The sequence below is a fragment of the Lissotriton helveticus genome, chromosome 3_1 (genome assembly GCF_964261635.1).
Source record: "Lissotriton helveticus chromosome 3_1, aLisHel1.1, whole genome shotgun sequence".
NCBI lineage: Eukaryota > Metazoa > Chordata > Amphibia > Caudata > Salamandridae > Lissotriton > Lissotriton helveticus.
Window position 1 is genome coordinate 635182741 of NC_136061.1, and position 144179 is coordinate 635326919.

At 44.7% G+C, this 144179-nt stretch overlaps 1 protein-coding gene across 1 annotated transcript; it reads right to left on the reverse strand.

Annotated features, from left to right (window-relative positions):
• Nucleotides 1-7670: 7670 nt before the first annotated feature.
• On the reverse strand, nt 7671-96963 carry PEF1 (penta-EF-hand domain containing 1). The gene is made up of 5 exons (XM_078680642.1): nt 96547-96963; nt 58373-58673; nt 56140-56295; nt 54419-54562; nt 7671-8950 (listed from the first exon to the last, which is right to left on the reverse strand). Exons 1-5 carry the CDS (start codon nt 96568-96570, stop codon nt 8721-8723), a joined length of 855 nt encoding a protein of 284 aa, XP_078536768.1. The 5' UTR covers nt 96571-96963; the 3' UTR covers nt 7671-8720.
• Nucleotides 96964-144179: the final 47216 nt, after the last annotated feature.

Consider the following 144179-nt stretch of genomic DNA (forward strand, 5'->3'; position numbering starts at 1 on the left):
AGTTTGTTTGTATGAAACCTTGAAAAACTGCAAATGTACAAAAACTGAATTACTTACCTTTTCTCTAGGAAAAGTCACAGTGTGATATCTAGGCATATCACACTGGATAGAAAAAGTAACTTAAAAAGTAATCTGAATAGTAATGCACAAAGTAATCTCAAAAGTAACTGTAAATAATTTTAACTGTTGACTTACCAGTAAACAAACCAATTGCATCCAACTGCATTTCAATCGTTTTTCAACTGCAATAAACCTGCAAATTATTAATTCACTTACCTACGCTAGGCCTGGCTTGGTTCTAGAAATAAAATAACTAAATATTTTTATACAAACAAATTTGTCCGAGTTCAGTCTTTGAGTGTGTGGCATCATTTCTTGCCTGAGTGTGTACAATAATTGCTGAACACAACCCTCTGATAAAGCCTTACTGCTTGCCCATACTACCACAAATAGAGAGTAAGGTATACTCTACTTTAACCTCTGGGGATACACTGGAACCAGTGCACACTATACCTTACTTTGGGAAGATGGTCAAAGATACATTGCCCATAATATATATATAGGCTAAGCAAGGCAGTGAAACGACAATGCGGCAGAATGCCGCGAAAGAGAGGCATGGAGTCACATAAAATGATGTGAAAATGAGATACATACCAGGATTGATATCAGATTAAAAGTTGTATCAAGGATCTTGTCTCAAAATGAAAGAACGTAGGCCAGGGACTTCTCAAAGTAGGGGTAAGGCAGAGTAAGTTCCACAGGTTATGCAGAAATAGGCTTCCCATGAGGAACAACGATCTTCTAACAGGAAAAATCAGGAAAGAAGGTAGAAGAATGGAGAAAAAATAGAGAGAAATATGCATATGTTCAGCGTAGATCCATCCATATTAAGGGCCCTTTCCAGATCAATTCTAATATCGTGGCTCGTCTAGGGGTTTCAATAAACATCCAAGGAAGAACGTACTGGTGTCAACAGGGTACTCAACTGCTCGACTGTGGGTTAAACAAACAACAATAGCCGGAGTCAAATCAGATGGTCGATTTTCAAAAGTAAAGGCAAGGGCTGAGAGGTCGGGGAGAGTGGGGGGAGGGAGGAAAGAAAGGAAAAGCAGAAAGAAGGGGCTAGGAAAAAAGGGGGGGAATAGAGGCAAACCGGAAGGGAAAGAAGGAAGAGGGGGGGGTAGAAGGAAAGAGGATTAGGTTGGTCAACACGCCAGGGTGGTGGTCAGCGGTTAACTATTAATTAGGTCAACCTACTAGGGCTTAGCTGATCTTGTGAGTCTAGTAAGCAAATACGTTTACAAAAAAAGAAAGAACTAAAGAATAACAAAGGCCTTACATCTAGCCTATCAAGGGGGCCATAGTGAGCATAGTACTTACTAGGTATAGGATCCAGGTCTGTCCAGAAAGGACATTCTTTCCGCCGCTCGAGTCGGAAATCTCCAAAAAAGGTAGAAAAGTGTGGAGTTCCGGCATATAGTAGTCACTGCTGGGCGCGCGGTGCAAGTCATCGACATAGAACTCAGATACCAGGGGACTGTACCTCTCAAAGTTTGGCGGCCATATTGGAATATAAAAAAATCAGCCAGCGAATAATCAAAACTTTCAGATATCTAGTATGGGCTCTCGCATACCGCAAATATATGCAAGAACACGTGCGAGTAATATAGCAAATGAAGGCACTTCACAGAGGCTGCTGTTATATATTTAGCAAAACATCGAGTCCAATGGCCAACTGCGTTAGCACATACGTATAGCTACATCCTGGCAAATGGACATCAATGCTGGAAATGCAATAAAGATCATGAACATAGAAAGCGGATACCCGGGGCTACACTTCTCACATGGATTGCAGGAGCCATGTTAGAATATGAGAGTCAGCACAACAATTAATCAAGACAATCAAAAAGTCTGGCATAGGCTCTGACATACAGAAAACAATTGCATGAAAAAAAAACAATATAATAGCAGATAGCGGGCAATTCACAGAGGCAGCTATTCTTATGTAGAAGTACAAACTTCATATTGTCCGAACGATCATCTGTGTCAACACATAGGTCCTGGCGAGGTACATGGCAAAAAACAGAGTTCAAGGTATCTGTCAGGAATAATGGGACTTGCATCAAATAATAGCATTTCCCAGGTGCAATGTTCATTCAGTCCCTTCTTGACAGAATTGAGAAGGTAAATCCAGAATACCTCTCTCTTCTTCCTGATGGAAGTCGGATCCTTACCCCGAGTGACGTACATTCTTTCCAGGATAGACCACTTAAGATCAACTTCAGTGTGGTCCTTTTCCAGCCAATGACTGACCGGGGGGCAGAAGCTTTTTTGGTTCGAATATTGGATTTAAGCTCCCTGTGGTATCTTCCACATTTCAGGAAGGCTGCCGCATATGTCACCCCTGCCCTCGCTGTCACCTTGGAACGCGCTGTGGTGATATCACTTCGAATGTCACCACGGTCAAGGTTCCAAGGCGAGCGCCCGCGGCAAGAGAATAACGGAGTTGCTAGGATTCCAGTCGGCTGTGGCCTGTTATCTGTCACAATATACTAATAAAACCTGTTTGTTTACGCTTCGCTGTCGAGCCTCATCCTTTGGCAGAGTCTACACTCCCCAATCCTGATCCTACATTTGCATCCTGTTTCCCCGACATATATAAGGTCACAAGGACATGTGAAAATATATTTGAAGTTAGCAGTGCGACAATTCGTCATCTCAAGTAGGTTTATAGATCGCTCCTGAATAGTGATGGTCTGGCCCACAATTACATTAAGACAGGCCTGGCATGTGCCACAACGATGGTTCCCCTTTATGAGTTCGAGGCCCGTGATGGTTCTTTGACTAAGGACACCAGCTTCTGGTACTTTTCCTTTCACCAGATGGTTTTTGAGATTCTTGTTTCTCTTAAACGCAAAGAGCGGTTTGGGGAGTTTATTCTCGCTGTCATCCATGTTTAGTAAATACCAGAGGGAGTTGATGGTTCGTCTAATCTTGTGGTTAATGTTGGAGTGTTTAGTTACACACACCAGCTTATCCATCTTTTTGGTCTCGTTGGTTTGAAACATGGTTTCACGGTTGAAATATCTTGCCCTTTTGAAAGAAACTTTAATCAATTTAGCAGGATATCCAAGTCAGAGATACGTGGTGAGACAGGCATTGCAACCCAAACCTAAGCCTACTGATTGACAGGTCACAGGTGGGATTACACTTAGCCTATAGACCAGACTTCTTCAAACTGTGGGGCGCGCCCCCCCTGGGGGGGCGCCATCATCTCAGGGGGGGCACGCACTCCACCTGAAAATCTCACGTTTATTTTCAAATGTCCCACATCGACTTGAAAATATGTTTACTTCCTGCATTTCTTCCCTATTTCAAATGGGGCTTTTGGATTGGCAAACTCACGCACAGCAGCCAATCAGCACTTGAAACGTCATCACTGACGTTACACTAATGAAAAAGAAAGCATTTAGGGCAGGAAGTCCCGCAAAGTCAGGAGCATAAAGCTCCTTAATTAATTATTTCACTTTTTGGGTAGTGTGAAGTTTCTGCACTCCTGCCGTTTGCTGCCTTTTACTTCCTTTGGTTGCTGCCCTGTTCTGTCGAGGTTATCTTGGTCTGAGATCTGCATTTTGCTTCCTCAACGTGAATAATTCTTCTGCTGATACACTTGTGTTCTCCTGCTGCCGTCGGAAGATTGAAAGTTAAACCACCAGTTTATTTGCAGCGTTCGATGCAAACATGCATTCTTTTGATGTTTTCGAAGTCCGGGCAGAGGTGGGTGGGGTAGGGGGGAGAGGGTCATTCAAGGCTCACGCTGTTAGTTTTATCTATCTTGCACTTTTGTAATTTAAAGAAATCTCCCTGGGGGTTTCAGCAAGCCCAGTCTGGAACAGAGGATTGTTTCTTATCTGTGAGGCTTGTAAATGTCTTCTCGGTACCCCGGTTTTGCAAGGTATGGTAAACAGAAACTGCAATATTGTTCTCTTTCTGTACACGTTATTTTTTTCTCTATGTAACTGGATGTAGCAAGTAAAATTGATGTGGGAGAGGGGAGGGAAGCTTGAAGCGAATGTCTGCACGCCCTAGTAAAGTTACCACCAAACTCTAGCGCTCGTGTTCAGCAGGTTATTTAAATGAAATCTATTTAGAAAGGGCCTGTGGCTCTCTAGACCTCCAACCTTCCTCCATTTCACATGCGTGCCTGCCATGGGCTTTTCTTTTACAAATCAGCAATGTGTTGTCTTCAGTTGGACCAAATAATCCGGACCCGGTCTGCACTACAGCTCCCAGAATACATCATGCAGTTAATGAAAGTGAGCTGAGTAGCGCTGGTCACATCGAGTCACACCAAATCACTTGGCAGGAAATATTGAAATATTTCTTGTTAAGACCTAAATATAGTAATTCGATGTATTCAGCCTCAGTGTATTGTGCGGTGCACTTGCCACCTGAGTGTGTGTGTGTTAATTAGTAAATTCCTTTTATGCAGCTCGCGATCAGGCTCCAGCCTACAGTCAGTGGGTGTCAGTTGTAAAGTGTGTCATATTACAACACATTAAGTTACTCACTGAGCTAAGGTGACATAGGTCAGACCTCCATTGCCCGGTGCAGGAAGAGAGTGTAAATCATGATCTACTGTTACACTGACTTGATATGCTATGAAAATGTGCTTTTACTGGCACAGTCACTTTGGTCAAATGGTTGCAATTCCATATATTTATGTTTCCCTCATCTTCACTGCTTAATTTTGCTCGTGAGAAAGTGTCGCTCATAGTCATTGAAATGTTACTCACAAGAACGCTGAAATTATGAAAATGCCACACATAGCATTCTGAAACCTTGGCACACCAATGCAGAGAAAGGTAATTTAAAGAAATTTGCAATGGGGCATGACATGACCATACTGCAGTAGTGTAAAGAAACATCTCTGGGGGTTTCAGCAAGGTCCGTAGAAACTGAGCAAGGGAGAAACAAACTCTGTGTGCCCAATTATAGACACCAAAAACCTGGAGCACAGCGCCTTCTCCTGTTCAAAGAGATTTTCATTTTTACATTATTACAAAAACTCTTATATCCAAATGAGAATCACCACTTCACTCTAAGGCAGCCACTTGTTACCAGAAAAAGGACCAAAACAAGAGAGCAAATACATTTTATTTTCAGTAAGTAAAGCAAGAGTGCTTCATCCTCACGGAATCTGTACAAACAGCACAACTGCTATCAAAACTCTTTTGCCTTTCGGGTCGTCCTATTTATGTGAGATTGGGTTCTCAGAACTTGCGATATTAAAGACTAAGTACCGTTCAAGACTGGATGTGGATGGCTGTAGCGAAAATCCATCCACAGATTAACCGTCTCTGTGGCGAAAAACAGGCACAGCCGTCACATTAATGTTGGTGGTGTTATAATCAATCTATGTCATGTGTAAAACGAAGCATCCTAGTAACAACAATTTGCGCGTATTTTATCTTGGAAAATTGTGTTTTGGGCTGTGTAATAAGCCTCTATCATTTAACCACACTCACTCACAAACCTGCAGTTTACTAAACACTCTTATTGTGTTAAAGATTATTTGGCGGATATGGCCGGGATATGCGGGTGGCGGTGGAATATGTAGTGTACCAGATTCCAGACATTTCTGTCAGGTGGTGGGGGGGCCCCGACATTAAAAAAAATTCAGCTGGGGGGGCTCAAACTACAAAAGTTTGAAGACCTCTGCTATAGACAAACGTACACCCAGCTAAACCCCCTGATCGATTCCACAGATAGGTAGTCACACCACAAAAGGGACCTTGGAGATTAACCCCAATCAAACAGATTTGACAAAAGGCGCACGCTCCCAAACTACCACAAAGTTGGTTGCAACATTTAGTTAGAACACTCAATCAGGACATGACATGTACACCGCATAGGGTGATTAAGCGCTCACCACACCGGACGTCTGGACATGCGCACACTGGCCCACACTAGCTCTCCCCAAGGTCGAGGACCATCTGTGTCCGCCTTATCAGATGGTTGCAATTGTTGTGTAAGACTATGATGGTTTCAAAGAATGTCAAAGTGTTTTATTGTACCCACAAAATGTATACAAGTGCGGTCAAAACGCCTGCACTCCAAGACTGTCTTTAGAAGCGCCTCTGTTGATACTCTCCCGGCCGCTGTGTTTAATTAAACCAACGTATTCCTGTTTTGCCAAACGCCTCATCTTTTCATTTAAAGAAGGTACATTCATATTCGAACAACACTACATTAATTTGTGTGAATTGAGACAGACGGCAAAGACCCACGGCTCACTCTCTTAATACAAACACACTTGCATCGAACTTCTACTAAGACCTCCCAGAGTTTCTCCTTAAAACAAGAAGAATTACCATTAAATATTAAATACATCACTGCACCTATCCACAGACTGTTGTCCACTGCAACCACAACTACGGTCAACAGAAAACCACAGAACAGGGAGAGAGGATTCTGATAAACCATGCAATAAAGATGCAAAGAAAATACATATAACATGATATTATGCGCTGTGACATTCGCAAAGCTGAGTTTGCACCTGCTTTTTACGAATCAATGTAGTATTGATTTTCTAATGAACGCTAAAGTGTTTCATAGTGAGAGACAACTAATGTATGTGAACACTGCGCTGATTGGCTGTTTCTTGATGGGTCCTGGATTATCAGCGATTTCGACAATCCAGTTTATAAATCCCACACTGACCTCCAGAGGCAGGTTTTAGAACTCTACATGCAAGAACGGTCAAAAACCACTCCATTTCAAATCAAAAAGCACATACACGTGCCCTTGTGTTAATTAACGTTAACTGCGACGCCTTTCTACTTCCAAAACAAGCATGAGAGGCAACGAGAACAGAATTGATAGAACGGTGTTCCTGTATTTTAATGTAGGAAAGTACCATTAAATTGTTGGTGTACTATTTTTTGTAAGATATTATCTGCATTTATTTTCTAAAGCACTGGGATCCGTGTCTTAACAATATTTTAGTATGTTAAAATATGAGAAAAGTAAAGTTAAGCCACAGGATGAGTGAGACCCATACATTGTATAACATTCCCAATCATTAAACTGCCCTGGTGTCTATGTTGGCCTTCGCTTGCAACATAATTCTAGTTGTCTTGCCTATAACCAGCACAGGTATCACAGAATTCCACTTCAGCTAACTTGAGTGCAACATCTTGCTGTAACCCTCAGCCATGCTAGCACCTTCCCAACACCACAGGTCTATGGCTAAGTCTGCTTCCTTCCTGACCAGACTGACTACAAAAGTGCAAAGAGCAGTGGGTGCTTTCTCTTCACCACACTAATAGAAAGAATAGCCCTCCTCTGAAGGCATGATCAACAAAGAGATCGAAGGAGAACAACGGCTATGTAGTAAAAAACGAAATTACAATATGGATGGACAACTTCAGCTTTCTTTCAGTGAAATAGTATATTTTTCGTAGGAGTGAAGCACACCGCTAGGTACATGTTCTTGAGTTATGGAGCAAAGTCCATACCCATACTTCACTCCTACTGCTCGAGCATCTTACAAGAACTTACATAACTTTCCTCTAAAAGCCATGGCAGAGCTTTGGGCAGAAGACTGGGGTTCATAAGGTTACATAACTTTAGCAAAACTCACAAAAAACACTTCGTATACCCACACATTTGTTTGCATATAGAAAACTTTATTGATCTAAACATCAAGAAGAATGCCCTCAACTGAAGCGTCATTCATACAAAAGTTTGGCCCGGTTTCAAAACGGAAGTTGTGTCCATGATTTGGCTTCTTTTAGCAATGTAGTCCAGGAGAGCTCGGTGAACGTTCACAAGAGATAGTCTTTCAGATTAAAACAACTTTGAATACTCCGCTGGGTAGGAGCTGGGCATAAGTAGGCAGAATCCATCCATAAAAAACCCCAAAGGTTACCACGAGAAGAAGGGAAATGTCAGTTGCTATAAGGCAAAGCAACCCAACGACATTCCATCCACTCCCTACAACCCCCATGACATTCTTTCTTAAATCTACTTAGTACACACTAGAAATGGCCCGGCCCGCCTCTATTTTTTTATCCTCCTCCTCCTCATCATCATCACCACCACCACAATCAAGAATATATTTCAGTTGTAAGATTTGGACAACAGGTTCGTTAACAACACAAATTAAAGCAAGCACCTTTTACTTTTTGATTGGGGAAAATCTGAATGTTTTTCTCTGGTTAGTGAATAGGGTTTAAGTGCTTAAAGTGTCACCATCTGAGTGGGGCAATTCAAAACGGACGTGTAGGATTATTATCAAAACAAAATCACTCTGTTCTTCCCAGTCAAGTTCCTCCCAACAACACACAACCACCCAGTCAAGTCTAGGAACAGAATTTCAAGGGAAACCTGTAAACGCGCATTTTGGAGATTAGTTTTTAGTCTATGGTTTGGGTCAATTTAGTTTCTGTACGTTAAAACTCATTCTGGCTTAAGTGCAGGGCCAATGCGGGAGGCGCCTCCTGATGATAAACAGTTACAGAGCATGGGAGTCAGGAAAACAAATAACGGGCCACAGCTCAGCTCTGTGTATAAATGTCCAGTTACGATTTCGTAATAAGCTGTTTACTTTATTGAGTCATCTGGGGCGAGGTCGGATCAGGCCTCTGATGCCACGTGCCCCGAGCATCCATAGTAGAGTGTCCTTGTGGCTACCCCACAGCTGTACAGAAAGCACATCATAACAATCGGGAGGTGGTCATGATCAGGAAGTCCTCGTAGCTGATGCGAATATTGCCCGCCATGGCGCTGTCCTTCTCCCTGAAGGCCTCCGTCATGGTCTGGAGCTGGGTGCAGATCTGTATGAAGCGGTCCAGTTGGATAGTGGGATTGGCTGATCTTGTGCAGTATCGGACCATCAGGATCTGCGTGAACTGGGGACTCAGATTGTAGCCCATCTGGGAAAGCGCTGAAGGAAGAAGGGAAAAACAACATGTGAGAATGTACACAGGCAACCGCTAACAGATTTCACAGTGTACAGTCACAGATCAATTTTGGAACCGAAAGCAACAACCACCGAATATGGACTACAATAGAACCACGTAATGATAGCGGAAGGCCCAATTATAAAACCAGAACATACAGAATCAATGTCATGTCCCTGACACAAGAATGTCTAAGCATCGGCCCCACCCTTTTCCAAGGTAGATCTGAAGCACCGCCCTAAATATTGTAAAATGAACTGACCTTTATTTAATAAAACCTGCCCCTTCAGCAACGAATGACCTAGAACATTGTTCCCACTTTACCAAGAACAGCCCAAAGCTTTACCCTTCTTGCTTTATAAACCAAGAATGATTAACAAACTTGATTCTTTTATTCAAGATTGCCCTACATAATTTCCCTTCTACCAAAACATTTCTTGAAGCATTGTCTCTGCCCTAAGTATTTTCGAAGCTATATCCTTGACTCAACAATGTCTTGAAGCTATGTCTCTTCCAATAATGTCCTGAAACATTGCTCACTCGCCCAAGAACGAATTGTGGAAATTCTACCTTAACCGAAGAACAAAAAATGTCTCATTTGTCATGTTAATCCAGGAACTTTCTTAAGCATGGTCTATCATATGGAACGATCTGAATCACCTACCCTTAAGTGAGAGTGACTTGAACTATTTCCCCTCTCAGCTGTGAACATCACAACACTTGCCCCTCCCAGCTGTTCACCCATGAAGATTCTTAAGCATTTACCCTTATCCTTGTTGACCTGAACTAGTGACTCCCCACTCTCTAGGAATGACGCAAAACGTGCAAACTGTAGCCATGACATAAATCATCTACCCAGTCAAGAATAACTTGATGCGGGTGGGGAGTAGGGGGAGACTGGCATCCTTTGTCATCTGGGCATAGCAGTGCGCGGCCTCCCTGAGGGACGGATGCGCTGCAGGTGGAAGCCCACATCACAACCAACACAACCAGTCCCGGTCATTCCCCTAGAGGCCAACAAGGCTCAACATGGTGGCAGAGGAGTTACTGAGATAGGGCGAATAGTCCGGGGAGAGGCGACCATCCCAGGTAGATACCTGGAAGCGGTGGAGAACCCAGCAGTAGCGTGCCCCCCCCTGAGGGTGCGGGGGACACCAGAGGAGTCCGTGAACCAGAAACTGAGGGCGCTGGACATTATGTATATGATGTTGAAACTGGCTGAACTTAAAGTGCTCTTCCAAGGAAACAGGCTCCTATCTGATCATCCAGAGCAGAGATGAAAGTTACTAGAGGAACGCCTGCCAGGTAGCTGGGGGTGGGGTTGCGGCCGCTAACCCTGTTGAGACTTCAGGGTTCTGAATTAACTGGGATAAATTCATCGTTCTTCAGGTGGGTCGCTGAGAGGGCCTATACCACGCAGCATGGGGTATCCAAGTAACAAAGACTGGATTAAAATATGTAGGCATTGATATTACTATCGTCCGTGAAGGGTTTCTCAACTGAAACCTTAAAAGGGTTATGAAAGAACTTTGCAGTGATAATGAGTACAGGCGCAAACCGCCCCAGATGATCACAGGCAGAGCCACCCTGTACAAGATGATCACTCTGTCTAAGCTGCTCTATTTTCTTCAGAACACCCCATACTATATTCCTGACAATTATTTCGACAACATTGCCAGGTCACTACGCAGATTGCTTTGGGATGGCAACACCCCACGGATAGCCCTGAAGACCCTATACCAATCTGTGTACACTGGGGGCCTGGCAATCCTGGACATCAGAGCTTACCACAGAGTGGCACAGCTCTACATACTCAATGACTGGGGTCATAGCCCACACAGTGAACTGGCCTATAGATAGAATGAATGGCTGTGGGGAGGGATGCACATGTCCACCATGTCTATGGAAACAAGCATTGGTATAGCCAATAGGTCTCGCCTTTGGGACCTTATAAGTATTTAGCTATGCAGCACAATATCCTCGGTGTAACAACATCAACTGTTACATGGCTAAACACTCATAAGGTCCCAAAGGCGAGACCTATTGGCTATGCAAATGCTTGTTTCTTTTACACAGGTGTGCCCTGAGGCAACAGCAAGATTTAACAACTGTGTAAATATAGATTCAGGGCGTGCACAATCCACCTCAATACTTGTCTTAGATCAAGCCTAAAACAAAATTAGGAGGCATTAGAGTTGGTCCACGGAAGGAAACAAAACCTCTGCATTAAGTGTTCTCCAATGTGGCTCTTACTTCACTTTATGTGTGTGTGTGTGTGTGTGAGAGAGAAATTGTGTGTGTGTGTGTGTGTGAGAGAAATTGTGTGTGTGTGTGTGTGAGAGAAATTGTGTGTGTGTGGGAAAGTGTGTGTGTGTGCGAGTGTGAGAAAGTGTGTGTGTGTCTGTGTGAAAAATTGTGTGTGTGTGAGAGTGAAAAAGTATGCGTGCAAGAGAGTGTGTGTGAGAGAGAGTGTGAAAGTACGTCCTTATAATTCTTCTAAACTGCCGTTCTTGAAAGGTTGCTTTCAACCGGCCCATCGCTGAGGTGTCTTCTAGCAATCTAGCTCAAGCGTGAGAGGAGAGAACTAAAAGAAGAAACAAGGAAATATTTTTATACTCTCCTTGCCAGGCCGTAGGCCTCGGATAGAAATGCAAATGTGTTAAACATAATGATTTGCAATTTCTTCAGGAAAGTATGTCTGGAGAGCGATGTGACTTTTTGATTAACTCCTGGCCGGACACAAAAATGCGAGGAACATTTTTATTGTTGTAAAAATAAACCAGTATCTTAGTTCAATGTTGGGAATGTGAGACAATGGCAACACATTCTGCTGGCACACCGAGTGGTAAATTGATTTTATTTTTTTAAATGTGGAAAATGCACAAATTAATTCAGGCAGTAGTTTGGAACGGAAAGATGTACGAGGCATGGAACACAACTCGTCAGGTAACAAACCCGTAGTGAGGTGAATATTACAGTCCGTTTGCTTGTGGTTCAATTGTCATATAAAAAGGGAGGGGGAGAAGGTAGGCAAGCGGCAAAAGTGAAAGTGATTGGTGGATGCCTCAAGGAGAAGCAGGCTCACCATGTAATACCGATGTTCTAACTAGATGATCTCCCCCGTCAGTTTGGTCTCCCCCTACATCAGAGGGGAGCTTAATACGCATGCACAGATGGGAAGGGGGAGATCATTCAGATGGGGAGATTATTCCGATGGGGAGATCAAAGCGATGGAAAATCGGTCCTACCCGCATACTAGATCGAGGCTGGCGAGTGGTGTGCGATGTGAGGGAGGGAGGGGGAGAAGGGAGGCAAGCAAGCAACTTAATGACCCGTGACTGAGGAGACAGGGAGGAGACAGATGGTGGCTGCAACACTAGTGCTAGGCCAGCCAGTAGCACTTTGAAAACTCACCTACTAAATGTCTCTCCGAGCAGCGAATGCGCGCTGAGTCAGCAAGACCTAAAATGATAGTATTGCCAGGAGTCTGTACTTATTCAGGGGTAGTATGCATGGGATTCCATGGGAGAATCATGATCAGTTGTGACCAGTCCTGAATGCTTTGATCAGGGGAAGAAAAAGCAGTAGAGTCAAAAAATATATATTAATTATGAGGAAAGGGGGCTGAGGACCTTGTAGCATACTCCATAGCAGTAAAATGACAGTTTTAAGAAAGTTGGTGTGAACCAGAATAGAGTATAGATGAAGGACTCCTTGATGGGTCACTCCCGAATGATGACCTGACCCTATGACGGTTTTCAAGGTCCAGGTTCAGGTTCAAGCCGAAGGTACCTCGGCTGGTGGGAGATGTGATACTGGTTTAGATCTAGATGAAGTAAAGTGCAACCATAGATGTGAGATTTACTGTGGTGGCAGCTCCCCTGATTTGCAAAACTTGATGTAGATATGAAAATTGAAGGAGAGGTTTGCTTAACAGTAGCAGACCTGTCCAAACCGGGCACCTGGACTCACCGGAGAGTGCAACCGACATTTTCAGTGTGGACAGAGGGCAGTTTCTCCATTATCATGCTCTGTGCCAGGTAACAAAATAATCTGAGAGGATGCCAAAAATACTCCAGATGAGTCAAATGTATAAAGTCTGTTGTTGGGCACAGATCAGGGGCAAGGATGTATCATTTCACTTGGCTCTCAGAGAAAAAAAATCCAAACAAGAGCGGATAAAATGTAGTAAAGCGGGAAAATGTCTGTTGTGTACATTGGCAGGGTGCAATCACAGATATACAAGAGGGATCCAGTAACGCGAGATTTCATCACTTAAACTGCAGTGGGGTTACTAGTTTCTCTTAATTCAACGACCATGAGATCATATATTTTCAGTGGATGTGGGAATGCATAGACATATTCTAATTTTGGAAGCAAGTGGCAGACAGGAATTCCAGTTGCATTCAGCTCACAATGCACCTCTTGCAGACATGCCTATTAGGAATTGATGCAGTCAATTGTAAAAATAAAAATAAAAGAAGATTTGTACAATTCACTTGGTTGCTAGTTAAGAGACACATTGCAATACATCACTAGCACCTGAGAAACCGACATTAGAAAGTTGCCTTAAGATCTTACTTAATGTACTCTGGTAGAGGACATACGGGTGAAACTGGTCAGAAATTATGAAAAACTGCAGGAAGACCTTGACATTTGGAAGTCGTTAACCAGAAACTTATTGCCATATATACTATTATTTCACACAATGCTGTGCATAAAGGGACTTTGCTGTGCTGCCTTGCATGAAAGGGAGAGAATGGAAATGTGCCATGTTTTCAAAGATATGGAGCATTTTATCTCTCTTCTTGCTCTGGCACACTCTGTGCTGTCCAGCCCAATGCAGGCATCCTTGCACTTGCATTACAGGAAGGCTTGTTTTTGGTCTCCAATAAAACTGTATCTTCTCGACCAATTTTTTTAATGCAGTTTATATTCTTTTTACCTTACATCCCTATCCTGTTGGATGGTAATGATGAACCCCTGAAAATATCTTTCATGCAAATTAGCCACTGGTGGAGTGTGTGTCTGAGGTGAAGGTCACGTGCTCACATCTGCTCAACATACCCTTCATTTCTTGGTGAAAATGGGTGATAATAATTGAATTAAACAAGTTCTTTATAAAGGGCTTTGGATAAATGTAATAATACATTAAGAATACTTTCTCTACTGTGAGCATGCAACACCTTTCTCTTTCAGTGAGTTGAATGCTCGCAGCTGAGACATGTGGTGGTGTACAGGTCACACGTTTGAATTTCAGTAGGGCTATCTTCCCGCCATGCATCATTCCACGGTGGCTAAATTTGTGTATCTTTAAAGCGGGAAAGAGGCACATCTGATAGGTACAAAAAGGTGCTACATAAAAAGCAGTTTATTACTAGAAGTGCTTTGTAGATGCCCCCTGAATCTCTCTTCATCTTCGACCTCAAGGGAGATTCAGCAAAACGCACAAGATGATGGACGGAATGTTGCACAATGGTCAAGGTACGACATGGCTTGGCAAAATAACGATGGATTAAACCCAGATCTGTGACTGGGGGTGAATGTTTTTGCCATTGTGCAACATTCCGTCCATCATCTTGTGTGTTTTGCTGCTCACTCCTTGTGGGAACGGTATGCCCAGACGTGGGTCCCGTGTTCACTACGCCACAGGAGTCAAGCTATCCTTGCTGATAAAGGCTGATTGCCAGAAACCGGTCCTAGGATGCTTGATTCCAGTCCAGGAAAGACATGGTTTAGCAGTTCGGGCTGGACTGTTCCCATGAGGCATAGGGTCAAGACTGATTTGCATATGGCCATGCCTGAACTGGGTTGGCTTGGTGAGCAAAATAACGATGGATTAAAACCAGATCTGTGACTGGGGGTGAATGTTTTGCCATTGTGCAACATTCCGTCCATCATCATGTGCGTTTTTTTTCAAGGGAGATTCAGCTAGGTAGGAATAAACACCCCACAGTGCTCCAGGTCTGTAGTTTAACAACATAATGAATTCTGGGTATTGTAATCCGGATGCACTTCACTTGATCCAATGGCACTAACATCCCTGAATGCAGAGGTTTGTGTAAGTAGAGCCCAGATCTGGAGCATTGCTGCTGGGTGTCATGGAGTCGTCTATTAACCTTAAGTTCATGTCTCTTTTCATCACGTGACTCAATACCTGCTCCTAGGTCGGAATCAACAGTGAGGTATTAGGTGTGGAAGCCTCACCTTTCTCTGACAGGCCTGTGCATGCCTGAAAGCCTACAGATACCGCATTTCACTTGCAACCTGGAAACCAAATACTTAATATTCCGAATGTGTGATGTGACCTACATACCAACAGAGACAGGGAAACACGAATGAACCGCAGACAGAGAAGACGGACTGAGGGAGTACAGAGAACAGTGAAGACCCGGTGAAAGCAACACATCAGGAAACCGAGAGAGAAGGGCGATAAAGAAAAGCGAGAGAGAGAGGAGGGGGAGTGATAGAGGTAGACAGCAAGATAGAACAATATGAAACGAAAGATTGGGTAAACCTGAAGGATAGAGGACTCAGTGAGGCCTTGGCAGGGGGGGGAGAGAGAGAAAGAGAGAGAGAGAGAGTAATAGAGGGAAAGAGAGAGGAGAGAGAGGAGAGAGAGGAGAGAAAGTGTGAAAGAGAGAGAGGAGAGAGAGAGAAAGAGAGAGGAGAGAGAGAGAGAGAGAAAGAGAGAGGAGAGAGAGAGAGAGAAAGTGGAGAGAAAGAGAAAGAAAGTGAGAGAGAAAGAGAGAAAGAGAGAAAGAGAGAGAGAGAGAAAGAAAGAGAGAAAGGGAAAGAGGAGAGAGAAAGAGAGAAAGAGAGAGAAAGAGCGAGAAAGAGCGAGAAAGAGAGAGAGAGAGAGAAAGAGAAAGGAAAAGAGAGAGAGAGAGAAAGAGAGAGAGAGAGAGAGAGAGAGAGAGAGAGAGAGAGAGAATCTGAATAAGAGAATAGAGCAGAGTAGGCATTCATAAGAAATGGTGAAGGAGAGAGAGAGAGAGAGAGAGAGAAAGAGGGGCAGATAGAGTCAGAAATAAACTCGGAAATGAAGCAATGAAAATTTGAGGAGCAGCCATTGAGACAGGCAGAAAAGATAAGCAACATGGAATAAGATACAGGAAGGCGAGAGAAAAAAGTAGAGGAGAGGCAGATAGATGACGGAAATGTGAACTGGAGCTGGATAAGAGACTGACAAGAAGAGTCAACAAGTTGGTTAAAGCGAGGTTACAAACCGAGCCTTTAGAGCCAGTGTTGCCGCAGTGGGGGTCTAACTGCAGACCTGTACATAGCCTACGTAAGTTGTTAATAGTTAGCATGTCCTCCCTAGAGTAGATAATTTGACACTTTGAGCCTGGAGCTGAACTGAAAGGTGCGCCCACTCTTTGTGTCTCTTGCACGCGTGGAGCTGCATCTGAATAAAAGCCCCCACAAACAGAAGTGCAAAAAGAGCTGGACGGTCACTCACACAAGATGGTGGCCAGCAAATTGAGCAACATAGAAAAACAGAAGAAGGACTTTCTCCGCTTGATCGGGAACCACGGCGGCCTGAAGAGTCAATAGCAGCAACGTGAACTTGTTCCCTTATGAGAGGGACAGAGAAGGTGGGAGAATCAACACTGTTACCAGGTAAAATCAGTCATAAAAGTAAAATTTAAACGAGTAGGTAACAGTTAAAAGAGACAGCGTTTATAATGTGCAGCAGTATTTAAAGAGAGTAAGAGCGCAACTTACTCGTGAAGTATCCACTGCGCGCCCATAGCGCCATCGGAATAGAAGCCCCCTCCCAACTGGAAGTGCAACAAGCATGGCAGGTCTGCCGGCAGCAGCAGGAGGTGCGCGTGTGCGCCTCGCACGGCAGAAAAGCACAAGTGCGCCGCCTTTGATAGCAGCATGGGAAGAGGAGAGAGAAGAGGGAGCTGGCGCGATTCACTCTCGGGAGCGAGGGGCTGGTCCCCCCATTAACTGATAACATTTGGCACCAGCTGCTCGCTCCCACGAGTTAATAGACAGGCGTGCACGCGTTGCCATTGGAAGCAATGCAGCACGTGCACGTTTTTGCAGGGAAAGCTGCATTGATCCCAAAGAGGTCTCTTTCCTGTGCAGCGCATGCACGCTGCGGAGGCGAGACCTAAAAAGCATATGTCACACCTGCCCGAATCGTCCGAAGCCACACTGAAAGCCTGGGAAGATGCTATCAGAGCTATGAGTACGAAGGGCAGGATCCCCTGGCCACCTCACTCTGGAAGGGTACTATACTGACTGAAACTAGGGGACTGGTCAGCTTCTGTAAATGGGAACACATTGGGATTGAAACCCTGGGGGGGATATACTGGAGGACGGGGACACTAAGTCCATTGAGAAACTACAAGATGAATATGCCTTCGAAGAAACCCACCGGGTTAAGTACTTCCATTTACACACGCCCTTAAGAGAGACTGAATCCTAGACCTCAATCTCTCAACAAACTGGAAAGCTGGGTATTGGGTGTAGCTCTTACCCACAAGACGGTCTCTTGACAATACTGCACTATACAAATACAAAATAACACACCTAATAATCTTGTGACACTGCAGGGGAAATGGATATTGGTACCTTGGATTATGTGGGCTGGGAGATGGCCCTGATGCACCCTAGGGAAGTGGTCATTAAAGCCAGGTTGTGTTTAATCCAGTTCAACGTCCTCCACATACTACTATAGACTGAGTTTCCATAAAATGAGGAGCAGAAACCCTGATATGCCTCCGATGCCGCACGGATGAGGGAAGGCTCCTACACATGCTCTGAGACTGTCAGAATATTGGGAGGCGATAGTTAATGAGCTAGAAGCAATAATGGGACCGCCATTCCTAAAACACCTGGCTGGACTGGCAGCTCTCTTTGTGCATGCTGCCTCACGGCTGTGTATCCTGAAATGCTGAGTTTTGCTTGTCCTGGAAGCTACCACCCGGAAAGATTGGTGGAGCCTACGACCACTCTGCTTGAGTGACTGCTTAAGAGCTAGACAATCTTTCCCTCTACACATTGTGCGGATTCGAGATTCTCTGAGAAGACTGTTAAAACATGGTGCAGGCCCTGACAGCACTGTGTCTTCTGCCTTGGCAACCACTCCATTCAAACCAAGGCCTTAACCGGCATTTGGATCCTTAATTGGATTGTTCACCTAGTCTGAGTGATCATCATCATGGGTAAAGTCAGCAAGAAAAAGGAGGCTTTGGTGTCTGGCTCCTCTCAAGTCATCCCCGGATGAGGGGACCCTGAGTGGCCTGGCCACTCCGGCCCTACTCAAACCTACTCTGACCCTATCCTGGATACAGTCCTGCAGGCTATTGCTGCCTCTAGAAAGGCGCTTGAACGAAATATTGACTCCACAGTGGAAGATGTGGGTCTGCTGCGAGATGATCAGAGGCGGCTGAATATGCGAGTCACCACCACTAAAAGTGCTATGGATGACTTTGCACTAGAAATGACTTCAGTGCAAAACAGGCTATGTACCATGAGAAAAAGTTTAAAACTTCAGAAACCAGAGCTGAAATTAGAGCGTGTCAGAATAAAATCAGAATTATTGGGCTCCCGGAGTCTATTGAGGACACTGCTGCTGACATGAGTGATTGATTTCTTGGAGAAATGGGTAAAAGAAAAAGTGGCTCCAGAGGGCCTTTCTCCTTACTAGCTCTTAGAATAAGCTCATTGAGTCCTCATGTGGCCCCCATTGCCTGCAGTGGCCCCTGACCAATAGTGGCAAAACTTTTGCACTCTAGAGACCAAGATCATATCCGACTCAGGCCCGACTGAGTGGAGTCTGGAATTACGTCCTTTCCCAACTTAACGCGAGAGGTCTAGAAGCAAAGGGCCTTTTTAACTGATGGCAACAAACTCCTTCGCCTACTAGGCATCACATATGCTATGCTGTTCCCTGTTAAATTGAGGGTGATTTTGGGCAAGATGGGGCAATGTTTCACGTTGCCGCAGTCCCTAGAATGGATAGACCTCCTACATCAACGAAAAGAAGACCATGCACTGAAGAATAGACTGCGCAGCTGGTGATCACCTCAGAAAGGAGCCAAAAATACCCAGGGGGGGGGCGCTCCATCTCAGTCGCAGGTGCACTATAAACACCAGTGGGGTGTGGAGGCAGTAACTGCCTTGAGTGGAGCGGGTTCCGCACCGACGCCGGTCAATGGAGAAAGTGAACTACATGACTGACTGAGCGAACATCAGTCTCATCTCTGGGATATGCTGAATCTTTGCCAAAGATTACTCCAGGAACACAGGATGAGATAATCTGAAAGAATTGCTTTAGTTTATTATATATGAGAGCTGGTGGAATGTTGATGAGAATACTGTAATGCCTGGCTAATTGCCATGCTAGGCTCAATCTTGAAGTGCTTATCCTGTATGTAGGGCCCAATTTTGAGGTGAATATTCAGTTTGTATCCTGCAAATGATGTGATGTGAGGCAAAAAAAAAAGTGCTATGACACGGTTAATGCTGGGCACGTCATAAACCTTTTCTTTGCTTTCAACCATGCTGTACAGCAGCAGTGCTGCTGTACAACAGAACTACAAAAACACATTGATAAAGCCAAATAGCTCTTTCATTTGCAAGAGCTATTTAGGTATGTCACTGGGGTGGGGGGTGACGGGGAAACACCAAGGGGTGGGAGAGTGGAGGCAGGCAGGGCAATCAACAACAGGTAAGAGGAGGTGGAAGGGGGGGCAGCGATGGGTGTCAGAGGTCAAGCAACAATGGAGGCGACATGGAAAGGAACAACAGGCAAGCAAAGGACAGGCATGCAACAAGACAGGAGGGTGCCAAGTCAAGCAAAAACAATGGGCAGGCAACAACAGGGGGTAGAGAAATGCAACAATGACAGAGCACGCAAAGACAGGAAAGTAAAAATGGGCAAGTAAAGACACAGGATATGGGATGGGAGAACAAGCACCAACAAAGACTACAGGGGAAGGGAAAAAATAAAAAGCCTCTCATTCAAAGCGCGAGTGGCAGAAAGACACTAGTCAAAAAGAAGCAAAATCAAGCTCCACAGGAAGAGAGAAATAAAGAGAAAGTGAAATCAGCACATGCTGAACAAACAGGAGCCAGCAAATAAGAGTGAAAGTGAAGCCTACGTACAGTAAGCAATAAGCGAGCTCCAGCCCACCTATTAGTTAACAGAGTTTGTTGTCTCGCAAACGACAGAGCATGCAATATATTCAGCGACAACTAAAAACAAGCATTTGCAATGCAATAGGTCTCGCATTAGGAACGTTTGAGCTATTGGTATTGTAAATGGCAAAGTTTTCATTTATGTTTTTTTTTTTAAATAGCTAAATTAATAGCTTCGTCATTTACAATGCCAATAGTTATAACTTTCGCAAATGTGATACCTATAGCATTTGTAATGCAATATGTTTTGTATTTACACACCGCGAGAGGACAAAAAAAAGCTCCGGACCACCGCCTCCTCCCAGGCCTTCAAAAGGGACCTCAAAGTTCTCCTCCAGAGACACCTCCAAAAGTAATTCACGTCCTCTTGCTATTTGTGAGGAAGACTACCCACTACTGATAATTTCTACTTTCCATGACCATGGAAGTGCCTTCCCAGTGTATGCCTGTGATTGGAGGGTCTGCCTTTTTGCAGTATTTTCCATGTACTGGTGTTCGGTGCCCTTTTGTAACATGCACACACCACTCTGCCCTTGCAACACACGGCTGCTACCTCTCACATGTCTTTACCTTTGATACTTGCACAAGTGCCACCTTGCCCATGTAACGCTTGTTCCTGAGCCTGAGTGTCTAGCACTTATTGCAGGACTATACCTCTAATTATACTCTGTTTTCTCTTATAACTGCACACTTGTCACTTTCATTTCCTCTTGTGCACTTTTGACTACCTCATGTATTTTGGTTGCTCACAATTTTTACTCAAGTATTTTGTTTGCTCACGATTGTCACTATTAGCTTTACTACCTCATGTATTTTGGTTGCTCACAATTTTTACTCAAGTATTTTGTTTGCTCACGATTGTCACTATTACCTTTACTACCTCATGTATTTTTGGTTGTTCATAGTTTTTACTACCTCATGTATTTTGTTTGCTCACAATTGTCACTATTACCTTAAGTAAGTAACATATGTTTTTGCAACCTGTTCTTTTGTAATGTTTCACATTATGTTTCATTTCTGTTCCTAATGTGAAGCGCTCTGACGCCTTCGGGTAAAGTCCGCGCTATATAAAAATGCATAAATACATAAATAAATAAATACCGCCTTCGGGTAAAGTCCGCGCTATATAAAAATGCATAAATAAATAAATACCGCAAATCAAACATCCTCGTCACTCTGCCGGCCTGCGACCAGGAAGTCAGGCAGGCCGGCGCGACAACCGGAAACAGGAAGTAGGAGGGCGGGAGCCTACCCCGCCTCCCACGGAAGAGCCGCGATTGGAGCCGTGTTTGGAGCACCGGAGCAGGCAGGAGCCTACCCTGCGCCCCGGTGCCGAAGGAGGGAAGAAGAGTCCTGCTGCCGGGCCCTGCAGCTGAGGAGAGCCGCCGCACGAAGGAAGCCGATGAGTGGGTTGCTGAGCTGCGGGGGGAGCATGTGTGTGCGCGCGCGTGCGGGGGGGGGGCGGGCTGGGTATGTGTGTGTGCGTGCGTGTGTGTGTGTGTGTATGTGTCTTGGAGTGCGTGTGTGTGACTGTGGGGGAGGGGGTGTGTGTGTGAGCGAGTGTCTGTGTGTGCGTGCGTGCATGCAGAGGGGTGGGAGCTGCCTGTGTCTGTGTGTGAGCAAGGGCTGTGAGTTACTCTGCGCATGTGCGGGTCAGACGCGCGCTCCCGCGGTGAAAACTGCAAAGGAAAAGCGCGTGTCAGATTGGTGTCCACATTCATAAATACGGGCAGCATTAGGTCTGAAGAAGACACTCTCAATGCTCACGCATTGAGAGTACGTCTGCTCGACCTAAAGTAGCAACACACCTCTCTCTTTGTTTTTCTCCCCCAATCCAGGGCTAACTGCTTTTCCATGTTTTTAACTCACAGCTGTCATCAGGCCACAAAGCATTACTGAAATGTGAAGCTGCTCTTGATATCACTTCTATTCCACTTCTCCTCCACATAGACACCATTGAAGCTTCTAACTTTGAGAGAAAAACGCAGCAGACAGCAGAATGAAACATTTTATTCAATGACTGATCTTCTCTGAAGCTGGAGGTAAATTAGAACTTTGCCTTACACAAACAAGCGTAAAATATCACCTTGACCATGCCATCAAACTCTAGAATTGATAGGCTTGTCATCACGTGTAAGATACTTACTCGAAAGCAGAGTTATTGAAGAATGTATTTACAGAGGCAAAATATTGAGTACAATCAGTCAAGTAGCTGTCCTGTTGAGGTAAAATACAAAGCCCTATTTTGGTATCTTTTACCAAACTAACGTTAAATACAATGCTCGGGCTGTAGAAAGCCAAATGAGTATGAGTTTCTATATACATGTACACTGAGGGCTTATGGAATCAAATAGTTACAGTGAAAAGGTATCCCACACTAGTAAAATCTTTCACAAAGAATCCCTATTCATTAGGATGAACATAGCTCCCTATGTCCAAACAGACGTCCATTGACACTGCACCAATGTATAATATATTTAGGCCGCAAAAAGAGTAAGAAAAGCTCCATGTATCTAACCAAACAACAGAATGCAATAGTTAGCATGGGTGAAATGATATACAGTATGCAATGAGAAACTGGACAAGATGCTAGGATATAATTCAATAGGATAATAATGTGTGTAGTGAGAAGAAAGTGAACAAAGCAGAAAACAGGTTAAAGAGTCTGTTCCCCTAAAAGTGCCCCAACCTGGCAAACACAGCCAATTTCCAGCACTGACAAAGCAGCTCTAGATCACTTATCTCGTGTTGCTTCATGATATATCGGGCAACAAATTCAACTTCAACCACTTGGATGCTAAGGCACTTTCAGATTCTTCATTGAATTTCCATTGAAATCAATGGAAACTCCATGACGAGCTGAGCTCGTCATGAGCGTGAGGTACCGGGTTTTTAGGAACCCGGGGTGCCAGGGGATAACACCCGAAGACCTCTGAGTTCTCCCTTGTTCCGGACCACAGAAACACGGAGTCTTCTAGTCGCAGTCAAAGATCAAGTTTTATTGGTAGCTACCAAGTAACACGTGTCCCAGAAGTACACCACACGGAGAGTAGGTTCTCGGGAGACTGTTCGTTTTTACAAAACCAGCCGTCTCCTTATATACAAAATATATAGCTCCAAGCAAGAATTCTTGAGTTTATGATATGGCTATACACATATTTCTACAATAATACAAAGAGCGAAGTCATGTAAGCAAGCCCATGTTTTAGCTGTCCAGTTCGTTGATAGATTACCCGGTTAGGCCTGGAACTCCCATCAGATATCGATTAAACCTCAATAAAGAAGGGTACCTCCTAGTCATAAAACTGGCCATAAACAATTAATGTGGACAGGTGCGTGTTTGCAGAAAGCATAGTCTGTATGTAGTGAATGGTTTGTGGAATGTTATGCACTGATGTTATCGTATTCGGCCACTGGGCGAGGAGCCGCCCAAACAGGTCTGGCCGAAGACAGTGGAGTCAGTTGGGACAGGTCAGGGGGAAGTCAAGGAAGGTGGACGTGTCTATTTGGATCAAGCTCGACCTTTAATTGACTTATCATGAGGGCAAGACGTAAGATGGATGCCGTTTACAAAATGGAGTCTAAGGGGTCGGAACGGAAACTACGATTTAGGGGTGTTGGCAAACTTCGATTATGATGCAAATGCACAGGAATGATGTCCTAGTCATTATCGGTTCGTCGATACCAAATTCGTCATGGTAGGTTGATGTTTTGTGACACGGGTAAAGGACCTCGATATCGGGATAACAACAGGGTCCAGATTTTCGGAACCACAGACCCTCCTTTTGCCCTTATGTAAGGCAATAACTCATGTTAATCTGAGTCCAAATCGGTATGGAGAAATTCGCGGAGATGTTGCTGTAGCATCATTCTGTCACTCAGTTCGTCCCTTGACACAGGCTTCCGTACACACGAAGTAGCACAGAGGCCACATAGTGCAGGAGCGCACTGTATACATAGGCAAAACATGAACAGGAGTGCCAAGATCATCCCAATGAAGATCAAGGTCTTCCATCCCCAGGCGGTGATCAGCTCCCAGAACCACCCCAGCAAGGACCAATCCCCCTTTCTCAACGTGAAGGGAACCAGATATTTCATGTAGCTTAGAGATGGCCTGGTATACCGTTGGCGCATTATCAGGGATGAAAATGCAACAACTAGATTGGATGACTCTACACACACCACCACGATCGGAGAGTATGATATCTAGGGCAATTCGGTTCTGAAGGGTCATGAGTCTATCCGACTGAAGCTCGTTTGTCAAATTGCCAAGGGCTCCGGCCGTCGTAATCACGGCGGATTCAACTATCCTTGCTAACTGACGAATATTCCTGCTGTTCACCATAGGCCCCCAAAACGGCAGAAAACCCTTTGCGAAGTCAGCGAATTCCTGACCCGCGGTGTCGTCTTTACTCACGACACCTCTAGCTGTCCTTGTCCGATGGTAATCTGCTCTGGCCGTGTAGGTGGGAGGTAGCAGAAATGAGATGAAACATGTACCTGCGAAGTTAGGGGGCAACCAGGTGTAGGCTTGGTCGTGGCAGACGAAATACGTGCCTTTGGCTGCTAAGAGTACAGGGGAAGTTCGGGAAGCGAATACATATGTTTCTGTGCAAATGCTCTTTCCTAACTGTGCTGTGGGGTCCCTACCAATACCCTGTAAACATAAGTGACCTCGGTGGGGCACTATCCAAACTGGGCGGGATTTCTTTGCTGCCTGGCTCTTGACCAGGTAAACCCCATGTTTAGTCACGTTCCAACGGGTGTAAGGACTGAGTTCATCCTTGGGCATTGTCAGGTATGTGTCGATATCCCTACTCATATTTCTTATCCCTGCAATTAGTGCCTTGTTACTGGAATCGCTCTCAGTGGAGCGGGTCGGGTATGGTTCTAGGGCGAAGAGGAACATGGTCTGGAAAGCCCACAGAGAACCATAGTAACTGAATGGCAAAATGAAGTATGGTACTCCCTTATCGGTTGTGTGTGGCATGAGTCCGCATATCCAACAGTTTGATGTGTTCATTATGGACTGGTGTTGGTGTAGAAGCTGAATGAAAGAGTTATTTACAAATTCGAGTCTTCGGGCAGACTCGTGTTCAGGTAGAGGGTGAAAGTAGTGTGGAGAAATAGTGGGAGGAGGTGGTGGCTGGGTGTTATTCGAGAAGGTAACTTTAAATACGAATAGTGTATAACCAGTAAAAAAACATGACTATGCTACATAACATTAAAACACATATTATCAGGAATCTTCTTTTGGACAGTATCGTGCATAATTCTTTTTCAAAGTTCGTAAGTCTGATAGGTCTCTCTACCCTAGGAAACTCCATCCTCTAGTTGCTGCCCGCGGTGGTTGATTGATTCTCCCAGGGGGTGCACTCTGTTCAGTCCGGGGTAACTCCCGTGGACCAACCAGAACCGTGGACCTAAAACTTCCCAGTTGCACTCCCCAAACTTCAACCGCGACCCTAGCAGCAGAACCGGATGGCGGTTCGAAAATCAAAAATGAGCAAGTTCCCTGGGACGAGAGAGCTGAAAAATCAAAAATAGTTCTTGGGGGAAAAGGGAAATCACATTAGATCAAGCTTCATTAGTCTCTTTGTCTAGACCGTAGGTTGTACCGTCGTTTCCCAGGTACGGTGTGGTCTTCAAACAATGTCTCAGGTTCGGTAGTGTCCAATTGCATAGATGGTGACAAGTCCTTGTAGAATATGATCACTCTCCTTCTCGGTACCAGTCTCTTTCAAACGTGCATCACTGAAAGGGATGAAGCGAGGTACGGATTCGGTCTCGGAGTCGGCAAGTACTTTATTGACCCATCGGTCGTATGGAAGGGGTAGAGGGACCCGTTCACAGTGGGTCCCATGTACCCAGTTCTTCTTGCCTTCCACCCGAACTGCTGATCTCGTTGAAAGCAGCACCAGGTGCGGTCCGGTCCACCTCGGCTGTCCGTTGCTGGTGCGCTTGAAATTCCGCACCAAAACCCACGAGCCGGGTTCGATGAGGTGACCTGGATCGTCAGAGGCTGGCGGAGAGGAACTGTGAACCTGTTGGTGTAAAACACGCAATTTAGTTGTCAATTCGCACAAATAGTCAAGCAGCACGGGGTGTTCTATCTCACTGAGTTTCCTTGGTCTTGGCACGCCCCAGACGTTGGCTGGGCGGCCAAACACTATCTCATGGGGGCTAAGTCCTAATCTGGAATGGGCAGTCACTCTGGTTGACAAGAGTGCTAGGGGCAAGGCGTCGGGCCATTTAAGACCCGTACTGGCTTGGATCTTGGCTAGTTTGAGTTTTAGAGTGCCATTGTAGCACTCTACTAATCCAGCTGATTGGGGGTGATTTGCAGCGTGGAATTTTTGCTGGATGCCCAGACACTCACACACTCTCTTCATCACGCATCCTACGAATTCACTTCCGTTATCACTCTAGACAATTCTAGGCATACCGAACCTCGGGAAGAACTCTTTGACAAGGGCTTTGGCAGTCGATAAGGCGGTGTTGTCCTTAAGGGGGTACGCTTCCACCCACCTTGAAAAGGCGCAAACAACAACGAGCACATACTTTAGGTTGTTGCACCTCTCCATGTGGATGAAATCGAGCTGCAAGACCTCGAACGGGTACGTTGGAGGCGCAAAATGACCAGCTGGAGTTGGGGTTCCCCTACCGGGGTTGTACTTCAAACACACCATACAGTTTTTGACCACATTCTCTGCATATTTTGGGATATTGCTATTCTGCCATACTGGGGCCAATAGTTTACATATTCCTTTCGAACTGATGTGCGCAATTCCGCGAGCCATCGTTACTACTGCAAGTACGTATGCATTAGGTAATAGCCATCGCTGGTGTTCTGATAGTTCGACCCAACAACCATTCGCATCTAATCTACCTGTGCTTTCTCTCCATTCATTCACCTCGTTCTCAGTGGCCTCGGCTTGTATCAATTTCACGCTTTCAATGGTGTCCTCACACATTCCCACATTAGCAATCCATCTAGCGGGACCCATAACATACATCCGACTCGTTGTGTTCCTTGCAGTTTCTTTCGCAACCTCGTCTGCGAATGCATTTCCGCGGCCAACATCATCCTGAATCTTTTTGTGTGCACTGCATTTTATGATGGCGACTTGTAGTGGCAAGGTAAGTGACTCAAGGAGCTCATTAACTAACTGACCATGTTGTATCTTTGTACCATGGGACGTAAGGAACCCACGTTCACGCCACAATCTCCCAAAACTGTGAGCCACACCAAAGGCATATTGGCTGTCAGTGTACACGTTCACTCGCTTTCCTTTCGCCAACACACATGCTCTGGTAAGCGCTATAAGTTCTGCGGCTTGTGCAGAACCGTGGGAAATACGCGCAGTCTCTATAATGGTGTGTAATGTCGTTACGGCATATGCTGTGGTCGTATCACCATTCGGCAACTTGAAACATGAACCATCAACCCATAAAGTGTCATTGCATTCAGGAAGGGGAGTGTCCTGTAGGTCTACTCTCCCTTTTGTCTCTTCTTCTGACCTAAAACAGCAGTCATGGTTATCAATCTTGTCTGTGTCTGTTTCTGTTGGGATGGGAAGTAGCGTAGCGGGGTTGAGTGTATCACACCTTTTTATGTGGATGTGACTTGCTAGCAGTGTAAGTTCGTAACTGGATAGTCGAGCGCTAGTAAGATGCTGTGTCTTTGTCCTATTTAACAAAATGTCTACTGCATGCGGAACCATAACGATCAGAGTGTTATTCATGACTAATCCAGCTTAGCCACAGGATCTAGAGTTGCCGAAAAATACGCGCATGGGCGCTGTTTGTCCCCAAAGTATTGCGTTAAGACTGATAATGCACAACCTTCTTTTTCGTGGACATATAATGTAAAAGGCTTACAGTAGTTGGGGTTTCCCAACACAGGTGCCGAACATAATGCATCACACAACTCGTGGAAACTCGTCTGACAATCTTCAGACCAAGGCATAGGATTAGGCGTGTCTTTACGGAGTAGCGCCAGTAAAGGTTTGGCTAGTAGTGAAAAATTCGGTATCCACTGTCTACAGTACGATGTAATGCCGAAGAAGGCTCGAACCTCTCTCTGTGTCCTTGGGGCACTTAGTTCTGCAATTGCCTGTATTCTTTCTGGTGTCAGTCTCCTTCCCTCCTTCGACAAGATGTGACCTAAGTAGGTTACCTCTTGTCGACAAAATTGTAGTTTGGAAAGGGAGACTTTGTGCTTCATGTCACATAAGTGATGCAATAGTGACAACGTGGCTTCTTTGCAAATCTCTTCAGTGTCCGCAGCGATCAGCAGATCGTCTACGTACTGAATCAAAGTTGACCCATCTGGCAGCTCAATTGTGTCTAGTTGTGTTTTCAGAGCCTGACTGAATATTGATGGGCTTTCGCAGTAGCCTTGAGGAGCGCATTTGAAGCGGAAACTTCGTCCTCCTAAATTGAAGCCGAAAATATCTCTACTCTCTTCAGCAATCGGGATGCTGAAGAAAGCGTTTTTCAGGTCAATCACCGAGAACCAAGCTGCTGAAACTGGAACCATTGTCAATAAAGCAGTAATGTCGGGGACAACTGGAAACTGTGGTATAACTACCTTGTTCACTTCTCTAAGGTCGATCACAAACCTGTACACAGGGGGCTGTGAAGGATCAGTACGCTTTAAGACTGGTAAAACCGGACTATTACAAACATTTCCTGTTGTTTCTTCGATGACATCTTTGTCAATCAGATCATAAACAATCGTCAACAACGCTCTTTCGCATTCGCTGGATATTTTGTATTGGGGAATACGTGGCAACCTAACGTTGGCTTTCAAAGTTATAACGTACGGTGCTATCTCCAAACGACCTACATCATTAGAACCATTAGCCCACAGTATATCAGGAAGTGATGACAATTCAGTTGGAATATCTTCTTTTGACAAATACATTGGAGAAATGACTTTTTTCCCTAAAGTAAGTTGTACTCCCGAGGGAGAACAGTACAAAGTCGCATACAACCTCTTTAGTAAATCCAATCCTAACAGATTTTCACCGCAACCCGTTGTAAGAATGAGCGGTGCTTCTAATTCACAGGGGCCAACAGAAAGGGATATAGGACTAGAGATCGGGTTCTTAACAGGGGCGCCAGAGAAGCCTACTGAGACGTTCATTTCGCCAGACAAAGGTGCGCCAGGAAGTTTCGAGTGCATAATAGAACTTTTTGTAGCACCAGTATCCAGCAGAAATGGCTCTGACACTCCTGAGGCAATTACCTCGACATAAGGTCCATCCTGATCTACTGGAACTGAAACGACTCCCTCTCTTTGTCCATGGCTGTCCTAGCAATCGTTGCCCTTATTGTCGTGTTCGGTGTAATAGTCGTCAGCATAGTACTGAGCTGACCTGGACGATGCATTATTTTGTTGGTCAAAGCTATTCATGGAATTCTGAGGCGGGAAAGAAGCTGTATTCTGAGTGAAATTTCCACGGCCTCTACCTCTAGGGGCATGCTGAACACCTCTTCCTCTTACACCTTGAGCACCGTTCAAACGTCGCGCAAGGGCCGGACAATTACTTTTGAAGTGACCCTCTTCCTTGCAATACGCACATTGATTCGGGCCATACGGAACACGCTGGTGGGAAAACTCGTTTCCTTGCGCGTTTCTTGAATACTGCGGTTGTTGCTGATAATTGGGCTGACTAGCCATACGAGCTGGATAGGCCTGCTGGAGAAGAACTTTAGTTTTTAAATCTTTCGTCTTTTTGTCGGCCTTATCGAGCTCGTCTTTGCGCCTGTTTTCGTAGTACTGAGCTGTTGCTAAAATCTGCGCTGACGTAGAGACAGCCCAAGCACTCTCAGAGTCTTTTAGTTTAGTACACAGTTCAGGAAGTAAATTATGTACGAATTTGCCTACGAACAATCTTTGGCCACCCTCGGTAGCCATATCCTGACCACTATGATCGGTGAAAGTTTCCTCGAATCTCGTGAAAAAGTCAGACACATTCTCATCTTTCTTTTGCTTGCACGCAGATAGCTTGTCCCAGTTTACGCGTACTTCAGGCATAATTGTCTTCATGTACGCTATAATTCTACCGGGAAGTTCAGCTATTAACGGCTCAGGCTTGAAACCACCGACTTGTCTAGCATCTGTAGTCGCAATGTTCGCCCACGAGTCACCTAATTCTTGGTCATGATCCGTATGACGAATTTTACTCCATAAAGGATGTGGAACAACGTTCCCAAACAACATGTCTATATCCGCTAAATTCATTATACATGAGCTTGCAGTTTGGGACAACTCCTTATAATACCCAGTCGGGTTTTTACGGGGATCGGGTAGTGTCTGCTTGAGTGCTAAAACTTCGGATCTCTTCCAGGGGACATGTACCCATACGCGCTGGAAATGAGGCAGAACCGGTGGAACTGCAGTTGCGTCACCTTCCCTCCAAACCGGAGGAACCTCTCTCATGGGGTACTGTCTCGCTCTTTTCCTACTAGATGTACCACTTTCAGAGGATGACCCAGAATTACCGCCCGTACTTCGATGTGATAATAATATCTCAACTGCTTTTTCAACGTCGGGACCCACAATCATACCCTCCCCAAATCTAAATCGTACACTACACAACTCTTGCTGGTTGCTCTTCTGACCATTATCTTCCAAATCCTCACACAGAAAAACACACATCTGTTCAAACACGTATCTTTGCGTTGGTTCATCCCATTGACGAAAAACGTTCATGACAGCCTCTACATCATATCTTGCTGTGTCAATAGCCCAATTCCGTGCTAGCTTATTCAATGATTCCCTTTCCTGATAATCGGGCATTTGGCTTCGTAATTGTCTTCGTTCCGTATTAGGGGTCGTTTTAGGCGACCGAAAAAGTGGTGAAGGAAAGTTAGTAACAATGCTGGCCATTTTATGCCAGACGGAATGTGAAAGTGGAGGAATAACTGGTGGTAGAACAGAGTCACGCAGAGCAGAAACAGAAACATTCGCAGAACGAATATCAGAGAGACTAGAAGGTGCGCTAGGCGAAACTTTAGAAGGAACAGTAGGAGAAGTAGATGTGATCGGTGAGCCTTGAGGAGGCTGCACCAGAGAAACAGGAGCCAGCTGAAGAGCAGCTGGTGAGTGCTGTAAAGGAGCCTGTATAACAGCTACCAGAGGTGCAACTAAAGGTTGCGGAGGTGCTGTGGCATTTTGTGCATAGGGTGGTGGCGAATTTAATAAGTGGGACATTAATGGATCTTTCTCGGATCCTTTCTCTTGACCCTGTCCCTTATTTGGTAACATCGGGTAACATTTATCTACTGCTAGTTTCTTGCTCCTAAGCATTTGTTCGCTTTCCTGCTCTTCCTCGTTATCTCTGTATGCAACGGCAGCTTGCACCATCGACATACCTCTTTTATTTCTTTTTGCTAATTTTATTTCTTTCTGTTTGGCTTCTTTGCGCCATAAGCGGAAAGAGTCAAACATCGCCGGCCGGGCTTTTTTCTTGAACAATTTGACCTCCAAGTTATCTAATATTTCTGAGTCGAAACTACCATATTGGGGCCATTTTAAAACCCCATCCTTGTGGGTGTATTTTATCCATACTTCGTTATATGCGATAGGACCTACGCTGTGTTTTACGTAGAGCTCATACATAGGAGTTCCAATCGGAGGAACCGGACAAGAATCCTCTAATCGGGAGTCCTTACTACAACCAAGACAAAACAAGTTTCCAAGTCTGCTAAAACCAGGCATCTTCGCTCACTAGTCTAGCTTCAAACTTCAAAGGATTATCTATTACGATATTTCTCGTGAATACACGAGTCCTTCGGCTTTGGGGCTTGCAAGTACCAAATCAAAGCGTATCTCAAGGATACCAAAAACTAAGGACAAACTAAGGACTGGGAGACGCTCCACTTATACTTAACTGAAGTATTTGAAGATCTGTGACGTCGCTAGAAGACTCGTCTATTGTTTCGCTCTACCAAGGATCACTGGGTCCAAAACAAGGCGATAGTCAGGGCAGCAGTCCTTCGTAGCCGTCGGGACGCGGGGAACCTCGCAGCAAAGACCTTCGGAACCACGTCGACATACAGGGGTCGCTGAAGTGGCTGGCCGTCCTCCGGAATTTTCACACGAAGCTCCTCACGAACATTTGGCTTGGACCGTCGCCGCTTGATATCGCCCCGAGTTGGGCGCCAACTGAGGTACCGGGTTTTTAGGAACCCGGGGTGCCAGGGGATAACACCTGAAGACCTCTGAGTTCTCCCTTGTTCCGGACCACAGAAACACGGAGTCTTCTAGTCGCAGTCAAAGATCAAGTTTTATTGGTAGCTACCAAGTAACACGTGTCCCAGAAGTACACCACACGGAGAGTAGGTTCTCGGGAGACTGTTTGTTTTTACAGAACCAGCCGTCTCCTTATATACAAAATATATAGCTCCAAGCAAGAATTCTTGAGTTTATGATATGGCTATACACATTTCTACAATAATACAAAGAGCGAAGTCATGTAAGCAAGCCCATGTTTTAGATGTCCAGTTCGTTGATAGATTACCCGGTTAGGCCTGGAACTCCCATCAGATATCGATGAAACCTCAATAAAGAAGGGTACCTCCTAGTCATAAAACTGGCCATAAACAATGAATTGTGGACAGGTGCGTGTTTGCAGAAAGCATGGTCTGTATGTAGTGAATGGTTTGTGGAATGTTATGCACTGATGTTATCGTATTCGGCCACTGGGCGAGGAGCCGCCCAAACAGGTCTGGCCGAAGACAGTGGAGTCAGTTGGGACAGGTCAGGGGGAAGTCAAGAAAGGTGGACGTGTCTATTTGGATCAAGCTCGACCTTTAATTGACTTATCATGAGGGCAAGACGTAAGATGGATGCCGTTTACAAAATGGAGTCTAAGGGGTCGGAACGGAAACTACGATTTAGGGGTGTTGGCAAACTTCGATTATGATGCAAATGCACAGGAATGATGTCCTAGTCATTATCGGTTCGTCGATACCAAATTCGTCATGGTAGGTGGATGTTTTGTGACACGGGTAAAGGACCTCGATATCGGGATAACAACAGGGTCCAGATTTTCGGAACCACAAGCGTCCAAGGGGAACCCTTTGGACGCTCATGACGAGCTCTGCTCGTCATGGAGTTTCCATTGATTTCAATGGAAATTCAATGAAGAATCTGAAAGTGCCTTAGCATCCAAGTGGTTGAATTTTAACAATGCAGTTGAACCAATCATTGACATTTTGCGACGTGAAAATGCACGGCACATACTCTTCATGGGGGCACTATAAGACTTCTTTAGGGCTTTTTTTCACACTAAAAAAAACCCACCCCTCATTACCCTTAAGACACCCCAGTTGTGATCTGTGCTGCAGCTCCCTTACCTATGCTAAAAACACTTTCCAACACTGTGGATAATACACAGAAATAAAAACAGATCAACTTTCACTCGCAAGCAAAAAATGCCAGTAAGCAGCAGAGCCTGCAATGGTCTCACGGTGGGCAGCAACCGTGTCAATCTCTTACCTGCTCACGAAGCCAAGTTTTTGCTTGCTGGGTGCCGTTTGTCCAATGTTTCCTAGAGCTATTCGTATCAGCCCACAAGACATGGCTCAGAGACAATTTTAGATAGGCTTAACATAGTAATCCTTGCAGGTCACACACACTTTCTCAAGTTCACCAGGGCATCCCTCGGACACCAACCTGTTCACATGTGCTTGCTTCCAGAGATATGAGAGTTCCGCCTCAGCTGGGATCAAAGTTGATGTCAAACGGGAAGCAAAGCAGCAAAAACACAAGCAGTGGCCCTATGCAATGTGGGTCTCTTAAAGGAGTATGTGTCCTCCGTATCAGAGGGACTCTGGCCAGGAGCAGATCTGCTAAGCGCATCGCTCAAGTGGGTGCATAGTAAGAACATAAATCACTCAAGATTCTTGGGGCAATGCCCAAGAGAATCTCATGAGTGATACGCAGCTTTTTGAAGCGCACTCGGTTCTAGAGGTAGCCAATGTAGGCGGCAGAGGACTTTGGAGACATGATAGTGTTTAGGAAGAGGGAAGATAGCGCTGGCAGCAGCATTCTGAATGTGCTGCAGCCTTTTGATCACGGACTTGTTGGTACCCAGAAATAGCACGTTGCAATAGTCCAATCAGGTCAGGATGGACGACTGGATGATCAGCTGCCGAGTTCGAGAATCAAAGAGACCTCGCATTGGCTTTAGGCCAAGCAACAGTCCGAAACATTTCCCTGCCACTGATTTGGCGTGTGCCTCAAAGGGGAGATCTTCATCCATCATTATTCCTAAATTCTTCACCACAGGCTTGGGTATGGGGGCATTCCAAGAGCAGGAGGCCACCACTCATTGCCCCAGAGATGGATGGATGGATCTTGGATATGGCTGAATTTAGCTGCAAATAATTAGCAGTCATCCACTCCGAGATGGCTGTTGGATCCTCTTGAAATTTTGCAGAGTCCTGGCTGGGATTGTTGGAGAAGGCGATCACCAGCTGGGTGTCATCTGCGTATGACACCATGGAGATGCCCCGGGCTTTGGCCAGCAGAGCCAACGGTCTCACATAAACGATGAATAAGGTAGGGCTCAATGCTGACCCCCTGGGGCACCCCACAGCATAATGGGTGAGTACAGGAGAAGAAAGGAGGGGCAGTAACTTGGACAGTCCGACTGTCTAGAAAGGACGAAAAACAGGAGAGGGCTTTGTCATTGACACTGATCTCCTCCAGACGTTGGAGCAGTATCTCATGGGAGAAAGTGTCAAAGTCCGCGCTCAGATCCAGCAAAAAGTTTTTTTTTTATATATTTTTTTATTTGAACAGTAAGACAAGAGTAGGCAATACAGATATCAGGTGTCAAACGGTAAAATGCAGAACAGGGACAGGCGGGGGAAATATACATAAAACAACCATTGTAAGGAACACATGTCTTATCGCGATTACGCACATTAGAAAGAGAGATAAACAGTCTATTATACGATCCAAAGCAATCCCACCCGCCCGACCCCGTCCCCAATGATACAGGATAATTAAAGCCAGCGTAAACACCCGGACAATAAAGGATCCGTGAAGAATAAACAGCCCACCTCTCGTAGAAAGGAAAAAGGAAAGACAAAAGGGCCATAGAACAAAACAAAGGCAAAATAAAAAAACCCTCCCCTAACCCCCCACCCTGCACCCCTGCAATGGCTACGGCCTAATCCCACTAGCAGTGTGCCTGTCGCCCAAGAACTACCCTAAAAGAAGGGAAAAAGAGAGAAAGCGGAGGAGGAGAAAACAAACACGCTCCCGGTCTCCCGTACCCCCCGCCAACAGCGACCACCCCGAGACATGATAAAGCCAACATTCAGCAAAATATACGAACCAGCCGGGGGAGTATAGTCAAAAACCACCCAACTCCCGTCACAGTTTAGGCACAACCCCGGCATTGCATAAGGCTATTATATCAGATCTAAGCGATCAAGTTCAGCCCTGGCCAGTACGATCTTTCATAAGAGTCTTCTTCACTCGAGCCGCCATCTTGAAGGAAAAGTCAAAGCGTTCATAAAAGTTCATGTCAGTACAGTAGGATTGAATACTGGATAAAAGTTCACAAATCGAACGAGGAAAGGTGTCCAAGAACAGCGAATGTCTCAAACAGTCAATGAGAAACATGTTACCACGCAGAAGACCGTCCATAGATGTATGAGGCGGCAGCAGAATCGAGCAGGAGACGCTGGAGATAATCACGGGCTGGCTTGTTGCTAATTGGGGACCGCCAAGGCTCATTGAATCCGGGATCTGCACGGGGACCTCGATTCCAGACGTTCGGTGCACCGCGGTACCACAGTTAGCTGGAAACTTAACAAGGAGTCGTCCTCCGGTTCCAGGATACCGTCCACTTTCACATTCAGTGCCCGGAACACAGTGATGGTGTGCGAATGGAGCGCCCCAATGGCGGCCATAACGGCCTGCAGCGATGGCGTGCCTTCCGTCCGCTCCATCCCCTCTCAGTAGGCGACAGAGCAGGACTTGAACACCGGAGGCCGGCTACTCCGGGGTAACAGGCCACGCAAATCTGATGTTGAACGGTGGGCGCTCCTCGTCTAGCAGAACACACCTTCGCTGTCAGCGAGGGCCCCAGCCCACCGACCCCGGGAGGGCAGCAAGGTCCCCGGGCACCGGACCCCCACCACGGCAGCCGGTGTGACACGCTGGTGTGTCCTCGGTGTAGGTCATGCACAGGATTGTCACCAAAAATCAACAATTCACGGCACACTTCGGGAGACCGGGCTCAGTCCAGGTCTCACGGCCGATGTTGATCACTTCCAACCCGGGTAGGCTAGAAATCGAGGCCCCGGCTTATCTTCGTCAGCCGATGAGATAGAAAACTCAGGATTGCACCTTCAGAGGCAGAAAAACTTCATGAACAAGGAAATCTGGTGTGAGTTCAGGATTAAAGGCAGGATATTCGAGCTGCTGGCGGAGGTCGGCGGAGCCGGGAGCTTACGCGGCCATCTTGGTTGCTAGCGTAGCTCCTCCCCCCAGATCCAGCAAAATTAATGCTGCCTGCATCCAAGGAGGTCCCTAGCTGTTCTACAACCGCCAGCAAAGCTGACTCGGTACTATGCCGAGGCAGGAAACCATTTTGAGCTGTATCTAGTATTGAGTTTGCTTCCAGGTGATGAGTTACGATCTAATTAACATGCGATTCTGTGATTTTGGATAGGAACGGGAGAAGCGAGATTTTTCTAAGGTTTTCTGGCTTGGACATGTCTAATGTTGGTTTTTTAAGTGGGGGAACTACCTTGGTGTGCTTAGAGGGCTTAGGGATCATCGCCGAGGATAGGGATAGATTAATAAGCTCCAAGCATTCAGGTATGAGGCATTGTTGAAATTTTCTAAAAAGTGTCAGGTTTCATGGGGTCATCTGGGGATGCCCCAAAAATACTTTAGTTTCTGTTGTGCGCATTACAAGTTATCAACATTCATTTTAAAACACTTTAATCTGCAATATACTGGATGCCTAAACTGTGCAACATGAGGTAGAATGCCACTAAATTTTAAATCTGATTTTGGGGGCATGGCTTGGCATCGACAGAAGATGGAAACCTGCTAAGGCTCAGCAGCAGCCGGAGATAGTGGTAAGCCTCCTGGCGGTTTCCTCAATACATGGCAACTCCTGAGAGGAGGCAATTCTGTGGGAAACCTCTCAATTCAACTTGAGCTGTCCCATGTTTGAGAGAGTGACGACTTTTTATCAACACTGCGAGCACGCTGCCTGACTAAAGTCACGCTCGTCATTTTGTACCATCAGCACAATTTTTACTGCGCTCAACTGTAAGGTGGTTCTACATTGCTGCAATGAACTCCACATACACCTAAAAGGTATTCAACCACGGATTCCAGACTTTATGCTTTTTACTCAATTTCCATCACAAAAGCGCTACTTTAAATCATAGGCTATGTTGCTTTTCAATCATCTTTTTGCCTTCATATATACAATATCACCGACTTAACTTTTTCTTTAGTAAACTCACCTTGTTGATTTCTCTGGCAATATTTCTATGAAGATTTTGAACCTGTGATACCTACACGCTATTATTACTACAACGGTTGCACTTGGTTACAATTCTATGGGGAACACAACATTTGAAATTGAATTGCCCTTTTATAGTGACGTAATCCAATAATTCCATGTTTTCTGACCCTAATCCATTTCTCTGCTTTGATCACTGCCATAGAAGACTCGGAGCCTGCAGCTCAGTGCTCCACGTGATCATACTCTGGTTGCAGATTCTTCCAAATCCGGACTGAATCTCAGTGGCACCTCTACTTTCTTCACATAAAAAAGTTTAAAAAAGATGTAGTCTCACTAGTGAAGCCTCCCCTTCCTATCACCATGAAACTCATTTTGCGGAAATAGAAGCACTTAATCGATATATGGAAGAAACAAATAAGCACCTTAAAATCTTGGATGATCAATAGCCTATAAATCAATCCCAGTCACAGAGGTGCAACAGAGTCGGACTCTTAAAGACACTACATAACAAATTACATTCCTACAATCTGATGAAGTAAAATGAAGATCTTGAAAAATGAAGTTCTTGAAAATGTCTTTATATTTATGGATTAGCAGAGAGCAAAGAAGGGTCAAACTATTTCCTCTTTTCAATCTTTCATTTCCAAAGTTCTTGGAATATCAGACACTATTTCTTTGAATATTGAACAATTTCATACACTTGGCGAAAATCTCCATTTTCCAGAATATAGGGACTTGTTGATGGTTCTTAAAGCAGATAAAGATCACATTTCTTGGCTGCTTTCAAACTTATTCTGGTCTCTGGACTGCTGAGAGATGCAAGATGTTTTTGGAGATTTGTCCGGTTCTTAGAAATCTCAATGCCAGATCTGGATTGTTTCATTCCTACCTATAAAAATAAGACTACAACTTCTGAAGATCAAGGTCTCCTACAGAAATGTATAGATTTTTACAGAGAAGAAGCAATGGAAATGAAAAGACTTTTTCTTTCTTAACTTTTTCTAATAACTAGTGAATCCATGCTTTGTTTTATACTTTTTCTTATGTGCGGCTTCTATGCAAAAGCTAAATTTCTAAATCATCTCCCCAATGCAGTCTCGTCACGCGCAATTATATGTCTGTTCTTTATGTAGGATATATTTATTTTGTTCTTCATGTTATCTGTCTATATAGATCTACTCCTTTATCTTTTCTCTTCTCTCCTTTTCTTTTTCAGTACATAATTGTAAGTTGTGTTTTCACTTTAGATGTGTAGAATTTCCTAAAGTTCATGTTTATTCTTAAATGGCACTTCAAATAATCTTGTGTAATGATAAAAGATTGGGTCCGCCAATTAAGAGATTGTGTCCTTTTTCACATGTCTAAGTTAAAGGCTGATGTTGCATTTTTACAGGAAGGGAGATGGGTTGAGGTAAAATTGCTCATTAATAACATTTCTCTCTCACATTTTAACGTCTATGCTCTTAATCAACCAGACAATACCTTTTGGGGCTCGATTTCATATAAACTGATGTTAATTTTCGATGAGAACGTCATTTTTGGTAGTGACTGCAACCTAGTTATGTATCCTCTTACAGATTGCAATTCTAAAGCAACTTTTGCTCCCTTCAATATGCATAAACACTTTAGTACAGCTATAGATCAAAGACCTCTTGTGTTTGCTTGGAGACTGTAATCCCGTCCTGGGAGTATACTTTTTTCCCTCTGGTACATTTCTCACAATCTCGAACTGATCACTTGTTTGTTTCTAAATCTTTGACATAAAATATTGTACATGCTGAAATTGGCTCAATACAGATTTCTGATCATGCCACTTTCACTCTAGATTTGGATCTACTCCATATTGAGAACGGTAATAAAGGATTGAGCTTTAATATGTCTCTATTATCAGACACCTCTTTCACCAGTGCTTTTACAGATTTCATTAAATCAATTAGTTACAATAAATTCTAACCCTGAACTCTCACTACAGACTACTTGAGACCCTTTTAGCTATGGCCAGAGATTTCAATATTTCCTATGTCTCCAAAAAGAGAACGCTATCCTTTAAAAAAATCATCAGAAGCCATGGAAAACTAGAAAAGATATGTTCCTCTACTAAATTCAAAGCACAGTTAGAGGAGTTAATTTCATGGAAACAGCTGCCTCAGATCTACTTAAATCCAGTGGTAAGTACTATGGAGGGCAGAATAAACATTCTTAATGATCAAGTTAAAAGAGATTGCATTCCAAAGGATGATTCCACTCCTGTTTTCAACTATGCTGACATTCATGAATTATAATATAAACCTCAATATTCCATAGTCAGTTCCTCATTAGGACACTTTTCACACATATTTATTATACTTAATAAAGCAGGCAAAGCTCCAGGTCCTGATGGTTTTCTCATCGAATTTTATCTTCATTTTTCTCATCAATTAGTCCCTAAAATCCACCAATTATTTTCCTATTTTATAAATACCAAATCAGCAGGAGGTACCTTCCAAGATGCATTAATTTGCCCCATTTCCAGAATGGTAGAGATCATAAGCTATGTAAGATTTATAGCCAATTTACATTGTCAACTCCGATGACAAAATATTTGCAAAGTCCTTGGATTTCTCCTTGATTCTTTACTACCAGTCCTTAAAGGAAACAAACAATCCGGTTTTAGCAAACGGCTAACATCTCTCAGCCAACACTAGGTTATTCTTTAATGTTTTAAGTATATTTAAAGACTATAAACAATCTTTAGCAGCCATTTCATTAGATGCTGAAAAAGTGTTTGAAAACATGGATTGGAATTTCATTTTTCAAACCCTTTTTTGGTTTGGTTCTGGTCCTAAATGTATAGGACTGGTCTCTCTCTTCTTTCCACATAACCAAAAGCCTCAATTCTTGTTAATGGTTTAATCTCTTCTGGCTTTTCATTACAAAAAGGTATTCATCGGGGATGTCCCCTATCTCCTTTACTCTCATTGGAACCTGTTCGTGCAAAAAAATAAGACAAAGTTCTGAAATGCATGGCTTTTGTTCCAGGGATAAACATGTTAATGTTTGTGTGTAAACAGATGATATTCAATTACTTTTGCCATTCGAGACTCCTCTCTACCAGCACTTCTTATAGAAAGCAATTAATTTGCTACTCTTTCAGTTATATGCTTGATTCAGAAAAATGTGAAATTCTTCCACTAAATACCTTTTAAACAAGATCTTACTCAAAATAATTTTGCTTATAGTCCTTTCTAACTCAAATATGTAGGACGTTAGTCTGCAAATTCTAGTAAAGAAACAATTTCTTTAAACTTAAATGCAGTTGTAACTAAATTAACATCTTTAATCTTCACATGGCACACTTTATTTCTGTCCAGGTGGGGGTAGAATTGATTCGATCAAAATTATGTTTGCTCCCATGGTCCTTTTTACTCCCTAGGTAATCTCTATTAATATTCCAGGCCATTTCTTTAAAACAAAATATTCTAATGTATCTGCATTTCACTGGAATAAGAATAAAGTGCATGTGTAGTAATTACACAGACAGGTGAGTGTAAGAGCACAATATTTATTGATTGTTGTCAAGGGGTGTGAGATTTGCTGTACTAGCGACAAAGTCATCAAGACAGTCACTCCCCCTGTTCAGGAGGTTGAACTCCCCAGTAGTCCATGGATGAAACTGGCTGCTGATTTTGTGGGGACTTTCAATGTTTTGCCTGATAAGTATTAAGTTTGCTACCGTTCTTCTCCACAGCATCCAGGGAATCCAGCAACAGACCCTGGTGTTTAAACAGTAACATTCTGTAACCATGGAACCGACATCATAGAAAGGGAAGCATGGATGCCATGTTGATTAATTACTACAGTAGGTCTCTTCTCAAACTTAAGCAAAATAAGCAACAAGGATATGTACTTCAGATTTTCAGTCCTATCATAATGTTTTCTTTCTGAAGCAAACATTCCAATATTTATCAGATACTACTTTAGAATTCTCTCCTCTTTGGTTTGACACTGAATAATTCCTTATTCAGCCTTTCTCCTGTAGGAAATTCCTATATTTCATACAAATACTTACCAGCATATGTCTTCTTATCAATTAAATATTTGCAGATTATTCAGAACAATATTCATCTTTTGGATAAGGATCAATTTCTTAATACTTCCATTTAGTATAATAAAGATTTAATAATAAACATTTTTTTGGTGCTTTTGTAGAGAAAAAGGTTGACTTTGGGTGCATCAATTTATTGAAAACGATTGTTATTTCGTTTCAACAAGCGCCAGTGCTTTTTAACCCCCTTTTTATAACAAAAGATTAAGTGCATTAATTCATGCTCTTTCACAAATCATTCCTACACCCTCAAAACATAATTCTACAACGTTTCACAACTCTCAACTTTTGAATGTACTCTCTTGATCTTCTACAGTATCTAATGTTTACAGAATCTTCACTGCATCCTCAGATAATAGAGATAAACTAGATGTGGAGATGCAATGGGAACGTGACAAACCATAGAAAAACCTCTCAATCAGTTAAAAGAATTCAACCTTATTTTAGATCTATAACACACTTATGGTTATCCCAGTTGCTTTAAGCAAAATGCATTATACGAGTCTACCTTCCTGCTGGTCATGCAATATCTACCATTTATGCTGATCTTATGCAAATGCTTTTCACCTGTCCTCATACATGTGAATTTTAGATTAAAGTACGGAAACAAAATCAACTTTATTTTTAAAATTAATGTACCTTGTTCTTCTGCAAATATATTTTTATGTAGCTTCTCAGAAGACTGGAGTAATTGTTCACTCAGTACTAAAATTGTTAATGTATTACTTGCTGTTGCTTTTCAGCAGATCACTAAAACCTGTAAGTACTCCTCTAATAGTTCTTTCCAAGATTGGGGGTATGGTGTATGCTATAATTATAGACAAGAGAAACCAAACATTCACCCAATTGCATTTGCTGTCAAAAGAGATATTATTTGGCCCCTGGTCACTGTTTTTTGCGAATTTATCCTCACGGAAAATTAATTCTCATCACCCTTCCACTGAAGGAGCTCCTAAGCTCCGCTTGACGGGTTTTCATTTTTTTACCGTAAGATTTAAATGACACTGCATTTGTCAGGGCCCAAAGCCCTCAGGAATAGGACTTCCCAGAGGCCCACCTTCTGGCAGCTCGAGGTAGGATTATTGTATAATAGAGTAATAGAGTGGCCAGACGGGGCTGGGGAGGAATGGAAATTAGGGTAGTTACACCACGAAAGGAGACCTACAAATCAAAAATAACCAACCAAACACATAGGTTTATAATATACTCAGGAAACACTATTATGACCGTGCAAAAGCACAATAACTGTACATCTTTATAACACAGTGCAAAAAGTATATTTTTGCATAGGCTTTCATAGGCATGTTTTTCAACGCAGTGAAGAAGAACATTGAGGTCATGTACTGTTAAGGTTAACACATATTACTTCGTATCAGTTGAATTCAAGATAGAACCAGGTCTATGCCCGAGAACCACTTCAATGATATACACGTCATATGCATTCAATTTGAATTCATATGTGACCTTTTAGGTTGCGTAAATGGGTTTCCCAAGAGAACTGAACCCCAACTGTAAACAGTAAACCGATGACCAGAAATGAAAGAAAACTCCCCATTGGATAACTGCTGTTTGATGTGTCCAAACGCAAAACATTGCACCAAAATCCGTGGTCTATAACACACCATTGCAATATGGAGAGTTACAGATTTGAATGAGGGCGGCCCCGCTGTCTCACCCGCACCTGTGCCTCAGTCTCCCAAATCCTTTTTTGCACATACGGTTACGTGAGCAACACACACCCGCTGAATATGCATGCCCCCTCCCCAAATCGAAATGTGGTTGACTTAGCTTGTCACCACTATAGGAGGGCCAAGTGAGTTTGACCGCGAATTCCACAAGTCCATTAACCCAGCCGCAGGACGTCCACAGAAAACGTTGTACGCCATGGCGGCAGCTCCGAAACAGAATCCACAATCGGAGACTCACACTGTGCACCTTACACATCATTAAATCCACTCCTTTTCGAGAGCAACCTCTATCAAGACCTGCACGTCCTAGTTCCTGGTAACTGCAATGGCAATCTTAAAACATAGTCAATATTCTTTTGAAACACTGACCTGCCAGCATTTCCACCACTGGCGGTTTCCCGCATAACTCCTTATCTCTGCCAGCAATTACAGGCTTGAAATGAATACAAACGCCACAGGCTCTGACAGTATTTATATTAATAGTATTTTTTCTATACTTTCATTTGTCCATTTTCACATTTTCTAACTTATGTGTATGATTGTTTTTTGCTATTTGACACATTATTTGTTTTTTACTTTCCTTTTTTTCTTCTAGTTTCTCTCCCTTTTTGTTCTTTTTTCAAATGTATAGATTTTATCAGCATCATATTCTACTTATGGATTTGTTCTGTTGTGATATGTTATATCATCTTTTTTTCCACTGTATCTGTAATATCCTATAAGGTTGTCTACTTATTAAAGCGATTTTATGTATTTATTTATTTTTTTCAAACAAAGTCTGGCACCAAAGTCAAAGGCACCATCACCAGGAACAACTTGCAAAATAACTTGGGTAAATCACAGTAACATGGTCCTACTGGCCACATCACTCTATACTACAAAGAGAACAATACAAATCGGAGAGAAAGAAAGGGTACACTTCAACCCAAACCGAAGCTATAGTAATATGTTATTTGACTGTAGTGCACAGTAGATGGCTGGTGTAGACTCCAAAACACATTACTCCATGAAAGGAGAGGGGCCCATACCCAACCATCGTAAAGACAGTAATAAAGCCCCAGATTACAATGAGCAACCTATGCCTAGATCAGTTTACACCAGACAAAAGTACTGACTCAGTTAACAACATTCTACAGACAAGCTGACAACTCTGTAGAGTGAGGCACGGACTCCAAATATATATGTACAAATAGCACTACAGAACAGGACAACACATTGTATGTACAGAAGTAAAAACAGCAATCACACTAATCATTAGAAACAACAGTGTCCCAGACATTACTACTCTGTTATTTACTACTGGGGAAAGATATCTCTGGATTACAAGCAACAGAGGTGGAAAATGGAAAAAGAACATCGCCTGCAACACAGATCTAAAAAGAAGGCAAATGTTTTTTCTGGTGGAAAGGTATAGCACTACCAGGTTCAAATTCTGTCCACTATGACACTGCACAACTTTAAAACGTGACCAACCAGCAGCAAGATTTTAGTGGGTGGCAATTTCAAAGATCTGTTCTCGTGTCTTATCAAGGTGCACTTCGCAACTACCATAAGATGCAACCATGATCTTCCATTTCCCTCCTCTTTGATTTGATTTGAAAACTAAGTATATAATCCTAGGACAAGAGTAGATGGGAATCCAATGACACAAAAATCAGCAGAGTACAACCTTCATATGTTGTGTGTTCTTACAAAGTTTGGCGCTCATAAAGATATTGCTGGTGGTGGTAGGAATCAAGCTCTCACAGAAGAATCATCTTTTATGGGTGGGAGAGAACACCCCAGTCCAACAAAGCTTGTACAAAGAAATCTTCCAAGCATTAGACTCTATAGTTGGCACAAGCATCCGATTTATTATTAAATTAATGGTCATTGCTCAGAAATGAGATTTGTTAAGAGCGTTTCCTTAAGTGAACATCCTTACCCAACATCGATTCATGGGGAAACAATCCACTGTATCAGAGGGGGCAAGTGGCACATTGAGTAGAAACTATTTTCTTTTAGTTTCAGAAAAAGATCGGTTTTAAATTGTTTCTGTCAACAAATATTTTACTAAGATGGACACAAACAGTCCTTTGACATTTCAGGCATCTCTATAGTTCCTCTCGTATCTACCCTGTGACACCACTAAGGCACTGAAAATGAGGCTAGATTGCGAACAAACAAAAAGCATGTGCCCTTTAAAATAATTCAGTGACTACTTCTTTAACCACAGAATGGGAATACTGTGCTTTTTATCTAAAAAATATATAAATTAGATCATGCATTTTGTGATTTTCAAATTTAGATCTGGCGACTTGTAGAAATACAATTTTTTTAAATACGCATAAATTATGTATACAGATACGGACTTTTAGTAAGCGATCTTCATCCAGTAGTCTGTTAAATTGTCAATCACACTTTGCTTCAAGCCACCACCGTGTATGGCAAGGAGAAATAGTACAGCCCACTTAGGTCATTGGCTCCCCTCTTTGTGAGTGATGGCCTTTTTTCTGTGCACAATGTGGTCATCCCTACATTAAATAGTGTAATTTTGGGACACATTTAGTATTAATTTTCATTAGTATTTTTCAAGTACTGGCAGAATGAAAACTTATCTTGATGCAACAGGCATCCTAGGCATACTTTACAAATGTACCTGTTCCAAACTGGCATGCCACCTTGGAATGGGTTTTGGCATACTTTTACCTTTAGAAGAGAACTCCCACGTTTGTGTACACATGGGTGGTAAAATTGATTTTTTTGCTGTAGGTATTAGCATAGGCAGGTCTTTTTGTTTGGCGTTGCCAGTGTTTTTTGTTGATGTTGGTTTAACATGGGAAATAAAATAAAACATCGCAATTGATGAGGAGTAACAGCATTGACAAAAAAGTGCATGCATCCACATCTGCTTTGATGTAACCATGTAACGATGGCCCTAACATGATGGCGTTTGCCATGTTGTGGCAGACATTTTGTTTAGTTTTTTATTTACCATTCTAAGGTGTCGGACACCTACCTTGAAGCTATAAAAAAAACAAAAATAGCTAAAAGGTGTGCAAAAGTGCATTGGGGGGAAGCATTGGCCCAGTAACACATTGGTGCTTTCAGAAAGTAAAAAAAACATGTTTTAAAAAAAAGGCAAATTGAGGGAAGAGTCAACAATTGAGCCGGACTGGGGAGTTAAGGAAGGTCATAAAAAAAAGCTGAGAGAGATGGAGAAGGGTGAAGGGAAGCAACAGATCAGCTGGGGGTATGAGAACAACACGAAGAGAGGACAAGGAGGAACCAACCAACACAGTGGTAAGAGCAAGATAACATCTGCACTCCCAGCAGTGCTGAAAGGAGAAGAAAATCGTAATTTCCTCAATGTAAGCAGTGGAAGGATACAAGACATCCATCAAAACAATAGTAAAAAAGCTGTGCTCGAGGGACAAGCACACGTAGAGAAAAGAAAGCCTCTCAATAATATTCAAGCAAATGACACTAACAAAAAGTCTACCAAATACAAGCAACAAGCTGACCAAAACCCTACTGCCAGTATCAGTACGGTCCACAAGTCTTCAACAACAGACAGCTAAATTCTGTCAAAAGAGGAGACCTAAAATGATTCTAAAATGGTTGTACGTACATATCCTTCTGTGCTGTTTCAAGCTGGCCAAAACTCTGTCGCGATTCGATAAGTCTTTATTTCGAATAAGAAATTCATAAAAGACAATGAACAATCATACACAATATGTTAAAAAAACAGTCCAGCAATATAATAATATTATACACAGATTATTCCTACGAACAATAAAATACTTTACACATATGTAAATTAAAACAGATAGGACACAAGTAACATGCACATAAGTTGGTACCACTAAGAACCATACAGGGCGCTATATATAGGTAGATAAGGACATTCAACGTACAGTGATACCCAATTTCTTGGTTCGGATTAGCCAGGCCCATCTCAAAAATTTGGCAACACATACCACTACGATTTCCGATCTAATAACACGAAGTTTGAGGAGTGCGTCTCGGGAACCACCACTATTCAGGGTCAAGCAGATCGGTCTTAACCACTTGTTTCTTGGTGCTCGATAAACAGGACAACCAAAGAAGAAGTGGCCAACACTTTCTTCCTGGTCTGGACACCAGTGGCATTTATTCCCTGTAGACGTGTCCCATTTTGCTGTAAAAGAATTGATGGGCAAGGTGCCGACTCGAAACTGGTGGTATAATTTACGATCTAATACGCTTGTGATTAGGTCCCAATACTGTTCTAGTGAGGGAACAGCCTTGTACACTAAAAAGGAGCCAGTTATATTAGCGTCCAAGGATTGGTTTACAAGAATAGATTTTCTCCAAGCCCAAAAGAGCGCCTTAAACTCAAGTTTAGATGGAAATGTTGCCCCCCCTGGGTTGGACCAAAGCTCCGAGAGACCCATCAGGTTCAATACATTTTTAACTACCCAAAACCATTGTATTTTGTGTGCCCCCCACATGAGTTTTACTTCCTCCAACTCTTGGGTAAACAGACCAAGCTCAGGAGTGGTCCAGAGGCGGCGCCAAAAGGCCACCAGACGATACTGGGCCATCTCGTCGATTGGTCTGCAACCAAGATCCAACAGTAGGGGTTTAGTTGGGGTGGACTGAGGGAGACTAACCAGATTCCGTAGGAACCTGTTCTGCGCAGTTGCCAAACTGGAGAGATTCTTATGGCCCCAAACTTCGGCTCCGTAGAGGGTAGCAGAAATGACCTTCGCCTCATAGATTTTTAAGGCAGGGGTGACACACCTAGTTAGGGAGTTCCTCTGTTCATGGATCAAACAGCCGGCCAACCTATTAAATTTGAGTTTAGACGTTTCCACTTGGGGATTCCAGTTGAGTTGGTGATCTAGGGTCACACCAAGATATGTCATGACCCTAACCTGCTCAATTTGGGCTCCGTTTAAGGAAACTGTACACTTAGGGGGATTTTTCTTGCAAAAAACCATGAATTTGGTTTTATCCACATTTATTTGCAAGTCATTCATAGTGCAAAACTCAGAAAATCTATTCAGGGCTACCTGGAGCCCGGCTCTAGTTTTAGAAAGGAGGAGGGTGTCATCTGCAAAGATTAGCATGGGGTACTTTCGACCACCCAACATGGGAGCATCCGACTGAGTATTAATGAAATGTTGGGTGACCTGATTAATAAATAAAAGAAACAACGTGGGGGCTAGGACACAGCCTTGACGCACCCCTCGTTGTACGGGGAATTGTTTAGTCACCTGCCCCTGACTACCCCACCTAACCTGGGCATAATTGTCCTCATGAAGTCGCTGGACTAGGATCAAGAGCTCAGGCGGGAAGCCCATGCGACTAAGGGCCTCCCACAACTTCTTCCTAGGCACCAAGTCGAAGGCCGACTTAAGGTCAACGAATGCAGCATATAACATACCGCCACCCAACAGGACCACCTTCCAAAAAAGTAATGTAAAACGGAAGACTTGGTCAACAGTACTAGTCCCAAACCTGAAGCCCGCCTGCATAGGGGAAAGTATGTTATTTGAATCGATCCAATCCAGAATTCGAGCTAGAATCATTCTCGACACAATTTTCTGGATTGAATCGATCAAGCTAATGGGCCGATAGTTGTTGGGGAGGGAGCGGTCACCCTTCTTGTATACTGGCAGAATTTCTGCCCCCTTCCATGAAGGGGGAATCTCGGCCCCGGCAGCTATGTTATTTGCCAGTAAAGTGATATAAGGGATCCAAAGGTCAGGTTTGAGTTTAAAAAGGTCAGCGGGAATAGCATCAATGCCAGGAGCTTTACCCGGCTGAACTAACTCGAGAGCAAGTGCGGTGTCAGATTCCAAAAACAAGAGTCTGTCTCCTGTATGTAGGGGTTGGCACGGCAGTGTAGTTTTTATCGTCAAATCCTCCACTACATTTGGATCATTAAACTGAGCGGTATAGAATTCCACCCACAATTGAGCGGAGACATGATTTACTGGAATCTGGGCGGCAGGATCCTTTCCCCTCCTTATAATCAACCAGAAATCTGCTAGGTTGGGGGAATCACATGCACCAAGGAGGTCAAGCCAATAAGAGTCGTCCCAATCTCGCTTAGCAGCCTGGATGGTACGCTTGTAGCATTGCCTTGCTGTCCTAATGGCATCGGAGTTCCGGGCCTTCACAGCAGCTAATAAGTTGCTGTGGGCAGCTCTACATTTCTTATTATACCATTTTTTATATACTCTGGTATTAGCAGGCCTGGATGGTTTCGTGAGAAGGTTTTTCAGGATCGAAAAACACTCCTCGTGGAGATTAGTAATTATAGAGTCTGCGTTACCAGCAGGTGATAACAAAAGCATCCTACTCCACACGCCCCATACCTCTTCCTCAATCTTTGAAATAAGTGTAGGGTCCTCCAGAACCCTGGACCATTTTACGCGGCGCCTGTTGTCGCCCAGAATTACATCAGATGTTAGACTATTAGTGCTCCTAACAGGTGCCCCCATGCCTGGGACCAAAATCTCAAGTGAAAGGGGATTATGGTCACTCTCTGGGCGAGGCTCTATCACCATGTCTTGTACGATGGACCAACACTCAATTTTGATCAATATATAATCGATACGGCTTGAGCACAAACCGTTATCGAAAGTGTTGGACCCAAGGCAATCGGATCGAGTGCGCCCATTGACGGCCCGTAGGCCCCATTCTAAACAAAAGCCCAGCCAATGTAAGGCTGCCTCGGTGCCCCTGACACCCTTTGCAATAGTAAGCGGGGGGATTGCCCAAACAGTGTCCTCTTCAGAACCCACATCCTCTGCCAAGGAGGAGATGGGCTCAATGGGGGTATTCAAGTCTCCCGCTACAATTACTATCTGGTCGGTCCCGAAATTCTTAAATAGAAGATCAAGATCGTCCAGGACAGCTTGTTTTTTCCCACCCTGGCAACCCCGGGCATAGACATCAACTAAAAGGATGTCTGGGGTGTTAGGTTTACTCAGGCTGATACATAGGAGATCCGCACACGCCACCAGTGTTTCCCTACCATGGAAACCCAAATTATTTTTTATCCAAATAGTAAGGCCACCAGAGGCCCTACCCTTAGGGCTCTTAATTGCGGGTTTGGAAAAATTAAGGTAACCCAACCTATACAATGGGACAGTTGACCAAGTTTCCTGGAAGATGACGATATCATATGAATCAATAAAGTTGGCCCAATCGTCATTCTCCAGGCGTCCCCGTAGCCCCGCAATATTCCAAGAGATTACTCTTAATGGGCAGTCCGTAGTTAGTGCACATGATGATTGTGCCACGCCCTTTACTTCATTCATGGCCAACGCAGTAATGTATACCGGGTCTGAGGGTACGCCCAGATTGTTAGACAACGGTGGGCCGACAAGAGATGGATTTAGGGATGGAGGCCTCCGTTGGTGGGGAGTAATCTTAGGGGGAGATAAGTCTCCAGACCTCCCAAGTCAATCCACCTCCTCCAGGCAGCCAAATCTATTGGAGGTTGAAAACCCTTGCCACCAGTTAGGTTGATTTTGTCCAACAAAACTATGTGTCGGACGAGTAGCATTCCTAACAGTGGTCCATGACCCCTCACTCGCTAGTTGTTGTCTGGGAGGATAGAAAAAAGTGAGAGGCCTCACCACTATTGTGGAATTGGCCTCAAAAGATGGCCATGCACATAGATACTGGGCTGTGTGGGGATCAGAAAATGATACCACCACACAGTCACCGGCTATGGACTTGTGGGTACGGCCAATCCAAGGAACTCTCCGGACCATGAGTACACTACTTCTTTGATGGTCGGGGAGCTGTTTGTTGGAATTCAGCCAGTGAATGACTTTATTTTTTAGAGAAAGATCATTCTCCTGGGATCGTTGATCCAACTCTGGAACACCGGCTAAAATAATGACGTACGACCCTGCTTCTGGCGGGAGGTCAATAAACCCTCCGCGAAAGTTGTGGCGACTGGCCTGACGTGTTGGATTGCGCACCAAGGGTGGCCTGGGGGGGTGGTTGGCTGATGCCCTGGAGTCAGTGTTCGGCCTGTATACTGGTTTATGCGGATGGGAGGGTTTTGGAACTGCTGGGCTAGGGGTGGGTACGATAGTTTTTGCAATGGTGGTGCGGGGTTTTGGAATGGGTTTTAATATAGGTAGGGTCTCAGGAATGATTTGGGCTAGTTGTGAAGGGGGTTGAACGGGTACTATTTCTAAGGGCTGGGGAGTGGGTTCGGTCGCACGTAAAAGCTTAGCATCCATTTCCTTTAGGCTCAAGCTGGCCAGAGTGACTATGGTCCTATCCATTTCAAGGAGGTTATTCTCTATACGAGAAAGCCTTAATTCTAGGGGAGAAAGTAGCTGCTTTAACGTACCCCAGACTAGTTGGAGAAATTCGCTGTCACCCTCCTTGACGTGCACGGGACCGCTCGCCCGACCCTCCAGAATGTTTGTGCTATTCTGACTAGGAGAGATGATAAGAATATCATCTTCCACCAAACTAAGTATTTCCGGAGTAGCTTCCCCATTAAGAATACTTTGAATCGGTTTGGGGTTAACATCTTTCACCCCAAGAGACCCCATGGCCCGTCTGCTATTAAAGAACTTTAACCTTGCTATTCTGGCTTTTTTCCTAGCGTGTATAGTTCTCGCAAGGCATTTCTTTTTGTATGCTGCCGCTTTCTTAGCACTACAATGGCTTACTGCTTCCGTTGCTTTGGGAAGGGGAAAGGAGCCTGCGATGCTAAATAGGGGAGCAGGGCCAATGTTTTGTTGTACTGGATTAGGTTGGGAGATTGGAGGGGAATGTAAAGGAATAATAGGGGGAGCAGGATGCATTACTACCGTTGTTAATAGGGGCTGTGGATCGGTGGAACGATCAAGGGTACGGGCAGATGCAATATTCCCCAGGGAAGATTTTTTGGAGCTGGCAATATGCGCTGACAGCCTTCGTGCAGCATCAAGTTCTAAGGAGACCTTGTGCTGCATTTTACTGATTTCCTCGTCAATAGCCAAATTGGTTTTGACTAGGAAATCATCTATAGACCTGTTGGAATTGCTAGCAGCCATGAGGGTTTTGCTCCGGCTACCCCGTGAACACATATTACAGAGTACAGGTCAATAAATATACACACAACAATAAAACTGTAAGATGTGCCACAAAAGACAAAAAACATAAGGGGGGGTGGCCCAGCCCAGCCCTCTTAGACCTCGAACGGCCTCAAACGGCCCAGTCTTTGCCCTGTCTTCGCCCGGGCTGCGTCCCGCGCTGCGGGAATACTAGGAAAATAAGTAGGTGGCCGGGTAACACAGGGGGGCGTGGCAGCGGGGAGAGCGGACCGGAAGTTGGAAGATGGTCTTGCAGGGACTCCTGGGCAATGGAGTCCCCTGCACGCTCGCAGCCCCGCTGACCACACTCACCCGGTAGGCTGCTGCAGTCCTTCAGCGGTACCCCGGTGTCCAAACAGGCGATGCGGCACCCGCGAAGCGGGTGCGGCGAGTAGTAGCTCAAGTCCTGGAAAAATGCCGCTGTAACTGCCAAAGTGTGTCCGTGCTCAAGGGCGTCCCACAGGTGGAGGAGTGGTAAGGGCTTTAGTACTGCAGAGAGGCGGGGGGCGGCAGCGGGGAGAGCGGACCGGAAGTTGGAAGATGGTCTTGCAGGGACTCCTGGGCAATGGAGTCCCCTGCACGCTCGCAGCCCCGCTGACCACACTCACCCGGTAGGCTGCTGCAGTCCTTCAGCGGTACCCCGGTGTCCAAACAGGCGATGCGGCACCCGCGAAGCGGGTGCGGCGAGTAGTAGCTCAAGTCCTGGAAAAATGCCGCTGTAACTGCCAAAGTGTGTCCGTGCTCAAGGGCGTCCCACAGGTGGAGGAGTGGTAAGGGCTTTAGTACTGCAGAGAGGCGGGGGGCGGCAGCGGGGAGAGCGGACCGGAAGTTGGAAGATGGTCTTGCAGGGACTCCTGGGCAATGGAGTCCCCTGCACGCTCGCAGCCCCGCTGACCACACTCACCCGGTAGGCTGCTGCAGTCCTTCAGCGGTACCCCGGTGTCCAAACAGGCGATGCGGCACCCGCGAAGCGGGTGCGGCGAGTAGTAGCTCAAGTCCTGGAAAAATGCCGCTGTAACTGCCAAAGTGTGTCCGTGCTCAAGGGCGTCCCACAGGTGGAGGAGTGGTAAGGGCTTTAGTACTGCAGAGAGGCGGGGGGCGGCAGCGGGGAGAGCGGACCGGAAGTTGGAAGATGGTCTTGCAGGGACTCCTGGGCAATGGAGTCCCCTGCACGCTCGCAGCCCCGCTGACCACACTCACCCGGTAGGCTGCTGCAGTCCTTCAGCGGTACCCCGGTGTCCAAACAGGCGATGCGGCACCCGCGAAGCGGGTGCGGCGAGTAGTAGCTCAAGTCCTGAAAAAATGCCGCTGTAACTGCCAAAGTGTGTCCGTGCTCAAGGGCGTCCCACAGGTGGAGGAGTGGTAAGGGCTTTAGTACTGCAGAGAGGCGGGGGGCGGCAGCGGGGAGAGCGGACCGGAAGTTGGAAGATGGTCTTGCAGGGACTCCTGGGCAATGGAGTCCCCTGCACGCTCGCAGCCCCGCTGACCACACTCACCCGGTAGGCTGCTGCAGTCCTTCAGCGGTACCCCGGTGTCCAAACAGGCGAAGCGGGTGCGGCGAGTAGTAGCTCAAGTCCTGGAAAAATGCCGCTGTAACTGCCAAAGTGTGTCCGTCTGTCAACTAGCTCATCTGTTAGCGCAGAATGGTAAACAAATCTTTAAAACATTTAAAACAACAATTCAAAGATAGGCAGCCACCTCAAATACTTGACTGGCAAACAATGCAGCTGACAACAAAAGCACTGGCAAACCCAAAGCCATAATTATTGGCTTTTCCAATGCCTTGTATAATGGAGGAACTGCACATTTTGGCGTTAAAAAAGAATTCTGAGACTGTTCTGTTGTGAAACGTACAATTCAATGGATTTTCTTTTCACGTGCCACTGCAGTGTTGCTGCACCTAATTATAAATATGAGTTACCTTGGTGAAGTTCGCCGGCACTGATGGTTCCTGAACGGTCACGGTCGTACTGCTGAAACAAGGTGCGCCACTGCTGGATGAACTGCCACAGAGCTGCAAATCCAAAGACATCAATCCTCCCCGTTTTTGTCTTATCAAACAAGTCTGCAAACAAGTGGACAAGAAACATGAGGGACACATAAAACCAAATTATCAAAGTCAAAAGCAGAGAAACTCACTATAGCTTTCCGGATAGATCAAAGGCAAACCAACGAATCACAAATCAATAATACTCAAAAATAAATTGAGAAACAGAAGAGTGTCAACACCTTACAGCAAACCCGCTGCATGACCCACTGCATGGCCCTATCGCTGAGACTTTCGACAAGAAGAAGGTGTCCATTAGGAACAGGACAAGGGAATATATGGAAACAAAAGGGCAAAGATGTGGAATTAGGAGGAATACGATTTGGAAAACTGGCCACAGTGTGGAGTGAGCTACCGTACTTTAATTATGGGGCTGAAAAATCAGGATAGAAGTGCAGTAGCCAGGTTGTCTGTATGCCCTGGTACTTAATTGGCAATCGGGCACTGCATGTTGGAACTTCGGTCCACTGGCAAACATGCACGTGGATCCAGGTACTGAAATAGCAATGAGGACTACACGTCAACAACCATGTACATAGGCAAATCTTCGTATGTTTCCAAGAACTGAAATGTCAGAGAGTATTTCAGGTTAGGACTAAGGTGCATTGGCAGACACGTGTATATATGGGCCACAGTGTGACACTTCAGGGGGTGCAGCATGTCAAGGCAAAACTTTATGGGAAATCTAGACTAGTGCAAATGATATTGCTAACCAACTGTGTGTGTGTTGGGGAGACACGCAAGTGGAATGTCTCTAGCTAATATCTGACTTCGTCCAATGTTAGCAATAGCTACTGATATCTGTATACCAGCAATTAAACCTGATGTTATGGGTAGGGAGAGCTATGGCAGTGCACAAAGAAAGTGATGTAATTGTGCAGGTTGCACCACATTTCAAGTAAAAATCCAGGAAAACAAGTTTACAATAAATATGAAGTTCTACAACACGATGTTTCCCAAAGAAATTTAATTTGGCGAGCCGAAAATGTTGAATGGTAACACTGTTCGATAGCATAGGTGAAAGAGATGAACGCAGTGACTGAGAGCAAGTTGCAACATGCAAAACGCAGAAATATGCAAAGAATGGGTACAATAATTCAGACGGTAGGTTTAAAGAAACAAAACAAGCAAGTAGAAGTCAACCAAAAAGAAACGACAGTGAACACACCAAGCACAAGACTCACAACTTTCTGAATTCTCTGGATCCTGTGGGGGACAAATAAGCATTTAAAACTCTCAAAAATAGCCCTTACTAGAACAGATGCATTGCAGCCTAAAAACGTTCTAATGAATTTGAGGCCCTAAGCGAAGGTTTCACACACAAGGTTTTTGTAAAGAAAAAAAGGTTTTCAATTCCCAAAAAAGACAAACATTTGTATATATCATTCAGTTTAATTAGACCTTTAAGATAGCATTTAGGCCACGCTCCTGAATAAAGCTAACATATTTAAGCCATTTCTGAACAAGGGGAAAAAAGAGAAATGATGTGTGCTCGAGAAAGAATGGAGTAAGTTCACTGTGACCATAAAAATGTGATGGTTTCATTTGTGACGCAAGCCCAGCAGTTAGTGCATTGACAAAGAGAACAAACTCACTTATCATCATCTGACAGGCTTCGTCGTTGAAGGTGGACCAGTTGGAGTTCACCAGTGCTTGCTTAAGCTCCTTAACTGTGATGTAACCACTGCGGTCAGTGTCCACACTCTGAAACCAGGAGAATGCTTCAGGATCAACGCCCTGGGGAATGTTACCTGAAAATGGAGGGTATAGCATGAGCAGTAATCCATGTAGCAAAACACAAATCTTCACATGCCCTAATATTAGTGTCACAAGTTTAATCAATAATTAAGTATTGTGAAATCTTAAAATATTAGGTAATGTGATAAATACCGGGAGCAAATAATTAGGCAGATAGAAGGTCTAACTAACAATACATGTCACACCTCGAAGGGGATATCACCGAGCACAGACAACCGTTCATATTTACATTCTCCTGTGTATGGCACAAGGGTTGAAGTTTTATACGCATCTATGGCACATTTTATTTGGAATAAACCCCTAAATAGAGCTAGACGATTGGTCTACAAACAAACACCAACTTCAACTTCAACTGCTGAGAGCCCATTGGATTAACACCTACTTCACATCAGAGATCTGAATCTCAGCTCCAGGAACAAAAGTTACTGAGGTACATCAGGGTGTGATGCCTACTCCAGTGTCCCACAAAAGGCCTTCTCACTTGATCATTTTCACAGAAAAATATACACACTTTAGCCCCAGGAAGCCAGGTTACGCTACTTATGGACATGGTTTCCACACTGTAGAGGAAATTTTCACAACGAAACAGTAGAATCAGCACAAATATAATGAGTGGTTTTAGCTGGATTTTCCAGGAGGTGGCTTGCTCAATTTACAATTTGTAAACTGTAAAGAATAACGTAAACAAAAATGCACTTGAGCTGCAGTGACCCTGCGACTTTGAATCTCAAATAGCCTCCCACTGATTGAGACCTGTAAAGTGTTCAGAAACAGGGTCAGCGCAGAGAGTGCAAATACCACGGAATCGATGCCCACCAAAATGTGGGGAGCCCAATAAAAGAAAACAGCAGCAGCCCCCTCCCATCCCCGGAACAAGAACAGCCTGAATATAAGATATACTTGGAAAGCACTTTCATGAGGAGTTATTTTAGTGCTGAATAACAGATGTTTACTGTTACCCAACTGCGTGGTACTCATTTTATTAAACTCAGAGAAGGCTGAGTTGGCCAGTCGGAATTCAAACCTCTACTCATGTCTACAGGCTACTGAGCCTCTAGACATGAGATATCAGCGGTCAATGGGGAGGGGGGGGAGGGGAAAGGGGGGAGACATGAGATACCAGCGGTCAATGGGTGGGGGGGGGGCGACACCAGCGGTCAATGGGGGCAGAGGGGGCTCCCAGATATTAGCGGTCAATGGGGGGAGAGGGGGCTCCCAGATACCAGCGATCAATGGGGGAGAGGGGCCCTCCCGCACCAAAAATCTTGAACTCCGATCTCTCAATCTACGCATGAGAAAACAACTCTGGTGTACCACCTCCTACTGCCCAGACTCCTAGGTGGAAGCTAGTGTCTAGGCATTCCTTGTATTATGGAGGACATATTTCTAGACCTTACCTGAAGAGAGGGTAATGTAGTTATTGCCACTGGATTTCAGACTTGACTCCTGATCCCACCATATGATATACCAGAGCGAGAACACACCACACATTTTCTGGATCTTGGTTGTGGCTACAAGATCAAATGCCAATGCTAACATCAGTACCTGGCTGCTTCTCCAATTCACCTCAGTCTAGGAACACCCCTACGGACCCTGGAGTGCCCTGTTGCAACCAACATTAACTACAGTATTTCCAGGTGCTCCTGACCCCCAACCACACAGCTGTACAGTAGGAGAAATCAAGAGTCATCTGAAAATCCCAAGCAGCAGGAAAGAAGGTATGAGGACTCACTCTTATCCTACCAGTAGCTAGGTTGCAGCCCTTTGATCCCTGTGGATTAAATGCGAGCTATTTAGTGATTGAAGTGGGCCGGTGATTTGTAATCACCCTAAAAATTAAATCACTACATTTAAAGCCCTCGTGGCTTGTTTCTTTAACCACTGCAGTTGAACAGCATGAAATGCCATGACACAAAAAATCTTACCCAAAGGTGTAGTACTTTCATGAATAAATACTCCAATAGACATCCAATACAAGATAATTCAGCATCTTAGACATCTCTGGAGCCATCTATGGGGCTGCAGCAACTGAGGTAGAACATCAGCCAATGTGATTACATCAATGCTTACCACATTGTGTTCCTTGTCCATACTGCCCGGGCTGGGGTGCCCCATATGGGTTAGTCGAGGGAGCTCCATATGGGCCTCCTGGTGCTTGACCGCCGTATGTTCCTCCAGGAGCTCCAGGTGCAGTCCCTCCAGGTGTTGCATGCCTATAGGGCACTCCTCCAGGCTGTTGTGGTCCACCGTAGGGTCCTCCAGGTGCTGAGCCCCCAAATGAATTCCCTTGCGGTGTACCCCCACCATAATGACCTCCATAGTAGGCACCTTGTGGGCCTCCTGGAGCTTGCCCTGCAGATCCAGGATACCCCTAAGGAACAGAAAAGAAGAAGCAAAGTTTTAGACTGCTGAGAAACTAACTTTGGGAATACATCTCAACATAATGCTTGTCATAACGAGCATTCCTGCCTAAAGCCAGCTTTCGATAGCATATGTATGATGGAAATGAAAGACTGGGTACAAAAATCAAGAGGCAGTTGGTACTGCCAAGTGCAACTCCCTGCCACTTACATCAGGGATTTAATATATGAAGTACAGAAATACTATTCAAGAACATAGCGTGTGTACATCAATCTAAACATCTCTATCACACTGACGTCACTCTGATCTCCCCTTCATCATGCCTGAAGAATGGCTTATCACCATGAAGACACAACAACTCTGCAACAGTATTTGGTCCACAATTAATAAAGAACAGAAATGATGGCCAACTCACCAGGGACAGGTGCAGCCGGTACAGGTAAGAGCGGGTGGTGGTGGTGGTGGGCAGGGCGGGGCATGGGGGGAGCTCAACATACGACGGGATAGTGGAAATAAAATAAATATATAAATAAAAGCACTTACCTTGCGCTTGCCGCATTGCCGACGCGGCGAGCGCAAGGTAAGAGGTTATATTTATTTTCCCTATACCATTGTATGTCCACTCCCCCCACCCCCCAAAAAAAATTACCTCTGCCTCCCCCCCTCTTACCTGTATCAGCCATGCCTGACCAGGGACTTAGCTGAGATACACTTACTGATGAAAGTGGCCTCCTTAAAAAGGATTCTGGGGCACAGTTAACAGTAAAAACTACACACAGGCGGAAGCATCCAGAGGTGATTAACTTAGTACCAAGTTGGACTGCTTTGTATTACCCAGACGAGTAGATGTATCACCAGTTCAATGCTCTGGCTACAGCATAGTTCTTGCAGGGGCTGTAGGTTGTTGCTCACTTCATCAAAAGTTGTGCTAACAGAAAACAACATAAGCAACAAACCTAAAAAGAGCATGAAGAGCTCAAAAATAATATTGTGAATAAAGACTGGGCACTGCAATGACAAAAGCCATCTTTATAGAGCAAAGATCTCCCAAAGATATATGCCGGGCACAAATTCTGAATGCTAACCAGTATTCAAGGAATGATTGCGAGAAGCTCACTGTGACATCAGTGAAATAGAAACTTCAGGTTGATACACACACTCTATGTTCTTGTTTAGTATTTCTGTACTGCATACATTGAATCTCTAATCTAAGTGGCTGGAAGATACACCTGGCAGTGCCCACTCTTTCGTTTCAATCATACATGTTCTTTTAAGACCAGTATGACCCATTTCAGGTGGACTTTCCAAAATGCCGAGGCTGCATCTCACAAAATGTTGAATTCCCAAATACTAAACAAGCACTAGAAAGCTAATAGGTCTGAGCATGTGATGCATGAAATGTTTTTTTAATTTAAACTTATTTCCACAAACATGAAATTATACAAAAACAATCTGACAAAAAACTATTTAACAAGCAATGAAAATGCAATAGGTCTCGCCTTTTATTAAGTTAAAGCCTTTTGCTTTGCTAATGGTATTGGATAGCAAAGCAAATGGCTTTTACTTAATTAAAAGCGTGACCAATGCATTTTAATGCTTGTTTTTGTAGCTTGAAAGATTTTAAGTGGAAGCTAAATCATTCATAAAAATTAAAAAAAAAATCACTGAAAGATTAAGAGGGAATCAACATTGTTGTCAGTGGGTGCTAAAACGCTCAACACGACCACGAAAGCAGGGAACAGTCTATACAAATTTATCTTGGTCCATAGGGTTTTGTGATGGTTTAGGTTTACCAGAGTGGGGCATCGATATGGGTGCTGTTATGAACAGGACGAAGAAGTGCAGCTGTGAAGGACTATTAGATACAGAGTTCGATAGGGCCAGGATTGACCTTTAAGAGTTTCCTCTGCTGCGTGTCAAGTAAATTGCAGATGTTTTCCCAAGGCTGATGTCACTGAATCATCAGAATTATTCTAATGCATATTTAGAGCACACTGATCCAATTGCTTTCTTGGCTGCGGGATCCTTGTGGTTCTGCTTTGTCCTATGGTGATACACAATACTATCGATTTTTCCAATCAATGGGTTCACGCGATCAGGAAGACCTAGATTCAATTTGATTTAAGGGGAGATGAAGGTGAGTCAGAAGCAGCCTTCGAAGACTGGCTGGTGGTAGTCAGAAATGTAATGGGTGAACATTGATTGAAATGAGGTACTGAGACAAACGGGTTTGTGGTTGTAAGAGCCATCAACGAGATCTTGGACACGACCTTCTGGCTACCTACCGTATGCGCTTGAACATGTCCTGAGTTAAAGTGAAGACCCAAGTTGCTCAGGCCAGACCGCAGATAGACTCGGGGGCTAGCCAGCTTGACGACTCTTGAAATTCAGAGATCCTTGCACTGGCTTTTGCAGGAATCATCTTCGAGTTGCACATCTAACCTTATGTGGAATAATCAGTCTGTTTTTTCCAGGCTCATTTAGAACTATCTACCGGAGCATGTGCTTTACTACTAGGGAATGTGTATTTTGTCAGAGAATGCCATGATGAGTTATATTTCATTGTGCAATATCATCTCATTTCGAAGTGCTTTTAACAAAAGTGCTTATACAGCCGACGGAAAGAGTGCACGGAAACAGAGCACAAAGCCAATAAATTCAAACAAGCATTTGCAATGCAATAGGTCTCGCAGTAGGAAAGTTTGAGCTATTGGTATTGTAAATGACAATTTTTTTATTTGTGTGGGTTTTGAAAATGGCGAAATTAATAGCTTTGTCATTTACAATGCCGATAGTTTTAACTTGCGCAAATGTGACACCTATTGCATTTGTAATGCAATATGTGTTGTATTTACGTGACTTAGATGTATTGATATTACAAAAACAATGGCTTTTTTATTTTTTAAATAATTAATACTTAAATAAAAGTTATTATAATTTATAATGACTATATCAATTCTTTTTCTGGTCTACCATGAAAAATACTGCAACACATAGAAGGGTGTAATATTTAATTTGACTGAGTAGCAGCCACATAGCGTAGTTCAGTACTCGAAGAAGGTTCTCAGTGTAGCTGCAGGCAGTCCGCCCGATAATGGGCGTGGGGTGCCATTTGGGGTAGGAAGCTGATATTTCCAATTTTTAAAGGATTTCTGAAACTGTTTTTCAAGTTTATTACCCTGATTAAAATACTATATTGCGAAATGTTTTACCTGCTGCACACTAGTAAAGCCTACAGCTGTCAGTGTATTTCTTGGTGAAGAACTAATGCCATTTGACTGAGAGCTCAGCATGATGGAAAAATATAGACCGTTTTTATCTATCAGTAGCATGGTCCTCATGTAAATATGTATTAAAAAAAGTAAAGTTAAAAACTTGCAAAATAGTTGATATTAATATTAAATATTCAGAAAACTTTCTGACAATTGAGTATAAAGCATAGAAATGCGGGAATGGCCTGTACGGTGGGTGTTAATTGCAATAACTGCCTCGATTTCAGGTACACATTCGAGCAATGGTCTGCCCTGCACCATAGCAGGATACGGATTGTGCCCATACACAGTGCATTATCCCTTCTAGACTTGTCCTCATTTAAACCACATTGCTTCTTTAAATAACAGGTGCAATAACGTTATATTGTTAAATTAATAGCCAATTAAAAACAAGGCAGTTCTGCAATGTAGACAACAATCACCGCCGCAGCCCGGAGGAAAACACCGGAAGCAGATGTCCGGCCCGCCGCCTGGATGTGGGCGGGGCCGGGAAGAGGTGTGCCCGCTCCCACTGCCTTACGGAAAGCTTTGTCTGTTGTCCTCCGGTCTCCCGAGTCGTGAGGGAGACCGGAAATGCCGTGCCAGCCATGGCGGGGGGGGCCCGTGCAGAAGAGGGAGCCCCCGCTGGAGAAGGAGAGACCGGCCCGCCGCCGAGCGCCAGCCGACCCGGTGAGTCCCGGATAGAGAGGAGGGGCGTGAGGCCTCATGCATGCGGCGGCCGGGGGCGCTTCTATGTCTGCGGCGGCGGCGGCGGGGGAGGGGGAGGGGGAGGCGGGGGCGGGGGGGGTGGTGGTTGTAGTCTCTGTATGCGTGCGTGTGTGTAGGTGCGCTCCTGCGTGTCTGTGTGTGTGTGTGTGGCCCTTCCTGCCTGCGTGTGCATGTGTGTGTCTGTGGCAGGGGCTGAGCACGGCGCCGGCTGTGCGTGCGCGCTCACGAGGTCAAATCTCGGCCTGAAGCGCGTGGCACTTTGCTGTCCTCATTCCCTGAAAAGTAACAACATAAGTTGTCTCGCTAGACGCAAAAGCGACGTCTAGCGAGACCTAAAAATGAAGCCCCCACACAATCAGAGGTTCAGACAGGAGAACACGATACCAGAAAAGTTATCTTTTAGCAATTCCTTGAAAAACAATAAAGAGACATGGCCTAGACGGCCGTCCATAAAAAGAGGAATGAAAATTCAAGGAATAGACCCAATCAGAAGGGGGTGTCTAAAGCCAAGTGCAGCAGAAATGCCTGCCAAAGAAAAGCCAGGTGGAAGGAGCAGTTTCAGGCAGGTTAATAATAGACGGTGGATTCGGTATTTATATTTCAGACGGGGAGAATCAATAGTTTGTGGGGACAGAGTGCACTGTCCGGTCGGTGCCAGATAGGAGGGAATTGCTTTTAAGTGGAAGCAAAATTAAAGGCTGCTTAAAGGCAATGCGCACCTATCTATCGGTCTAGTATAGTGCAAGTACTCCGAGAAAGAAAACCAGTCAATCACTGCCCCCCTAGTGGCCACATGTAAAGCATACTGCTGAATACATGAGCATCACCTCAGAAATAGGATTAGACAAATTTTGCAGTTCTCAATAAAACTGAATTCATTGATTTTGTAGATTTAAAAAAGTGCAATTTGTATCACTCACTTTAAAAGACGTCAAAGAATTAGTCCACTAGAAAGATGAATGTACTCTACCCACAACATTAAGAAGCACAAAATGTGCAGTCAAAATCTGCAGCCGAGCGAGATCTTGTTCAGAAGAAGGAAGAAAGGGGTTAGAGCCGCCACCGAAGCAAGGACACAGGGGTGATGAGAGGTGAGAGGCAGTGGCGGTACTTATCACATTACTACAAATACAAGTAAAACAAGTACAGTACCGCAAAGTCAGCCGCGTGTTTACTTTGGCATCACGCTTTCACTTTAAGTGAAAGCGCGAGGTGAAAGTAAACACGCGGCTGACTTTGCCAAAGATGAGAGAGAGAAAAAAAAAGTGCGTAGGGAATAAATGAAGGGGAGAGTGTCACGCCGCCTGTAAAAGATCAAATCCCGATGGAGGATGGCCAAAAGGAGACAAGGCGGCAACAAGGAGGGACTAAGAAGCCTCCTTTACAATGGGAAGCCAGGGTTTTGCATGCAAGATGACGCTGGCCAATTAAAAAGATGGGCATGGCTTCAACACCGCCTCAAAGAGCTTCGGAATCTGTATTGATTCCAAGAAGCTCTCGAATGCCGAGAGCAGCGCATGTGCTGCTTTCGACAGCCAAGACCTAAAAAAATGAAAAGGAGTGGGGCGTGGCCAAAATGGTGGCAGAGTAAGTTGTGCTTTTCAGTCCTCCGCCACCCATGCCTTCACTTGCAGCGCTTAGTGGTGTTCCGGGTCCACAACTGGTAACAAATTCCCCCTGCCCAGATTGCAGAGACTGCCCGGTAGCAATAGGGAGACCGTGCTGACCTGCTGAGACAACTTTCGGTCGCCCCGCTGTCCGGATCGGCGAGCCAAGCAAAAACTAAAATGGAAGCCGCCTAGGCATTACAGCTCTAGGCACGCTGCAAGAAGTCCTCCTACTGCTCCTCAGAGGAGCATGCGCGCAGGTTGGCGACAACATCCATAGGCCTCACCTGCCCCACGGCAGAAGCCTGTCCCTGCCCTCCAGTACTGGTGAATTCAGCAGCCTCTGGGATGCTACCCAATGACACACAAACTCAATTGCCAGGGGTTTCCGGCTTTGCATCAAAGACCCAGGCTCCGCTCTTTGGCAGCCGCAACCGGAACCCTGGGCACACAAATGATGACCCAACATCTAGAGAGCCTCTTTGAGCCAAGGTGAGATCACTTGCCGGCAGCGGGACCACAAAATGCCTCCTCAAGCCCCTTTTATTACTGCTGCCTCCATCATTTCTGATCAGCTGCCAGGGGTCCCCGGGACGAGAGGCTGAGGAGCCTCCTGCCTGCACTGCACAGAAGCAGTAACACCGGTGGGCGTCCCAGCCCCCTTCCACAATTGCTGCCCACGTCGCTCTTGTACAGCAGTCTGGGACCCCCAAGAAAGGAATCAGAGCAGCCTGCTGTCTGACTTGCACTAGCTGAAAAATGCGACCTAGTGAGTTCAAAGAGCACAGCGCCACAGGCCCATTGCCCGAGGGTAATGGGTGCCCGCAGATCACTTCTGGAAGCCACCCCACTGGCTCTTTCTGAATAATACATCTTGCGGGAACGCTGGGAGACGGGCCCACCCACCTGCCAGGACACAAGGGATCCAGACAGACACGCATTACAACACCCCCTCCACTATGGCAACAGCTAAGAATAAACAAGCCTAATCTGTGAGGGAAATGCTCACCTGCTCCGCTTCCTGCTAAAGACTCAGTCCCTCACTCGCAGACCCTTACCCAGACTGAAATGGAGAGCCCACAACTTCAACCAGGTCCCTTCGACACAGGTGTTCTTAGCCTCCCTTTCCGACTTGCTAAAGACCAAAATCCAAGCTCCAAAAAAGGACCGGTGAGAACTACGACAAGACTTGCCTTGCCCTCTGTGGGAGAACGCGTCTCCATCATGGAGGATAATGTAAATGTAATGTAAATGTATAGGCATTTATATAGCGCACTACTTACCCGTAGGGTCCCAAGGCGCTTCGACCGCTGCGAAACCCTTCCTGGCTTCCCTGAGAGGTGGTCCCTTAATGGGTATCTCCAGGGTGAGACCAGGCATCCCCGGCGGTCTGGTGGGGCCGTTAGTGAAGATGAGGCAAGCTAATGCCCAGAGTTGCCGAGTGTGAAAGCTGATCAGAGTGGGCACCGAGGCGAGAGAATTATCGAGTCCGCTGACCCTGGTCCAGAAACCTGCCGCGCCGGGAATCGAACCCTGGTCCCGGGCCGTCCTCTGCTCTCGGGTCTGCCGCCTCTAACCAGTGAGCCACACTACTTCACTGAGAACACAAAAGGCTGAAAATGCTGCACCAAGAAATTATCGGCCTTCACGACCAACACAACCTCGGAGCCCAAGCAGAAGACCTAAAAAATAGGTGCATGTCTTCCAAATTAAAGAAGACATTCTGAAGGAAGCCAAGCAACCTATTTATTTCCTCGGCCACACCATCTAACTTTTTCAGTATATCTCATTCCTCACTTTCCAGCGCTGCAGGGAATTTAAACCAATCACTGACTTCCTATGCTCCAAAGAGGTGTCATACGACTGGGGCCACCCCCTCAGGCTGGTTTTCCACTGGAAGGGTCATCTCCACAAACTGAAAACACTCAGGGACGCCCAACGTGTTCTCAGCCTGTCATACGAGCCATCTCTTCAATCCACACCTGGATCTCCCCGGAGGTCCTCAACCCGAGCACCGTCCTGACAGAAAGTGCAAACACCACCCCTGCCTGGGCCGGAGGATTGCACCCAGGATCACCGTGCAGTGCTGGACAGTCTGGCTTCAGGTACAGGCAGGGCCATTCTGTGACGAGGCCCCACTCTCAGTCTGTCCCAGGGCAGCGGTCGCAAGGAGAAACAGCAGAGCTTAGAACAAAGTCTTAGAACTTGAGGCCATACATAAACGCACTGGGGCCCCAAGGGTGTGGTGAGAACTGGAAAAAAACACCACTCCTTATTTGCCTAGATCTAGTTAGGGCAGAGTATGCAATAGCATGCCTGAAGCACAAATTCTACTTAGAGAATAACCAACGTGGCCGGATGCTTGCACACCGCATCCAGGCCACAATCCATTCAGGATCGGTCCAAGTGATTTGACCCAGCCTATCCACTGAGGCGCACACAGATGACCAAATAACATAATTGTTCCAGAATTTCTATAGCACACTATACACAGCCTCAGACAGCACTTTCCAATGACATCAGGTTATATTGGGGAGAGTCTCCTTAGCCCCCCTTACACACTACGATTCCGAGACACTAGAGAAACAAATACAAATAGAGGAGGTAATATCAGCTATTGCCCGCCTGAAACTGATGAAGACCTCTGGACCCAACGGCTTTCCCCCACAATTCTATAAGGTCTTTTACCAAGACCTAGCAACCAGTGCTCACATGCCTTTACAACTTCTTTGCCAAAACCCTCCCTCACTGACTCTAGGGTAGAAGCCTCAATCTCTGTCATTCCAAGCCCAGCAAGGACTCAGCACACTGTGTGTCCTAAAGACCCATCTCTCTTCTGAACATTGAAGCCAACCTATTTTCTAGCGTTCTGGCCCACCGCCTCAACCCCAAATGCATTTAACATTTAATGGACAAGATATATAGATCCCAGAAAAAAGCTATTTTCTCTATCAACACCGAAAAAGCATTTGATAGAGACCATGTGCCCGATTGCTCAAGACCATGGGGCACTTTGGTTTTGGCGATAAATATCATAGATGTGTCCATAGTATCTACAGTGTTCACAGGGCATCAGTGAGAGTTAATGAGGCGATGTCCCAGCCTTTCACTATCCAACGCGGAACACAAAAGGGATGTACCTCCTCCTTTTCACCTTATACATGGAAGCCCCAGCCCAAAGGATAAGGTCCAACCCAGCCATCTCTGGAATACTGTTCGGTGGAGACCATCAACTCATCAGCCTACACGCCGACGACGGGATTCATCACTGACCCAATGTTATCTCTCCCCGCCCTCGTAACAGAAGTCCATACTTCTGGTTATCTATCAGATTTTAAGGTAAACATACTAAAGTCCCAGATCTTAATCCTCTCAGTAACTCCATCTCAGGAAGCTCATATTCATTCACCTTTGAAAGATTTCGGGCACACATTTTTTACCTCTTTCCAGCCCTTCCACTGACTCCACCAAAACACACACTGTGGTCTCTGCAAATAGAACTTAAGTTTATCTGGAATGGGAAGAAACCCTGAGTTCAGAAATGCCTACTATTTTGTCCGTTTGGGAAGGCGGTCTCGCAGTGCCCCTTCTATAGCAATACTACCAAGCCTCTCAGCTCTTTCTAGTGAAGTGGAGCAATCCACTCTGAGAAGCATTGGTGCTTCGTGGACCAGGCAGTAGCAGTCTCTTATATATGGAAAGAACTCTGGCTCCCCAGTAAGCCAGGGCTTTGGGACTATATTCCTCGTCAGTAACCGGCTCAGTTTTCCGAGTATGGGATACTGTAGCGGCTAGGCTAGGGCGCTCCACCTCGGACCTGAGGATCTGAGTTTGAGTCTCGGTAACGACGCCAAAACCTCCGGTGATTCTGGGCAAATCACTTAATCTCCCCGTGCCTAAAATGAATGTGTGTCCTCATATAACGTAACAGGTGCTATGTAAAGCGCTCTGATACCCGATTCGGTTCGGGTCTAGTTCGCGCTGCATAAAACTCTGCAAGAAAAAAAAAGTTGGCTTGGCCTCCTTTCCCTCCCCTAAAACCACAATCATGGCTAACCCAGACTTCACTAACATAGACAAGGGGACCCCCTCTTAAATTACTCAGAGCGAGGGAAGAGAGAGGAAAGTATAAACACAACAAGGAGAAGTTTCCCTCATGCCCACATATTTTATACATTACGACATAGTTCATATCCTTATTCTATGTCCTTCAAGATATGCCAGTAACACTTTCTTTGTTTGTATTTTCCAGGCTATTTCTTTTTTTGAGTATATATATATACATCTATATATATATATATATATATATATATATAGATGCAGGGAATCCCGACAGATATTAAATTTCAGAACATTACATCCGGGAGGTCTGAACCAGAGTGAAGAACTTTATGTTCATTTGTAAATGCAATTGTAAATAAGTTAAAATTGGAACTGCAGCAGAATCAAATTGGGACTTTGTATGTATATGGTGAAAAAGTTTTTTTCTTCCGTTAATGTCAATGTAAATAATAACAGCTCATATGATATAGTAGGACATGATGATTAGGTGGACACTAAACCTTACGTTGTAACAATTGAGGGATGTATATAGTATGTAAATACCGTTAAGCCCACTGGAGGGCAAGAAATCAACCGAGCATATCATGTATATGTGGCCCACTAGAGGGCGAGATTGATAATCTTTGGTGTCATAACTATACATCACAGAGCAAAGTATAAGCGCTGCAAGTGGCGCTTTGTATAATGTCTGTAACACATTGTAAATACTAAGGAACTACGTTATCCACAATCCTCTATCATTGACAGGAAGTGTTGGTACGTCATGTGACTTTGCACAACAACACCTTATAGGTGGTTGAAAGTGGAAGAGTATTGACCGTGATCAAGCCGTCTGTGGGCGGTGAAACGCGTTGGTAACTGCAAGAAACTGTGGTGCAATAAATAACTGAAAAGGAAAAAGATCGCTCGAGTGCGTTTTCATTACCTGCAAGGGTGTTTTGGAATTATAATTCGGCAGGGCTCTGCCGAGGAAAACGCACCGGTGGGAGAGCGCCAGGGGTCGACCAAGCGGAGCCAAGTTGTGGGATACTTTGGAGGCAGACCCGGTGAACGCCAAATGGAAGCAAGGAGCAGCGCGGATATGTGCAGGGAGGAGTAGCGAGCGGACCGGCGGACCGACATAGGAGGGTGAAGGTAAGCACGGTTGCAGTTCCAATCTCTGAACTGTGCACCAGCGCGCATTATCCAGCGAGCAACGCATAAATTTGGCTCATTCCGAGTAGAAAGGGTGAATCTGTTGCACTGGACAGAAATCCACAATCACATTCAATCTGAGACGATTGCAAGTGGGGGTAATTGCAAACAGTAGCGACAAAGATATTCAGCCTCTCGGGGGAGAGATCTATATAACAGTCCACAGGAGAGGGAAGTGGACTACAATACTACTCGATTCAAGCACCCAAGATAAACAGTAATTGCAGTTAAAGTGTAAAATGGAAAAGAGAGAAGCAAAGCGGAGTGAACAATTGGTTTCTCTTTTTGATGAAAGTGCAGTAGTACAGCAGAAAGACTTAAACAAAGGCAATACACAGAAATCAGACACTAGGAGCAAATTGAAGGTATGGGAAAAAGTGAGCAAAAAAGAGATAAATAAATGGTGGGAATTGATCACAATAAAAAAATATCTGGAGGTGAAAAGAGTGCCTAGAGGCCTACGGCTGTCATTAATGCCTAGTCAGCAAGATGTCACGGATGAACTGTTGAATGAATGGGGGCAACACCTTTTGGAGTCCTCGTTGGGGCTTATGATTATATTGGTAAAACATCTTGAAAAATCATTAGCAAAGATCAAAGAAGAATTACAGGAATTAGAAAAAGAGCTAGTCAAAATAGAAATGAATGAAGAAATGACTAAATTAAAAACGGACCTGGAGAAATATGTGGAAAAACATGAGGACACTGTGAGAAACCGTAAGGAAATGAAATATCAAAGGGACAAGGAAGATTATATTCATGGACGGATATTCACATACGCAAAAAAATTTGATATATTTCAAAGCCAGAAATCAAATCAGAAAAATTCGGGAAATCGGTCAAGTGCCACATCATTGACATCGGTGGGGACTGATGAAGAGGTATCAGAAGAGAATATGGACCAAACTACCCGGGATTTTTTAGGGGATATGAGGCTTGTTCTCAGCCAAAGAATGTGGGAACAAAATCAAAATCAGAGCCAAGGTGGAAGAGCCAGAGGCAGAGGACGCAAATGGGTGCCCAGATCAGGGGCCTCGGTAGCATCAAAAAAACCAGGAGAGGCAACAGGAGGAAGTGGCTCCTCCGAGGAAATCGGAACCAAAACCAGGAGCATGCGTCAGAAAACCTTGAAGTAAATTGGCAGGAAGCGAATACAACAGATGATTTGGTGATAATAAATCTATCATCACGTCCCCTAAACCCAAATGAACAATCACTATTAAAGTATGGCATCAATTTCTGCCCCACGGAAACAATGGATATGGCGCAAACACGTATAGACATATACAAATATATCCGGAAAATCAAACTGGCAAAGATATTTCAGGACAATCTGGAAATGTCAAACTTTGCGAAAAGGAAAAAGAATAAACAAACAGAAATGAACACGGAGGCATATGGCCTTACAACAAGCAATCTTCCAGCACTGTTAACACTTGTGAATTTGGACGTCACGGAGGAAAGTGACATGATCCCTGAAGAAGTGGTCTGCCCCCAAAAAGGAGCTGGCCTTAGTGGAAAGAAACCTCAGTCTAAGTTTTACCCGCAGTTGCCGCAAGGAAATAAGATCGACCTATTTCAGGATGCGGTAATCCAAGACATTTATAAAATCAAAGGCACGAAATATCGGGACAATTTAAAAAAAGAGGAAAGAGCTGCTCTAAAAAACCTCATGGAGGATCAGGAAATAACAATAAAAATGGCCGATAAGGGTGGGAACATTGTTATTTTGGACAAGAAAGACTACATAACTGAAGCACATTCTCAGTTAAAAAACAAGCAATACTATAGGAAATTAGAGCGGAATCCCACCCAACTTTTCAAAACAAATCTGGATAAAAAATAATGGATTGGTGCAGTGAGGATCTAATTGATATGGACGAAAGCAAATTTCTAACAACAAAACATCCGGTAACTGCAACCATCTACTTCCTACCTAAGGTTCATAAGAACCCACTGAGACCACCAGGGAGGCCGATTGTTTCGGCAAAGGGCTCGCTCATGGAACCTGTGGCGAACTATATTGACTATTTCCTCATGCCATTCGTTCTGAACCTGAGCTCATATCTGAGAGATACGGGTGATCTTTTGAAAAACCTGCAAGAACTATCATGGCAACCTACCTATATGCTGATCACAATGGATGTAATTGCTCTATACTCCAATATAGATCACAGTATCGGCATAAATGCTTGCGCTTTCTTTCTGAAAGAGAGGAATATACAATTCAATAAGCACAACCAGATGCTTTTGGACATGATTGAGTTATGCCTTACTCAAAATATCTTTCTTTTTGGCGAAGAGATATATCAACAAATCAAGGGGTGTGCAATGGGGTTTTCCTTCAGCCCAGCTTTTGCATGTCTCACAATGGGATGGTGGGAGCAACAAGTGGCCTGGCATCCGGACAACGATCATCACGTGAACAAAATAGCAAAATGGCTGAGGTATATAGATGATCTCCTGATAGTGTGGGATGGAACAGCGGAGGAATTTGAAATCTATTTCAAAATTTTGAACTCCACAGACACAAATTTAAGATTCACCTACACCATCAACCAGCAGGAGGTAACCTTTTTTGGACACCAAAATTTACATTAATGAGAACAAAGTGGAGACCACGCTCTACAGAAAGGAAACAGCAACAAATGCCACCCTTCATGCCGAAAGTTTCCATCAACCCTCAGTAGAAAACAATATCCCATATGGGGAATTTCTGAGACTCCGTCGCATCTGTTCTCAGGAAAAAGATTGGACAATGAACAGTTGCGAAATGCCTAAAAGGTTTGCTCGACGAGGTTACAAGAAAGGAACTATCATTGAGGGTTGGGCAAGGGCAAATGAGACGAAAAGGGAGGATATATTGCAAACAAAACCCAAAAAGACTGAGAATCAAAAAGTAAGACTAATCATGGACCACTCAAGAGAATCCAAACAAATTGTCAGCATTCTAAGGAAAAACTGGAAAATCTTGCACCTGGATGAAACTGTGGGGAAAATTATGGGCAAGCATCCTGAGGTGACATATAGAAGGGCCACGAGCTTGAAGGACAAATTAGTTCACAGTCACCACCAAAATCCAGAAACAAAGAAAAAAAGTATACAATGGCTTAAAACGAAAGGCTTTCAAAAATGTCAACAATGCAAAGCCTGCCAAATTGCGGTGAATAAAAAAGAAGTGGCATTACCGAATAAAAAAACTTGGGTCATCAAACAACTAATTAATTGCAAAACAGAATTCGTTGTATACGTGATTGAGTGCCCGTGCGCATTGAAGTATATTGGCAGCACAAAGAAAGAATTAAAACTACGAATTTTGGAGCACATAAGGGCAACGGCAAACAAAGACAGAGCCAACGCCGTGGCCAAGCACATGGAAACAGCACACAACGGAGACTGGAAACTTCTAAAATTCTACGCATTGGAAACCATTGTTCCTCACGAAAGAGGTGGAGACAGAGAACGTAAACTAAGATGCAGGGAATCCCGACAGATATTAAATTTCAGAACATTACATCCGGGAGGTCTGAACCAGAGTGAAGAACTTTATGTTCATTTGTAAAATGCAATTGTAAATAAGTTAAAATTGGAACTGCAGCAGAATCAAATTGGGACTTTGTATGTATATGGTGAAAAAGTTTTTTTCTTCCGTTAATGTCAATGTAAATAATAACAGCTCATATGATATAGTAGGACATGATGATTAGGTGGACACTAAACCTTACGTTGTAACAATTGAGGGATGTATATAGTATGTAAATACCGTTAAGCCCACTGGAGGGCAAGAAATCAACCGAGCATATCATGTATATGTGGCCCACTAGAGGGCGAGATTGATAATCTTTGGTGTCATAACTATACATCACAGAGCAAAGTATAAGCGCTGCAAGTGGCGCTTTGTATAATGTCTGTAACACATTGTAAATACTAAGGAACGACGTTATCCACAATCCTCTATCATTGACAGGAAGTGTTGGTACGTCATGTGACTTTGCACAACAACACCTTATAGGTGGTTGAAAGTGGAAGAGTATTGACCGTGATCAAGCCGTCTGTGGGCGGTGAAACGCGTTGGTAACTGCAAGAAACTGTGGTGCAATAAATAACTGAAAAGGAAAAAGATCGCTCGAGTGCGTTTTCATTACCTGCAAGGGTGTTTTGGAAATATATATATATATATATATATATATATCAAAATCTTTTTTTTAAAACATTTTTTGCATTTACTTTTTTCAAATTCATTATATTTTTCTTGATCAATTTAAACAGACATAAAAACATGATTCGTCATTTTAATACATTTGAAATTTTATACACAAAAGAAAAACCACCCTGATACCACAGCACAAATCACACACACAAACTACTCATACATACACTTGCACACAAATCATTTCTCATCCAAATGATCTTTCTGTATATAAGGTATGTTGTTAGCAGAGAATAACTCTGAGTGAGACCCACAGAATGTTTTGTGGGATTCCACGCCAGGTCGCCGCGCGTTTCGGTGGGTTTGTACCACCTTCCTCAGGACCTCAACAGAGGCACTTTCTTCTTTTCGTGTGGATACAGGGTATCTAGTGCAGTAATAGTTTTACGAAACTTATTTTCCAAGGGCTCCTCCCTTCTCAGGAAGTCACAACTGTGGTCTTCAAATGGGTTTTTTTTGTTCTTTTTCTGCTCAGTCACTTCTTATGTCTCTGTTTTCATATAGTTATCCCAGACATATGATCATTTTGGTGGCCATAACCGGAGTTTTGAAACGACGCTTATACGGTTACAGAAAACTTTGCCACAAAAGTTTTGTGGCCTTTGGTCTAAAGATGCATGGTTTAGTTTCATGTTTTGAGTCTAGTTTAATTATTTTATAAACGATAGAGAATCAGGAAATATCAAATTCATATTTGATATTTTGGCTGCATTTGATTCTTTCACCGATAGGTAAAATGGCTGGTTTCATAAAAATCTTTCCTAATATGTGTCATCACATTTACCCACAGAGAATGGGTAAAAACCCTTAATACATCAGAACATAGGTTCTAATGGGTCAGTATTGATAGTAGGTGAATTGCCAACACCTCAGGCTTTAAACATTCAATGCAAGGTATAGTGACAAGTATATATATCACCAAGCATCTGGGATAGTTGTGAAAACATGACACCAGACTTTTGGAAAACATGGAACGCAGTGTCACTTGTAATGCTCTGCAAAAAAGGTTCTTTCCAAGTTCAACAAAGATTGGAGTAATATTGTTTGTATTTGCAGTGATTCAGCTACGTATATAAAAAAGTTGTGTGATGACCTGTCAAAATTGATACCCGAGCTGAAGTGATTCCCTGTAGTAGATCCTTGCCACTTGTTAGATAGTATGCTGAAAGCATCTTTACAATCTTAAGAGTTAATGAGGGATGCAATTGACTTTTTAGTCCATTCTGGTGCACTGGTTTCTAATGCACAGGAACTAAAACGCAAATATTTATCATTTTGTGCTTTATGTGGCATCAAAGAAAGAGTCAACCCAACTTTGTCCCTTAGCTGATGGTTCTCAGCCCAATGGGCTAAGAATGCTGAGAGTGCCTTTTCAAGGAATTTTACATGGGAAGGAAAGAGCGAGCGCACATGACCCAAAGACTCACTGAAGAAGTATTGAATGGTGTACTACAATAAGATTAATTTGCAAAAATCTATTTGGACCTCATATACACTATAAGTACACTGTCTATATACCATGTTCTTTCAGTGCAGAAAGAAAGCAATAATAAAAGCAAAACGTTCCATAAACACCGGAAAAACACTTTTTTCTGTTGTTTTTAGTGGCGCAAAAATGTGTAACCACTGATAACAACTGTTTTTAAGATATTGAAAACACTGAAAAAACCCCACCAGAATTTACCAAAAATAGAAACTGAAAACAGGAAAGCCTAAGTATAAACTACCAACGGTTGCAAGTAAATTTAAGTGCCTTCAAACGTATTCATAAAGTAGCTTTTGAGTGGCACTATATGTGGATACTAATAATGCCAGTCGCTTATATTAAAAGCTAGCTGCCCTATGCTGTGGCTGTAAAAAGCAAACTACCCATGTCAATTGAGCAACACAATAGAAAAGATATTACGGGCATGCAAAAGTTGGGTAATTTTCTTCCGCGAAACTACAACAAAATGATACGTAATTATGCCAAATGTAAAAATGTAATTTCATGCTATAGTTTAGCAGAAAATGCTTCCTCAAATCAATTTTTGGCACAAAGACGTATTTAAACAAAAGCACTGCAAAGAACAGCTACTTGTGTTCTGTTGTTCCTATGCGGTTGTGGTAATGCTTTACGGCAAAATTTGAAATTTGCTGTACATTTTTACCACGAATGGCACTTAATTTCACAAAGTGACATAACTTTGGAAATTTCATGTAACAACGCAATTTTAATTTAACCGAGATATAAAAGATATCAAAAGCACTATAATTCTTTCATGAAGCTGCAGTTACTTGAGGCATTATTAGAGAGGTCTCACCCAAGTCAGATACATGTGCTTGAAATAGCAAGCACAAATGTGACAGGTTGTGGCGTCAACTTGGAAACTTGCATGTTCTCTCTACCTACTCTAATGACTAGTGCTGATCATCTGTAGAATAAATAAATATACCAAAGCTGGTTTATAGTGAGATGTCAACATCGCAATTTACAATAAATGTCTTGTGTTATAGAAATACTTGAGGGTACACTATTATACATAGGGACAAGCAGTTACTGGGAAGTACACGTGTCTAAAACGTTCTATTCTTGGGAGACTATTTTTTTTGGTGTATGTATACATGTGCAATGGCTAGGGGAACTATTTCTTAGGTTTATATATACATGTGCAACGGATAAAGCAGTCACTCAAAGAGAAAGCTTCCAAATGCTGGAGTGGGCTGGTCCATTGATCCATACTTTACGCTGTGGTGCACAATTTGAGTAGCGTTTGACATTTGAACAGAACAATGGTGAAAAAGTTTTGATTAAGTGCTCATCTGTAAACACACACATATAAGTGTTGTAATTTGATAAAATGTTTAAAAGGGAAAACTGAACGATGCCTCAGTTGTACATTAGATGTTAAGAGGGACTGGGAATAACATCTAAAATAGCTGAAAAAGCAGGATATGTACTGGCATATCCTGACCTTCAAACTTCAGAAGGCACAAGCGCACTACAAAAATGTTGTACACAAACTAATACACACAGGCAGCGACATTGTAAGCTTAACTAAAACACAAAGAACAGGCAGGAGCAATCCAAGTGTTTCATCAAACACCGATCCAATCCTGCAAAGATAACAGCAGTGCATGGTTTTCCCAAAAAGGCACAGCACAAGCTAAAGTGCTGCCAGTCACTCTCAAATGCTCTCACTTCCGCTCTTCGGAGGTCAGTCTGTTAAACCCCCTTTACTTTGCCACTCTGTCTTTCCGAAGACACCTTCAACCTTTCCTAGCTTATGGTCTGACTGGAAATCAAAATCAGCTTTGGTAAAAATGTTTAAACCAGAAAGCCCCACACCACAGAAGACCATAGCTACATTGGAGCAACCATAGATGTCATGGGCAGGTCTTGGTAGCTCACCCAGATCTAAAGCAGCCCCTTAGCCTTTTGCCCTCCAGGATCCTGCCAGTGTGGCAGAATGTAAATGCCCTGCCTCATCTTACAATATGTAGGGTATGCAGACCTTATGCTAGCCCCAGAAGGACCCAAAAGAGTCTTCTCTGTCCCTGAGAGACCCTTTCCCAACCCAAAGAAGCCCTTAACTGGAGCTCAAATTCCATAAAATGGTCCTCACAGGACCTCGGCTAACTCTCACGGACTCTCAACCAGGCAGCTGCATACTCAACCTGTTTCCAGACCGCAGCATCACCCTGCCCACCACAAAGACCTACTTCATGGGATCTTAGTGATGATCACCAGGCCAGGAAGTTCATCTTTGTTGGCCCCTCAGTCTGTTAACTGTTCATCGGATAGCTTCAAAGCACCTGTGCTAAGGGCAAGGCAGGATGCAAAGTGTTAGACTATAAGTCCTGAAAGCAGTGAAAGGCAGGCATTCGCTGCAATAGGCCACACATCTAAGGAACTCTCAAAGGCCTTAAGGGTGCTGTGCTTAAGCGCTGTCCTTTCGTGACTTATCAAAACCCATGTTTGCCGGGACTAATACAAAGATCAAAAGCAAAGCTCTAGCCATCATTACGTCTTTGAAGGATATGAAGAAGAAGGGCATCGCTGAAATGAACAGGAAATCTTAAGTCGCTGCCTGGTTCTTGTTCCCCCTGGCTGGCTACAGACTGGCTTCAGACATGCATTATTGCTGGCCTGTCTTATTTTGTTAACTTGACTCTAGAAAAACGTTATTGTGGAAGGGGGTACATTACAGAGCCGCAGACTTTAATGAAGTCTAATGAAACTCTTTGACCCACACACTACTCGCAGGTTGTGCTGCATTTTGAGTCTGGCTTAAATGATTAGTCATTGGTAAATCTAGCCTCAACAGCGCTAATAATAGTGAGTGCCTTTAGTCTGTGAGTGAAATAGGAGCATCTTTAGGAACTGCCAGAACTCTCTCCTTTTGTTGCCAGCAGGTCTAGCACGGCAGCAATTACGAGCTAATGCAAGATCTTAAGGCTCAACCTGCAGCCAGGTTGAAAGATGGAAAAGGACATGTTCACTCCCACCAAGAGATACACAGATAGCTTGAATGACTGTGGGAACCAGACAATACAAAAACATTGAAACCGAACAGGACACACTGAATATAATGTTTCCGTTAAGTCGACTGGGTGCCATTGGGCTCATTCAGTTTGAGAAATGTCCTCACAGATGAAACAATATTATTGAGCAACGTTCTGCTTCATAAGATTGTACAGTTTCCCTTGCAGTATAAACAGTGTACTGACATAAAACTCAAAGGAAATAAATAGTGACTGTCATTATACATTTTGTTTCTTTTTTTTTCCCTTCTAGCTGATGTTAAGCAGCATAATCTAACGACATTGCCAAAGTTGATAACGCAACAAGACAAGACCTATTGGCTTTGCCAATGCTTGTTACACATGGTATGGGAATGCTCAGTGCAAACTAGATAATGGGAGGAAATTACAACAGTTTAAAGTTTCTTTCAAACCCACATTTGCCATCATCGCACACCTCTCTACTAAAAGGGTTCATTTTATGTTCAGTGGGCTTCCAATAATAAGAAACCACCAGTGTAGATGCTACTGTCAATGTTTTAAGAGAATACAGAACAACGCCGTGTTCTGTCACAAGAATGACACCATGTGAGTGTTTAAGGTGAAGGCAGCCTAATTATTTTGTCTGCAAAACATAAACTAAGGGGATTATCTAAATATGTTGACAGATTTACAAACGTTAAATTAAAGAACTGTGCAGATGAGAGGCAACACAGGAAGGTCATATTCTAAATATTAAGTGAATGAAAATAAGTTGGTGATTTATTTGCAGAATACTAAGGAGGGTAATGATCGGGACTTCTGAAATATCAGCAGCCTTCAGAGGAAGAATCGTTCATCCGTAGGAAAATAAAGATAATCTATAATCTCTTTCATCTTTATAAGCCCACGTTATGCCAGAGCAAGGCATTTTGGAGATGCATGAAGTTGCTGGGGAAAGATGCAGATTAACTTCTGAAATGATTTGACCTCCTTCCATCAGGAATGGGCCCCATTTGCGCTGCAAAAGACCTTTGTTGACAATGCAGGCATCGAGGGAACTATGCTGTTTGCTAATGCAGTTCCTTTGTCTTTGCAGATGCCCTTTGCTTCTCCCAACTATGCCCGATGCACCTGTACATTTCACAAAGGTAAACCTACACTGATGCCAGCAAAGCAACACCAGATAGATCTTGCCTTCTGTCTAAGCAAACTTCCAGTTCTTCTGATTCTATACGTCTGTTACATACGCAAAAATTACAAAACTGCTCTTTGTAAATAGTTTTTCTAGTAGCATAGGCTACTGCACTCTCATGTCCTTTGGAAAGCAATGGCAATAACAAGTATTATACGAGGCCTGGAAGGAACCGATAAGATGCAAGGATCGTTTCTGGTTTCGATAACTAACAAAATACCAAAAACTACGTTTCTACCAACCAACACAGCATCTTTGCGAGCCTTACTATGAATTATTACAATGCGAAGGAGAGAGAGAATGATCCTGCAAGAAAAAGCAATCAAATATGCAGTTTATCCCTCAAAATGAAAACTTCAGTGCCATGTTTATTCCAGTACAAGATACGTTAACACGCCATTAACTTCCCAATAACAAGAGTGCGGTGGGAGGACAAATCAGCGCCGCTGTGCATAGACTAAAGTAAAAATAAAACAAGCTGGCTCCATGGAGACGACGGGGGGAGGGATACTGAAAGGGTGCGATGCGAGTGCTGCCAGCCTCCGGGGACAGGAGACATGCACGCGTACGGAGTGCACATCGCCTGTCTGTCTCCCTTCGGCACAGAAAGCGGCAACAATAGAGTTTCGCAAGGCGAAGCAGCGCATATGCTGCGTTTGCTAGCAAGACCTAAAAATAAATTTTGAGATGCCTAGGTCTAAAATTAAATGAAAAATGGGCACAAGCAGGCTCCATGGAAAAAATACACTGTATTCCCCGTTCCTATAAATGCGCTCACTTTGAAATCAGCCGAAAGCAAAATAAACACCAGGCTCCCACGAAAACACAGCTGGACATTTGACCTCGGTCTTTGAATGCCCAGCAAATGTGAGGAATCAACAAAATTTAAATGTTAGGTCATTATAGAAAACGAGTTGCATTTGTATCATTGATAAATACAGGACACCTTGCATATTATTGTCCGAATTAATTCAGAATGTAATATTTCTGCCCTGTCTAGGTTCTCATCTCTCACTTTTTGTACACTTTTAAAAAAAAGAAAACTTAGAAAGTCTTCATAGAAATAAAGTCAATTACCACTTAGCCAGCTCGCAAAGTTTAAGGGAATGTGCACCTTTAGTTGTTGTTTATGTTATAGTCAACCAAAGGAACTGGAGTGAAAAGGCATTTTTACCTTATAAATAACAAACATACTGGGAGACTGCACAGCTCACAGCGCACAATATAGCTTTTAACAAAGAAACAAGAGCTGCTTGCAAGGTACTCAGAGGTCTTTAAGGTCTGGTTTGATAGAGCACTATTGCCTTATCTTATGTGATCAACAGAAAAAGAGCTTTAGGAACCACTGAGAGAGTTGGATGCTCCCACTAATACAAAATAAAAATACTTTTTTTTTTTTTTTAAAGGAGTACTTATACCTCAGTTTTTACCATGTGGGACAGTTTGTGCTCAGTACAGCAGAACTGAGTTGGTTATGGTGACAATTTAATGAGCAAGGCTAAGGGCCTAATCTGTTTACTATAAAAAGTTATAACATGCGCAGAAGGTTTATTTATTAAGCAAAACATATGTTAAAGCCAGCAGGCATTTAAAGGTGGCTTGCTGTCATATTGTGTTAAAGCCTGCAGACATGTATTTGGTGTGTTTTGTGACAAGACCTGCACAGTGAGAATCCTTGTCAGACCCTTTTAGGAGAGGTTTGCCAAATGTAATTGTGTACATCTTTGAAATTTGAAGAACTGCCCTGGTTGCCTTGTGAAAAAACTTACACCGTACGCTTGAGCTGGTCATGGTGACAAGCCAATGATAAAGTCAATAGATATAACTTCTTCATTTGGAACATTTATGAAAGATGTCACAGCTTTGATCTGCTTATTATAAGAGTTTATAACAACTTTAGTAGGCCTGACTTACTTACTGTGAAAAGAATATGTTAAAGCCAATTGGCCTCTATTGGTGGATTGGTATTACTCTATGTTAACCGCATGCGCGCTGCGGCGTTTTTCGCGCTACGCGGCTTTTTTCAAAAAGCCGCGTTACATGACGAGCTGAGCTCGTCATCGGCGTGCGAGCGGCACGACTCATGACGAGCTCAGCTCGTCAGGAGCGCCGAAGGGGTTAAAGGATGTAGACAGTTACTATGTAATATGGAATCTGCGATTACTATACTAGGCAATGTTTTTTGTGAGGGTTAATCCGCCCTCCCCTCCAGACAAAGTATCGAGCTAGAGGATTGTAGTGTTTCATTTCTGGCAGGACCTCTTAAATGGAACTGTATATTGTTTTGCCAACTTTAGTTACATATTTGTACGTTTGTGACTGCATACCTGATGGTTTTCTGCGGGAAAGCATACGTTCAGTATACCAGCAAACTGGGTTATGGTGACAAGCCTATGACAAAGGCTCTAGGTCTAATTGATTCATTGGGAAATGTTATACAAAATGCTGAAAACGAATCTGTTTATAATGAAGTTAAAGTAACACTGGTAGGCAACTATTTTGTTTTATGGAATATAACAGAAGCCTATAGTAGGCACAGGTTTTGGTGTGGGTTAATGTGAGGAGGAGGCCGGACTAGATGAGGAACGTACCTTGCGCCATTATAACAGCAGACCGCAACACCCACGCTCCTTTGCTGTGTCTCCTCAGGAAGTCTGAAGGGTTGAAGGCAGTAACCCGGAAGAAGAGAAGAACCGACCCGGATACAGTCTGGCAGGACGAATGAGAAACGGCTACAAAGAGGCAAGGGCGGAGACAGCAGCGGTCCACGCTAAAGTCGGAGAAAGGAGTTCAGGGACGGCGAAAGAAGACGCGGGACCCGTAGAAGAGGCAGGAGCCCTTGAAGACGGTGCGGACCCGGTTCAGGAAGACGCGGGACCCGAGGAGAACCAGCCCAACCCAGAACAGGACGTCGAGGAAGACCGATGGTGTGAGGACTGGTGGTGCCCGGTGGAAGCTGGAGAGCGGCCGTGACTCTGGGAAGAGTTACGGCGGGGTCGCCACCGGGGAGGCCAACCACGTCCTGAAGACAAGGTGAAGACCACTCAAGACCTTTCATCACCAGACAGTTCCCCGGAGACATCAGAAGACGAAGAAAAGTTTGAAGAATCATTACAAAGTCCCGACACATCTTCACTTGTTTTAAATAAACCTTCTTCCTTTAAACCACCATTACCGCCTCCATGCCTGTTTATCAAACCCGCCCTCTTACAGTTAACCTCTGTGATAAATCCAATACTCAACAAGCATTTACAATGCAATGGTCTCTGCATTTTTAAAGGGGCATTTCTCATGACATTTATTTTTAAATCATAAATAAATGGCATTGTCATTTACATTGCCAATAGCTTAATCGTTAAATAAATGGCATTGTCATTTACAATGCCAATAGCTTAATCGCTCGCAAATGCATGACCTATTGCATTTACACCCACACAGAGCCACACACACACAGTCACGCACACAAAGACAGAGCCACACACACAGAGCCACGCACACACACAATACACACACGCAATATACAAACAAACACACACACACAATATACACACAAACACACACACACAATATACACACAAACACACAATATACACACAAACACACACAATATACACACAAACACACACACACAAAATATACACACACACAACATACACACACACAATATACACACACACACAATATACACACACACACAATACACACACACACACACAATACACATACACACAATACACACACAATATACACACACACACACACACCCAATACACACACACACACAATACACACACACAATATATAAATATATATAAACGTTACGGCTCGTACCACCGACATTAACTGGGTTCAAGTTGACACCCACCAGCATTCCTCCGAGTTGTACACATTTCTGAATATTTCATGGGTAAAAAGATATACTACGTTGGAGGGCTAATAAGCCACACAACGCATCCTACTGTTCAAAGGGAATAAGTGGTTTAAACACAGCACACGCGTATGAAGCACTTGAGGGCGTGAAACCCAAACACATTAATTCATGAAACAAAACAGATGCCAGTTTCAACAATGCGTTTACTACTGTAAACTTCATTACAATACTTTCTGTTGATTGCTTACTGAATACTGCAACATTATGTTGCAAGCCAAAACAAACAATACCACTCTGTGAAAGGATACTACAAAATAACTAAGCTCTACCACATTAGACACTGATTTGAGACACTGGAAACACGTGCTTTTAAAGTCGCTCATTAGGTACAGTCTCCACTGCCAAGGGAGAAACTCCTGTTAGCGTCTGTTGTGGCATCATAACCAAATGATAAACAAACAATAGAAGAGTGTAAAATGCTATAAACTTAAGCACGACCACACATGGGGAGCACGACAACGGCTTCAGTTAAGACGTTTTTCAATGGTTGAAAGGAAGCCCTCACTCAGGTATCATTGACTGATACCTAAGAAATTCCCACTCCATTGATTGTGGACGCAATTTCCAGACACATAATTTTAAGTCTTTCCCTAGTGATCATTCTAATAAAGTTATTTTTTGATACACTACGGACTGGTTTTTAACCACCCAACACTCACTAGTTACTTTCCCTCCGCACAACACTGCCTAAACTCACCAACCCGCTCCGCAGTAGATCTGGCGTCGCAGCACACCGAAGAGACACTCGGTCTCTTTGGTGGGCCCAATGATGAAGCATGTCATCACTAGGTGGTGAGTGAGGGCTTCCTTTCAACCATTGAAAAACGTCTTAACTGAAGCCGTTGTCGTGCTCCCCATGTGTGGTCGTGCTTAAGTTTATAGCATTTGACACTCTTCTATTGTTTGTTTATCATTACCGGGGTCTAAGAGTGTCGCTTTACTCTCCCTACCTCTCCTTTTGTTGAGCCATCATAACCAAATGTCCATCCCCGAGAATACATTTCAATGTAATCGGGTTTGGCTTGCGGGCAGTGGAGACTCCTATCTACCTTTACTGGCGGTATTACACAATGACAAAGGAACGGAAAAGTGGGATGATCGTATCGATGCTCTGAAATAGATCACTTTAAGCCTTCGGTCCTCTACCTAAAAGATGGGGAAACTACCAGCCCCAGAAAACTATCTAAATTAAGTCAACAGGGTTAAAAATGTTCTGTTCGCCTACATAATTTAGTTAATCCCGTTTGCAGTTGTACCGCGCATGTGAAGAAATGGGCACATGAAATGGGTTGAGTTAATTTTTTTTCTAGTATCCTTCTAATGCTAATGTATGAAACTTCACCAGATTGGTGGGTTGGGGGGGTGTACGAGGTGGGTGGACCACGAGGTGAGTGCCACAAGAGTGATTAGACCATTCTGCAAATGCAACTGTTGCCGCACATACATGGCAAAGTACTACTCACTTTCCAGTGTAGAAAATATTCGGTGTTAAAAGATCAAACGCGGGGGGAGGGGGTAAAATTTATTTTAAATATAAACGTAATAATCGCAATAAAAAAGGCTCACTAAAGGTCTGCTAAAGAAAACGAAAAAAGTGAAAGTATTGGGTACCATTTCTAAAACATGAATCAATCGCATTTTAACACAATGGTTCCAATGTGTCCGTGTGAGGTATATAAAGACTCCAGGCTGCAACATATCAGCAGAATATCTCTACCACACGTTATGCCTCACCAACTGCACTGAACAAAAAAAAAGTGTGCGCACTGAACTATGCAGATAACGGAGTAGACAAGTCAGTCTGCCCACAACAACGACAAAATCATTACACAATCACCTTGCTCGACACGGCATTGCTTCCGCGGCTCACCAGAAGATGGCGCTGGGCGTTGCACAACACACCTAGGCTGTACATTTGTTAGAAAAAGCCCCAAAAATGACCAGGTTTGTTTTTATAGTTTCTCAAGGAGACCAGCCCAAAGGTAAAAAAAAAAAAATTATATCCAGCGTTTACGGTAAACATGAATCTTTAAAACAAGAACATTATTGGCTGTGTTATAAATTCACGTGCACGACATCAACCGTTCCTAGCGCCCTCATCACCATTTGTTCACTAACAAGTTGATCTGTTATTTCGATCCGACATCTGCAGTTTTTTCCAATAGCCCACAATTTGCCCCCAGCAAGAAACACGCGAAACGGTGTGAACTCTTTAATATAGCCTTCTCGGAGTAAACCTACATGGAAGTAGTTTATCTCGCACGCGGGAATAGGGATGGAAGACGGCGTCGAATGCGTGTCCAAAAATGATTCATTAGTGGACAGGTATAGAGGGAGGCCAAACGTGTGGGTTTTAAGTTGCTGCCGGCAGTGACATGGCTTTGACTGCACATACCATCTCTCTGTAGGAGCGTTCGTAGCGCTTTGAGGACCAACGGTAGAAGAAGGTTTAGTACAACTCTGCACCGATGAGAAGAAAAAGTCCACCCGAGTCTGTTTCACCCCTTTTAGCAGGTGGGCGGAGGGAGGCGGGGGGGGGGTGGAGCGGGACGGAGGAGAGCTGCGGAGGGAGGGGGGGGAGCGGGACGGAGGAGAGCTGCGGAGGGGGGGGGGAGCCGGACAGAGGAGAGCTGCGGGCGGAGGGAGGGGGGGGGAGCGGGACAGAGGAGAGCTGCGGAGGGAGGGGGGACGAGCAGAGCAGCTCTGGAACCACCACCGTCTTTCTCCGAGGCGAAGCAGAAATGCCTCGGAGAAAGCATGGTAATTTTCGCATTCGGGGGCGTGTGTTTTGTTGTTCTGAGTGACGGGTGACGTCACTGGCGAAAGAACAGCAAAATGTACGCCCCCAAATCCGAAAAAGACGGAGCCTATTCGGAGGGACAGCTCTCTCCTCCAATGGCTGGCCTCCATTTAGGAAGCCAGCCAATGGGAGAGAGGCAAAAACAGAGGCGGGACAAATAGTCCACACTAAGCAACATTAAATCTCGGTACTTCCGGTTCTGCCTTCGGCAGACCGGATATTACCTCGACCTAAAAAGCTCTTGCTTTTCTGAGAGAGAAACATTTTTTTAAATGTGTAAAAAAGGATACGTCCACTGCTGGTCATATAAAAATGCCTTGGTGGTCCATATTGAGGCCCGCAGGCCATATACTGGACAAGTATGACCTCGAAAAAGCAAATCAAACAAGGGAGCTCCAAGATTCTTCAGTCACAAAATCTAGAGGAAATGAGCCCACCAGGTGACTGGAGGCATTACCAGAGATTCCAAAAGCATGTAGTGACTATTAGAGTGACAGTGAATAGCTGGACGAGCAAAAGAGAGGATCAGTAAAAGGAGAGATCAGCGAATAAGGGAGTGAGTGAGTGAGTGGATGAGTGAGTGGGTGGTGGATCAACATGTGTTTTGGGGGAAGGTATCGATTTGTCAGTGCACTGGCAGGTGGGTGGGTCTGTGGTTCTGGTGAGGTCAGTTATGTTACAAGTTTTATAGAGCGAATAGCTGCCCCAGCAAAGGGGCGTCCCAACGCTAATCTCAAACTGACATAAGGCAGAACGAGTGATGCACAGAAGAGCTTTTTGTAGGAAAAAGATGGGTTTTTATGGTTTTACGGAATGATGCGTGATTTGGGATGCTTCGGACACTCGCAGGGAGGGAGTTCCAAAATTTAGGAGCGTCACCTGAGGGACAACTGCCAGGTGGGTATAAAGGGCGAAAAAAGATTATCTAAAATGTCTTGCGATTGAAAGTTCATGATTCTGTGGATAATACATAGTGCGTTGAAATGGGTACGCTTCTCTACCAGAAGCCAGTGTAATCTGCTGTTGGAGTCAGAGAAAGAACATATTCTCAGCAAACCGCGGAGAAACCGGACCGCAGCATTTTGCGCCCTTTGTAGGCGATGTATCTCTGCTCTGTTGGCCCCTAGATACAGGGAGCTCGCATAATCCAGCCTAGATAGTACAGTGGCCTGAATTATCACATTACGGATGGTACAATCGTAGAAACCCAGCAGGTGTTTGAGACCACGTGAGAGCCCAAAGCTGACACCAGCTACAGCTCAGTGAGTGGGAATCTGTTTACATAGGGTTAGGGCTTTATGCAATATACAGGTAGCTCACTATAATGGTGAGACAGTTTCTTGGTGTGTGTCTAAGAGAGCTTGGTTGATAGTGTATACGAGTGAAGGGTGCTTCCATAGGAGTAAAGGTGGGATCAATTTTGTAATCTGTTACAAAACCATTGTGAATGTATACACCCTGCCTTAGTGTTGAAGGATTCCCAGTTAGTTATTAATTTATTTTTCCACTTCTCGTCTGTGTGATACTCAGGCCGCACGTATTATTGCTTTCATTGCAGATGGTGGGCTTTGATTATAAATTATCATGCAGATGTCAAGTCACCTACCACCCCATCATTAAAAAATGTGTCTAGGAGTTTATGGTCCCAGGGTCAACTCTCTAAACACAGGGCCAGTGTGGGGAAGATGCTGCTGGAACCAAGTGTTAAGGTGTTTTCCATAACTTGTTGTTGGAGACATATCATTTGAGGATACAGGTGAAACCAGGAATAACCTAATGCTGTGAGAAAATTAGCTGTAGGGTAGAGGAAAATACATTTTGAGAGCTCTTCTGGTAACATGAGTGGTGTCTTATGTAGAGTACAATGAAATATAGCTTTTATAACGTACCTGTCAACAAGAAATATTTTTCTGATCCGGACTACCAATCCAAATCATGTCAAGATTTTCACAAGACTAGCAGGAACCAAATAACAGGTGTATAACAGATTCCTAAGCACAAAATTATCAGGGAAATAGACTGTATTAGCCAGCAAAGTGAACTTTTTGACTTCTTTGAATCTTATAATAAAATAGGGAACTTGCAAGATAGCTTAACTTTGTACACTGACTGAAGGAGGAGAAGGCTTGGCGGTAGGTTTATTTCTTGTTCAAAAAGTGATTTTCGTAAATAGAAACATGTACAATCAAAGGAGATTAAAAATACATAAAAAGATATGAAGCCAATGAAGATATTAAAGTTAAACGTTCAAGCACTTGTCACTACGTGTCATATCTGGAAAACATGCAGTCTTGGAAGAATGACTTTAAAGCACCCCACAAAAAGGGGATTATCCATCATGAATCCAACAAGGACAACCTAAGAAACACAGTGGAATTCATAAGCCATGGTAGATTTTTACATAGTAGTTGAATAGGAAAATGACAGGCTCATAAAATGTATGGGGACAAAGTTCATTATCCATACAGGTTTGACAGGACTAAGCAACGTTTTTCTGAGGGCCACCAGTGGGCAATGCGGGTGGGATCTGAGGGGCACGAAGCCGAACAGTTACTCTACTTTATAAGAAAAGACAACTGTCCCAGGACAGTTAATGCAAAGAGTACAAATGCAGCAGCTGAAGTGTAAGGCAGGGAGTCTCCTGTGCTGGGAAACCGGGGGAGGGGCAAACAGCAAAACAAGCATTCAGTCCATCTTACTCAGTTTCCCAAGTTGGCAGAGAGGGAAAAAGAAGGAAAGGACTACCTACTAAACTAGGTGACATACTGGTTTAGGGGGGTTGAAAGGGTCTCTCAATTATTAGGAGCGACATAATAGATGTAGAAAGGTGTTCGGGCTTGGAGACACAAGGGATATGGTAAGAGTAGTTTTAAAGCACCAAGATTTGGTGGATGGCCTGATGGCAATAGATGCACGAACTATATCGAAAGCAAATACTGAAATCCAGCTCAAATATAAACTCCAGATTTAGATGGCAATCAAGCAATTGGTGATGCCCAGAAGGAACAAGAGAGTCCCAATCCACTGGAGACTAGATCAGTTGGTTGACTGGGAACGCAAAACAGTGCTAGATCAAATGGAGTCGGAACCATAGAGCGGAAATACACAGAAATGGAGAGAGGGCTGGCAGTTTCATTTGCAAAGAGTGTGAGTGGAGGACTGGACTAGGTTAGTAGTGATACTTCTGGAGCCTTTAGTTCCTTCAGGGAAACCAGCCCGAAACTGAAGGAAAAACTAGTGTCAATAGCGATGCAAATAAGGTACCTTGGGGAGGAAAGCAATGTGTCTGAGGTTGCACTGGGCTGCTTAAAAACCCTTTCCTGGAACGTGGCTGGAATCAGCAAGAAGATGCCTGAACTAGAGTGGGGACTTTTTGTTGATGTCCATGACGTCAGCCTATTCCAAGAAACGTGGTGACTTGCCCCATACATAGGAAGGGGTTCACCTCCTATTGCATCAATGAGGCCCAGTCCCGTTGAAGAAGACCCTCTGGAGGGGCAGCGATCTGGGTTAAGACAACGCAGTGCTGCAAAATTCATCTCATCAGTATTAACTCACCAGATAGATTGGTAGTCTTGTCTTCAGGAACTAGTCTGTCAGTTTTTATTGTCTACAATTGGGTGGGAGTTCGAAACACTGAGACCCAGGTGCTAAAAGCAGTAGAAGATGCGCTTAAGGCTTTACCTGGTGATGGTTTCCTTTTACTAGGGGGCGATTTTAAAACAACCTTTGAACCATTGGTGGTATCTCCACACTATCTGACTTCAGAATAAGATAACCAGTGGAGGATCCCACAATTTGACCTCCCTTATGTGAGATGGTGACTAAGAGCAACACAACTATTAGCTCTAACTTTTGATTAAGAACTAAGAGCAACGAATGGAAGGACACCCTCTGATAGGGAGGGCAGAGGTACTTTCAGTACGGCCACACCAGCAGTATTGATTATTTCCTAGTGGAGTTACATCTTTGGACATTCCTTAAGAATATGGACATTTTGGATAGATTGGACAGTGATCATAACGCCCTGTCACAAGAGGGCAGTTTGTCTCAGAAACAATTAAGCAAGGGTAGCAGAATATCTTACAGTCAAACAAGGGAAAAACAATCCGGTGGGAGTCCAAGCTTCCTGAAGCCCTAGACAAAGTCCTTACAATGTTAAGATGTCCTATGTCTCAGAGCAGTGTGGAGAGCTGAGTGCATTCATGTTACAGAGATAAGCAGTCACATTAGCCTCCAGACCTTACGTTAAGGAGGAAAGTTAGCCAAATGCAAGGACTACTTCTTAAATCCACTCTGGCTGAGCCAGAAGTGTACAATTTATTCATAATTGTCCAGAGTGGTGGAATAACATGCATGATCTGGAGTAGTGTGGCTCACTGGTTAGAGGCGGCAGGCCTGAGAGCAGAAGTCAGCCCGGGACCAGGGTTCAATTCCCGACACGGCACGGTCGTGGACCTTGGTCAGCGGACTCGATAATTCTCGCTTCGGTGCTTACTCTTATCAGGGGTTCCACTCGGCAACTCTGGGCATTAGCTTGCCTAATCTCCACAACGGCCCCACCAATTCCGGGGATGCCTGGCTCCACCTTGGGGACACCCAGCAAGGGACCATCCCACAGGGAAAGCCAGGACGGGTTCCCCAGAGTTGTACAGCGCCGGGACGCCCCGTTGCTGGGGCAGCTGTGCGCTTTACAAGTATACTACATTTACATTTACATCTGTTGTAAGAATAGTACCAGCCACTAATCTAATGGAAATCAGAGTATAGAATTTCGAAGTGTACTCTCACAATTATCACCATAGCTTGGATGATTAGCATCAGCTTCAGTGCACTGACAGGAACACAAATGTTGTTTGGAGTAGGGCACAATTTCCTCATTCAGTAGTTCATGAGAGGGATGACACGGTAGCACCCTGGTGAGCAGACTGCAGAAGGCGAAAGCAAAGGGGACCTGTAATGCTCTGTCAACAGTATCAAGGTGAAAGAGGCAGAGCCAACTTTGAGGTGACTGTTGATTGAAACAAAAGTGGACAGTAATAAAATGAAGAGCAGCTTTGTTGTGAGGTGGAGATACGTAAGCTAGAGTGTGAACGAGGGAACTGGAGAGCAAAATGAGCAACCTGAATAACACACTGTACAACCAACGTCATTGTTTCCACATTAGAGATAAGAAGGCCAGGCATCTTAGCCATTTTGAACTATACCAGGTCCATATCTTAAAACAACAGATGCAGACATTTTTAGGTCGAGCCTAGCGTAGGGCGCATGCGCTGCTCATGACTTTATGTAAGGGCTTTAGAAATCTCACCACACACTCGCACACGCGTGTGCTTTTGGTTTTGTCCCAGGCTAATGGCCTTTGAAGGGATCTTTCTAACAACGACAGCACGCAATTGGGCAAAAGCAGGTGCATGTCCCGCCTTTGCTCTGCCCACGGCCTATTGCGTGCAGTTACCCGAACAGGCACCATCTGGTTTGCATTATCGTGCCCAGACGCGGGCACGATAATTCAAACCAGATGTCTCGGTGTGGCTGGCGCGCACCAATTGTGTGCTTGTTTTCTTTTTGTCCACTCTCCCGCTTTCCTTTCCTTTAATTCCTCTTGTTTTGTTTTTTTAAACTTGCAGTGTGAGATACACACGCTACTTTTCTCCACTGATTGTCTTGCACGGCTGTCCGTGCCCTCACTTTATCGCCAACAATAGCGCGCACAAGCTAATATGCATGGCCATCACCACACTTCAACTACTTCACCTCACAGTCTCTTCTCTAATCCCGTCTTTGCCTCTTGACAGTGTTCGATGATCTTGGACAATTCTTGTCACCTCAAATGCGCTGGTATGTGTTTGAGCCTCGTCCTATACATCATCGCGTGGCGCTATCTATTGAATGTGTGGTATGTGCAATATATAACCATACATCATTCTTGCAACTCGCATTACTGGTGACTGTTCCTAGCCCCAGACGCGATTCACACTCAAGTCATATGAAGAGCGCACTCGGTTTCAGGTTGGATTAGTTCCCTTTCGAGCTATACAGGGCGGGGTAGACTCCTACGGTGCATCGGTGTTAGTTCCTAGAGAGGATTCTCTGTATATAGTGCTTAATCGATGTTTGCTCCATCATCAGATAAGAAAATAAACAAGTTACCCTTGCATGGAAATTGCAGTAGGCAAGCACTAGAAAACGAATACAGTTCCACTTAATGAGTGGCAGTGTGATATACAAATATACTCATTAATCCACAAATTACGTCGGAAAGCCTGCCTGCACCCCGAGCTAAGAATAAAATGGCCTGATCCTGTGACACCTAAGTGATCCCAAAATGCAATGTAGCGCCCAGAGATGCCTCGGCATATGGCGCTGCTGTGTTAGTCAAGTTTCTTCATTTATTAGGTCCCTTGTCCAGCATTTGATTCTGCCCACATGCCAATGAGGGAATATTCTGACCAGTTGCAACTATTCAGTTCAGTGGCCATACTGTCCGTCTAGTACCTGGAGACCGTCAGCATCGCGCTGTACAGTTCCAATACAATCATTCAGGATACTGCCTTTCATGCTTTTGTCAGCACCCCGCAGTGAGCATCTGCAGGATTAACAACAGAAAGCCTCTTTGCATACTGATGAGCTGTTGAGGCATGGCTCTGAAACATGTTGTTTATCACACGGAGCACTTGATTTCCTCGTTCCATGCTTGGGTAGTTCACCCAGGCCTGCTTTTACTTTGCAACCTGGGATTTGTAGTTCTGGTGTTATGACGACATGCTTGTTTCCGGTCCAGGGAAGACATGGCTTGGCAGTTCGGGCTGGACTGTTCCCAGGAGGCACAGGGTCAGACTGATTTGCATATAGCCATGTCTGAACTGGGGTGGCTGAGTGAACTAAAGAATGGTGATGGATTAAACCCAGATCAGTTGACTGGGGGTGAGTGTTTGATTTGTACAAACGCTCCGTCCATCATCCCCTTTTGTATCATTTTATGACGACATTCACAGAACTAAGCTTCGCAGAATGCATAGAAAAAACCTGCACGGGTTGTGCTACTTGCGCACGTAGCTGGCAACGAGGACAGCAAAATAGAAAAAGTGTGTATTTGCATGTCTGCAAAATTCGATGGCACTTTAAAACACAAGCCTTCTGCTATACTGCAGTAAATCAGTCAATTAAATGTGTTTACCGTAGCTACAGAAAAAAAGTTCAGGCTTAAGGAATGTACAAAAGACACTCTTTTCACCCATCTGATTTGTTAATGCATAGCAACACAATACATAGGATAATGTGCTACATACCTAAATGCTTATTAGGTCCTGATGCATTCTGTTTTCCCCAATGACTGTGGTCAGAAGTGATGATCCAATCAGCACACACCTAGTAAAAAGACTGATGAAGGTTGCTGACTCAAAACTAACTAAAGTTGTGCCTTCATCTAAGCATCATTGAATGTTTCTGTCCCTTCCGCCCATCATGATCAGAAGTCGGACTTCATATGCTTTGAATGTGCCCCATTCACTAATCTCCCCAGTACTGCCTATACCCGGTCCGCACTTCAGGTCAATCACATTCTGAGATGGAATCTGTGTTTTTAAAAGACAACATTAAATCAATTTAACAGTGATAGTCATTTATAGGTTTGTACCATAATAGCATGCAGAGCAGTCAGGCCTGGAAAGCTGTTATTCGCTCCTCATAATCAGAGGCTATTGTAATTTAAAAGATTTCGTGAGCCCTTTACTCAAACCTAGTTGTGTGTCGTTCACTTACAAGTGAAAATGTCCGTTAAAACTTTTAGAAATTATACAGGCCTTGATAATTTGAAAGCAGCCGTTAATGACATAATGACAGGATGATGAGCTCTTTTATGTGCATTTGTTTGCAATGCTCTGATAAAGACCTGAAAGAGTTCATGGATGAAAGCATGGAAATGCTTGCCCGGAGTTGGCATTTCAATATATTAACAATACATTTTCTAAAGTTATTCTTCATGGAGTTGTAAATTCTTTAACCTATGATGGCCTCACCCAAACATGCTTCTTTCTGAAAGATTAAGCAGGAAGTCACATGTCTGCTAATTTAGCCCCAAATATAGTGCACTTCATAAGTTGAGACTTTTGAGCTCAAACTATAATGGGGAAAAAATCAAAACTACAAGTAACAGAAGGTAGAGAATGCAGACTAAAAGGCCTGGACCGGCTTAATGTGTTGCACATGATATGAGGCAGCTTGGCAGGAAGCACTACAGTCTCTTGTCAGGATCACTGAAAAATGGGCAGACTTGGAGCAGAATCTATCACATGAGCATTACAATGGAAGTCACATGCCACAAACACTTGCAAAAGGTCAGTAACACTGGGTAATGTCAGTCGTATTTGATATTTGCCTCTGAAAAACTGGTAGAGTTGATTTTGGTTTTGTCTTGTCATACCACACATTGAAAGATTGCTAGTGCTGGACCAGGCTTCTGCAACTAGTTCCTCAAGAGCTACTGGTAGTTCTCTAGCTATGTGTATGTAGCTCTCTCCAGCCTACTAAATTAAAAGATTTTGCCTAGGTGAATATGTCTACACCAAAGTTGCAAAGCATATATTTGAGATGAAAATGTGGGTATTTTCAGAACGCATAAACTGATGTTTGGAGAAAAATGGTTGAATTTCCAAAATATATTTAAAGCTGATATTGGAGTGATAAATCATGTGGCTTTGGGGAGTCTTATTACTAACATTATCTTGGTGCCGGGGGCATTGTTCTGTGTAACTTGAATGGAGGCAATCAAAATTGACAAAGCCTTTTCTACGTGACTGCTGATAACCCTCCTGATACACCAAGGGGATCACTACTGGTAATCTTTCATTGATCATAAGTTTCTCTTATTACAGAACAGTCTGGAGACCATGTGCTACACGGTGCCAGTCACTTGTCAAGATCATCTATAAAATGACAGGCATGTCAGTATGAGTCATGCACCTGGAAGGGTGAGAGAGTTGTGACAGAATCAGTCAAGCCAGAAGTACCCTTGGGACATATAGCTTGGCTCCAGCATTACTACTTCTCAAGACAAAAATTACGCATGCATAATTTTAACGAACTAAAAAAAAAACTATACGCAAAATATACATTTTACTCATACTGTAAGACAAGGTTGAACAGAGACTTGGAGGGGATACTAGCTCTGAATTATGAAACCAGGGGGCCTAATGGGCACTTGTCGATTCCTTAGTCCGATACTGGCAGGCTGCTACAGACATCGGTTTACACTCCAATTAAGCCCCTTGGGCTTTTATGCTGCCAAGGTAGAGTTAAGAAACCCCACGAGTTTGTCAATAAACACAAATTAGTAACCAGGATTTTTTTTTATATACAGGATCTAAGATTTTGATGTTTTCCGAGCCCTTCCTTTCGCATAAATAACACAACTAACGTCCGTTGTTTAGTCAAATATTGGTCACCACTACGGTGACAGGATATTTAGTGTATGGAAAGGTCTTAAACATGTAAGAAGTGTAAACACTGTTCTGGCAGTGTGAATCACGTCACTGATCAGGCTTTGCCAGTACAGATCAAGCTTTATATCAATTCACTGAAAGATTGTCTATATCCATTTTCGAAAAACATTTGCCACTTTGATAGGGAAGATCCGCAGTGGTTTCTTAACTCTACCACGTGACCCTTTTTTCACATCTTAAAATTATTCTACCAGCCGACGCACTTCTTCAGCACAGACATTTATCCGCCCATACTAAGGGTTTGTTAAATTATGCAGCAAGAGAACACAGACTTCATGGCCTAATAAGGCCCATTGTGGGGTAGTCTTATTTCGCCATTTTAACACATTAATATCTGTGTGGTGCTCCACCTCACTGATGCCTGGCTGAATATAGCAATAAGCAACTGAAAGGTGGCGAGTTAACCCTTACAGGTGTGTGCCACTGCACGGAACGACGTTTGGCGCTTTTTAAAGTCACTTGATCCGTTTGAGTTACAAACCTCATTTAGTTTGGAATCTGCAAATTATGAAGCAGTTGGTGGATTATTTGGCAAATATGGTAATTATACATGCGCAGAATCACAGTCGCTCTGCCTATACCCAAGCACCATGCGTTTAACATTTGTTATTTAAGAGCCATCATTGGTGTGAAAAGAACAATTACTACAATGCAAGAGGCGAAATCAAGGACGAAAAATTAGTATCGAGTTTCAGAAGAGACCTAGACTTTTCCGGGCAGTCCAGGTCTGTAGTACTTACTGAGGCTCTGAACTATGCCTCGCCCTCACTCTTTATTCTCCTAATGTCACGTCACCTATTGTATGGAAAATCCTATTCAAAAGCCCCTAGCCTCCGCCCCCCTCACTTCGTACCCTGACACTGGTGCTGCTATTCGCCCCTCCTTCATTAGTAAGACCTCTTTAACAGTCCCATCTTACCTGCTGTCCGTAATACCCGGCCATGATTATTCTGGGAACGTCACTTCCGGGGTGCGGCTTTTTCCGTTCAGTTGCGACTACCTCACGTCACAGCTCATGCCCCGCCTTACAACCTTCATTGGAGATACCTGATGTCTGTCAAACCAACGTCACGCTCTAAACTGAAGATTCTTCTGCGGTGGTTGGGTAGTGGATTTGGGAAGAGCATAACGTTTCGAGCGTCCAAAGAAATGCAAAGTGCCTCGCTAAAACCAGAACCAAATCACAGTGATTCCGATTATAAACCAGCGTGAACTATAATCTGCCGTGGCGACGACCCTCGTAATAGTCTGTTCACCCTGTGACACAAGCGAGAAGGGGCGAGGTGTTAGTGTCGAGAAATTGAAGTTCCGCCTTCTGTCTCCCGGAAGTAATAGCATTTCTACATATCTATCAATCCACCTTCGCCCAGGAGCGTGTCATTCTCTGGCACAATCTTTCTGTTACTCTCTCACTCCCATTAAAGCTTTAAAAGATTACGCGCATACCTATCAACCTACCAGCATATGAAGACTAGCTTCCTTTTAAAAACGTTCACTTCTCAAAAAATCGACCTGCGTCTCTAGAACATACATGACAACAGACCTTCCGGCGGGAGACTCCCGATTTTAGACGCCAAATGGCTTTATTTTAGCTGTCCCCTGCCCAACAGCTTTTCTGCTACAATATAAATAAATGCGAAAAATGCATTCTCCTGATTTAGTTTTATAAATCTACTTTCCTTTTGTGAAATGTTGACATGTATGCTAGGGTTAGGATGACCAGGCGTCCCCGTTTTGCCAGGACGGTCCCTGTTTTTAGCCTGCTGTCCCAGCAAATTTCAAGAAATTTAGCTCATGTCCCCGTTTTTGGAGGGGGTCGACTGAAAACGGTGGGAGGTGTTTTTTATGTTTTACAAAGCAGGGACAGTTAGCAGTTATTTTAAGAAAGCAATTTAATTAACAGGCAAGCTACTGGGCTTAAAAATTCTGGTCACCCTAGCTAGGGTCAGCATTCCTATTGTCTGGGTTGAGGCAGCTGTTGCCAGACAATTATGTGGCGAGAATGACCATGAGAGGAGCTTTGGCTCCTCCTACCAATTGGAAGTCAAGGGTACATGTTTTTTTCTTTCGGAAAACGTTATGTGCTTCCACAAAAAAAGGCTTGCCACCCACACAGCTGTGGTTTTCAGGGGCACACACATGGCACTGTAATATTATTTAAATGACTTAGATATGTAGATAATTTATGGTGTTCTTTGGTAGCAGCACAGGTGGTAGGAGTGCAGTTGTTAAACTACATGGATTGTTAAATCTGGCTTGATAGTGTGATTGTCACCAACCTGATTAACCTATACCATTATGTTATACAGTTCTTTGCTTCCACACTAATACACATCCATTCTCATGCTATCTACTTATAATGCCTAATATTACCATACAGCATTCCTTTAAAGTCAGCATTGCCAATGCTTGTTGCAAACCTGCCTTACTATTACAAGATGCTAACGTTACCTTGACATCGTCAGTGTAAAATGCTAGGGACTCCTCATATGGTAGGTGTTCAATGTATGGAAAATATAATTGCAGTGAATACCAGGATAAAAGGCACTGCTGTTATTTTTATGAAGAGGCATGTAACTCAAAGTTTCTTGTGAATGAATTTACTGTCTGGATTTAAATCAAAGCAGTGAGTGCATGTATATTTCCGTGCCCCTTCGGAGAGTACATTTGTGCACATCATAGCATAGAGGAAGGTGCTGTGAACGAGCTTCTAGGATTGGTATTACTTTAATCGCTTGAGTTATGACAAACCTACTGGGGACTGTGCTAATAAAGCAAAAAAATGACAACTAGACAAACGTAGCAGAGTCCCTCCAAAAGTGACGTGACAATCTATTGGGCACCCAGTGTCTGCATTTTTTTGGTTTATTTCCGGACGCATTTTCCTAATATGTTATCTGTCACTTTTCAGTTAACTACCACAGATATTCTTAAATAGGTTTATAATGCAGTTATGGCACTTGGGAGGTTTTTTTTGTGTAGGTGTTTAAATACGAATTAGTGGCTTTTCACCTCATATATAAGGGTGTGAAAAATTTAAATATGCAAGGCCTTTTCGGACGATCTATGTATGGCCTATAATCCAATTCACAATATGTGCAGGCACAAAAGATAAGTGAAAGAACAACATATTAATAAATGCATACAAGTTTTCCATTTGATTAAATATGCTCCAATACAAAGAAATACGAGCACACGCCTATTATAGGTTCTGGAAATGCATGATCATGCTCTCATTTAGAAGTAGCATCTGTGTGTGGGTTTTTCAAAGTACGCCTTATGCAAGAAGACACCCTCAACACCGCCGAACACCTGCACTTCCGGATACACACCGACCCCAACACCATCCTCAGAAGAACATTCATCTACAGACCACCCGGACCCCGGGCTCAGTTCAGCTACTCCATCGCCGACCTTGCCAGCACCCATCTCTCACCCACGCACTCGCCTCCACGGACTACATCCTCCTCGGGGACCTGAACTTCCACCTCGAGAACAACAACGACGCCAACTCCGCCACCCTGATCGCAAACCTCGGCCTCAGACAACTCGTCACCACAGCCACCTTCGCCACCGGCCACACGCTTGACCCCATCTTCTCTACAGGCTCCCACGTCACCTTCAATCACACCACCGAACTCCACTAGACCGACCACCACTGTATCCACTTCACATTCAACCACTCACCCAACAACTGCCTCGCCGCTGCTGGAGCAAAGTAACCGAAGACCAGCTACTCACCTCCCTCGCCAAGAACCCACCCTTTGACCCCACCAACTCTGACGCCGCAGCCCTCAACCTCAGACAGTGGATCGACAACTGCGCCATCGCGCCGCTCAAGAAACCCTCCAACAGCCACACCTTCAAGAGAGCCACATGGTTCACCAACGAGCTCCAGGCCTCCAAACGCTCATGCCAAAAACTGGAGAAGACATGGCTCCACGAACACACACCAGACAACCGCGCAGCCCACAAGGACGCTACCCGCAGACATCACCACCTCATCAGATTAGCCAAGAGATCATCCTTCAAAGACCCCTTGGATAACAACTCACACAACAGCAAAGAGCTCTTCAGCATCGTAAAGGAACTCTCCAACCCCAGCGCCAACGCCAACGACATCCCGCCCTGACAAGAACTGTGCGACTCACTGGCCATCTTCTTCCACCGCAAGATCGCTGACATCCACGACCGCTTCAACACCATGCCCGCCCCGACTACGCCAGACTCTACCTCCCCTGTGAACACCACCAGCGCCAACCGCCTGACCTCCTGGTCCAACGTCAACGCCGACGAGACACGCAAGGTCATGAACTCCATCCACTCAGGATCTCCGTGTGACCCGTGCCCTCACCACGTATTCAACAAAGCAAATGCAGCCATCGCACCCCAACTACAGAAGGTCATCAACATCTCCTTCGAAACAACGACATTCCCGGAAAGCTGGAAACACACCAAAATCAACACCCTCCTCAAGAAACCCAAAGCAGACCCCAAGGAACTCAAGAACTTCCGGCCCATCTCCCTGCTCCCATTCCCGGCCAAAGTCATTGAGAAAATCGTCAACATGCAACTGACCCGCCACTTGGAAGACAACAACATCCTGCACCCGTCCCAGTCCGGATTCAGACGAAACCACAGCACCGAGACTGCCCTCATCGACGCCACAGACGGCATCAGGCACCAACTAGACAACGGGGAAACAACAGCCCTCATCCTCCTGGACCTGACATCCGCCTTCGACATGGTCTGCCATCGCACTCTAAAGACACGCCTCCTAGAAGCCGGAATCCAAGAGAAGGCCCTTGACTGGACCTCGTTCTTCCCACCCAGCGTCCGCCTCCCTTCCGATCCGAAGCCACCGACATCATCTGCGGTGTCCCCCCAGGGCTCATCCCTCAGCCCGACGCTGTTCAACATCTACATGGCCCCCCTCGCACTAGTGGCCCGCCATCACGATCTCAACATCATCTCCTACGCCGACGACACCCAGCTCCTCCTCTCCCTCACCAAGGACCGACACACAGCCAAAACCAACCTCCACGAAGGAATGAAGGCCGTCGCCGACTGGATGAGGAGCAGCCGTCTGAAGCTGAACTCGGACAAGACGGAGGTCTTCATCCTCGGAACCACACCCTCAGCCTGGGACGACTCCTGGTGGCCGGCCACACTGGGAACAGCACCAACACCCACCGACCACGCACGCAATCTAGGATTCATCCTCGACTCCTCCCTTTCCATGGCCAAGCAGGTCAACGCCGTCTCCTCCTCCTGCCACAACACCCTCCGGAGGCTCCGCAGAATCTACAAGTGGATCCCGACCGAAACAAGAAGAACAGTGACCCAGGCCCTCGTCAGCAGCAGACTGGACTACTGGACTCTACGCAGGAATCCCAGCCAAACACCAACGACGACTACAACGCATCCAATACGCCTCTGCCCGACTGATCTTCAACATCCCCCGCCACAGCCACATCACCTCTCACCTGAGAAAACCGACACTGCCTCCCTGTCGACAAGAGGAACACCTTCAAGCTCCTCACCCACGCACACAAAGCACTGCACAACACTGTACCAGCCTACCTGAACAGCAGACTCAGCTTCCACACCCCCACCCGCCAGCTTCGCTCCACCAGCCTCGCCCTCACCGCAGTCCCCCGCATCCAACGAATGACCTCCGGTGACAGATCCTTCTCCATCTCGCCGCCAAGACCTGGAACACTGGAACACCCACATACGGCAGACCCAAGACCTACTCACCTTGAGAAGACTCCTCAAGACAAGGCTCTTCGAGCTGTAGCAGCACACTCCCCCCTCCCTTCAGCGCCTTGGGACCCTCACGGGTAAGTAGCGCGCTTTACAAGTAAGCTGATTGATTGATTGATTGATTGATTGATTGATTGATTGAGGTTGAAGTAACTACTGTACTTCAGAAAGACAAACACATCTTCCCACTGCGTTGATTTGAAACTGCTTACTCTATTGGAAGAATCAAGGGAATTCTTGACATGTGTGTTGAGTGTGAACAGGGCATGCTACAATCTCTGGCATGGAGGTGGGGTGGCATAGCACTAAGACAGGGGTCCCTCCTAAGCAACAAGCAGAGAGGCTAAAATTAATTAAATGAAGGGAGACCAAGCAGTGACCAGGCACGATAGCAATTTAAAGCTGCTCTGGCTCACTCTCTATTTCAGCATCTACAGCGCTGAAGAAGCAGCAAAAAATATACGGCATGCGTCTTCAAACCTGTTTGTTGTGTGTGCATGGGGGCCTACGCTATTATGTCTGGAGTGGAGGTGAGGGCAGGCCTAATCCATGAAGCCGAACCAGGTACCCCCAGGGAGAAAAGTGTGAGGCTTGAGACACATACAGGCTTTTTGTCAGAACACTAGAATTATGGTTAGGTATCTGCACTTATGAACAAGTAGCTGGAGGAAAGAAACAAGGTTAAAGCTTCACGTTTGGGCCCACAGGTGTTGCTGCATCAGGCCTATAAGTAATTCAACTAGAAAACCTTAGACAGTCAAGGGCACCACTTCAAAATTAAGGACAATCTAAATATAGAGTCAGAGCGACCAGTGGCTAACAAAGAAAAATAAAATCAAGTCTCCTTCCCACCCACCACGTAACTTTTAAAATTAACACTTGATAAAACTAATTTCATTTTCATCAGCAGCCACTGCTACAACAGAGAACTGAAGTCGTCAAACGAGTTCAGTGTCCAGGAGGAAATCTGGCCTGGGCTGCCTCTTTCAGGCAGGGTTTACGAACAGTTGCTCTGCAGGCTAAAAATGAGCAATGACATTGACTGCTCTCTTCTAATCCCCGCCTGTCCAGCGACCTCACTGGCTCTGGGCACAAGGGAAAGGAAAGAGCATTACGTAAAGCTCAGAGAACAGGACTATGGCCAGTCACTGCTCTCTCTCTCTCTCTCTCTCTCTCTCTCTCTCTCTCTCTCTCTCTCTCTCTCTCTCTCTCTCTCTCTCACACAATTTGTGGTTATTTTACAAAGAATTGACCAATATGTAAGAAAATCAGAAATTGTGATTTCCAAATAGCGAATCTGTAGAAATCGCAAATTGGAATGGACCAACCTGCGATTTCCTAAAAGACATTCTTACAGATGTGCTATCAGGACATTGCAAATTAGGAAATCGCAAAATTGAGATTTCCTATAAGGAAATCACAATTTTGGAAACTGAGGTTTCTGGAAGCAGGATGATGACCACCAGGTGGTGTAGAATTGCAGGCTGTGGCCACAAGCCAGATGTCTAAAAACCTACCAGAAGCGAGAAGTGACCATGCATTACTGCTGCCAGTACAACACACTGTTTCCAGTGAACACCATGGCAGCTGAAGATGGGAACTATGACTCTGGGAGCAGCAGGAAGAGAAAGGTGTAGTTCTCTGAAAGGGAGCTAGAGATCCTCACCGAGGAATGTGCTTCCAACATGGACACACTGTTTGGGTAGGCCTCCTTATCAGTACCTGAGGCAGAGAAAACGCGGATCTGGAATGGAATCCTGGAGAAGTTAAACTCCCTAAGAGTAACAAAGCGGACCATCTTGGAGATCTGCAAGAGGTGGTAAAGCTTGATGTCCAGTACCAAGGAGAGGCTGTCCAGCAGGACGGTTGAAGGAAGAGGGGCAAGCAGAGGACCCTCACAACTCCCCCTCTGACTACCATGGAGATGTTCATTGAGGGGACCCTTGAACCTGTGAGCATTGCAGGAGTTGCTAATATAGACACCTCCATTCCAGCAGGTACCAGCTAGGGTAAGTCATCTTCCCTTTATGTACCATACATAAGATAATGTTAGCCAATCCACATATCATACATCACAGTATGAATTACTCCATTGAAGTTCTTGACCCACCCAGGCAATGCATCATGGGATTTGTAGTACACATCGTTAGCATGCGGTACTGAGTGCTAATGACCAATCCAAACATATGTGTGCAACACAAACATGTCTTAAACACATGCAGCAGAATCACAACAATATTGTGGCAAAACATTAACCATTTATTTACACTAACTATGTACATGCATTTCCACAGATCACTGCCCGGATGTGTCAGGACCCATGGCAGCCAAAAGGGCTAGTGGCAGAGGAGTTGTCCTTGAGCCCACAACACCACCATCCCCTCAGCCCATCATCCCAACTGGCAGGAGAGGCACCATCTCCTCACTGTCAGATATGAGGACAGTGATGGGTCACAAAGCAGGGGCCCCACAACATCTGAGCCCAGAACACTGCGAAGGTGCTGAGACCAAACCTCAGCGGGCTGTCCAGAGACTGTGTCAGACATGCTGCTTAGACAGAAAGTGTTGCTGATGGCTAGATAAGGATTGCACGTTGAGGCTAAAAAAATGAAACTCCTGATTAGGCCATGAATGTGGAGAGGAAACCGCACAGCTCCCTGGCCAGCGTGCCGACAAAACTGTGTTTGCGATGGGGTGAAATTGTATGTTTTCTGGAAATAAAGAAAACTTGCACAGAGAGCACATTTGGAAATCCTTATATAATCCCTTACCTCTAAAAAACAGTTGTTGGTTATCCCTGTACTCTGTGCATGTCCCTCTGCTGCATGTGTACCCTCCTGCTGCACCTATGTTGGTGATAAGTCAGAGCTCTATGAGGATGTCGTAAAGAAGCTTCTTCATGGCAATATTGTACAGTATGGCATAAGTGGTGTAGGATGCTGGCTTAGTATATGGTGTTCACTTATCTAAGTGTAGCTCCCTGCACTAATCCAGCCAACCCGTATGCTGATTTTTGTGATCTTAGACAACCTTAGAAAGTTCTTTACGTGGTAGCTGTGGAGAGCAGCCTTCAGGCGTAGTCCAGAAGGAGTGTAAAGCAGCTTGTTTTACCAGAACATAATCTTATTGGTATAGATTAAGTGAAAAAGAACCACACAATCTATTTAATAAAATATGAATATAATATAAGACGCTCACTAACACATAAAGATATCTCCTACCCGGAGATATACACAAAAGGCACACAATACTTTGCAAATGGAACGGATAAGTAGCCCACATACACAGTTATTGCCAGGAGGAGACCAAAACATATACCAAAATAGTGTGATGCGAACCACGACTCAAGTCAAGACTGAACCCAGAAGACGTAGAAGTGCTGGGGACCCAAGGAACCACCGATGTAAGTACCCAGGGATCCCACAGAGACTGTGTGCAGAGTGGAAACACGACAGCGTGCTCAATTCACGTCAATGGGTAAGTCGCAGGGGCATTTCTAAAGAAGAAGGACCCTTCCCAGGGGAACCTGAAGAAACCCTGTGGAAGACAGAAGGTTGGAGAGCCACACCAGCCGTCCATACCCTAGGAACCAGGATACCTACACTAGGGAAGCCGGGTGCATAGGTGCCAAGTGGCGTCAAAAACCTGTCACACTCAGTGGAGAACTTCAGGAAGATGCCGCTGACGAAGAAGGTGAAAGTGTCCGGTGGAACCCAAAGGTAGATTCAAGATGAGAAGTACCTGCAAGCAGAGGGGACTGAGTTTTTGTCACTTGGGAGTGACCAGGAGGCACAGAAGACGAATGCCCACCGATGTCGGGTAATCCAGGAGAGTTGACAATGACATTGGAGCTGCAGCTGTGTGGACCAGGCAATGCTGTGTAAGTCCAGGAGCCATTCACAAGCTGTCCCACATTGGATGTCGAGAGTTGAGGGGTCGGTGTCTGTCGGGAGAATCAACAAGCCTTGGCAACTGCAAACAATGTGGCAAGTCAAAAAGGTGCAGTGTCAGGACCAGAAAGGTCCAAGTGACTCTCCACAAGCAGGAGAGTCAGAGTAGGCCCAAGCAATCAAGGGATCCCACTGGAAGCATAGAAGACCCCTGAAAGAACCCACAGGCTGGAGGAACAGGAGTCTCAATAGGACCTCAAGCAGCTCACCAAGATGGAGGCCCACAGTGCAAGGGATGTGGTGAGGATGACGATCTTGGCTGCAGGAGATGCTTAAGGTTGTAGCTTGTTGGAGCCCGAAGATCTTTTTTTTTTTAATTACCTAGAGAAATCTGTCTTCCAAATGATTCAAAGGTTAATAGCCTTAAAATATAAAAGTTCATACAAAGTATACATGCATGTCATTTGTACAGATGTTATGAGAACATCATAATAAAGCATTTAATCTTCATACATTAATTGTAAACCAATTCCAGACAGTCGGCTAATTGATTAACTAGGCAATCCGTATTGTTCTTCCAGTTCATAATAGGGCACCAGATTTTTTCCCCAGCTTCCTGGCCTACCTACCCCTACATGCAAAGAAAGCTTCCTCTTGGTTGTAAATCCCCAACAACCGAGTTAGCCATATCTGAAACGTGGAGGGCTCCGAGCCCTTCCATCTTGCAGCAAAAAATATCCTGACTACAGCTACACAGACAAATACAAAACTCGTCTGGGCAGCGTACAGTCCGCTGTTGCTATCATGGGCCAGCATCATCAACGTGGAGCTCAGATAAATCCTGCACCCAAGCAACCCTTCTCAGAAATGCACCAGCCCATTTTTAAGAGAGAGTAAACTAGCACAGTCATAAAACATATGCACTAGTGTAGCTGAGCCTTCCCCACATACCATGGGCATTTGTCATCAGGTCTTTTACCCCAACTAAACAGCTTGGGGGGGGGGGAATACAGATCAAAAAGCATTTTGTAATGCTGCGCCTTCAGACTTGTTAATGAGAGAGTTTTTGCAGTTAGTGCCAGTGCCATATCTAGATCTACATCAGGGTCGCCTAGTTTCCATGCTTAATTTGCCTCCGTTTTCTTCAAATCATCCAGCAAGCTGTCTAGCAAAACCCCATAGATGTTCTTTATTCTGCAATCGGCCCGTACAATTGCCTCCACTATAGGTATTTTATCTAAAAATATAGCCGGCCTGGAGCTGGTAAGAAAATCCCTAATTTGCACATATTTAAAGAAAGAGGTTATCGGGAATTCCAAACCACTTATTGCAGGTGAGTAAAAGGGCAGAACTCGTCTGATGAGTAGAAATCTCCTATCGTTGTCAACCTCTGCTGTTCCCACCGTCTTCCCATACCATCATAGAAAAGGGGCAGAAAAAAGGAGGATCGCCACAAGGGTGTATATCGGGAAACCTAAGGGATCCCCATAGCCCTACAAGCTTTGTTCCCTATTTTCTAAGCGTTGTGCACCACCTTGAAGCGAACTTTCTTCTAGTACCTCTCTTCTAGCTGCCACAGCAGCAGCCCATCAGCAAGTTCATATATTGACGAGGGGCCCACTGACTTCCTTGATTTGTCTGTTCATTGCTATCACTAGTGAATAAAATATGCAGAAGTGCAGCCCACCAATAAAATGTAATGTTTGGTACAGACAGCCCCCCCCATGACCCTGTGGAAGAGAGGGATATTTTTAAGACCGCCTCAACTTCCAGTATTTCCAAATAAAGTTAACAAAGATGGATTCCCATGTTCCTAAAATTGCTACATCTATTGCTACCGGGATTGGCCAAAAGAGATATAAAACCTTGGGAAGCATTGTCATCTTTAGGACATTACTCCGTCCAATAATAGTTAAATGTAGCCCATTTATACGTCTCTGGTCTGTAGTGTTTACCAGTGGATTGAAGTTAATCTTATCTATAGTATCTACCTTTGGGCTAATTCGGATTCCCTACACACAGCTGTATCTACGCGCCGAAGATCATTGAAGGTTAAGTTTTCAGTACAGATGACTTGTGTTTTTCCTTCATTAAGGGAATATCCAGAAGCTTGCCCAAACCTTTCGGTAATAGTTACCACTTCCCGGGGTTGGTTGTAACTATGTCAATATCATCAGCATACGCTAACACTTTGGTCCCAAACCCATTGCTAGTAATCGGGCTAATCCCTTGATTGTTTAAGATCTTCTCTATTATCGGACTTATATAGAGCGTAAACAGGATAGGAGAGCAGGGACACCCCTGCCTTGTTCCCCTTGACACAACTATGTTTTCAGATTCCCCCATTAGCTGCAGCCATGCCCATGGATTATAATACATAGCTTTTATGGCAGTGATAATCCGGGCACCATAGCCCTTTAACTTGAGCGTCTCCCATAAAAATCTCCTCTTCACCTGATCAAAAGCCTTCTCTGCATCAAGGAGGATCATGGCCATCTGCCCCTGTGTCTCGGAAGTTATGTCAAATAAAGTTTTGGCTTGCCTTATATGATCCGATGTTCCCCGGCCAGGAATAAAGCTGTGCTGCCAGGGCGAGACCAGATGACCTATGACCCTCCCCAGCCAACCGACCAATATTTTGGAATAGCTCTTTGTATCGTAATTAATCAGAGAAAATGGCCTATATGAGGACAGATTATACGGCGGTTTACCCTTTTTTGGGAATATAATAATATCCTTGCCTTGCCAGGACTCTGGTGGGAGGCCATTGTGTTGTATCCCAAAAAACAGGTCCAATAATATGGGGCTAGCTGGGCTTGAAGCACCTTGTATACTTCTAGGGGGATTTTATCCGGGCCTGCTCCTTTCCCTGAGGGCCGATTATGCAGAGCAGCTAGAACCTCTTCAAGTGTGATACCTGCTTCCAATTTATTCCTACTGGATTGGTCAAGAATATCCCCCAGTTCCGCCTCCGACACTACACGAGAAATATCCAGGGGCGCCCCACAGTCTTCACTATATAATTGCTGATAATACTCTTGAAACACACAGAGTGCGTCTCTTGTCTCTAAATAGATTTGTCCATCCCTCTTTATTGATGTTATCAAGCTTCTGGCTATTTTCTGCCGTGTACAAAGCACTAGCTTTCTTCCAACTGTCTCTCCATACTTATATACTTCATTTTTGTGTGTCTGAAATTCTTTGGCCGAACTTTGGAAAAGCCAGCTATTAATTTTAGTTTTAAAAGAAATAATGTTAAACTGAGTTTGTACCAAGACTCGCCCCTGCGCAATCTGTTCCACATATTCTTCCTCAGCCTCAGCCTGCTCTCGTAGTAGCCTTTCGTTCTCAGCCAAGTGGTGTCTCTTTGCTTGGACAACAAAGCTGATGGTTTCCCCCCTCAGGCCTGCCTTGAGAGCATCGCATACAATAACCCTTGAGGTGCTATAACTGTTAGTGTCAAGAAACTCCTGTGTCCATTTATTAATATGTGCAACATAGGCAGTATTCGCCAAGAGTTTCCTATCGAATGTCCACTTATGACGGCGATTATTAGCTGCCTGGACCTCAACCTCCAGAATCAGCGGATTATGGTCTGAGACCACCCTCAGGAGCCTCCTGATGTCAGCCGTACTAATAAGGCCAGTTATTATTAAAAAGGAATCAAGTCTAATATGTTTTTTATGAGGATGTGAATAATAGGTATAACCTGGAATATTTGGGTGCTTGATATTCCATAAATCATTCAACCCATGGCTGTCCATGAAGGAATGCAAAGCCCTATATACTTTAGGCTTTTCCCCCTGGTACAGCTGGGCTCACTCAGTCTCAACTGTTTGATGAATATTAAAGTCCCCACAGATAACCAAGGCGTGCGGCCAGGTTGCTAGCTCCACCACAAATTCCTCAAATATGTTTAGGTCATCCTGATTCAACCCATATATTGCACACTTAGTAAGTCCTGACTTGAGCTCAACCAATGCCCACCATACCTGCGCATCTGCTAACTTATGTTTGGTCAGCTCCATACGAGGTTTCGCTAAGATGGCCACCCCCAGATATTAGAGCTCTGAGAGGTACAGGTCAGCAGATTATACCCCCTTATAGCCATCATTCCCCATTTGTCCCAAGGAATTTATGTTTTCTGTTGACACACAATGTCAGGATTATTCTTCCTCACAAAATCAGCCACCCTTGATCGCTTGGATCCATCATTCAGCCCACCCACGTTCATTGAACAGATACTTATTCTACCAATTTGGACCATGTCTATAACAACTTGGTGTTACTAACCAAAACTTTAAATGGAAAGTGAGATCATTCTGCGGTAATCGCCATTCTATTGATTCCATTAGTTCCATCACCGGGCAATATTTTCGGTTTACTCCCCCCATCTACCCCGCCACCATTGCCCACTCTTCCCCTCCGCCCCAAAGGCACCCTTTGCCCCATCCTCCTGCCCCACCCATTTCCCCCCAACCCTGCAAACAGACTGTGATGTAGTTTGTGCGATATGGGTGCAGTACGCATGGCCTGTGAACTGTGCCTTTAAGCTATTGTTTCTAACTGACATGAGAAAAAAAGAAAAAAGGCTGGTTCATTATCCCAAAAACCCAAGAAGGACCAACAAAGTAGGACCATCTTAACTTTTCTCAGGGTTTTAGACCATCAAAGAACTATTTCCCTTTAATCTCAGACACAAAAAATTGAGTTACCCCTCCAACCACTTTCAAACGAGTTGATTGACTGTGCATTTTTGTCTTGAAAAGGTTTTATCATCTGCCATAGCCGCAAGCGTCTCTCAACAGTAGTGTGGCAGAAATCTGGTCACATAAAAAATTATACACCCTCACTAAATCTCTTTGCTTTGGGCCTAGCTTTCTCAAAATATGCCTGTCTTAAAAGAAAGTTCCCAAAATACACAAGAATAGCCCATTGCTTGGCATCGTCTTTAAGAGGTTGTCTCAAAGTGAAGGGTACCCTGTGGGCACGCTGGACTTTTTGCATCCAGTTCCAGCCTGTTTTTTCCGGGAGAGCAGCACATAATAGTTCCACCACATAAGCCTGAGTCTCCGGTCCCTCAACTGCTTCAGTGACACCAAGCAAACTTAGATGGTTGCACGTCTGGCAATTCTCACGATCCTCAAGTTTTCACTGTATGTCAGTTAAATGAGACTCGTGCGCCTCACTTTGATCCCAGGTAGCCACCAATTCTGTCTCTGTCGAGACGATTCTTGCTTCGAGGTCTGTTATATGTTCCCCAATGGATTTACATGCCTTGGTAAGCCTCCTGACCACCCCTTGTACCTTTCATATTGCAGACTGGTCTTTGGTACTGTCTTGGCGTATCTCTTCCCGTTGCATTAAAATTGCCTGATAGATGGCATCCAGTGTAGGAGGATCCAGGGCTCCGGTGCCCTGTTCAGTCCCTAGAGGGGTGCCGGTAAGGTGCTCAATGGATGTATAGTCCCAAGTGAGATCCCTGCCTCCTGAGATGCGCTGGCTGAGTTTCTTATCCAACTTACGGGCTGTCAAGGCCTAGCCCCCTTTACCCTCCTCAGGATCGCTATCATTGTCATGTTTGCTAAACTCCAAGGAGGTAGCTGAACCTTCAACAAACCATTCAGTCCTGTCTGAGAGCGACAAAAAGCAATCACTTGGTTCCTTATCAGGGTCGCATTTATCCATCTCATCCCCTCCAGAATGTAACCCTAACTGTGTGGGACCTGTTGGATGATTGCTGGCCCCATGGAGTACTGACTCTTGATTGTTAAGAGTGGAAAAAACAAGTGGGTGCAAGTTTGAAGGAGCCGGTAGAGCTGGGCTAGGAGCACCCATAAAGACACTGGGGGGGGGGGGGCAGCAGCTCTTCTCAGGGTCTAGCTGATTACAGTTATTAAAGAGTCAGAGCCCTCCTTGTCCTTGCACCCCACTGAGACCCGGCAAAACAGGAGAGTGTAAAGTTGCCTGCATAACTTCTCCTTGTTGTTGGCAGGAGGACTCAGCTGTCGACTGCCTTCTGGGGGATCGGTCATTAAGAGTTTTCTTTACCATCTGTGGTTTGGCAGGTCTATTTTTCAAACATTTTGTCTCCATGGAGTCCGTGGCTGGTTGCTGCTGTGGTTCTTGCTTAGCAGCTGATCCAGGAAGGAGAAAAGCAACCATGGGGCGGCCAGTTGAGAGTTCCTGACGGACCTGCCTCTTCCTTTCTTCTCGTGCAGGAGTTCCTGGTCCTGCAGGCCAAGACATCCGGGTCTTGAGATTGGCCCCCCTGCGCTGTCGCACAGTGCCTCAGCTGAGCCCTGAGCAGCCTGTATGGAGGAAAGAGTACTCTTTGCCTTCAAGGCTCCAGCAGCAGTTTTTGGCCCCATCGATGAAGCCGCCGATATCACCGGGGAGGCCACAGAGTTGTCTAGGGCTGCCGCAACGAGCCACCGCAACACTGTCAAGCCCCTGAGGATAAGCACCAGCCGCGGGCAACCTCCTGGAATGCCGGCCCATCCGCATCTACCGCTCTCAGGTCAGTCCATGCTTTACTGGCCACAGATAAGCATGCCGCAATCAACCATCTAAGCGGCCACCATCTTGCTTCACCCCGTTTTGCTCTGTTTGCACCCTGTTTCTCAAGAAACAGGCGGTTCTGGAGTCCAAGATCTCTTAGGAAGTAAGCCAACAAGCATTTGCAACTGCAAGTCGACGCGGTGTTCCAACAGTTCTGACGAGGGATACTGGCGTCAACTTGATAAGAAGACAGTGCAGGCCTCAAGGAAGTTGCAGAACTTTACCTGTGTTGCTGAGCCTTCCTGAGTCTGTGAAAGCCCATGATCAGCAGACTGGTCAGCTGCGTTGCGGTGCCTACAGATGCAGGGAAGAGACTCCTTCACTTCAAGGAAGATTTCTTCAGGTGTCTTGGATGTCCACAGGTCTTGGGAGGATCCTGTATGTAGCACTGGCACAGATGCTGCATCAGACTTGCAGGACGATGAGACCAGGAGCTGCAGGAGTCTTCCCAGTTGTAGTCTCTGTGTCCAGAGCAAAGTGCAGCGGAGTCCAGAGTGCCCAGACGGTCAAAAATGAAGTGGTGTCTGATCTGATTCTTTTCCCATGACGAATTTAGGGACCCACCCACAGGTAAGCCCTTAAGTACTCTAAGGAAAGAGTTGGGAAGATTCAGGGGTCCCTCCTAGAGGAGAGGCTGGACAGTTGTGAGGATACTCCCTTGTCCTTTGTCCAGTTTCGCGTCAGAGCGGGAGCCAACGGCTCCCTGATCTGGTTTGAACTGGAGTATGCAAGGAGGGCACCAAGTGTGCACTTCTAGCAGTCTCAGTGGTGCTGGCAAGCGCCCCCTGTGCCCCAATACACTAAACACTGTGTGGGAGGTGATCACACCTGCCTGTGACAGGATATCTATTATTCTGCCTTCCCCTGATCAAGCTAGGCTCAGCAACAGGAGGGCAGAAACATGTCTCTGTTCGTCAGCAGCCCTAGATTGCTTACTGGTTCTGCTCATGCAGGGGCACTCGAGCACTTAGAACCGAGCACCCTGCCTTCAGGATTGAAAGGCCTACCTTAGGGGTGACTTGTAGGTTTTAAGTGTAGTGACCTCCGATAAAGGGAAACATATATATGTTGTAAGTGCTGCTAGCACCAGCTTATACAGGATGCCATGGCAGGCCTGTAGTCACAATTTGAATGGTCTCCCATGGGTGGCATAATACATGCTTCGGCCCATGGGGGGCCTCTGGTGTACCTTTGCCCTGGGTACCTTAGTACCATTTACTAGGGACTTACACGGGTACACCAGTAGGCAATCTAGGGTGTACCTAAGTACTCACCATATCCAACTTAGGGATGAAGGCACAGAGACTGGGGTCCTGATTAGCAGGATCCCATTCAGACTAGTCAGAAACAGCATACAGTCAGACTAGTCAGAAACAGCATAACAACAGGCAAACAGTAGGGGTAACCTTAAAAGCAGATCCTACTTTCCTACAAGTGGTGATTAACTTGCAGCATATATCTGGTCTGTGCAGTTGTGCCCTGCCTGCCTTGTGGAGGCAATGGAAGCGGGACTTTATGATGCCAAAGGTCCTCTCGATGACTGAGCGCATTGTCCTGTGTGCCCTGTGTATCGTCTCTCACTTCTTGTCCTCTCTTTCAGGTACGGTGTGAGTAGCCAGAGATGTAACGCGTATACACTGTCACCTTAAAAGCGTGAGAAGGGAAACCATTAGGCCACATCACACTCATCATTCTGGCCACTGAATTAATTGAGTTTGCAATTCTTTTACAAAGTAGGAAACCATTGCCAAATTTACCCTGTGCAAGTCGGTTTTGTATAACACTGTGGCAGAACATGAATGAGTCATAGTTGCTGCCTCTGAATTTGTCCACAAGGTCTATTATGATATAGGAGGCATCACACACTACCTGCACATTGAGTGAGTGTGAACTTTTTCTGCTCCTGTATATGTATTCAGTTGCTGCGGGGGGACTTACGGACATATGTGTGCCATCAACTCAGCTAGTGACAACGGAGCACTGTACTACCTTATAGAACATCAATTTGGTTTGTTGCAATGATTGGGTGTATTGGGAATTATATGTGTTGGCTGATTTTGCTCACCATAATGTCCAGGAACCTGCTTAAGAACCTGGAAAATGCACTTTGGGAAACCCCCCATTACTGCCATGACCCACTGGTAACTGCCCAAAGCTAGGAAGTGTTGGCAACCCAATATCTGCACATGTGGTGGGATTGTGTTGCTTCTGAGTGTTGGGGCGGGTAGCTGAGGTTGTAACTCAGCAATTAAATAAAGTATTACCTGATCAATGTACCTCTCAATAATCTCCTCCTCTGTCTGTACAATCTGGGTGACCCTCACCCTAAATAGCCTCTTCTGTTTCCTCCACCTTTTCTGCCTCTCCACCAGAATCCTCCTCCTCCTTGCCAGAATGTACTAAGGCACCAATGTGGATGCTCCCAATACATTTTGGGTCCCTTTTTGTGGTTTGCACCTGGTTACCACCAGTTCAGAATCAATGGTAATTGAATTTCCTAAATGCTCATTTAGCGACAAGTCATGAAGAACCGGGTTATTTAGGACCTGGCGGCACCAGGGGCACGCTCAAAGTCTTCAGGTTCACCTGTCTTAGAATACAGAGGCACGGGACTCTTCGTGGTGACGTCAAAGATCGAATTTATTGACTGCAGCCAGTAACAGAAGTCCTAGAAATCATCACGGTATGAGTTCTCAGGAGACTGCTCACTTTTACAAAGCAAGTCATCCCTTTTTATGCCAAAAATCACATTCCAGACAAACACCTAATATTTACGAACTGTCCAATCACATGCATCCACACCAAAAGTATCGCATGACGGAAAAACCCACTTTTCAGTTGTCCGGCCCATGATCAATCATCGGACAAACCCAACATTCTTTTTTAGACAGGCCGAACGAACCCATAATAAAAGAGGCCACAACCCATATCATAAATAGACCATAAAGAAAGAAACAGAAACAGGTAAGAGTAGGATAAGGCATATTTGTGTGCAGTAAAACTTTACCATGTCCTGCGATCTGATTTTAGTCTTGATCAGCTAGCGGGCAAGAACTGGCTCAGCAAGGTCGGCTTCAGGCAACGAGGTCAGTTCACTTCGGGTCATGTAGAAGTCAGCACAAATGCCAGCAAAAGGGCACGGGTCTTAAAGACCCAGTCAGCCGCAGTCATTGGCCTATGTGAGGGCAACCACAAAATGGCTGTCTTGCACAAAATGGAAACCATGGTTCGGAACGGAATCTTCAAATACACTGCGAATCCTTGTGTGTAATATGGCGAAAACACTCGTACTTGCCGAACTCATTAGTTACGGTTCGCTATTATCAAATTCGTAACGAAACCATGCCATTTAAAACACGGGTTCAGAATTCACGGAACCTCAGACCCTCCTTTTGCCCTTACATAGGCAATTACTCAGTCTATATCTGAGTCGATGTCAATTCTCATCAGATCACCTAGGTGCTGTTGAAGCATTATCTTGTTTCTCTGTGCATCTCTCGAGGCAGGCGGTCTCCTGACAGACGTAGTAGCACAAAGGCCACATATGGCAGGACCGCACTGTACACAAAGACAACATGAGAAAAGAACCGCTAGAGCCGTACCAATGATCATCAGAATCTTCCATCCCCAAACTGATAACAGTCCCCAAAACCATCCAGTTAACGACCAATCTCCTTCGTCCACATGTATAGACTCGGAGATCTTATGTAACCTGGAAATGGCCTCGTATACCGTCGGAGCATTATCTGGGATGAAAACGCAGCAACTCGATTGGATCACTTTACATACTCCACCTCGATCTGCGAGTATGACGTCCAAAACCGTTCGATTCTGTAATGTCATAAGGCGATCTGCTTGAAGCTCAGCGGTCAGATTACTAAGGGCACCAGCAGTTTCATTTATGGTAGATTCAACCACTCTTGTCAATTGCCGTAGGTTTCTACTGTTTGCCATAGGTCCCCAAAACGGTAGGAAACCCATGAAAAAGTCTCCCACTTCTTGTCCCGTAGTATCTTCCTTACTGAAGACACCCCTAACAATTCTCGTTCTGTGGTAATCTACAGCAGCAGTATACGTAGGAGGCAACAAATATGCAACATAACATGTTCCCGAAAAATCAGGGGGCAACCATGTATATGCTCTATCATAGCAGACAAAATACGTGCCCTTAGCTGCTAAAAACAATCGGGAAGTTTGGGACGCAAAGACATACGTCTGAGTACAAACACTCTTCCCTAACTGAGCTCTCGGATTCTTGCCTTTCCCTTGCAGACAAAAATGACCACGATGGGGTACAATCCAAATCGGAGGTGACCTTTTTCGTCTCTGCTTCTCACCCAGACTAATACTATATTTATTTATTTATTTTTTGCATTTGTATGGCGCTACAGCTACCCAAAAGGGTTTCCCGGCGCCTGTGACATTCGATTGGGTAGAAGGAAGATAGCTAAATTGTGGTAATTACTGCAGTTGCTTCTGGAACAGCCAGGTTTTTACGCATTTTCGGAATTTAGTATAGCTTTCTTCTTTCCGGATCTGCGGGGGGAGTGAGTTCCATAGAGTGTGTCCTCTCACAGAAAAAGAGCTCCCTCCCGTTTTTTGCAGTTTGAATCTTGGAACAGTGAAATTTGCTGCTGTTTGAGATCGGAGATCCCTTGTTGGGAGATACGGGGAGGCCAAGGCTTGTAGGTAGCCGGGTGCAGTTTTGGTTTTAATTCTAAACATATATATCAAGGTTTTGAAACTAATCCGATGTTCTATCCTGAGCCAGTGTAGATCATTTATGTATTTTGAAATTCTGTCAAACTTTGGGATCTTGCATAGGAGTCGTGCAGCAGCGTTTTGGATCAGTTGCAGTCGTTTAATCACTGCTAGATTTGAGCTCAGGTAAAGAATGTTACCGTAGTCATATCCGGTTGCATTCCAACCAACATATGCTAGTAACTCATCCTTGGGAATAGTCTTATAAGTTTCGATATCTCTAGTCATATTCGTAATTCCCTTCACCAAGGCTTTATTACTTGAGTTATCTCTCATGGAACGCAGGGGATAGACTTCGATGGCATAAATAAACATCGTCTGATATGCCCATACGGACCCATTATAACTGAATGGCAGAACCAGATAAGGAATACCTCTATCCATAGTATGTGACATAAGACCACACACCCAACAATTAGTGGTGTTCACTACTAACTGGTGTTGATGGAGAAGTTGCACAAAGGAATTATTCACAAATTCCGACCTTCTAATTTGCTCGTGTTCAGGTAAAATATGAAAAGAATGTAAAGAAACAGTAGTAGGAAAAGACATAGGTTGAGAAGTAGGTGCAAACGGCTGTTGCGTGGCATAGAAAACCAAACCCACACAAGCTAATGCAATATTCAAAAGCATTAAAAAACACATTATTAAAAAACATTTGCTACGAACCAATATACATATTCGGACTTTAGAGTCCATTTTCCTAACATTCTGGGCAGCGTCAAAAAACTCCATCCTCTAACCATGCTGTTCGCGGCAGTTGGTTCTCTTCCGCTAAGGAATGCGCCTGTCAGTCTAGGGAACGCCCTTGGACCAACCAGAACCGTCGACCTTGTGTCTCCACGGCTTGCAATCCCAAGTCTTTATACCGCGACCCTACAGCTGAACCCGGATGGTGGTTCGAAAAAGAAAAAGGCAAAAAAGTTTCTTGATCTGCCAAAGTGTAAATTCACTACATAAAAAAGAAAATATATTTATTTGTCCATATGTACAATCTTTCTTGGTCTCAAATCGTAGCGTTCTTTGTCAGGAACAGTCTGATCTTTGAATATAAGATCCGGATTGGTGGTGTCAATCTTCAGATGAGGAGGCACAGCAGCTTGTAGAACATCATCATCCTCACGTTCAGACTGTGTCCATGTCAAATGAGCATCACTAAATGGAATGAGTCTAGGGACCTTCTCACAATCAGAATTGGCGATTCCATCCCTTACCCACTGATCATATGGTAAAGGCAAAGGAACTTTTTTACAGTTTACACCCAATTCTTTTTGCCTGCTACTCTAACAGCGGTTCTAGTAACCAACAAAATCAGATAGGGGCCGGTCCATCTAGGTTGCAAGTTCGTGGTGCGCTGAAAATTCTTCACAAGAACGTACTGTCCAGGTTCAAGTACGTGGTCTGGATCTGTAGTAGCTGTCGGCAAACTGTCATAGACCTGTTGGTGGAGAACACGTAATTTAGCAGTCAAGTCATGTAAGTGATCCACCAACATAGGGTATTCAATACTGCTGTATTCTTTCGGACGAGGCACTCCCCAAACATTCGCTGGATGACCAAACACAATCTCATACGAACTAAGTCCCACTCGAGAATGCACAGTCGTCCTTGTTGACAAAAGAGCCAACGGCAAGGCATCTGGCCATGTAAGACCAGTGCTCGCTTGTACCTTAGCTAATTTCAGCTTAAGCGTACCATTGTAACATTCAACAAGTCCAGCAGACTGGGGGTGATTCGCTGCGTGGAACTTCTGACTGATCCCTAATCCAGAGCATACTTTCTTCATAATTTGACCCACAAATTCACTCCCATTGTCCGACCATACAATTATCGGCAATCCATACCTAGGGAAATACTCTCTCAACAAAACCTTGGCTGTAGACATGGCAGTATTGTCTTTTAGGGGGTAAGCCTCTATCCATCTAGAAAAGGCACAAACAACCACAAGAACATATTTCAGATTGTTGCATCTCTCCATATGAATATAGTCTAACTGTATCACCTCAAACGGATACGTCGGAGGAGCAAAATGACCAGCTGGAGTTGGAGTTCCCTTACCAGGATTATATTGCAGACAAATCATACAATGTTTCACTACGTTCTCTGCACATTTCGGGATTCCAGCATTCTGCCAAACTGGGGCCAACAACTTGCATATCCCTTTCAAACTTATATGAGCCAATCCATGAGCCATTGTAACCACTGGGAGCACATACGCGTCTGACAATAACCATCGCTGGTGTTCCGACAACTCAATCCAACAACCCATAGAATCCACCATACCCGTACTCTCTCTCCAAACATTCATTTCCTTTTCTGTAGCTTCAGCCTGAATCATCTTCACACTTTCTATCGTGTCTTCACACATTCCACCAGCCAGAACCCATCTTGCTGGTCCTGCAACATACATACGGCTCATCATATCTTTCGCTGTTGCCTTCGCAACTTCATCCGCAAACGCATTCCCTCGACCAACATCGTCCACAACTTTCTTATGCTCACTACACTTCACAATTGCAATCTGCTTTGGGAGAGTGAGAGATTCCAAAAGTTCATTCACTAACTGCCCATGGTGAATTTTAGTTCCATGGGAAGTAAGGAACCCACGCTCTCTCTACAAACGTCCAAAACTGTGAGCAACACCAAACGCATACTGACTATCGGTATAAACATTCACTCGCTTTCCTTCCGACAACACACATGCTCTAGTCAGTGCAATCAACTCTGCTGCTTGCGCAGAATTCTGTGGTATGCGTGCTGTCTCAACAACTGTATTTAAAGTTGTGATAGCATACGCTGCAGTCGTTTCACCATTCGGAAGCTTAAAACACAAACCATCAACCGACAGCGTACCATCAACATTCTCAAACGGAGTGTCTCTAAGATCCACTCTAGCTTTTGTTTCTTCCTCTGTACGAAGAAAACACTCATGCTGTTCTTGAGCATCCGTCTCTGTAGAGATCGGCAACAACGTAGCTGGATTCAACACATTACATCTTTTAATGTGAACATGGCTAACCAACACTGTCAACTCGTAGCCTGAAAGACGTGCACTAGTAAGGTGCTGTGTCTTAGTCCTGTTTAATAAGGTATCCACTGCATGCGGTACCATCACAATCAGCGTATTATCCAATACCAAACCAGCAGACTGTCGAATAGAAACGGCAGCTGCGGCTGTAGCTCTCAAACAACTCGGCAATGCTTTAGCAACTGGGTCTAATGTTGCTGAGAAATACGCACATGGACGCTGCTTGTCCCCAAAAGATTGTGTTAACACTGACAACGCACATCCTTCTCTCTCGTGCACATACAACGTAAAAGGCTTGCTATAGTCTGGAGTACCCAACACAGGAGCCGAACATAATGCATCACGTAATTCAGAAAAACTTTTCTAGCATTCATCAGACCAAGGAAGAGGATACAGAGTATCTTTCAGAGTCAATGCTAACAGAGGTTTCGCCAACAGTGAAAAATTGGAGATCCACTGTCTACAATATGACGTAATACTCAAAAAAGCACGAACTTCTCTCTGTGTCGATGGCACACTGTTAGACCCGTCTGCTTCTGAGAGTCCCCTCACCACTATGATTTCTTTTGTTCCCCTGTACCTCCCAAAATTTGTCGCTTTTTATTTGTCTACCAGGACTTTTTATGTGTTGTCTCATGGGGTTAGATGTTCCTTGATGCCCAGTTGCTCACAAGGTTTGTGGCACCTATTTACAAGGCGCCTGGCCCAAACCTGTGGCATTACAAACTGGGGTTGTCAACCTATATAAATGAACCTAAAATGGTTGTCACCCTTTTTCCTCATGTGAAGTGACTCCCATTGGAGCCTTCATTAACCCTGGCCTTTTGAGGTTTTGGCGCCCTTTGTTTGGCGCGCATTTCTGACAGGAATTCCTTTATTTTCCTCAGGTACACAAAATGGCTGCTCTAGAACCCCAGTACGGTGGCTGTGAGTGTCCTAAATACCCCTCAAGAGTGCCTTGTCATTGTCACAGCCAGAGAAGGTTCTAGAACCTTCTGGCTCGTGCCAGTACCCCAGGGCACTGGCTATATAAGGCCCAGTCCCTGGCGGCCATTTTAGTTCAGACTAGAGAAGAGGAGATTAAGAGATTCCAGACTTGACACCAGATTGACACCTGCCCTGTTGGCCCCTGAGGTGGCTGGTAGCGCAGGCAGTAGAGCAGCAAAGGGTTGCTGGCGTTGTGTCTGACTGGCGTTCCAGTCAGCTACGTGAGAAGTGATCTAGCGCCTACAGCGCCTGCCCAGCGAGTACCTCATTGCCCCCAAAGACTGTGGCCAGATTCGTGTGCTTCCCCGCCCCCCCGGTGGTGAACTGTGATCGATTTATCGAGTCGCGAGGCGAGAGCAAGTTCGCCGCGACCGCGATCGTCAGCTGTGCCCCCTTCGCGACAGGTGCCTCTAGAGGGGAGCTCGGACGTCTCCGAGCCCCACCAGCGTAGAGCGCTTCCTGCGCAGATTGAAGGTGAGGTGGTGCGCCGGGGCGGGGAAAGGCCGGCCTTCGTTGGGCGGGACTAGCGTCTCTGCCACTCCCCAGTGACCCGGGAGCTGTAGCTGTGGGCGGGAACCACCCTGTATGCGGAAGTCGGAGGGAGGTCCGTGGAGCCCCTGAGAGCCCCGTCACTAACGAGAGAAGTGCTGTGCCCGACTGAATCGTATTTTGATTGCAGCCGATGTGAGGTGGGCCCGTTTCTTCATAAGTGAATGCAGCGTTGTGAAGGAACTGTGAACCGGCATTCATTTGATTGTGCGCGAAGGTTGTGTGACCTCTCCGGCAGCCCGTTCGTCAGTCTAAAGACTTTGAACTGGTGCCGCCTGTGCTCAAGTGGTGCTAAAGCCCGTAGGCGCGCATAGACTTCACCGGCAAAGCAGAGATCCTATCCCGGTGACCGCCGAGTGCAAATGATGTATTTACTGTGTTTCCTTGCCTTTTAGATATACGCGCATACGCCCTGAGTGATTATTAAAGAGTCCCAAACCTTATTTTGTGCTCAGAGAAGCCGTATACCCGGTCATTGAAAACAGCATAAACTGTAAGAGTTATCTTTCCCATGTGAAGCGTATTGCACATGTAATGATTCTAAAGTATTTACTTGGTGGCAGCGATACCAGAAGAAACATGTGGTTGTTTATTTAAATGAACCAATATTTATTCTGATATTTATTCTGATATTTATCCTGATATTTATTCTGATATTTATTGTGATACTCATCCCTGAAGTTATTCTATTTATTAATACTATTTATTACCAGAACTGTATGACCAAAAGAAATGTATATGTGCTTTCCCAGTCAACCCTATTTACAACAAAGAACTTTTATATAAAGGAATTGTATTTTTCTACAGCAGTGGTGTGGTGTCCTTCTTTTTGGTGTGGATGTACAAGGAGTTATTATTGGGTCAGAGCCGGCTTAATACTACAGCCTTCACTTGCCTTGTCACTTGAGCCAAGCTACCCCCTTTGTGCTGGGCTTGCCCATCGCAGGTCCAACATAAAATTGGTGCTCAGCGGGTGGGAATGCTAGCCGTGCTTGTTTTGAACCCCATAATAATTCAGTGTGCACCACAGGTACACACCCGGAGTTTTCTCCTAGCGGCCCTCCAATTCAACGTTTTGTTTTTTCCAAATTCTTTCCTGGAGGTGGGTGGAAGTGACCCTCAAAGTTCTTATCCTGGTCACCTACTTCGGGGTGGTTGTCCACACTTTTCACTGACAAGATGGAATTCGAAATGTCAGAGCTGGAGACCTATACTGTGGCACAGCTCAAGGATTTCTGTCAGGAGAGGGGAGTGTTTGTCAGGCGAGGGGCCAAAAGAGAGGAGCTCTGTACTAGTCTGCGAGCATGGGTGGAAGCACACACCGAGGGAACGGTGGAGGAGGAGGAATCGGACAGAGGTACTGTCATTGATAGGACTGCGGAATGTCCCCCGGGGGTCGATGAGATGTCAATCAGCCCCAAGGCAACCTCACGGGAGGGCAGCAGTGTGTCATCGAGAAGGTTGTCAGAAACCGAGTTAGCTGACAGGAGAGAGGAAAGACTGTTAAGGTGGGAAATAGCAAAAATGGAGTTGGAAGAAAGGAGGGAGGGGAGGAGGTTGGAACATGAGTCCAAGCTGGAGATGGAAAGGAAAAGGATGGAACACGAGTTCAAGCTACGAGAACTCGAATTCCAGGCCCCTAACATCACTCCGAAGGGTGTCGAGTCAAAGGAATTTGCCATTTACCCAAGGACGTAGTCACCAGTTATACCGCTGGAGACGACATAGCCAAGTGGCTGGCAGCCTATGAGGTCTCCTTAAGAGCCCATGGGATCCATGAGAAGCATTGGGGAGGTGGATTATACCGATACATGCCTCCGACAGGTAGGGATGCCCTATTGGCCCTAGACCGGGAGGAACAGGTTAATTACCCTGCCATGAAGGTGGCGGTCATCAGGAAGTTTGGGTTGACCCCCGAGAAATACCGGCAAAGGTTTAGGGGCAGCCACAAGCTGAGCTCACAGAATTGGGTTGACTTCCTGGATTTTGCTAAGAAAGCCCTGGATGGGTGGGTACAAGGTAATGAGGTAGAGGACTATCGAGGGTTGTACGACCTGATACTCAAGGAACATCTACTCGAGAAATGTCTTCCCGTGCTGAGGCAACACCTGGTAGACAGCAAACTTACGTGCCCCCGTAAGCTTGCTGAGGAGGCGGACATTTGGGCAAGTACCCGAGTGTCCACGAAGGGGACGGGAGGAGATTCTCAGAAGTCCGGACAGGGCGCTCCCCAGAAGAAAGAGAGGGGAGATAACAAGAAGCAGGAGTTCTCCAAAGGCCCCCAAAATACCTTTAAGGGGAAAAGTTTCTTCTCCACTTCTAAGGCTAACCCGCAGAAGAACCCTAATCCTGGCCAGAGTCAGCAGCCAAGGGTTATCCATTGCTATGAGTGCGGTGGTATTGGACATTATAAGGGAGACGTGAAATGCCCAAAGAGACCACCCCCTCCCACTGGAGGAAAGGCCCCGGGAGTCGCTAGTGTAGCGCTCGGGGAGGAGATGCCCTTAGTTAAGGGGGGGGAGTGGGCGGGTGTCACCTTAGTGTCCCTGGGTGATCGGGAGTTGTTTCTAAAGATCCAGGTGCCCTCAAATACTACCAAGTATGGGCAATGGGTCACCATCAATGGCCATAGAGGGGAAGCTCTGAGAGATACAGGAGCCAGTATGACTATGGTAAGGAGTCATCTGGTGTCCTCAGAGCAGGTGATTCCAGGCGTACTTCATCCAGCCGCGATGGCTGACGGCAGAATGGGCCACTATCCTGTGGCCGAGGTTCCCTTTGAGTGGGGAGGGGTTGCAGGTTCACTTCGAGTTGCCGTAAGCCCCGCCTTGCCAGTCGATTGTCTGCTGGGCAATGATATGGAGCACAATGCTTGGAAGGAGGTGGAATACCGGACTCATACTGAGATGCTGGGTACACCTGATTGGGCCTGTGTGAGTACCAGGTCTGCGGCTGCTCGGGAGGAGAAGTCGCGTGGGTTGGAGCCTGGAACAATGGCCCACCCAGCTGCTGATGAGGGAACATTTCGAGGACAGGAGGAGCCTGCCTCGATGTCCATGCCCCGTGAGACGGATAGGCCACCTGTGGAGGTAGACCCGGAGTCCGCGGAGGAGGACATGGTTCCGTTGGAGGACTTGCCTATCCCCGCTGAGTGGCGAGTGGAAGGAGGACCATCCAGGGAGCAACTGAGCAAGGGACAAAGGGAATGTCCCACCCTCGAGGGTCTGAGGCAACAGGCTGAAGCCCAGGCAGCAGGTAACGAGTCTGGGAACTATCGTGTTTACTGGGAGGATGGTCTCCTCTACAGTGAACCCAGGGCGCCAGTGCACGGATTGTCACGGGCCCTGGTAGTCCCACAGTGTTACTGAGCCTTCCTATTAGAGTTGGCTCATGAGATTCCCTTGGCAGGACACTTGGGTCAGGACAAGACCTTTGCCCGGCTTGTCCCCCACTTTTATTGGCCTCGAATGAGGGTGGCGTCCGACACATACTGTCGGTCGTGCGTGTCATGCCAAGCCAGTGGGAAAACAGGGACGAAGCTGAAGGCTCCCCTGGAACCACTTCCCGTCGTTGGCACCCCCTTTGAAAGGGTGGGCATCGACATTGCTGGGCCCCTAGATCCACCTACATCATCCGGTCACAGGTTTATCCTGGTCCTGGTGGATCACGCCACAAGGTATCCAGAGGCAATTCCTCTGAGAACCATTACTGCACCAGTAGTGGCCAAGGCCCCGATGGGGATCTTTACCCGAGTGGGATTCCCCAAGGAAGTTGTGTCTGACAGGGGGACCAACTTCCTGTCAGCATATATGCGGGCCATGTGGAAGGAGTGTGGAGTGACTTACAGGTTCACCACTCTTTATCACCCACAGACCAATGGTCTTGTGGAAAGGTTCAACCAAACCTTGAAGGGTATGATCAGAAGTCTACCCGAAAGCCTGCGGAGGAAATGGGACGTCCTCCTACCCTGTTTGCTCTTTTCCTACAGGGAAGTGCCGCAAAAGGGAGTGGGCTTCAGCCCCTTCGAGCTTTTGTACGGGCACCCTGTACGTGGACCTCTCAGCCTGGTGAGGGACTTCTGGGAAAAGTCTCCCCAGAAAGTTCCCCAGGATGTGGTGAGCTACATGCTGGCCTTCCGAAGCCAAATGGCTAAGTTGTGGAAGCAAGCTTCTGACAACTTGGAAGCCAGTCAGGCAGTCATGAAAGCGTGGTATGACCACAACGCTCACCCAGTGGAGTTGGAGCCTGGCCAGAAGGTGTGGGTGATGGAGCCTGGAGAGCTGAGTGCCCTCCAGGACCGTTAGACAGGCCCCTATGAGGTATTGGAGAAGAAGGGCAAGTCTACCTATCTGGTGGACGTAAAGACCCCTCGACTTCCGCATCGGGTGTTACATGCCAATCGCCTCAAGCCCCACTACGAGAGGCCCGAAGTCATGTTGGTTATGGTGACTGACGGATCGGAGGAAGAGGACACGGAGCCTCTCCCCGACCTTTTTGCGTCTCAAGAAAAGGATGGGTCAGTGGAGGGAGTGAAACTCTCGCCCACCCTGACTCCTGAGCAGCAGGAGGAATGTCGCCAGGTCTTGAGGTAATTCGCTCCTCTGTTCTCCCTTGTCCCGGGTAAGACCCACCTGTGTACCCATGACGTGGACACAGGGGACAGCCCACCTGTAAAGTCAAAGTCTTACCGGCTGTCTGACAAGGTGAAGGCCAGTATCCAAAGCAAAGTAGCTAAGATGCTGGAGCTAGGAGTCATCGAACCTTCAAGTAGCCCATGGTCTAGCCCGTTGGTGTTAGTTCCTAAAGCTGCCCCACCTGGCACCACACCAGAATTGAGATTCTGTGTGGACTACCGAGGACTAAATTCGGTAACCAAAACGGATGCTCATCCGATCCCTCGGGCGGATGAATTGATTGACCGGTTGGGAGCTGCCCAATATCTCAGTACCATTTACCTCACTGCAGGGTACTGGCAGATTCCCATGTCTAATGGAGCCAAGGAAAGGTCAGCCTTCTCCACACCTGATGGACACTACCAGTTTTGCGTCATGCCCTTTGGGCTCAAGAACGCTCCTGCCACTTTTCAGCGGCTGGTGAACACGATCCTCACCGGGATGGAGTCATTCTCTGCTGCTTACTTGGATGGCATAGCTGTCTTCAGTAGCAGCTGGGAGGATCACTTGCAGCACTTGCAAGCCGTTCTCCAGGCCCTGAAACGGGCTGGCTTGACGATCAAGGCCAGCAAATGTCAGATTGGACAGGGGTCGGTAGTGTACTTAGGACACTTGGTGGGCCGGGGAACGGTGCAGCCCCTTCAGGCGAAGATTGAGGCAATCATGGCCTGGAAACCCCCCAAGACCCAGACTGAGGTCCGAGCCTTCCTGGGCCTCACAGGTTACTACAGACGATTCGTGAAGGGGTATGGCACTATCGTGGCACCCCTTACAGAACTCACGGCCAAAAAGCAACCCAGGAGAGTCATTTGGACAGAGGCTTGCCAGCGAGCCTTCGACACTCTGAAACAAGCATTGTGTAAAGCTCCAGTCCTGAAGGCTCCAGATTTTTCAAAAGAGTTCATTGTCCAGACAGATGCATCCGACATTGGCATTGGGGCGGTGCTATTGCAACTCAATGAAGAGGGTCTGGATCAACCCGTGGTCTTTCTGTCACCGAGACTGCTTCCCCGCGAAACAGAGGCGGAGTACCATCGTGCGGGAAGCCTTTGCGGTGGTCTGGGCACTGAAGAAGCTGCGACCATATTTGTTTGGTTCACACTTCCTTGTTCAGACAGACCACCAACCCCTTTCGTTGGCTCATGCAAATGAAGGGGGAAAATCCCAAACTGTTGAGGTGGTCTATCTCCCTACAGGGAATGGACTTTCGGGTGGAACACCGGCCCGGAGTTGACCACGCCAATGCAGACGGTCTCTCCAGGTATTTCCGCCTTAGTGTTGAGGACTCCCAAGGGGTTGGGTAGCTCTCCCCACTTTCAGCTGGGGGGGACGCGTGTTAGACCCGTCTGCTTCTGAGAGTCCCCTCACCACTATGATTTCTTTTGTTCCCCTGTACCTCCCAAAATTTGTCGCTTTTTATTTGTCTACCAGGACTTTTTATGTGTTGTCTCATCGGGTTAGATGTTCCTTGATGCCCAGTTGCTCACAAGGTTTGTGGCACCTATTTACAAGGCGCCTGGCCCAAACCTGTGGCATTACAAACTGGGGTTGTCAACCTGTATAAATGAACCTAAAATGGTGGACACCCTTTTTCCTCATGTGAAGTGACTCCCATTGGAGCCTCATGAACCCTGGCCTTTTGAGGTTTTGGCGCCCTTTGTTTGGCGCGCATTTCTGACAGGAATTCCTTTATTTTCCTCAGGTACACAAAATGGCTGCTCTAGAACCCCAGTACAGTGGCTGTGAGTGTCCTAAATACCCCTCAAGAGTGCCTTGTCATTGTCACAGCCAGAGAAGGTTCTAGAACCTTCCGGCTCGTGCCAGTACCCCAGGGCACTGGCTATATAAGGCCCAGTCCCTGGCGGCCATTTTAGTTCAGACTAGAGAAGAGGAGATTAAGAGATTCCAGACTTGACACCAGATTGACACCTGCCCTGTTGACCCCTGAGGTGTCTGGTAGCGCAGGCAGTAGAGCAGCAAAGGGTTGCTGACGTTGTGTCTGACTGGCGTTCCAGTCAGCTACGTGAGAAGTGATCTAGCGCCTACAGCGCCTGCCCAGCGAGTACCTCATTGCCCCCAAAGACTGTGGCCAGATTCGTGTGCCTCCCCGCCCCCCCCGGTGGTGAACTGTGATCGATTTATCGAGTCGCGAGGCGAGAGCAAGTTCGCCGTGACCGCGATCGTCAGCTGTGCCCCCTTTGCAACAGGTGCCTCTAGAGGGGAGCTCGGACGTCTCCGAGCCCCACCAGCGTAGAGCGCTTCCTGCGCAGATTGAAGGTGAGGTGGTGCGCCGGGGCGGGGAAAGGCCGGCCTTCGTTGGGCGGGACTAGCGTCTCTGCCACTCCCCAGTGACCCGGGAGCTGTAGCTGTGGGCGGGAACCACCCTGTATGCGGAAGTCGGAGGGAGGTCCGTGGAGCCCCTGAGAGCCCCGTCGCTAACGAGAGAAGTGCTGTGCCCGACTAAATCGTATTTTGATTGCAGCCGATGTGAGGTGTGCCCGTTTCTTCATAAGTGAATGCAGCGTTGTGAAGGAACTGTGAACCGGCATTCATTTGACTGTGCGCGAAGGTTGTGTGACCTCTCCGGCAGCCCGTTCGTCAGTCTAAAGACTTTGAACTGGTGCCGCCTGTGCTCAAGTGGTGCTAAAGCCCGTAGGCGCGCATAGACTTCACCGGCAAAGCAGAGATCCTATCCCGGTGACCGCCGAGTGCAAATTATGTATTTACTGTGTTTCCTTGCCTTTTAGATATACGCGCATATGCCCTGAGTGATTATTAAAGAGTCCCAAACCTTATTTTGTGCTCAGATAAGCCGTATACCCGGTCATTGAAAACAGCATAAACTGTAAGAATTATCTTTCCCATTTGAAGCGTATTGCACATGTAATGATTCTAAAGTATTTAATTGGTGGCAGCGATACCAGAAGAAACATGTGGTTGTTTATTTAAATGAACCAATATTTATTCTGATATTTATTCTGATATTTATCCTGATATTTATTCTGATATTTATTGTGATACTCATCCCTGAAGTTATTCTATTTATTAATACTATTTATTACCAGAACTGTATGACCAAAAGAAATGTATATGTGCTTTCCCAGTCAACCCTATTTACAACAAAGAACTTTTATATAAAGGAATTGTATTTTTCTACAGCAGTGGTGTGGTGTCCTTCTTTTTGGTGTGGATGTACAAGGAGTTATTATTGGGTCAGAGCCGGCTTAACACTACAGCCTTCACTTGCCTTGTCACTTGAGCCAAGCTACCCCCTTTGTGCTGGGCTTGCCCATCGCAGGTCCAACACACACTCATTTGCGCAATCGCTTGAATTCTTTCTGGGGTCAATTTCCTTCCCTCCTTCGACAAGAGATGACCTAAGTAGGTTACCTCTTGGCGGCAATATTGCAACTTCGAAGGCGACACTTTATGATGAAGGTCAGACAAATATCGCAACAACGAAAGAGTAGCCTCTTTACAAATCTCTTCGTCATCAGCAGTAATCAACAAATCATCGACATACTGAATAAGAGTAGAACCAACTGGCAACACAAACCCGTCAAGCTGAGTTTTCAACGCTTGACTATAAATTGAGGGACTTTCACAATAACCTTGGGGAGCTCTCTTAAATCGGAAGCTTCGTCCTCCTAATGAGAAGCCAAAAATATCCCTACTCTCCTCAGCAATAGGAATACTGAAGAAAGCATTCTTCAAGTCGATGACAGAAAACCAAACTGCCGAAGCAGGAATCAGAGTCAATAATGCAGTAATATCAGGTACCACGGGAAACTGTGGCACGACAATCTTGTTGACCTCTCGAAGGTCGATCACAAACCGGTACACAGGTGGCTGAGAAGCATCTGTACGCTTAAGAACAGGCAAAACCGGGCTATTGCACACATTACCTCTTGTTTCCTCAACCACACCCTTCTCAACCAGATCATAGACAATCGCTAAAAGAGCTCTTTCACTATCACTCGAGATCTTGTATTGTGGTATACGAGGCAACTTAACATTCGACTTTAGCGTAACAACCTACGGTGGAATCTGCAAAAGACCAACATCATTTTGACCTGTAGCCCAAAGCGTTTCAGGAAGCGAACGCAATTCCAGTGGCAAACAATCTTTAGACAAATACATTGGAGAAATCACTTTCTTACCAAGAGTAAGTTGTACTCCCGAAGGAGAACAATGCAATGTCGCATACAATCTTTTCAGCAAATCCAATCCCAACAAATTCTCACCACAACCAGTCGTTAGAATAAGTGGAGCTTCCAATTCACAAGGGCCAATAGAAAGGGACAAAGGACTAGAAACCGGATTACGAACTGGGGCGCCTGAAAATCCTACGGAAACATTGGTCAAGCCAGACAAAGGTACGCCAGGGAGTTTAGAATGCATAATAGAACTCTTTGTCGCACCAGTATCCAAAAGAAAAGGTTCTACTACACCTGATGTAATCACTTCAACATACGGTCCACTCTGATCTACTGGAACTTACACTACTCCCTTACTTTGTCCATGGCTGTCCTAGTTATCATTATAACCAACACTCTCACCTTCAACATAGTAATCCTCAACATAGTACTGAGGAGACTGACCACTCGGAACATTCTGTCTATCAAAATAATTTGCAGAATTCTGTAGGGAAGAGGAACGCTCATTCTGGGGGATAACACCACGACCTCTTCCTCTAGGCGCTTGCTGAAAACCTCCAGAACCTCTCTGACCAGGTGCACCATTCGCACGCTGTAACAAAGTCGGACAATTATTCTTTAAATGACCTTCCTCTCTACAGTAAGCACACTGATACGGGCCAGGAAAGAATCGCTGAACATAAGGCTCAGGCTTCTGTAACAATCTCTGAAATTGTGGAGGTTGCTGAAACTGAGGCTGATTCTGACGAGGCGGCTAAGCTTGCTGCAAAAGAACTTTCGTCTTTAAATCTTTTGTTTTCTTCTCCGCTTTATCCTTCTCATCTTTATCCCTATTCTCGTAATATTGAGCAGTAGCCAATATGTGGGCTGACGAAGAAACGGCCCATGAACTCTCAGAGTCCTTCAACTTATTAGAAAGTTCGGGAAGCAAATTAAAGACAAATTTATCCACGAACAACCTTTGACCACCTTCCGTACTCATATCCTGACCACTGTGAACGATAAAACGTCTCTTCAAACCTAGTGAAGAAGTCAGACACACTCTCATCTTTCTTCTGCTTGCATGCTGCTAACTTATCCCAATTCACTCGTAAAGCAGGCATCATCGTCTTCATCAAAGTAATAATTCTACCAGGTAATTCTGCAACTAAGGGTTCAGGTTTAGCACCTCCTACTTGTCTACCATCTGCAGCAACAATATTCGCCCAAGTATTACCTAACTCTGCTGCATGATTCTCATGACGAATCTTCGCCCACAAAGGTTGCGGAACTACATTACCCATCAACATGTCAACATCGGCTAAATTCATTGTACACGCATCTACTGTCTGAGACAACTCTTTGTAGTAACCAGCAGGATTCTTACGAGGATCAGGTAAGATCTGCTTAAGAGCCAAGACCTCTGCTCTCTTCCAAGCGACATGTACCCATATTCGCTGAAAATGAGGCAAAACAGGCGGATTAGCAGTTGCGTCTCCTTCTTTCCAAAGTGGAGGAACCTCTCTCATTGGATACTGTCTCACTTTCCTCCTAACAGAGGGATCAGGGGCCAGATGTAGGTCGGTCGGTAATGGCCGAAAATCGGTATTTTCGGCCGTTACCGACCGGTATTACAGATTTGGCATGTAGGGGCACTTTTTTACAGAATCAGTAAATTTACAGATTCGGTAAATTTACCGATTCTGTAAAATACCGAATCGGTATTTTTACCGATTCGGTAAATCTGAGATGTAGGTGGGACTCTTCTGAGTCCCAAAAGCCTTACCGAATCGGTATTTTACCATCAAATCCAATTTGATGGTAAAATACCGATTCCGGTGTGCATGCACATGTGTGCATGCACACCTATGCCATATGACAGGCAGACCTGCCCTTAGGGCATATATGCCTGCCACATGGCACCCGAGCCTGTTTTGGGGGGCCAGAGGGTGTCAAAGTGACACCCCCTGCACCCTTGTAAAAATCGGTATTTACCGATTCGGTAAATACCGAATCGGTAATGCCCATTCATTCCTATGGGCTTCAAAGCCCATAGGAATGAATGGGCATTACCGATTCGGTATTTACCGAATACCTACATATCCACCCCTCAGTTTTACCGATTCTTAATTACCGAATCGGTAAAATTCGGTAATTAAGAATCGGTAAATCCATTCTACCTACATCTGGCCCCAGGTTCATACAACGTCTGAGACGGAAGTCTAGATCTAAAAGCCAATATCGTCTCTACAGCATCTGTAACATCAGTGTCCACTATCATCCCTTTAGCAAAATCTGACTGAACATCGAGCACATCCTGCGGAATCGGACCCAACTCATTATCTTCCCATTCCTGACGCAGGAAAGTACACATCACATCGAAAACATACCTTTGCTTAGGCGGTTCCCACTGAAAGAAAACATCCATAACCGCTGGCAAATTATACCTTGAAGCATTCAAAATCCATCTACGAGCCAACAAATCCAACACTGTCCGTTCCTCGGAACTAGGAAGCTGACTGCGACTCTGCTTACGTTCCGAAACAGGGGTCATATTCAATGACCCAAACAATGGAGACAGCAGACTAACAACAGTCTCTGTCATTCGTTTTCGAGCAGAAGGAGAAGAAGCAGACATAAGAACAGGAGAACAAGTATTCTGAGGCAAAGAAGGTGTAGGCATAAGAACAGTCGGAGGCGAAGAAACAGAAGTAGAAGGCAAAGGAGCCTGAGGCAAAGCTGGTAGCAAAGATGGCGACCCTAGAGCGGGTTGCACAGGAGAAGGTAACACCATCTGTGGAGCACCGGGTGGCTGAACAACAGCAGGAGGTTGAACAACAAAGGGTGGAACAACCGGTGGTAATGGAGGCGCAGTAGCACCCTGCACATAAGGAGGTGGCAATCTCAGTAAATGAGAGATCAAAGAATATTTCTCAAGATCTTCAATCGCTTTCGAAGGAGAAGACGGCAAGGCCGGATAACATTTATCTATAGCCATGCAACGTTGCCTATCTGACACCTCAATTGCTTTATCTTCTTCATTTTCTTCAAACTGCCTAGCAGCTTGCATTATTGATACATCCTTTTCTCTTTTATCTCTTTTAGCTTGTTTAATTTCTCGTTGTCTGGCTTCTTTACGCCAATGGCGAAAGGAGTCAAACATTGCCGGCCGGGCTTTCTTCCTAAATAATTTAGTTTCTAAATTGTCTAAAATCTTTGTATTAAAGCTACCATGTTGGGGCCATTGTAAGACACCATCTTTTCTAGTGTAGTGGACCCATACTTCATTGAACGTAATGGGGCCCACGCCGTGTTTAGAATAGAGCTCATAAGTCGGAGTTCCAACCGGCGGTATCGGACACGAGTCCTCCAATCGGGAATCCCTGTTACAACCACAACCAAACCAAGTACCAAATTTGCTATGATTAGGCATCTTCGCTCACTAATCGAGCTTCAAACTTCAAGGGATTATCTCTACCGGTACACTCGTAAATATACGAGACCCTCGGCTTTGGAAATTGCAATTTTCAAATCAAAACTAAGGACCAAACAAACTAAGAACCAAAGAACCAAAAACTAAGGACTGAGAGCGACCCACTTATACTTAACTGAGGTATCAGTCACGCCACCAGAAGACCCGTCTATCGTCTTGCCGTACAAAGCATCACAAATGGGTCCAAGACAGGGCGACAGTCAGGGCAGCAGTCCTTTAAGCGGGAAGCCTCGCAGCAAAGACCTTCAGTCCACGTTCGACATGCCGGGGTCGATGAAGTGGTGGCCGTCCTCCAGAATTTCCTCACGAAGCTCCTCACGATCTTCAGGCTTGGACCGGTACCGCTTGATGTCGCCCTGCGTTGGGCGCCAACTGAAGAACCAGGTTGTTTAGGACCCGGCGGCGCCAGGGGCACGCCCAAAGTCTTCGGGTTCACCTGTCTTAGAATACAGAGACACGGGACTCTTCGTGGTGACGTCAAAGATCGAATTTATTGACTGCAGCCAGTAACAGAAGTCCTAGAAATCATCACGGTATGAGTTCTCAGGAGACTGCTCACTTTTACAAAGCAAGTCATCCCTTTTTATGCCAAAAGTCACATTCCCGACAAACACCTAATATTTACGAACTGTCCAATCAAATGTATCCACACCAAAAGTATCGCATGACGGAAAAACCCACTTTTCAGTTGTCCGGCCCATGATCAATCATCGGACAAACCCAACATTCTTTTTTAGACAGGCCGAATGAACCCATAATAAAAGAGGCCACAACCCATATCATAAATAGACCATAAAGAAAGAAACAGAAACAGGTAAGAGTAGGATAAGGCATATTTGTGTGCAGTAAAACTTTACGATTGTCCTGCGATCTGATTTTAGTCTTGACCAGCTAGCGGGCAAGAACTGGCTCAGCAAGGTCGGCTTCAGGCAACGAGGTCAGTTCACTTCGGGTCATGTAGAAGTCAGCACAAACCCCAGCAAAAGGGCACGGGTCTTAAAGACCCAGTCAGCCGCAGTCATCGGCCTATGTGAGGGCAACCACAAAATGGCTGTCTTGCACAAAATGGAAACCATGGTTCGGAACGGAATCTTCAAATACACTGTGAATCCTTGTGTGTAATATGGCGAAAACACTCGTACTTGCCGAACTCATTAGTTACGGTTTGCTATTATCAAATTCGTAACGAAACCATGCCATTTAAAACACGGGTTCAGAATTCACGGAACCTCAGTCACAATTAGGAAAATCCTATGTACTTGCGGTTACAGAATCACAAATAGGAAACTCCTATTTGCGATTTCCTGGTTTGCGATTCCCAAAATGCTCGCATTTTGCAGCACTGCATATGCCTTTCATACATACCGAAAGGAAATTTGGCATTTCCTAATGGCCCGAAATAGTGATTCAGACCATTAGGAAATGCAAAATCCATTCGTACAAATGAGCAATTGTATTTTAAGTACCCCTTACAATCTGCACTCTGCTTCCTTTCCACCACCCCTGAAAGCCCCTTCTGCATCACTTCTCCTATAATGTACTTTTACATTCCATGCCAAAAAACTGAAGCTTCCACCTCCCCAATCTTACTAACCAAGCTACGCTCCTGCAAATACATTATGTATGTGACTGTTCGTGGTTGTTTCCTGCAGGGTGGCAGTCCCCTCAGTAATGATGAGGGTTCTGCTCAGGAGTGAAGTCTACACTCAAGGATGTGATTATGGCTGTCAAAGACACTAAGCACACCTTTGAGTCTAAAATCTTCAGTGCCCATTAAAGCCAACCTTTTGTGCACACACTTCAGAAAGATTAACAATAGAGTGAAACAGAGTTTCCACACTCATTACTTTGAAAGAGGAGGTGATAGCTCAGCACTCCACAGTTAATGCTTTGGCAAAAGTAAGTGCAATTATACAAGCAAGACTTAAAGACAGAGCGAAAATGAAAACTGAACCATATCCGTCTGGTGGCGGTGTGGGAGAAAGTGGAGGGCCACAGCGTAGAACTATGTGTAGAAGACTGGATAATCAATCATCTTAAGCCCAGAGGAATCTCCAAAATATTTTCAGCGGAGGAAGCTCATTGAGCACCCATGCCCCCGCCAGGTGCCAGCATGCTATCCTAAATATCAGTTGCTTACATCTTTGGCTCCTGAGACCGTAATAGCATGCAACAGGTGGCCAGAAGATAAAAAGAATGAGAACGCAACCATCAAAATCTTCCCAAACTTTACCTTGGCCGTACAAAAGCAGAGGCTCTCATTGTGGTAGTCTAATAGTATTACGAAGAAAACTCTGCCACACATTTTTTAATTTAAAATGCTTTATTGACAAGATTGATACTGACAATGCAATATTTACCATTATATTCAATACTATTGATAGTTAATGCTGTGTTATTTTATTTAAATGGTGGTGCAATGTTGAATTATAATATGTGGCTATTTCTAGTAATGTTATGACACCCTGACAAAGCTAGTAGGACTGTTTTAACAAAAATGACACCCCCTTAAATAATGATGTTGCAACTCGTATAGGTAGATGGGTCCTATGATTATAAAGTTCAGTACCTACTAAGGGCATAATGTGATATAAGGGTGCCACCAAAGGTATTTCCATCTACCTGAGTATGTGTACCATATGTGTGTGTATTTGTGTGTGTGATAATAACCATATTTTCCCTTTTTAAAAGTAAAAGCACTGCCTGGGCAATCGTTTATTGTGTTGTTGTTGTAAACCAGTGAATTGGGGTTACTATCCCACACCACCTCCTCAGAGTAGGCCTTGGGCTGCTCTACTTCGCTAAACTGCGAGAGTCGGGTGCAGCAATGGGGTACTTGTGGACCTATTACTTGTGAAGGACTCACACCCCTTGCAACTAACAACCCAATTTCTTACAACAGTGTATTCTGAGACAAGCCTAACATTGTAAACATAGTGTCTTATTAACATGGGGCAATAATCAAAACTACAATGTGGCCTTGCGTCGTGCGTGGCACCATCAAGTAATCATGATATTTTAACTAGTGTGTATGCTCGAAGATATGGTGTGTGGTATTTACATAGCACAAAACAAAGAGAAAGGAATTGGAGCACTGTGCAGGGTCAAAGACAAGGATGCAACCAATAAGAGATTAAAGGGCCAGCGGGCTTCTGAGAGCGCAGGTGCATTTTTACTTTGTTGTCTCATTGTGTTTGTATTCTAGCATTTTATTAGCACTTTCCTAGGCCCTTGATGAGGACCAACAGTGCTTTTGCTTAAGTTGAGTAATGCTACAGGCCCCAGTTACATCCAAAAGTTGAGCCCAACTCATGTACTGTGCTCTGCCTCAGGAAACTTGTTATGCACTCTTCTTACTTGGAAAGCCAAAGAAAGAGGACACTCATTCTGTTATCTTACAGGCAGTTCATGGAACCATCTACCAACGCAGGATTTCTTTGCATTTTATTTTTAGAGAACTACTAAAAACATATTTATTACACGCTAAATTTGACTGTGCTTTTCCTCAGGTGGTAACTGCACCTTTGTGATCCTAGCCCCCCAGCACACCCTCATGAAGTAGCTCTGTGTTTTATAAATTGTCGGTCAATCAAGCTACTTCATTTGGAGTGCATGGTCTGAAAATAGTGTTGAGTGAAGAGAAACCTATAATAAGTATGGTTTGTTGTGCAATTCTCGCAGTGTTATGAAGCAGAGCCTTATGCATGAAGTAACAGGTAAAAAGTGCCTACAAGGGCGCTATATAATAAATACATTTATTACAGCACACACAGTTTAAGCATTTAATATACTGATATTCTTGACAAGCTCTGAGCAGTCACTTGTATCAAATAGTTATGGAATTCAATTTAACTAATTTGTGCTAGAATTAATCGGTGATTAATTCTAGCACAAGCATGATTTGCAGTCTGGGAGTCAGTTGAGTTCTTATTTTGGGAACAGCCAAGCCCGTATGGCTTTTCAAAGTTCTAGATAGCCTTTATTTTTGGGAGTGTGCTCCAGAGATCACATTTCTACATAGAAAAAAAAGCTCAGTGAATGCAGGTTTTTGAAATGGTGGTATGATCATAGTGGAGCTATGCTTGAACTGAGGTTTCTCCTTTGACTGTACAGTTTTAGTTTAAATCGTACTAAGATTGGTCCTTGTCCATACATCACTCAACAGACAATACACTGGGCTTTGAAGGATGGTAAGCAGTGCAGAGCCTTAAAGGCAGAGGCAGCGTGGCCCATTCTTCTCAAATTTAGGATTTATCTGGCTGCAGTATTCTGCATATGCCGTAGCTAGCCAATTTCTGGTTTGATTGAGGGTTTAATGGATAGAATAGTGGCTCTGCCATGTAGTTGGTACTCTTTCAGCCAGATTTAGAGATGATCGCCAGCCCAGCGGTCACCTCTATACATTGAAAGTAACCATCAGGGGCTGATTCCTTTCAGTGTACTAAACGTTTTTGGGACGATCCTCACCAGTTTTGATGGCTGTCCATCCACCTTTTTGCATTTTTTTGAGTTTCTGAAACAACCTCCCAAAGCAGGAGTTTGTTTCTGAAAAACAATAAACGAATGACCATACACCCCTTGGATTTGTTTCCCAGTGCTTGAGGGGGTATTGTTTTTTTCCTATTCCTTACAGACATGTTTTTCCTGTCAGTGATGGACAGGAAATAAAAAACATTACACCATCAACCCTAAACAGGGTGGGCAGTATAATACCTTTTCTCCATCGGCTTCTATTCCATCGGGGCATTAGAGGAAGTATTCTGTTGATGGAGCCAACAGGGGCTCCCTCAATAGAATTCTTAAGGTCTGCCCAACTCTAAATTAGGCTAGTGGACTAAGACTTTGGCAGGCAGTTTCCTGCCCACCACAGTCTAAATAAGGCCCTTAGGGCCAGATGTAGGTAATTTTTATTTTCCGACCTCTTAAATACCGAGTCATACCGACTCGGTATTTAAGAGGTCGGAAAATAAAAATACCGAGATGTAGGTAATTGCAGATGTACAATTACCGAATCGGAAACAGTCGGTAATTTCCGATGTGGTAAATACCGACCAGTTAATGCCCATGCATTCCTATGGGCTTTGAAGCCCATAGGATTGATTGGGCATATACCGGTCGGTATTTACCACATCGGAAAATACCGACTGTCACAAGGGTGCAGGGGGTGTCACTTTGACACCCTCTGGCACCCCCAAAAGAGGCTCGGGTGCCATGTGGCAGGCATATCTGCCCTAAGGGCAGGTCTGCCTGTCATATGGCATAGGTGTGCATGCACACATGTGCATGCACACCAGAAACGGTATTTTACCATCAAGTAGTATTTGATGGTAAAATACCGATGTGGTACTGCTTGTGGGACTCAGAAGAGTCCCACCTACATACCAATTGTCCGGAATCAGAAATGATACCGACTCGGTATTTTACATACTCGGTAAATTTACCGAGTCTGTAAATTACAGGGACCTACATGTCAAATTGCTTTTACCGGGTGGTAACGGCCGAATTCGGCCGTTACCACCCGGTAAAAGCCTACCTACATCTGGCCCTTAGTCTTTAAGGAGATAGACGATGTTTCCTTGCATTATGAAAATTGTTATTTGACTTTCCATCATAAATGTTGAATTGAAAGCTGCATTTTAGCCAAAAACATGTTGCATTTTGGGACTTGTAGTGTCCCTCCTAACTTTGTATGAATTGACCTAGAACCCTCAGCATGCAAAATGTTTTTTTAATATTTATTTTTATTTGGTAGTATCAAAAAATTCCATTATTACAAAAGCACTTAATTTATGATGCATACAAAATATTAAAACAGATATCACCAATCACAAATCAATATAAAAATCACCTGGTTATTCAATATGCTTTGACAATTATAGATGTTAATAAAACAAATGTTACATAAATGGGAAGATGGGTAATACATATTTATTGCTTGGAGAGTGTAATAAAGAAGCAACAATGCCAAACGACTTTTTTCCCCCTGAAATTGTAACCCCCCAAAGAGCTGTTTCAACTTATTTCCCTTTATTCCTTAGGTGTTACCTTAAACCCTGTATCTCTCTACTCTCTCAAGATGGTTAATTTTCTATGTATGGTTGAAATATCTACATGACTAGATTGTAACCCATAGGGAGGTATACGAATGAGGACATGAATATATACGTTGGTTTTATTGAATAAAATGAATTTTTTAACATATTTGTAACCGTATAAAAAAAAATTCCTACTGTACTGGGATACTTTATATAGTGGTAAAACATATTGTGTAATGATAGATAATGTTGAGAAAGTAGACACTATCTCAAGCCCAAACACGAGTGTAACCGTTGTGCTTAATATGGAGCTTTCTCCTTCTCTTAGACACTACACAACAGGGTTTTATGTCTTGTTTGGTTTAATAGGGAGAGAAACATGACGATTACCCCACATTTGACTGTACTAGCTACCAATACTTCTTAGCTTAAAATTAAAGAGCAGTTTCAGGATCATGGAGGCTCTTTCCTCTACCAATGAAGGAGAAATGTGTAATATGTTTTTAACCTCCAAAAAACTAAACCACATTTACCCATGCAATTATCTGAAACGCTAAGCTGCTCCCAGGTTTTCCATGAAGAGTTATATTTAAAATCTGCTACAGTATAAAAACAATCTATTCCAATTTACAAGTTCTTGATTAAAGAGCAACAAACTGAGTCTTTTACAATCATTCGATGAGAGGAAGTTATGGCTGTTGGTATGTTGTACTCCCTAAAGTTTCCCCAAGAGACAACTTATAATGAGATTTGTAACAAGTTCTTTTAGGCAAATTAAATATCTTGACAAAGCGAGGTAACTGGAATCATGTCTCTTCAATCATTGCATGCAGCAGACAATTATCAGATATCTGGGCAGATATTACATAATTCAACCAGGATATAGGACTTGATTACAATCTTCTTGAACAGGGTTACTCCATCACAAACGTCACGGATATCCAAATTGCAATTCCATTACATCCTATGGAACTTGTAATACGCCGGATGGCATATCGATCACGTCTGTGACGGAGTATCCCATTCGCCAAGATTGTAATCAGGCCCCTAGTGTATAAAACATTGTCTGATGATGCGGTAAAGCTAAACCACCATACTCTTTATCGAGTAGCATATAAAAATAAAATCAAGCCAGCGTATTGGTTATTCCAAATAAAATTACGTATCACTGAATCAATTTGACACTAAAACTTATTTGAAACATCAATAGCAAATAAAAAAATAAACAGTGGTAAAATGTATATTTTGACCAGAGCTAAATTAAAGGAAGTAGGTCTCCATTTACAAAAAAAGATTATGCTAAAGTAGCTACATAAATTATTTTTAAAAATCTGCATAATTTGACATAGCATAAATTCCCAGATATCTAATAGGAAAAGTGGCATTGTGCATGAGACACAGGTCTTAAGAGAGATTGTCAATAGAGGCATTAAGTAGCACAATCTTAGATCTTTCTGGGTTGGCTTGAAACCCCTGATCTGTGTAAATTCCTCGATCGTTTCTAACGAATTTTGAATGTTAGCTTTCTCCACCATCAAATACAAAATCCGATAATCTACATATAGTTTTAGTTTTAATATTCCAGGAGCAGGTCAACAGAATGTGTCATTGTTGTGGTAAAAGATCAATAAATAGAGCAAATAGAGGCCATTGAAGAGACTTAACGAGTCCCCTGAGTAACCTTAGTTCTCCTAGCCTCCATTGAATTAATTACTATTGAAGCTGAAGCATTCTCATGGAGTTTTTAAGACTCAACATCGCTGTTCTAGAAATGAAAAAGATTCCAAGATACAGAAAAGAACCCCCATTTTACTAAATCAAAGGCTTTTTTTCTGTGTCAATCATTATTATTGTGGCTTTCAAATTTATTGTGCAAAAATAATCAATGTGTTGAATCAGAAAGTGAGTATTGGTGGATATCGGTCTATTAATCAAAAATTCGTTTGATCAGTGTGGATCAAACTAGGAGCAAGAGACACCATTGTGTTACGGAGAATTTTTGTGAAGAGCTTGTAATCCGAATTTCACAAACTGATCGGTATAGTGTTGTGAGACCATAGGTGCTAGGACCCTTGTGGTTCTGGGCAGACTCAATAGAGGAAGTACATAACTTGCTGTGAGGTGTAAGGTGTGGTTATTAACAGTTAGGATGTAATCAGAGAACAGAGTGTGATTTTATGCTGAGGAATATATTTGTACAATCCAGAGCTCCATGTGTGGTGTATTCATTTGAATGCTCCTTGGCTGGGGCGGCTGCTACAACTGGTGACAAGTGTGGGATCTATGTCCCTAAGAGACAATACTGCTCTCCCATTTGCAGCATTACAGCAAACTCCTTGTGTGTGCCACAGGCGCCGATTTCGATGAGTAGCCATTCAAAGGTGGCATGTGTGGAATCAAAGCCCGCCATAGCCCATACACAGCCCTCTTAGAAATTGAGGGCCCTGCAGAGCAGCGCATTCAAAAAGCCTGCCAGGAACTCACTAGTAAGGCTAAAAGAAGAAATACCATGCCACAGCATTACAAAAACCCATCATGGATAGTGAGTGAAACGCTAAAGGCAGCCACAGCCAGGTATGATGCAAAAAGCCAAAAGGAGTGACGAATAAGTACAAGAGGCGAAGTTGTCACTTACCATCAAAACAGAAGATGGAGCCTTAGGACCACCAATCGAGAACGACAACCCAAGTACAAGCACAAGGCCAGTGCTTGCAGTTGGTACTGGCCCCGAAGGACAGCTTCCGCCACCTGAACAGCATACACTCTCAACGGCAGTAAAGAAGAGCATGAAGTATGATGCTACTGTGTTTCTGAATCCACCAGAACCATTTGACGTGGCAAAGAAGCAGAATATTGGAGCCAGATGAACTGGATGGATTGAGGTGTTCGATGATTTCCTAGATTACCTAGAAGAAGTAGATGATGAGAAAACAATTAAGTATCTAAAGAATCTTGGCAGTGACGGAGTAAAAGAAGTGCTGAAGAAAATATCCAAACTGATGAAGTATCATACCGTATGATCAAGGAAGCATTGGAAGCCAAGTTAAATAAAATGTCCATCGTCAACTATGAAAGGTACATTTTCAATCAAGCATGACAGGAAGCTGGTGAAACGATGGATGAGTTTCTTAAAAGATGTGATGTGCCTATCAAACACTGCATATTTAGTGAATTTAGTGAAGAAGAAGCCACACATCTCCAAGTTATTGATGGCTGTCTTTAGGACTCTTTCAGAAGACGCCTGTTGAAAAAAGATATTCAGTTTAGAGAAAGTAATAATGGTCACCAGGGCTGGAGAAAGACTGAATCCACAAGCCGCTGACATCGAAGCTGGAACAGGGAAAAGTGAATCAGCATTTGTCATGAAAAGTAAGAACAAACACAGAGTACAGGCATGCAAGTCACCGTCTACAAAGCAGAAAAGACGTGTTTCCGATGTGGTTTTTCATTTCCACATGAAGACAAATGTCCAGCCATAGGCCAAATTTGCAAAGGCTGAAGTAAGAAGAACTACTTCATAATGGTTTGCAAAGCAAAAGAGAAACTAACTGCGTCACAGCATGAAGAGAAAATGGACATTAGAAAGATCCAGAAGCATTCTGGTTATGTCCACAAAGCAAAAAAGCAACATCAGTTATGACAAGGAGAAACCAGACAAAGTAGATCGTCATCAAGTTAATCTTACAGAGGATAGTCAACGCCATTATCAAGCGCTATTGAGGGTGATTGATGTGTGCTGATGGCATCGACCAACAAATGACAGGCACATGTAGGTCTGGTTGCTTGCAAGGAAGAACAAATGACAAAGGCAAACCACCAAACAAAACTCATTTGGACATTGTCCCAAGATTACAATAAAGGTCAACAGTTGCTCCGTAACGTTTATTTTAGACAGTGTTGTGCTCATCAATTAACATCATGCCAGTCAAAAAGTTCAACAGCGTAACTCTTATGCCATGCCTCAACCTATCAAACATGAAAGTATATAAATGATTCACTTCTAAGCCATTGCATAGTCAAGAGTCATTCACAACAGCTTTGAAACATAAAGCAGTATCAGTGCAGACGCCAATTCATGTTCTTCAAGAAGCTTCGTACAGTGCTTGTCTACTCAGTTTTGCCACCACTGCTGAGATGGGACTGATATCTATCAATTACAATCTCCACACTCAGTCTGAACTTATGAGGCAGTTCTCGTTGTTATTTCACGTCCTGGGCTGGCTCAAGACAATGAAAGTACAACTTCATATCCAAGAGGATATTTGCCCTGATGCCCAGTGGCACCACAGAGTCACTTTCGACTTGCAAGAAGCTGTTGAGGAAGAACTACAAACGCTGTTAAAGCATGACATCATTGAGTGCTCCACTGGTCCTGAGCCATGGTTGTCTCCCACAGTGGTGTTGATAAATAAGGAAAGTGAGGGTGCCATGCGCTTCTGTGTTGATAAGCGCCAGGTCAAAAAAGCAATCAAGAGAAAAAGACATCCTTGTCCACACATAGCGGACAAGATTATGCAACTGAGTGGTGCCAAAGTCTTCTCCCGTCTAGACCTGAACAATGGATATCATCAACTCGAATTGGAAGAGAATTGCAGCCACGTCCTACTTTTTTTACTCATGTTGGTTTGTTCAGATACAAAAGGTTGAGTTTTGGAGCATTGTCAGCTGCCGAA

Coding starts and splice junctions, on each gene's coding strand:
- PEF1 (XM_078680642.1), bottom strand. CDS start 96,570: ATGGCCGGGTATTACGGACAGCAG. Junction 56,296..58,372: donor TGGACAAGGAACACAATGTG/GTAAGCATTGAT, acceptor CTCCATTTTCAG/GTAACATTCCCCAGGGCGTT. Junction 54,563..56,139: donor AGCCTGTCAGATGATGATAA/GTGAGTTTGTTC, acceptor ACTTGTTTGCAG/ACTTGTTTGATAAGACAAAA.